At 38.6% G+C, this 144,179-nt stretch overlaps 2 protein-coding genes and 1 pseudogene across 4 annotated transcripts; 2 read left to right on the forward strand and 1 right to left on the reverse strand.

Moving 5' to 3' along the window:
- Window positions 1–4,982: 4,982 nt before the first annotated feature.
- VWDE (von Willebrand factor D and EGF domains) lies at window positions 4,983–49,540 on the forward strand. The gene is made up of 23 exons (XM_054726162.1): window positions 4,983–5,134; window positions 9,154–9,338; window positions 11,882–12,113; window positions 15,154–15,219; window positions 19,024–19,271; window positions 19,956–20,045; window positions 21,627–21,771; window positions 25,585–25,802; window positions 26,635–26,708; window positions 28,331–28,601; window positions 31,404–31,612; window positions 31,754–32,718; window positions 33,620–33,658; window positions 37,422–37,973; window positions 40,112–40,207; window positions 40,288–40,383; window positions 42,283–42,378; window positions 43,283–43,378; window positions 44,873–44,968; window positions 48,025–48,120; window positions 48,225–48,320; window positions 49,068–49,163; window positions 49,462–49,540. Exons 1-23 carry the CDS (start codon window positions 5,068–5,070, stop codon window positions 49,470–49,472), a joined length of 4,140 nt encoding a protein of 1,379 aa, XP_054582137.1. The 5' UTR covers window positions 4,983–5,067; the 3' UTR covers window positions 49,473–49,540.
- LOC103292423 (ribosome biogenesis protein NSA2 homolog) lies at window positions 49,469–50,700 on the forward strand (annotated as a pseudogene).
- A 34,705-nt stretch (window positions 50,701–85,405) lies between these two features.
- On the reverse strand, window positions 85,406–107,545 carry TMEM106B (transmembrane protein 106B). Of its 3 annotated transcripts, XR_008558076.1 has the most exons (9): window positions 106,902–107,028; window positions 103,658–103,879; window positions 100,635–100,698; window positions 98,661–98,820; window positions 96,846–96,986; window positions 96,052–96,101; window positions 93,640–93,693; window positions 92,187–92,496; window positions 85,406–89,746 (listed from the first exon to the last, which is right to left on the reverse strand). XR_008558076.1 is itself a non-coding variant. In XM_054725985.1 (8 exons), the coding sequence occupies exons 2-8, from the start codon at window positions 103,875–103,877 to the stop codon at window positions 92,358–92,360; spliced, it is 828 nt and encodes a 275-aa protein (XP_054581960.1). In that variant the 5' UTR covers window positions 103,878–103,879; window positions 107,486–107,545; the 3' UTR covers window positions 91,907–92,357. The 3 variants fall into 3 exon arrangements, 2 of the variants coding, with proteins under 2 accessions (XP_054581960.1, XP_008146874.1); XM_054725985.1 differs by lacking the exons at window positions 85,406–89,746; window positions 106,902–107,028 and adding an exon at window positions 107,486–107,545 and having other exon boundaries at window positions 91,907–92,496; XM_008148652.3 differs by lacking the exon at window positions 85,406–89,746 and having other exon boundaries at window positions 91,907–92,496.
- Window positions 107,546–144,179: the final 36,634 nt, after the last annotated feature.

A 144,179-nucleotide genomic window follows, 5' to 3' on the forward strand; every position in this document is an offset into this window, starting at 1 on the left:
TGTTTCTAACTCTCTATCCCTCTCCCTTCCTCTCTGTAAAAAAAAAATCAGTAAAATATATTTAAAAAATAATTAGAAGATTATAATTAAACTGTGCTGTCAATTTGATACTCTATTGTTTATAGAGATTATCATTAGGAATAAGTCATGCTGATTCATTAAAATAAGCTGACCACTATTTAAATAATCAGGTTTAAAGAGGACCTTAAAAAAGATGTTTCTGCCAAGAACTTCCAGGAATCTTCATGTTTTATATTATCCTGCTATACATTTGATTTTAAGAAATGAAAACTGAACATAGTGATTTGTTTTTTGAAACCTTTCTTCATTTAATTGATATGGTCCTCTTTCATCTACAAAACCCTTTTATTACAGTGTATTAGTGGCACATGCCTATTTCATTACTGCCTGAAGTTGAAACTGCCACTCATAGAAGCAATTGTGGTTCTAAAAAATAATAGACAGGAAATTCAGAAGCAAGACTGGGGATTTACTTTGGTAGTTAAAGGGGAAGAAAGAGGCCTTTTCAAAGTATATTGGAAGTCTCTCATTAAAACCATAGTTCAAAACGACATAATTTACAATAAGCCATGTTTTCTTAACATGTTCATTTTTCTATCTCCTTTTGCAGTGAATTATAATCATCTGTTTGCTTCTTTTGAGGTGTAGTTTCTTTCTCATCCAGATTAAGTGTCACAATTTTAAGGGTAAAACTGAGATACAGAATGTCTCACTGTCACCTAACAGGTAGGCTCCCTTTTATGACTTGGTTCCACATAAATTGTCAGTCACACATGTGGAGAGCTACAGTCTCACCCCATCCCTCCTTCCAAACTACCATAAGCATTCACATTGTTGTTGTTTTCATTCTTGATTGAAAACTTATGGAACTAAACAATTCTGATTTGTTACATTTGTGTAATATTTTTAAAGATATTTATTCTATAGATCCAGAGAGACAAAAATGCATAGTCATGCTTACCAAATGACGGCTCATCAGTCCTTTATTTTCTTTTTTTTTATAGATTTCAGAGAGGAAGGTAGAGGGACAGATGAGAGAGAATCACTGATCGGCTGCCTCCCGCATGCCCCCCACTGGGGGTCAAGCCCACAACCCAGGCATGTGCCCGGGCATGTGACTGGAATTGAACCAGGGACCCTTCAGTCCACAGGCTGACACTCTAGCCACTGAGCAAAACCAGCTAGGGCAGTCCTTGTATTTTCTTAATACCACATATCAGAAGTTTCATTACAGTCTAAAATTTAATAATAGCTCCATTTATCAAGTGAATACTATATGCCAGAATGGGCTAAATGCTTTCCATTCACTATGCCTTTTAATCCTCACCACAGCCCTATGTGGATGCATTTACCTTCTTGTGTTACAAAGAACGCTTAGACATAATGGTGACCAGAACTGGGATTTCTAGAACATATTTGCCCATCCACAAAGTCTGCTTTCTTAATTGCTACATGATCAGCCCAGCTCTCTTCCCAAATCAAAGACAATATGGTAGTGAAAAGTTTATTTCACTGGTGGATAGGGCTCCAGAACTTCCACTCCCACTTTAGTCAAAGCCTTTGATACATACTATTTTCTTTGAATAAATTGTCTTAAATAAGCTTAAAAACCATTGATCTAGATGACTTCTTCAGCTCTAAGTTATGTTTATTCAGATATAACTAGAGTATTTCTTTTACTATTTTTATTATTATGCAGGTAAGACAACACTGAAATTTTAAGGTAGGTTTAAAATGTTTCAATAAAACAAAAGACCATATATTTAAACATTAAGGAAGAAAGAAATTCACTATGTGCAAGGCAAATAAATAATAGTACATGCCACCTTTTAATTATCTGTGAGGGATCTACAAACTATATAGAGGCATAAAGGAATATATGTTGCTTAATATTAGAGGTTGGAATGGAAAGAGACTGTAATTGGCATGAGAGGTCTATCTTTACAGTGATGAAAATGTTCTAAAATTAGGTTATGATAATGTTTTTACAGTTCTATAAATATGCAACTATTCATTGAATTATATACTGTAAACAGGTAAATTTTGTTATATAAATCACATAAGCTATTTTTAAAAATGAGTTTGCATCTAGTAAAATTCAGACTTATTTCAAATTGGATTAGGGTAGGTGCTTGAGACAGTTGAACAAAAACTAAATTTATTGACATCTATTAGATTATTTTGTAAATCTAACTATTCATGTCCTAAATAATAACATTACTGCTCCAATAGCATCAAACATTCCTACTACAGTTATAGAATTTAACTAATTATATATTACATGGTATAATTACAAGGTAAGGTAAGGCTCAAAATGATTTATGGTTTAGAAGAGGATGGTAACATAAATAATATAAACAAAAATAGGAATGTCACAGAACTTTACCACCTGCTACAATATTTTATTGAAGGCTTCTAGAAGAATTTAAATAACAGTCAGGTATAATCATGACTCTTACTAGCTAGCCATTTCAATTATAAAGGTATTTTATAATATATATTTAAGATGCATACAGTATTGCTTACCATATGTCTATGGATGGAAGTTGAACAGGAAAATATACTTTTTCCAACTCCATTCAAAGGAATTTTAGTATTTCAATCTCATTTTAAATCACATTGTGAAAAATATTAAGTTGAAACAATTTATTAAAATACCCATTTTTAAAGTTGCTTTTATTGTATAAAAATGACAGAAACAATATCTCTGAAAAGTAACTTCTCAGTCTTCTGTAAAATATTCTCAGTTATAAGATAGGAAAATAGCTTAGCTAAGAAAGCTTATGTCACTATGTTGCAATCTGTGTAGTTTTGCATGGCTGATTGATAGTAATTAGTTTGTCAACTTCTATGATTATGAATTTATGTCCAAAAGTAAATTTAATCAGGGGTTAAGCCTTTCTACTCAACCGAACATTTCCAAGGAGTCTCTTTGGAATCAATGATGTTGAGATCTGTTTATATTAAGGGCTTGCTTTCTAGCTGATGGATGAAAGATTTTTAAAAAAATTTCCCCTATTGTGGCAAAATATACATAACATAACTTTACCAATGTCCCTCCCCCCAGCCCTTGGCAACCACCATTATATTTTCTGTCTATGAACTTGAATGCTCTAGGTACTTCATTTAAGTAGAATCACACAGTATTTGCCCTTGTGTGTCTGGCTTATTTCACTTAGCATGTCTGCAAGGTTTATTCACATCAGTAGTCTGTACCAGAATTTCCTTCCCTTTGAAAGCTGAATAATATTCCATTGTATGTATATACCATCTTTTGTTGGGTTTCTTCCACATTGTAGCTATTGTGAATAATGCAGCTATGAACGGGGGTACAGAAAGATTCATTCTCATAACCAGCATTCATGCCAGGCATGCAGTGCCCCTCTCCCATCTTATCCATATTATTTTCTAAAGACAATAAACATTATAAAATTCCCAGTTAACTCCTCTTTAACAAAAAGGAATGTTCTGTTGTTGACAATGAGATGTCTGTTTCATTTAGTGTTTCTGTCTGGGAGCAATGCCTTCCTCAATATAAATTCAGAGCCAGAGCCAAGACATTCATTTTTGCAGCAAAAGTATTGAGCCTCACATTATCCTCTTTCCCGATACTATTTCTATGAATCCCCTCAAAAAGATGTATAGGGAGAGAGCAAGACTCTCATCTAGGAAAACATACACAGGCCAAGGAATTCAGATGTTATATAAACGTGTGTTTTTCAGTAGGAGCACTCTACATTATACTGCATACTGTAATAGGATAATGCTGAAAAGGGTACATACCTTCTCTGCATGTAAAAGATCCACCCAAGTTTTGTGCATCATGAATAATTTTTTTTCCCCAAGATGGGTTAATGCTTCTATTTTTTGGAAACAGGTTTTTAAATTTTAAATGGCAATTTCTCTTTCAAATAAAATAATTATAAGTGATTTTTAAAGTAACTCATGTATGTGTTTGGGCACCTCCTGTCTTTAGCACCATGCCCACTCCAAGCCTCAATCCTCCAAATCTATAGGTGGAACTCTGTCGTGAACCCTGACACCCAAGGTGTCCAGGACTACCTCTGTTGACCCCTCAGACTCTGCGGGCAAAGTTCCAAGAGTGAATAAGGGGGCACTAGAAGGAGACTGCCAGAGAAAAACTAGGAGAGTGAGGTTTATTTAATAACACAATGCAGAATCCGTGGGGAGGGTGCTGTTTGTTTTTTTTTGTTTGCTTGTTTTATGGTAGGGGCTCCCTCTGCAGAGACCACCACACATCTGAAGACAACTTCAGATTGGAGACCTTGGGAGTCACGTGATCATGTGCTAAAGGATTCTGAGTCACTGGTCACCACTGGCCCACGAAGGGAGCTCTGGGCATCACTGCTCAGTAAATACACGATGACTGACACCATGTGTTTGGAAAATATCTAAATATCTCCCTTCCTAACCTGACACAGAGGTAAAGGAAGAGAAGGACTACTGTTGGAACACTCTCTACTGGCTCCTCCCGTCCTTCATCGCTGAGGCAACTTCTGAGAATGTTCGCCTTAGGGGAGCAAACGGCAAACAAGCAACCGGATTAACAGATGAAAAATCCATCTGCAAGTATGATGGGGCACTGCCCCTTTCAACGGAATCTTGCAAAACTTCTCTTATTGGAGGTCCATCTGAGCAGTTCCTAGGATTACCACGGTTTCCTAAAGCATTTGTTCCAACAGCGAGACACCAGGGGCGAAGCTATATCCCCGGGAGCCAGTCCCTGGGGTGTGTACTGCGCGCCACAGACACCGGAGATCTCACCGCAGGGACCCGCGGGGGCGTCCGCCCATTCCAGGGGCAGGTTGGGCGTGGCTTCTGGGCAGGTGGCCGGGGCTTGGAGGGAGGAGTCACCAGGCTCGCGCCACAGTCCCTGGAAAGGTCGGCTGCACCCCAAAAGCGAGGACAAGAAGGGACCCTGAAAGTCGAGGAGAAACAGACTAAGCAAGACCTGCGGGGGCCCCATCCTCCCCGCACCCACAGCGGGGGTTCTGCAGGGCTTTAGTCCCTACCGGGGCAGCAGCGATGCCTGGCGGAGTCTGGGCGCTGGCGCTGGCCCTGATGCTCCTTGACGCGGGGAATGGTCGGCCAGGTAGGGCGCTGGCGGACGGGAGCGCGGGGGCGCCACCTGGACCTTTGGGGAGGGGGCTTCCCCGGGGGCACGTGGGAAATCCTGTGCACATTTTTGGCCATATCGGTGTTGGTCCCTCGCCGACTTCCGCTCTGTCCATCCCCTGTCTTCGGTCATTTACAGCCTCGGTGTTCGTTAGTAATCCTTGGGAGGTTGTTATCTCCTCTTCTGCTTTAAGATCCTCGGCTCTGTTTTGGTTCCTTTGTTTCCTGCTGCTATTTTGATCCGTAAGGTCCCTTTAATTTAAAGAAACTTTTCCCAGGCATGTCAGGTATCCTAGCAGCATTGGATGTGAATGTTCAGAAGAGAGTTCAGCTCTAAACTGCGCGATTTCTACCCCACAGCCGGGAATAATTAATAGATGGACACCTTATTCCTACCAAAAATCAACAACGTAAGTTTGATGATATTTTTGTATAGCCGTTAGAATCCGTTTGGCTACGGTACCAGTAAAAGAGATCTCTATGGAGAGAATGGCGCCCCTCCCACTTCTTTATCCACGACAAAGAAAAGTTTAAAATACAGTGACGTTAAAACAAAACAGACTTTCCACCGAAGACCAAAGTCCAAAGACTGAAGCGCTTCCCGGCTGGAGCTGAAACATCGAAGACCTCTGGCAGGAGTAGGGCAGAGCAGACCCGTGCTGCAGTTGCCTAAATAAATTCTCCCTCTTCACCACACCCCAAACTGGGGATTCCTGCTGGTGACCTCTGGCAGGAGTAGGGCAGAGCAGACCCATGCTGCAGTTGCCTAAATAAATTCTCCCTCTTCACCACACCCAAAACTGGGGATTCCTGCTGGTGTCTGAATTGGCGACAACCTTCCCAACTGCGGTGCTCTGAAGCCAGGAGCAGATCTGACCCAGTCCTGAAACCAACTCCTCTGGCCATGAACAACGCCTGTGCTGGAGTTGTCTTCCTGGCGGCACCTAAGGATGTGGGGAGCTGTGGGTTGTGACTAATCAACTGAACGTTATAGCACCCTGTTTGTTGATTAAGTATTATTATTATTATTATTATTATTATTATTATTACTATTATTATTATCCCTGAAATTCAGAGAAGTTAAAAGTCACTTTCAAGGCCAGACAGCCTTTGAATGGGAAAGCCTGGGGTGAAGCCCCAGTTGACTAATGCTGGTGTCAAACTCCCTCTGGATAAGCCTGTTTTTTCAGCCTCAGATAAGCCCTCACTGTTTGTAGACGCATAGGCAGGAGGGAGTTATTGGTGAGACATTCGTTTGGAAGCCTTCAGTCTTGGGTAGAGGTGCAATAAAAGGATAAGAGTCTAGAATTAACAATCGTATTCCCTTGTGGGAATATTGTGTGTGTGATTCAGAATTATGGTAAGAAAGCAAAATAGATTTAGCAAACCAATACCTCTCTATTGGACATTGCTTTCCAAACTTTCATGTTGTTGCAGAAACCATAATCATATTTTGAAAGCCAGAAGCTTAATCATTTTTTATTTATCCTTGAATTTGGAGCTTCAAGGTAGTTTTTCTCTTTCCCACGTCTTTGGGGAAGTTGTAAGACTTAAAAGTTTACAAATATTTAAAATTAACATAGGGCAATCAATATACCAAAGATTTTATAATTACAATCTCAGATATTATAAAGTTCCTCTCTTCTGGTGTTAAGCATATTCATCTCTTAAAGAATTTATTTTCTTAACATATTTATCAAACAATTATGAATCTTTAAAAAATGCTAGTCTTGGCCATTGTATTAAACCAGAAAACAATATAATACAAGTTACCTTGTATCTACAAACAAAACTTGAAAACCAAGTGCATATTGTATTATTATATATCTATTATTTGTAACTTGACACATTCTCCCAAAGTATTTGAAATCCAAGTATTGCAGATTCTATTATATAATACTTAGCTGCTTTAAATTATCTTAGGAAGAAGGCAGAACAAATAGAAATGTAAATTTTAATTTTATATGTACTTTTGTTTTGAGGGAAATGTTATATTAGGAGTTTGCTTGAAAGTTCTACACATCATTCATGTTATGAAATTGACCGGTAGATGAGATATGCTTATAAACCTCTTCTTTTAGTACTTGAGCTAAGCCCTCAAACTGTCAAATGGGAGCCTAAACAATCCTCATAATTTAGTTAACTATATCTTACATTCTAAAGTTCAAGTTGTGATGAGGTTTTTAAGAGTGTGGCTTGTTTATTGCAAGTAAAATTTTAAAAGATTTGGTGGGGGGGGGGAGTGGATTGTGACATACTCAATCTCTCTGTCTTTATATATAAAAGCCTAATATGCTAATTGTTCTACCAGTCGCTATGACACACACTGACCACCAGGAGGCAGATGCTCCAACTAGTAGGTTAGCTTGCTGCTGGGGTCTGGCCGATCGGAACTGGGCAAGACAGGGCTGGACACACCCTGGAACCCTCCTGAGGTCCCTCCCTTGCCCCAATCATGCACTGGTGGGGTCCCTCAGCCTGGCCTGCGCCCTCTCGCAATCCGGGACCCCTCAGGGGATGTCAGACAGCTGGTTTCGGCCCAATCCCCACAGGCCAGGCCAAGGGACCCCATCAGTGCACAAATCTGCGCACCAGGCCTCTAGTTTAAATATGAGCTATTCTTAGTTATATAAATTAAGAAGTTTCCTCTAAATAAATATTAAATAAAAAGAAATAAATATAAATAAATATAAATTCCTGTTTAATTACTATGCATTTTTAGTGTTATTGGTGTCATACTATCATTCCTACCTTCATCACATTTTTAACTTTGCATTAGAAAATAATTCTTCAAAACTGCAAAATCAGAGAACATGTGGGAACTACAGAAGCAACTAGGAAGGAGAAATACTACACAAAATAAAGATGGAGGTATTGACTTTTTCACCAACACAAAATTCTATTGCAAGGAGATCAGAGAAAATATTTCAATAATTCATGCAAACCTCGCCTGTAATCTCTGTTTAAACATCTTCCTTAGTTTCTAACCAGGTGCAAAATTCTGGTATTGACAAGATCTTAGAACTATTTCAAAGTTACATATACAGCATATCCCCTGACTTCTATCCACACACTTTATAAAATATTTACGTACGTTAGCAGATTGAGATTATCAAAGCCACAAGAACCTTTTAGACCAAAATTTTCTTGGGAAATTTAAAACTGGTGGAGCAAGATACAAAAAGTAGAGGAACTTGTGGACTCATTTCTAAAATATTTTACTAAAAAATTATTTAGGGAGAAATTTTATCTTGCAAAAACAATGCCTTCCATACAGTTTAACTGTTATAACTACAAGCAATAAAAAGGAAGAAAATTATAATTTTTATAAGCTATACTTGTGAGATTTATTTACAAGTTAATATCTCTAGTTTTTTGTGCTCCTTATTAAGTTCAGAAATTGATTTTGTTTTATAAACACTTCTGTAGCATGAAATTATATAATAAATGAGAGTTTTATTCAGTTAGATAATTTTTTTTTCACAGTGAATACTTGAATAATGACTGAATTTTTCTTTCACATTTCTATTTCATAGATATTGTCTTTATTATAGTGTTTTCCCTCAACAAATATAATATTTAATGTTTGCAGATTTTTCTACCTACGGTGTCAACAAGATACTCTGGTATCCAAATAAAGAAAATTTCTGTGTTTCTTATTATTTGGGAATCAGGAGCCTCAAAGATCTGTATTTCTCAAATTATTCTGTTTCCGCTGCCTCCTTTATGCTAGGAATAGGAGCTTTCTGTTCTCTTTTAGTGGGTTTGAGAGAAAAAGTATCTTCCAGGCCACCTGCTGCTCAGAAAATAATTTCTCTAATATAACTATAGAACTCTCCCTTTCTCCCTGGTCTTTTCTTGTTCCTCCCTCAAAACTGTTCCTGTCTACCCTTTCCTGCGCTTAGTAATAAAAAATGGACTTCAATAGTCAACTATTAATCAAACTATTTTAACAAAGACCACACTTACATAAAAACACTTATCTTTCCATCCTAGCTCAGGAGTGCTCTCCAGGGGGACACCAGTTACTTCAGAGCCCTCACAGAAGTGTCCATTTTGACTCATTGTTCCTCCAGCAGTCAGCCCCTCAAGACCTGATATGTGACCATTCCCTTGCTGCTGGATGGTATCGATTTGTCATCTTTGAAAGACCTGCTGAGATGCCAACCAAATGTGTCGAGGTATTCCAACTCACTAAGAACTGTATGTGCTTGTTCTTATGTATTTTTTTTCATGGGAGGATTGAATCTTATTGCACCCATTTATTTCCAATGCTGAATTATTATTTTAATTTTGTGTCAAGGTTGAATTAATGTGAAGTGTTCCATGTTCCCTTGTGCCGTGCCAGCATAGCCAAGGGTTTGGTGAGCCTGAAGGGAGGCGGCGGACGATTTAGAAAAGACAAAGAGATCCGTGCCTGGCTAAGGCCACAGAGAAAGATCCAGATGGCAAGCCGAGCCTTTATTTTATAGTCGGAGGTAAACAAGGTAGTGGTCACCATAGTTACAATGTTCTTGTGAGTTTCACTTGTTTTGGCAGCACTTGCTGCATCTCCCACAGCCCATTAGCTACCCAGATAAGATCTAGGGGGCAGGCTGGGCTGAGGGAACCCCCCCTCTGTGCACAAATTTCGTGCATAGGGCCCCTAGTTATATAATAAAGATAGTAATAGTTTATGCTATGCTTATGCAGTCCACCAAGTGATTTTACCTGCAACACCTTATATAATTTTTACAGCAATTCTAGAATACAGTCGATCATTATTATTTGCATCATACAGTGCAGGACACATATATTCTTGGACATAACACTCCTAGAGTCACCCAGCTAGCAGGTCAGCCAGCCACGTTTTGATCACAAGTCGTCATTCTCCAATACTCATGTACTTAAATACAAGTAACACAAAACCTGCTTCTGTTCCTGTCAGTCTTAAATAGAAGGCTCATTCTCCTTATTGTTACTCACATTTTGTGAATTATGAAGAAACAGGAATTATTTTCCCTTTTAAGCATGTAACTAATGTGAGAAAAACTCAGGAAAGATATTCAAATTTTAAGTTGTGACATTGTAGCTGTCATATTTTCTCCTTTTCGTTTATCTGCTTGCCACATTTGTGACATTTCACTTGCAATAAACTAAAAAATAAATCAGAATTTGAAAGTAAAATTTGAGGAAATTCACTACGCCCTTAAATATTTGTGTTCTTTTGGTTCTATATTTTAGTTCTTTGGCTAAATTAACTATAACTGATTCCAGAACCTCACACAAAGGTGAAGGTGAACTGGCTCTTTTCCTGGATATCAGCTGTGCCCCACAGGGAAGTGTTCCCTGTTCCCATTCTTTCATACACTCTCCAACCTAGTCTCTGGACCATTCTGCTGGAAAACAGATAGAATGTGCGTACTTTCAGACTTTTGCTACAATAATTATGCAATTAGCAAATGTGCATATAAATCATTGTTTGATTTCAGTCTTTTTGAGTTTTTTAAATACACAGTTAAATTGTTTTTTAAAAATATAATGTTAATTTTTAATTCCAGTAGCAATAGATAAAAATATTTTTCTGGTATTAAATAGTCTCATGTATTCATTAGACATATGTATTTATTCTTTAAATTATGTTTGTGTATTTTTCCCATCTGTGATTTTAGGATCTTTATATGAATATTGAATGGTTAAAATACAATAAGAAATATAGTAAGGTAATAATAAATAATATAACAGACTAAATATAATGCTATTAAGTAATTTTCTCTTTAACTCATTTGTCTTATATTTATTAAAATATTATTTAATATAACTATCAAAATTTTCCTTTATGATTTTTTTTGCTTTTAAGCATGGGAAAATAATTATATTAACAATTATTGAGACATTGCTGTGTATAAGTTATGCTATATACATTTTTTTATTTACACTTCACAGCAGTATGAATTGGGTACTACAATTCACCTAAACAAAAGCAAAGGTGTTTAGTGCCCACAGTCATGCATTTAGTGAGTGCCCAGTTTTTCCCAAATCATATAGTTTCCTATTTTTCCTGGGTTAATTTTCTATTTAATTCTATTCTCCATCTGAAACTGGTTTTGATAATCGGCTTCAAGTGAGGCACTAACTTCATTTTTCCCCAAATTGCCAACCAATTGTTTTTACCAGATTTCAAACAATCCCTTCCTTCTCCCCTGATTTTTTGATGCCTCCTGAACTGTACATTAACTTCTTACATATACTATTTCCAGCAATTTTTAAAAAAATCTCTAATGTCAGTTCATCTTTGTGCTATATGTTAAGATGACTTCAGATTGACTTATATTGTCTTAGAATATACTAAGATATCTGACACCGAATTTCTCTTGTTCATAATACAAATGTAGCAAATGGAATAAAGGCATTTAAATAGAATAAAATTATATTAATTATGAGGAATCTACCTTTATTTTTATTTATTTATTTTTAATAGTTGATGTTTTATTCAAACAGTTAAAATTCTAACATTTTGCTATTTTTCCTAATAGCTCCATCAGGGCAGGAATCTACCTTTAAGTGTACTATTCCATAAAGTTACTTTTTCTTTTATATTACAGGTACAAGTTGTTTGATTTTTTAAAATATAATTGATAATTAAATAATTTAAAAGTTGTTTAGAAGAAAATGTAAAATTGCTTTATCTGCCACGTATAAAAATAAAATGAATTTTCAACTTTTGTTTTCTCTGATGCAAAAGATGAACCACTGTGGAACACAGGCTCCCATCTGGCTGTCTCTGAGAGATTCAGAAACAATGCCTGCACCCGGGGAGCTCAAGCAACTGACTGCTTGTGCCACGTGGCAGTTTTTGCTGAGCGCTACTAAAGACTGCTGTCTTTTTCACATCCCAGTGTCTGTAAGAAACTGTGGACAATTTTTTGTGTACTTACTACAACCCACTCAGGGGTGTATGGGATATTGTGCAGAAGGTAAGAATGCATGGGTAATACACATGAACTGCTAATCATGGCACTGTGTACGTTGGTGTGTTTATGCCATTCTCCAGATGGTTTGCATGGAGCTAATGCAATGCTCAAGAGATTTGATCTACCATGATTGCTCCAGTGAAGCTAAATTTCTGGTTTAAACTGACCAGATTTGTTTAGGATTCTTTGCCAAGATCTTAAAATACTCAAAAATGTTTGTCGATTGAAAGCATCAAAGATTAACATACAATAACAAGTAATAACAAAGGTTAACATACAATAATAATATTTTGCCTCAAAAGCCACAATTCCAGTCTAATCAAGAGCAAATTCATATGTAGAAAACTGGAAATGCTGGAACTACTGGTATAAGCCAGTGTTATTAAACTAGGCAAACACTTGCAAGTAATAATAATTATATGAGTAACACCTATGAACATTTTCATCCTGTGGTTGTTGGATTTTTCAAACTAGGAAACCCCAAATAACACAGATACAGCAAAACAGTGGCAAAGAATATACATACAATTACTAATTGCAATTAATGGTATGGATAAAAAGATTAAAATTTTCTGTAAATGAGAATACTTGAGGTGAGAAAAGGATGAAATTTATAATGAGGTGTCACCAGAGAAAGCCTCTTCTGAGAACAGGGCATTAATACTGAGAGTTTGAGGATAAACAACCCAATTGAAAGTCAGATTGGATTTAAAAAAAAATAAGGCCGAACTACAGACTGCCCAGATAAACCTGGAAAACCAAGGGTCATTTTCTAATGATAAAAGGGTCAATTCAACAACAGGACATAACAATTACAAATTCTTATGTACCTAAAAACAGAGAATCAAAATATATGAAACAAAACATAGATATTTAAGAATAGACAAACCTACAGTTAATGTGTTGGAGATCAACACCCATTGGATAATAATTAATTGAATATGTAGAAACAAAAACAGCAAAAAAGGAGACTAGAAAAAGTATCAGCCAACATGATCTACATGACATTTAGAAAATATTCTACAAAAAATAGCGCATCAATATTTTTATAAGTGCACATGAAACATTTACCAAGATAGATCACATCTGGGCCCAATTTTAAAAAGTTAGAATATCACAAAAGTTTGAATTTAATTTAAAGAAAACCCACCAAACATCTATATTGGAAAAATAAGAAAGGTCATAAACAGAAAAAAACTCAGCTTATACACATAAAGGAACTAGAAGAAGAAGCACAAATAAGACCCTGAGTAAGCAGACAAAAGGAAATAATGATCAGAGTGAAAGCCAATGAAGCAGAATATACAAAACAGAAAATTAAAGAACATCAAAAGTTGGTTCTTTGAGAAATTCAATAAAATTAATATTTTAGCCAATCTTATCTTTGAAAAAAAAATCAATATCAGGAACAAAAGAGAGATACAACTACAGATTCTACAGATATTACAATGAAAAAGAATATAGTGAAGAACTCTGCTAATACATTTGACAATTTAAATAAAGTGAACAAATTTCTTGAAATACACAGAAAAGCAAAACTCACTCAAAAAATAATTAGATAACCTATTAAAGAAATTGTTTTTCTAATTAAAATCTATCCCACTAAAATACTAAAACTAAAACAACAACAAAACCCTACCACCCCCCCCACCACCCCCCAAGCATACATGGCTTGGGAAATCTAAACATTTAAGAAGGAAATAATACCACTTTTATACAGTTCTTTCAGAGAAATAAAGAGAAGTGACTACTAAACTATTGTCAGGTTAGCATTATTCTGAAACTAAAACCAGATATAGGCATTACAGGAAAAGAAAAGTATGGAATAATATCCCTCAAGAATATAAATGCAAATTACTTAATCATCTATTTCGAAAGTTCAATGCTGGAAAAAAAAGTCAACCTACAGAATCATTTATAATTCTTTATACTAGCAATAAACAATCAGAAATGTCATGTAAAATATCAATAATATTACCAAACACAGGGTGTCTCCCCAAAAATGTATACACACTTTGAATAATTATGACTTCCAATGGGTTAAATCTGTAAAGAAAGAAACATCAATCTATCAGCTGTTAAAGTGTGTATACATTTTTGGGACACCCTGTATATGAAATATTTAGCAATAAATATGGAAAAATATGTACAAGAACTATAAAGTTAAAACTATAAAATTTTGCTAACAGAAATTATAGAAGTCCTAAAATAATGGAGCAATGAACCATGTTCATGAAATGAAAAGAGTCAATGTTAAGATGTCAATTCTCTTCAAAATGATTTATAGTTCCAAAACAGTCCTAATCAATATCCCAGCAAGATTTTCGTGTTGGAATTGACAAGTTCATACTAAAATTTATATGGAAATAGAAAGTAACCATAATCCCCAAACTACTTTGACAAGAAAAAAAAGCTGGTTAATTTACACTATCTGATTGAGACTTATTCTAAAGTTACAGGAATCTACAGAGTGTTATGTTTGCATCAAGATACACAAATAGACCAATGGAAAAGAAGAGAGTGTCCAGCCCTAGCCGGTTTGGCTCAGTGGATAGAGCATCAGCCTGCTGACCAAAGGGTCCTGTGTTCGATTTCAGTCAGGGGCACATACCTGTTGCAGGCTTCTCCCCGGCCCTGGCCCTGGTCAGGGCACCTTCAGGAGGCAACCAATTGATGTGATTTTCTAACATTGATATTTCTCTTTGTCTTTCCCTCTCTCTTCCACTCTTTCTAAAATCAATGGGAAAATATCCTCTGGTGAAGATTAAAATAAAATAAAATAAAATAATAAAATAAATAAAATTTATTACTTAATGCAGACTAAAATTTAGAAAACAAGATATAAAAGTTATAATTGTTTTAAAATATAATCCCAAATTATCTCCATTTGATCTCATCCTGAAAAGGGAAAAAAATGTTTATGAAAAAATAAAACATAAGTTTTAGTCTGTATTAAAAAATACTTCTCTAAAGATTTGTATTTCAAATATATTTATATCTTTATGCTCAACTGGATAAATATAAAAACCTCAACCTTTTGCAGCTATTTCTGATGCAAAATTAAACCCATGCGGCCCTGACGAAATCGAAATTGAAGGTGACTGTATTCGTAAGTATCAGATTTTATTTTTAATAATTTATTTATAAACTAATAATTTCAACGAGCTTTTAAGTTTTGTGATTTACTTTGGATGTTGATTTATGCTAATATTTGACAACACCTCAGTCTAGTGGATATCAAAAATAAAAATCACTTTACCATGCCTTTAAAAAATAGCAGTTGAGTTAGCAAACATGCAGAGCAGGGATGTTCATGCCCTACAAATGTGTATATATCGGTAGAGTCATTTTATGAGAAAAATTGGCAATTTATATCAATAATCATAAACATCCACATGCATTTGTACCTAGCAATTTGACTTCCAAAAATCTAATTTAAAGAAATATTTAAAGAATTGTGCAGGCACAATTTTTATAAAAGCATTTTTCTAATAATATGAAACAATTGTAACTATCCAATGTGATAATGAATGTGAGATTGTTGACATATAATTAATTAACGAAGATTTTTTTTTATGGTGAAATAAGCCATAGTGACATAAAACAAATTAGATTATATAATATTCATGTGCCATGCCTAAAAATTAATATGATTTATCTTTAAATAAAACTATTATAATAATCCTCAATAAATGTTCTGAGTTGCTTTTCTATAACCTCTTCCAGTTATAAATGGATTTTCCAGTCCCCCTTTCAGCATTCTTTAAATAAGCTAGTATTTTTTCTGAAAGTCTCAGTGTAATTAGACCCTGTGATTTAAGTTCTTAAAAGAATAAAACAATATTTCTAATAATAGTAACTTTAACCATAAAATATAACTGTTTGGCTATCCTGCATAATAGGTTTGGATTATCTTTATTGTAAACATATAGTGTAGTAAAAATCACTTTTCTTTCTTAAGTAAGCAATAAATTTAAGCTACTTGTTATGCTATTCAGAATGTTTATGCAATTAACTGAAAAATAGAGCTATACAAAATCATACACAATTCAGGCAAGTAACATTTGCTTTAAAATAAGTCCTAGCTGGTTTGGCTCAGTGGAAAGAGTGTTGGCCTGTGGACTGGAGAATCTGGGTTTGATTCCAATCAAGGGCACATACATCAGTTGCAGGTTCCTCTCCAGCCCAGGCCCTGGCCAGGGCTCGTGCAGGAGGCAATCAATCGATGTGTTTCTCTCACATCGATATTTCTCTATGTCTTTCCCTCTCTCTTTTGCTCTCTCTAAAAATCAGTGGAAAAATATGCTCAAGTGAGGATTAAAAATAATAAGTCAAAAGTTAAGAGATAGCCCAGCCAGTGTAGCTCAGTGGTTGAGCTTCAACCTATGAACCAGGAGGTCACAGTTAGATTCTTGGTCAGGGCATATGCCCAGGTTGGGGGCTTAATTCCCAAAAGGGGGAGTGCAGGAGGCAGCTGATCAAAGATTCTCTGTCATCATTGATGTTTCTCTTTCTCTCTTTCCCTCTCCTTTCTTCTCTGAAATCAATAAAAATACATTTTTTTAAAAAGTTAAAGCTTCATGATAAAATAGAGACTAAGTTAACATATTTAGCATATGCTAACATTAGAATTAACAAGGCATTAATAATTGTGCTTTTTTTTACATTGAATTTATTGGGGTGACATTGGTTAATAAAATTATATAGGTTTCCAGGGTACAATTCTATAATATATCATCTGTATATTGTATTGTGTGTTCACTACCCTAAGTGAAGTCTCCTTTCATCACCATTTATCCCCCCTTTACCCTCTCCTACCTGCCCCAACCCACTTTCCCTCTGGTATAATCACCACTGTTGTCTATGAATTGTGCTTTTTAAGCAGAAATAATTTACATGTCATTTTGAAATGTTTAAGTTTCTTTTAACACATTTCTTTGATCTACATTGTTGTGAGCAATGATCAGCTCACCCAGATAGTTAATGCTATTTAAAAATATTGATTCAAAACATTTAATTTTGCCAGGTCAGTGTGGCTCAGTGATTGAGCATCGATCTATGAACCACGAGGTCACAGTCAGAGCACATGCCCGTGTTGTGGGCTTGATATCCAGGAGAGGGTATGCAGGAGGCAGCCAATCAATGATTCTCTCTCATCACTGATGTTTCTATCTCTTTCTCCCTCTCCTTCCTCTTTCTAAAGTCAATAAAAACATATTTTTTAAAAAAATTAATTTTCATGAATTACTTTTCTCATTTTTCATTTCTTATTCCTAATAATAATTTCTGTAGTCTTTTTCTGTTTAAAAATAAATTCAACTTCTTCTTCCTAGCTTATTTAAGAAAATTTTACTCAGATACATTTTTAAAATATGAATATATACTAATTAGTCATCTATTATTTCCTTCAAGTTTTAATATGATGATTTGGCCTATTGTTTAAAATGTTTGAAAAAATATTTATTATTTAGATTAATTTAGTATTGGAGTTTTATAATTTGATATCTAACAAAATAACACTTTGAAATATCTGAAAGTACATATGTTTCCCCACCCCCACCTCACCTTTAGGTTAAGTTTCTCAGAATTTTTCAAAATGTATATCACAGAACTAAAAATTAACATTTTAATTATCAAAAAATTATCATGTATACCATAGAAAAATATCTCTACATTTTAGGATATTTAAAAAATCTTACTTTTAAAATTTATCACTCAGATATTTTTTTCTCTTTTCTAAAACTACAGAACAAATTAAAAAATTTATTTAGGAGCATTTTATTATTTTTTATTTTTAAAAAATCTTTATTGTTGAAAGTATTACATATGTTCCCCTCCCTCCTTTTTTAGGAACATTTTAGATTCCCAGATTTAATCTTGCAAATGTTCAGAGATAAATATCTGAGTTCCTGGAGGAATCTTCAAACATTTTTAACACCAGAAAAATGAAAAGAATAAGACTATTTTCAACACTGGTATATTTCACTAAGATAGTATAATCACTCCCATAAGGAACAGCTCTTTCAACCCAGAGTAATATAGCAAGTTGAGTTATAAATTATAAGAGTAAAATAGTAAGTCATTTGATTTTACATTATAGTGACCAGTTTTCTTTGTAACAAAAAATTATAATGTATGTACATCTACACAATGGAATACTACGCTGCAGTAAAAAAAAAAAAAAAAAGGAATTCTTACCATTTGCAACATCATGGATGGTCCTGGAGAGCATTACGCTAAGAAAAATAAGCCAGTTAGAGAAAGATAAATATCATATGATCTCACTCATTTGTGGAATATAATGAACAACATAAACTGATGAATAAACACAGATCCAGAGACAGAGAGGCATCGATCAGACCTCAGAGGGAAGGTAGGGGAGGGTGGGGTAAAGGTGGAGAGATCAACCAAAGGACTTGTATGCATGCATAGAAGCCTAACCAGTGGACACAGACACCAGGAGGGTGAGGGCATGAGTGGGGATGGGGGGTGGGAGGAGCAATGGGGGGATAAGGACACATGTAATACCTTAATCAATAAAGGAAAAAAAGCAAATAGAAAATATTCAAAAAATTATAATGTAGAAAACCTTGTTTTGTTTGTTCCATCTTTTAGAAAAGGTAATAGCTGAAAAGGCAAATTACCTTTTTTTTTTCAAGAGCTTGACTTTTCTAGGTAGACATATTCAATATACATTAATATAAGCTTGATAAGCTGAAGAATTTCTCTATCAATATTTATGTGATTATGGATCAAAATAAGAATGTGCTATTTTCCTGATTGCTAGAGAATATTTTTCTAAATGTCTTTTCCAATATAAAACCCTGAGTTACAGTCTTTGTGAGCTTTCCCCATAAGCCAGTCTCTCTTTGTCAAGATGTCCAACTACAAATTATGCATTTTCTCCCACCAGGTCAGCTGTCTGCCTCATTGCCACCACCACCTCCAGGAAGACCCCAGATTGTGGTGGAGCTGATTGAGTCCAGGGTTTTCTGTAGGTGTGCTTTTGATGTTTCCCCTACGAACAACTCCGTGGGATTTATTATAGCTTGGTCTAGGCTTTCTTCTCAAGACGTCAAAGAGGAACTGAAGCAAGAGACCACCATTCAGGCATTCTCTCTTTTAGAACTGGATGGCATAAATCTTAGACTTGGAGATAGGGTATGTTCAAAAGTAATTGGGTTTTCTTTACTTTGCATGAATGTATTAACTTGCAAAACTGGATTTTTAAGTCCTATCCTAAAAATAGTGTTTGTCCCCATAATATGAAGCACTAATGTTTTTTTCTTTTTTCCTCGGTAAAAATTTTCCTGTGCCAAATCCAGTGATAATTGGATGAGTCAGAAATCTTAGTAACTATGAGTATCTGAATCTAGCAATTGGATGATTATTATCAACCAACCCTTGTAACTTAATGTCTTTTTCTTAAATTGATATACTTTTATTCTAGAAATGTTTTCATTTTTTCAATGATTATATCACTTATTATCCACTTTTAAATATATATTAAATACAAATTCTACAATACTTTAATTTGTTGAGGTTTGAACATTTTATAGAGATAAAATTATTTCTCCATGTTAAGCAAGTTTTTAAAAAATATTTTTATTGTTGATAATATTACAGATACCTTCCATTTCTCCCCCTTTCTCCCCTCCTCCCAGCCCCTATCCACCCCCCAGGTCATCACTAACCTACTGCTCATGTCCATGGCTAAGCAAGTTTCTAAATTGTTATCTCTTACGTGCTAGCAAAAATTGAAATTAAGTACTTAGAAATAATAATTTACACATATTTTCTCCATAATGTTATTGCTAAATGGTTATTTGTTAACTATATTTATAGATATTCTGTACGGCTTCTATCTTTTTCTTGGAGAAACCACAAGTAAAAAGTTTAGCTACCGAAAGTCAAGAATTTTTTGCAGGCATTAAGGTATGTAGCCATGGGGATGGATCAGAAAGAGTATTCCTCTGGAACTGTGTTTTCCATACTGTGATTTGGGGATGCTGGTTGCAGGACCTCATCACAGTCTGATGTTAGGACCTAAGAGTCTGTATTTTTGAATAATAACCACAATAATTCTAATGAAGAGCAAAATTTGAGGGCCCCTGTTAATGAACTAAAGTTGGAATATACTTACTTTTTTTTCAGAAATAGCTCAAATTAAAACACAAGTTCTAGCCTCATAATTTATTCCATTGTGTAAGTAAAAGTTAGAATATCAATATTTAGTTAGCATGTATTTTGGAAGGCAGGTACCAGGATCAAGTGACTAGAGCCTGGCTAGAGTAGAATTGGCCCAGAAATCTAGACTTTATTAACTGCAGAAATTGCACCATCTAAACAGGCAGGGTCTATGGTCACTACTGGTAGCACTGGGGTTCAAGAACTGATGAGCTATTCCAGCAGATGACAGGGAATCCAGAGTGGTAGAAGGAGTGGGCAGTACCAAGAGGTCTAGGCAGGCAAGTGCTGTGCACCTTCTGAGGTCTCAGCCATAGTACTGGAGTTTGAGCTGGACTCATCTCTAGTTCAAGAACAAGACGGATAAGTGATAGATTGTAAGAATAGGATTCAGAACCAGTTCAAAGCCTGTTCTTGAATAAAGACCATTTATACACAACAGGGACCAGGGAAAAGAGTGAGAAGAGTGAACTAACTTGTCAGAGTAGCACAGTCACAGTGGGAGGGGAAGCGGAGCTCAGACCTTGGGAACACAGAACCTTTGTATCTACATTGGTGAGAACTCAGTAGACTATGAGGAACAGCAGTCAGCCCTCAGGCACTGTTTCTGGCTAACCGAGAGAGTATTCTGTACTAAGAACCATCTGTTATGAAAACTACCCAAGAACCAAGACAGCATAAAAACTTCCTGCCTCAAAAAAGGATTCACCTATGAACTAGGATAGATTTCAGTACTCAGCAACTCCAACCATGGAAAGCAGGAGCTGAGAAATAAGCTGAAGGTTGAGATACCGTATTTTCTGGCGTATAAGACAACTGGGCGTAGAGAAGATTTTCCTGGGTTAAAAAGTCGTCTTATACACCGGAAAATACGGTATTTCAGTGACAATGATGTTTTGATTTATGAGTTAAAAATACTTAGATTTCTAATTTATATTAGGGATAATATTAATGCCTAAGGATAAACAGACTCTTCCATTAGTGTGTCAGTAAACATTAGCGAGCAAATGGAAGGATATAGGAATCTTTGTTTCCTCCATTCTCCAGTGTCCACCACAGAACCAGAATCACTAAGGCAGGCTCCAAACTGACTACAATGTGTTGGAGAACTAAATACCCAATTCTGAGCAGTACAGCAACTCCATGGAATTTTCTGTGTGTTGCTGATGTTTTTAAGGGTTTGGTTTTAATTGATCTTGTGTAATTAAAAAACTCGAGTGCTTAAGTTATTACTACCTGTTACTTTAGAAAAAACACCTTTCAAAATTATTATATCATAGAACTAAATCCTATTTTTACATGACTGCTTTACATATTTTCTTATACCAGTTACAACCCGAATTGAGTACTATATCAGAAGATGGAAAAGAATACCAGTTGAGGATAGAGAGCACAATTCCTGTCGTTTGTCCTGAATTCAGTGAGCTTGATCAGGAATGTAAAATCTCATTAAAACTGAAAACTGTTGATCAAGGTAATATACTAAATCCATTCAATTTTATTATTAGACTAGGGGCCTGGTGCATGAAATTCATGCACTGGGGAGGGGTCCCTCAGCCCAGCCTGCCCTCTCTCACATACTGGGAGCCCTCAGGGGATGTCTTACTGATGGCTTAGGCCCGTTCCCCGCTGGGAGTGGACCTAAGCCGCAGTCTAGCCTCCCTTTGCGGGAGGCGACTGGGCTGATCAGGGGAAGGCGCCCGGGCTGATCAGGGGAAGGTGCCCGGGCTGATCAGGGGAAGGCGCCAGCCCCATCACCCCGCTGCTGTAGCCACTGCCAGTCACCGCAGCCGCCAAGATATTTTCATCAACAAGGACTCCAGTCCCTTCACCATGAAAAAATGACAACTTTCTTTAAGCATTTTTAAGATATGTCTTTCATAGGATATGACATTTCTTTATTTTTCTTTTTATCCTCACCTGAGGATATGTTTCCATTGATTTTTTTCCCCTTCCCCCTGATCCCAGGCTTGGCCCCTGCCCAAGCCTAAAGCTCCGAGGCTTTAGGCTTGGGAAGGGGTTCCCCACCCCCGCCCCAGCACCTCCGATCACAGGCTCAGCCCCTTCCCAAGACTAAAGCCTCTGCTCGATGGCCAGCTGGGAGTGCCCTGGGTGCCGAGGAGGTTCCCGGGACCCAGGTATGTATGTAAATTAACCACCATCTTTGTTGGGTTAATTTGCATACTCACTCTGATTGGCTGTGGGTGTAGCGGAGGTATGGTCAATTTACATGTTTCTCTATTATTAGGTAAGATTTCAAGTAATTAATGCTTTTTTCCTCTAGAAAAAGTCACTGAAGTGTGCTCATAATTCATTGTGTTGCATGTTTACATCAAATAATAGCTCAATCATATTAATAACACTGATCCAAGTTTATGATTGCCAGAGAAGTCCACATTGCAACCCACGTTTGTCCTCCTGGGCTCAAAGTATAAATTTTAAAATTTATAAAACAGGAATGCAATAATCTCCTCCTCCTCCTCCCCCTCTTTCTCCTCTATCTCTTCCTTTTTTCTTCTCCTTTTCCTCTCCTCATCTTCCTGTGTATTTTTTTCTTTGCTTTGTTTTCAGAGATTGAAAAAAGAAAGTGCTCTTTAATGCGTTCCAAATCATATCTAATGAATGAGGGGTGATGTTATGCTAAAAGTTCAAGCTTGTCCACCATGGATCTCATAGTGCACTTTGCCCTTCTCTCCCTAACATAAGCTTATGTTTAAGATCTTTTAAAATGTCTTCTATTTAAATTACTAATTATGTAGATTGTATGATACATGACCACATACATGTCACTATCACAGCCATAACATATGTATAATTTAAACATAACACTGTCACATAACAAATATATAATTTAAACTTTTAAGAGATACTGTAATTCTATTAGCATAGATTTTCACCATAAGACATACAATTTTATTTAGTAAATACACCAAATAAAATGCATCTACTATGTCTTTATGTCTGTATTATTGCTAATTAAACCAGAGAAACAAAGGATAAAAATGCTATGGGAGAGAGTCTCATGGGATGGTGCACCCAGGAAAGGAGATGATGTGAAGGTATAAAGGAGTCAAGAGAACCTATTCCAAGCTACGTGACAGTAAACAGGGTTAGTAGATAATACCCAGTTACTCACTCCAATTTCAGGAGCACCATGAGCAACACTCTATTTTGAAATACAGCCCACAGCTATGAAATTAAACCCTCTGTCGCAGATGACTTGAAACAATTATACTTCAAAGTACCCCTGAAAAGCATATTGTGCAAATTTTACTACAGTTTAGGAGGCAAAATAATAAGAGGATGGTGTTATTGGTGTTTTCCAAAATTACATTAAGCAAAGATTTCCTTCAGTTACAAACAGACTTTAGGCTGTATTTGCCTGTTCTCAATCCTTTCAACAAGTCAAGCATTGCTAGAAGTGATATAAAACGGCCTAAATGTATTCCTACATTTTAGAAGTTTATATGTTCTTGTTCTTTGTCAATTAAAAATATCTTTTTTTCTGGAGGAAAATTTCTGGGTTTTATTCTAGATATTCCTCATCTCACAGGAACTTCCTTAAGTGTATTTGCATTACAGCTCTACTTTCATTAAGAACAGGTTGGTGTGTCCTCGTCTGTTTCTGCAAAGTCTATGCTGCTTTTACACAGGGTTAAGGAGAACAGTATTCAGCCCTCATACCATAAACCAAGGAAAATGGTATCAGGGGCAATATTTAAGCCAGATATATTCCATATTCACTTTAGGAAGCTAGTTAAAAGTTTGGATGTTTCTGTTATTTGTTAAGTTCATAAAAAACATATATTCCTAGAAAAAGTGCATGAATACAAAAATTGTTTCAGAAATTTTGAATCTAGTGCAGCCTACCTATGTTAGACAAATATAATTCATATCTGAAAATGATATGTAGAAAACAGAGTTTTTAATGACTCCTTTTTTCCTCCTTGATTCACAGAAGGATTTGTAATAATTCCTTGGATGTGTGAGCAAACTTTCTTTGCAGATATTTTCTGGAGGAATCTATCCTTTTTGTTTAGTTATACAAATTCCTGGAGTTCCTTCTCTTCTGCTACCATTTTCTTTCCAAATTATTTTTTCTTGTTTGTTTTGTTTTGTTTTGTTTTTTGCTCCATAGATAAGGAAGCATCTTGAGGTTCTGAATATATTGGAAAATTTGGGAGGTGAAAAGAGGTAGAGAGTTTATTACTAATGTAGAATTACCTTAATTGCTTTTGGTTTTTTTTTCCTATTTTTTAAGTTTGGTGAACCTGGTATTAATAATCATTGCTATCACTCTATGGATAGAGCATGAGTTCGAGCCTTAAAAAATGTTAAGACATGCCGAAACCAGTTTGGCTCAGTGGATAGAGCGTCGGCCTGCGGACTCAAGGGTCCCAGGTTCGATTCCAGTCAAGGGCATGTACCTTGGTTGCGGGCACATCCCCAATAGGGGGTGTGCAGGAGGCAGCTGATCGATGTTTCTCTCTCATCGATGTTTCTAACTCTCTATCCCTCTCTCTTCCTCTCTGTAAAAAAATCAATAAAATATATTTTAAAAAAATGTTAAGACATACCTAGACCCAAGGCCCAATTTTTATACAGAAAAGTCAAATTGTGCTACTCAGTGCTAGAATTATAATTTTTTTTTTACAGAAGCAAAGATGAATTTTATATATTGCTTTTTGAATTTTATCCAGGTGCATATGGGTTTAAAACCTATTGGAGCCCTAGCCAGTTTGGCTCAGTGGATAGAGCATTGGCTCGCAGACTGAAGGGTCCCAAGTTCGGTTCTGGTCAAGGGCACGTACCTCAGGTGCATGCTCAATCCCCAGCCCTCGTAGTGGTGGGTAGGGGAGGCAACCAGTCGAGGTCTCTCTCACATTGATGTTTCCCTCTCTCTGTCTCTCCCCCTTCCTTCCACTCTTTCTAAACATCAATGGAAAAATATCCTCAGGTGAGGATTAACACCCCCCCTAAAAAAATATTGTAAATAGTAATATGCATGTACATATATATGTATATATTAAAGTTGGCTAAGTATTTGTAAAGATCAGGTAGGGAGCTCCAATGGCACAATCGGTTAGTGTGCGGTACTTATAAGATCAGGTAGAGTTACAACCTTGGTTTTATTTAGCCAAAAACTACAACCATATTTTTTAAGTAAGAAAAAGTAATTTAAGAATAATCTCTCATTTTAATGTTCTGTGTTAATCAACTGATTACATACTTTGGTTGGTATATTTCCTTAGAAAAATCCTTAATGTATTTTTTCTTTATAACATAGGTAAAGACCTGCCAGGTTTAAATTTGGCACTGTCTTCCTGTCACGTGGACCTTCGCCAGACGTCGTCCTGTGCTAATGGAACCTGTAGCCATGCTCTTGTTTACTACACTGCTGTAACTGATTTTTCCCACGATGGAAATAGAGTCACAGACATTATAGTGGAACCTATAGTTAACGAGGATTTCCTGTGGAACAGCTACACTCCAGACAGCATCCAGGTTGACAAATCACAAGTACACCTTCAAAAACTCAAGCTTTAAAAATGATATGTATATTTTTTCACCATACCCTGAAAACTTTTCATTTCAAAAAATTTATATGTTATTTTAGTTTTAAAATAATTTTATTTTCAACAATATGATAAAAATAACTAATATTTTTTCAGATTGCTAAGCACTTCATTATATATCAACTAGCATTCCCGTTGCAGGAAGTTTCCTGCAATAAGGCTTCCTGCTGCACTCTACCCCGCCCCACCCGCTCTCCTTCCTTCTTCCCTGACCCCACCTCCGCTCATCCCTTCTCCGCCAGCCCACCCACTCTCCTTCCTTCTCCCTCGCCCGGCTTGCTTGCTTCTCCGCAGCTTTGCTCCCTTCTGCAGCTCTTGGCTTCTTTCTACGCCAGTGATGGCGAACCTATGACACGCGTGTCAGCACTGACACACATAGCCATTTCTGATGACACGCGGCTGCTGAGGCAGCCGCATGCCGAGGATGAAACATTTGCTGCTCCTGAGGATGAAATATTTGCGAAATGTTTTTTCCTCAAAGTGACACACTACCCAAGTTATGCTCAGTTTTTTGGCGAAGTCTGACACACCAAGCTCAAAAGGTTGCCCATCACTGTTCTACGCTGTTTTGATATGCAAATTAACCGCCATATTGGTTGGGGTAATTTGCATACTCTCCCTGATTGGCTGGTGGGCATGACTTGGTTGGTGGGCGTGGCTTAGGCGTAGTGAAGGTGCGGTCAATTTGCATATTTGTCTATTATTAGGTAAGATAAATAACATTAATGATATTACTTACTGAAAATATTTTTACTTTTAAGGTCAGAGTAAAGGATGTCCCAACTGCTTACTGCTATTCATTTACTGACCCACATATAATTACATTTGATGGCAGGTAATTTCTTAATTTTTTTAATGGTTTGTGTTCCTTTGAATTTTTTAAAATCATAATATTTTATTATTTCTTAGTCCTATTCACTGAAAGATTAAAAAGGAAGGTATAGCCCTAGCCAGTTTGGCTCAGTGGATAGAGCATCGTCCTGCAGACAAAAGAGTTCCAGGTTCAAATCTGGTCAAGGGCACATAACTTTGGTCCTTGGTTGCAGGCTCCTCCCCACCCAGGCCCTATGCAGGGGGCAACCAATTGATGTGTTTCTCTCACATGGATGTTTCTCTCTGTCTTTCCCTCTCTTCCACTCTCCCTAAAAAATCAATGGAAAAATATCCTTGGGTGAGGATTAACAGACAAAGAATTTTTTAAAATTTTAAAAAAAGGAAAGCATGCATGGACATCACTGGCTTATTTCAAAATACCAATTTACTTGTTTGGGGTGGTTTTTCTTTAAAATCTAGTTCTTAGTAAATATATGAATTTGCTGTGAGACTGAATTTGTAAAAATGAAGATTCTTACAATCATTTTATCTTGACTATTTATTTTTAATAATGATTAACTTTTTTGCTCTAGACATATATACTGTATTGCATTTCTAGGTAATACTGAAATAATTTTTAAGGTTTAAGGCAAGATGATTAAACTAACATGTAATTATTTTAAAATCTCACTTCTAATTCATGGCAAGGATACTCAGAGAAAAAATCTATTGTAGTAATCATGAATATCTGAATATTGCCTCTGGATCTTAAAGTAAAATGGAAAAAATGACCAAAAAAAGTAAGCTATCCTGCTACTAATATCTGCATAGAAGGATTTAAATTCAGTTACACTGTTCTGGGGAATTCATGTTTTTAATAAGTCCCTAAAAATGATATGAACACTTCATTGTTGTCAAAATTTTCTTCATTATGCAAGGTACATTTATTCTTTTTTAAAAAGTATAATGTGATTACTGTAAGATTATTCAATATTAGTGCATAAATGCAGATTCCCTCCAATAATGAATGATACTCCAAAAGTTCGAACCAGTATACAAAGTTGTAGAAACCAATCCCACAGGCAAGAATCCTTTATGGTTATAATAAAAAACAGAAGTTTTAAATGGAAGAACCTCAGGAAAGCATAGTGGTGACTAATTTTATCCACTATAATTCAACAAGATCAATTGTGCAACAACTAAGTAACAACCCATGCTCTCCATGCTGGGGTAGGGGTATGGCAGTGATAAGACAAACAGACATACTCTACCTTATCTTTGTATAGGTGAAGAGAGATATACACAGTTAATATATAAAATATACAGTGTATCTGAGAAAGATAGGCATTAGGAAGAAAACTAAGCAGGGATGGAAAGAGAAGGCTGGAAGCAGGGGCTGACAGAGCATTGCAAGAGCAGAAGATCAGTGAGAGAGATTTAGGTGTTTATCACTACTTGTCTCCTTCAATGCTCTACAAAAAAATGCTCATGATAAATAAACCTATTAGAAATATAGATTTTTCATTTTTGCAGCAAAGTGTATTGAATGCATATAAATAAATTGAGCACACATTTTTGGTTTATAACATACTGTTGTGATATTTTATACCAATTCTTAATGCAGTTGGCTTTTGTTAATGTTAGGGTATATGATAATTTCAAGACTGGAACGTTTGTGCTTTATAAGAGTATGTCACGTGATTTTGAAGTCCATGTACGTCAATGGGACTGTGGAAGCCTTCACTATCCTGTGTCATGTAACTGCGGGTTTGTTGCCAAAGAAGAAGGTGATGTAGTTACTTTCGATATGTGCGGTGGTCAGCTACCTGAATCACAACCGTATTTATTTCTAAAGAGACAACATGAAACCAGCAATATCAAGATAAGTGAATCTTATTCAGGAAGAAAAGTCACCGTATGTATGATTATTAAAAATATTTTTTATTTTTTCTACAGAATTTGGATTTATTCTGAACCTATTTTCATCTCTATTAATTTATTTTTAATTACTTTATTGATTAATGTATCACATATTTGTCCTCAACCCCCCCCCTTCCCATCCCAAACCCCTCCACATGCATGCCCCCACCCCCCGTTGTCCGTGATCACTGGTTAGTGCAAGCACACAAGTCCTTTGGTTGATCTATCTCCCTTGTCCCCACCCTCCCCTACCTTCCCTCTGAGGTCTGACAGTCTGATCGATGCTGTTCTTGTTCAGTCTATGTTGTTCATCTTTTCCCCTAGATGAGTGAGCTCATGTGATACTAGGAATACACTTATAGGAACCGAAAATGAGACAAGCAATAATGGTTATGCTGAGAGGCAAATGAATCAGTCTATAGTGAGTTTCTTTCTGGGCCAACAGTTCTTTTGAGTCCCAATTTCTATGTCCAACAGTTGTTTATGTGTTCATAACAGCAATGATATTTCAGTTCTGGATGGTGGACAAATGGTGGTAATGCAGGTCCGACCCTCTCTGGTTTGGTCCTGGGCAATCTGCAGTGACGCACATCTGCTGACTGCTGGTATGGCAAGGCATCATCAGCGTCTTCCATCTCTGGACTGTTTCTCCTCTTGTCTTCATGGCTGGAGCACTCCTGTCAATTCCTCTCTATTAATTTAAAAACTATCATTTTCAACATTAGGGTTTTGTGTGCTTTCTTCAAGAAAATACATTTAGAATAACACTGATCTTATAAGGAGTAAAATTTTTTTCATGTACCATACACAAATCGACAAAACAATAGTTAAAACTGTCAAACTGAACTTCCTTATTTAAAATTTCATTATAACTTGGTGGATGATTCATAGAAACATTTTTGGCAATGCCTAATAGGTGATATATTTATTAGCCATACTTGAAATACATAATTAAGAATAAATATTTGGGAATAGCTAGTCAATTTTTGAAATGAATATAGATGGTCCTGCCTCAGAAATAGGCTGGTAGACATGGAAGAGATTAAAAAATCAAGGGACATCAAAGATTACATAGTCATTAATATGCATCACTAATGTATGATCAGCACACCAATTAAAATGATCAAATAATATAAACAGGCAATTCATAAAAGAAATAAAATTGATAAATATGTCCCAAAGTACAAATAACCAATATAAATATAAAAACTTTAATTTCATTAGTAATCAAAGAAATGCAGTTCTAACCGGTTTGGCTCAGTGGATAGAGCATTGGCCTGCAAACTGAAGGGTCCCAGGTTCGATTCCGGTCAAGGGCATGTACCTTGGTTGCGGGCACATCCCCAGTAGGGGGTGTGCAGGAGGCAGCTGATTGATGTTTCTCTCTCATCGATGTTTCTAACTCTCTATCCCTCTCCCTTCCTCTCTGTAAAAAATCAATAAAAAATATTTTAAAAAAAGAAATGTAGCTCCTATATTTCTCATACAATATTGGCAAGATTTCCAGAGAACATATGTATTTTATATATATATATATATAAACATACATACATATATATATAATGTATATGTAAATTGAACCTATGCATGTCATTTTTCAAGAAATTTTACTTCTGAAAATTTACCATAATAAAATAATTAAGGATGTGCAGAACCCCACATAATCTCTCTTTTTGAGAGCGAAAAGTTACAATCAATCAGTGATGAATAAAAGCATCTAAGCAAAACCCCAAATATAGCAATGTCACATAATAGACCACTTTGTAGTCATGAAAATGTTGGAATAGGTGTGTATTTATTGACAGGAAAAGAAATTAATGAAATATAGGAAAGGTTTTCAAAGAATATGCACCAAGACCCTAACATTAGCCACCTGAGATTGAGTAGCAATATGAAATAGCCTTGCTTTTAAAATAATACCATGTTTTCTAAAAAGAAAAACTGAAATTTTTAAATCTAAAAAATACACGGGACCAGAATAGACACAGTCAAGAAACAGGGTGGCATCAACAAAACAGATGGAAATTTTTAAACCAAAAAATAAAATAAAATAAAATAAAATAAGCGGGATAGTAGAGTCAGAGGAACAGACATACATGGTGTATCTTCAGTGGTTTTTAGAAGAGAAATTCTCAACATGTACATCCAAGTCCCTGATCTGGGAGGGTGAGATTTCTGTGAGGAGGATCACAGGTGACATAGGCTATTAGGATGATTCAACAAACCCCTTCTCTCATTCCAACTCCCCTAGCAACGTTCTGGTTATAATTTGGCTTCTGATTCTATTTGCCTACTGGCAGTAAGAGAATGCTGATGAGGAATATGTATCCTTCTGGAATTACATTTACATGTGTAAATCAATTACTCATCAGTTTAAGTCTAGATCAAATAATTACTATCAGAGACATTACTTGGTAAACATTATACTCAACATTAATAGCTGTTTTAATTGCACAAAATGTCTCATTCTAGTTTAAATTATTTTTAAAGAGTTTAAACAAAATATCTCAATAAAAAGATCAATGTGGAAATCAAATTTCAAATCAGCAAAAGGCCAAAACCCATTATTTTCACATATAGCATTAAAAGGAAAGGTGTAGTCTAAGAAAAAGCAATATTTTATTTTCCTTTTATATTGAATCAATGAATTTATTTTTTACATTATATTTTTTTCATAATCTGCATTGAATATTAACTTATTATTTTTTGTAAGTTTATCTTTATTGTTGAAAGTATTAGATGGCCTCCTTTTTTTAAGATTGCATATTATTTTAAATGACTTCTTTCTGTATTTCAGATCTGGTTTTCTTCTGGAGCATTTATCCGTGCCGATCTTAGTGAATGGGGCATGAGTCTAACTATCAGAGCCCCTAGTGTAGATTACAAAAACACTTTGGGACTTTGTGGCACCTTTGATGAAAACCCTGAAAATGATTTCCATGACAAAAATGGGATCAAAATTGATCAAACTTTTAATAATTGTTTTGCTTTTATTAATGAATGGAGGTAAGAAAGTAAATTAATATTTGACTTAAAATGAGTGATGACTCAATACTCTACTTTTTTTTTGCAAGACCTTCCTGGGGCGGGGGAGGGGGGGGCGGGGATGTTTTTGTTCAAATTACTTTTTTGTTTTCCATCTGGAAGGATTTTGCCAGGAAAAAGCATGTTCGACACAATGCCAATATCTCTACCATCACCTGGAAAACTACCCTATTGTAGCTGCTCCTTGGACACCACTTCACTGTACCCGTCTCCTAATCAGGCCCGTGTTTCTCAAGCAGACATTGCTTCCGACTGCAAAGTCCTCACACGTGTCAAATTCTCTTCCTTGATACCAGAACTGGATGTCACTTCTAAATATATTAATTCAGAAGCTCTTGTCAGAGAGATAAACAAGCATACCTCTCGAGAAGAAAATAATTCAAATTTCTTTCCTCAAGACAAAAAGCATGTGAACCTACCCAAACTGGATTTAAATTTACAAAAATATCCTAAGAATGAGAAACAAGTTGTACCAAAAACTTTGGACAATGGGATACACACACGGGACCAGGAGAGACACAGTCAAGAAACAGGGCTGCATCGACAAAACAGATGGAAACGGCAAAACTTTTATGAGTTTCTTCCTTTGCTTGCTTTCCAGAGTCTCAGCCAGAGTGATGTAAAAGAGCTTCCTTATTTTTTCCCTGAGGACCATACTAAGGATGTCCAGCAAGAGTTTGTCCCCACGTGGCCTACACCCTCTGGCCTCACGGAACACGGCACGTTGGAACTGTGTCAGCAGACCCTAGCCAACTCCAGCATAGGAAGGCACTGCCTCGCCTTTCTTGGCAAGAGACTAGACAGTGTTATAGATATGTGTGTTAAGGATGTTCTCCTAAAAGATGATCTCAGCTGGGCAGGAGCAGGTGTGGCCCTTTTAGAAAATGAATGTGAAAGGAGAATTTTGGAAGAGGGTAAATATAACACAGAAGAATATGGCAAATCAATTGAAGACATTCTCTTAGTATTAAAATGCCCCAACTTATGCAGTGGCAATGGGCAGTGTATGCAATGGGGATGCATGTGTCCCCCAGGCTTTGGTTCCTATGACTGCAGTGATTCACGTGGTAAGTAAATACTCTTCAACTGCAATATTGTGAATGTCATTTAATTATGAAAATATCTTTGTTCTTTTTACCATCAGTATTTTAGCAGGATTGTACAGATAACATAGGGGGAAAAACAAATTATATTAACTAATCCTATATGATAAAAGGCTAATGTGCAAATTGCCCCTTCAACCTGGAGTTCAACCGGGAGTTCAAGCAGGGAGCAGGGCCAGCTGGCCAACTGCCCACAGCCCCTCCCTCTAGCCGGCCTGATCCAATCAGCCCCAATGGGGGCAGGCTGGCCAGACACCACCCATGCACGAATTCATGCACTGGACCTCTAGTACATTAATGATTTTCCAAAAGGGTTGCATCTGATTCAGAGTAAAAGCTGAAGCACAGCCCTAGCTGGTTTGGCTCAGTGGATACTGTGTAGCCTGTGGACCAAAGGTTTTATTCTGTTTAAGGGCACATGTCTGGGTTGCAGGATCGATCCCCAGAGTGGGGTGTGCTTCCCTCTCATCACTGATGTTTCTATCTCTCTCTCCCTCTCCCTTCTTCTCTGAAATCAATAAAAATATATATATATTTATTTTTAAAAAGCTGAAGCACATATAATGGCCTGTAAGGCACAGCATGATCTCGCACACAATATTTGTCAAAACTTATCCCCTGCTATTATCACCCTCACTCATTCCATTCCACCCACTTTGTTCTCGTGCTGTTCCTTGCAAATTCAAGGTTCTCTTGACCTCGGGAACTTGGCACACAGCTGGTCCCTCCACTAGCAGAGAACAAGTTTTTCTAGAACTCAAATTTAGTTTTCTTAAGACTATGTTTATGTTTTGCTAATTACACTAATTTGCTTATTTTCTTCTCTAACTTATCTACATGGAACTATTTTCTCTCAATATATTAGAGAAAGAAGATTTTAAAGTCAATTTGATTCCATTAACAGGTAAATCAATAACTCCTGATTTTCCTCCTATCACCACCATTCTTCCCTTTTCCAACTGCAGATGTTTCTAGCTCAGTAAATGCAAATTCCGTTCCTCTCATTGCTCACATTAAAAATCTGTAGTCATCTTGCATGGCCAGTGTGGCTCTATGGTTGAGTATCAACTCTTGAACCAGGAGGTAATGATTTGATTCTCAGTCAAGGGCACATGCTCTGGTAGGGGCTCATGCAGGAGGCAACCAATTGATGTGTTTCTCTCACATCAGTATTTCTGTCTTTTCCTCTCTCTTCCACTCTAAAAACAAAACAAACAAAAAAACAGGTTTACAGTTGTTAAGTATATAAAACACAGTTTATTCTTGTATTATTATTTATTATTGTATTATTTTCCATACAAACAACTGTAAAGCTACATTTGCTCCACTCCGTATATAGCATATATACTCTGACTTAATGGGTTTAAGTATAATAGCAGGGAATATGACAGGTAATCACATAGTACAGTATGGTGTTCTGTGTCTTTTGATAGAAGTGCTTAGAATAGTAGGAATCATGTCTACCTGGAGGGATAATAAAAAGCTTTCAAAAGGCGTGTCACTACAGCTAAATTTGATCCAGAAAGAGAAAGGCATTCGAGGTAGAGGAAAGAGCAGGAGCAAAGGTACAGAGGCGTCACACACACAAACATCACAGCACACCTTGGGCACTGTTGGTATGCCTGAAGTCTAGGGGGAGGGGGGCTGCTACAGGGGTTGAAGCTACAGAGGTAGCCAGGGTCCAGACCACTAAAACACTGAGAAACAGGATAAGGTTTACATTTGAAAAAGTCTGTTTAAGAGCAGTATGGAGGATGGACCACTTGCAGGTAAAGAACTGTCTAAGTCTGAAGATGGGAAGAAGGGTTAAACCAATATCACAAATATATACAGGAAAAGACATGAAGATATTCTGACTAAGGTGGGGAGATAACAAATGAAAGAGACACTAAAGGAGCAAATTGATAATACTTGGTCAAGGATTAAAATGAGGAGTGGGTTTTAAATTTTATCATGTTTTTTCAGTTTTATTTATTAACTTGCTATGATTCCTGTTAACATTTCCTTAGACAAACTTATTCAAAATGTTTTAACATATCAAATTACATTTTTAACATTATTTTAATTAGTATCTTAATGTAGTTATGTAATATAACAACATTGATAGATATACAAGTCTATGTAATCCCAATGCAGTACTATATAACCACAGAGCTACATTTGATTTGCTATTTCATTTAAATTTTTATGCATATTTATAAATAAAATTTACTATAGGATTATGCCACTCTGATCAAATGTTTATAAACTTTTCATCTCTTTCTGTGCATTGCAACAATTTGGAAATTATTCTTTCCTTGATTATTTGGTAAAAGTTTTCCCAATAGATCATCTGTCCTGACATCATTTTGGGAAGTGATTTTAGATTATTTTCTGTTTCTTTCATGGTAATTATTGTTTCAACTATATTCTATCACTTCTTGGGTCAATTTAGTCATTTACATTTTATTTAAAAATCATTATTTCATCAAGATTTCAAATTCTTATTTAAAATCGCATATAGTCTTCTTGTATAATTTAAAATTATCCTCATCTGTATAGCTTTTTCTCTTTTCTTACGTTCACAGTTGTTTAGTTGTATCTTCCCACTGTTTTTATCTGGACAGAACTTGACAAAGGTTATCTACTTGTTTGTTGTTTTTTTCATATAATCATTTAGATTTGCTTCTCTGTTACCTGTTCTGTTCATAACTCCTGTTTGACTTTTTGATTTGTAATAGTACTTTACATGTTCTTAAAATTATCTTCTTTATTTCAGTGGCTTGCTTTTATCTATGTTGTCTTTTTATGCAGAAATATTAAAATTTCATGTAGTCAAATACAGGTATCTTTTATTACAGTTTTTATTTATAGCTTCCATTTCCAAGGATATCCTAACTTCTAAATTATGCATATAATCTCTTCAATTTTCTTATATCTATTCATTATTTATATTATTTTATATTTTACATTTAGTTTTTAGTCCATCTGGAATTTATGTGTGAGTTAGAGGCCCTATATATTTTTCCTCCAGATAAGTAAGCAGTTATGTGTTATCATTTATTAAAATAAGCCATACTTTCACACTGGACTTTAATACCATGTTTTTATATTAAATTCAAATATACATTGAGATATATTTCTGAGCTTTCTATTATGTTTTTATTACCTAATGGTCTTTTTCTATGCCAATAATGCATTATTTAGATTAGTGTGGCTTTAATATTGCTAAGATAAATAGCCCCTCACAATTCTATTTTGTAATTTTTCAATATTTCTGATGCATACTTTAACATGAACCCTAAGATTTTATTATATTAAATTTCAAAAGAAAACAATACATTTCATTAATGTGCATTTGCTAATATATACTCCTTCCTTCATTTCTTCTGCTATATTTTTCATAATCTGAAATTATTTCCAATTCTTCTCTACTTCTTCCTTCAATTCAATACCAGAAACTCTCCTAAGAAGATGATTCATATGAAGCAGTGTGGGGCGGGAAGGAGCAGACTTCAGGGCACAGACAGGACAAAAGGACACTAATTTGTCTCGTTTTTTTTATCAATTGACCTGAGGATTGATCCAGGGTCCTCTTGTTCAAAGTGATAACTACTTTGTTCTTATTTTTGTTTTGGGCTATATTTGGTACACTCTTGTTTCTGTATTAGTCTGAAACCCTATGATTTCTGTTTTATGAAGTCCTCAAAATTACCAAAATATTTTATTGCCCTTGTTTTTATTTAACAATTATATTACTATTATTTTTTATTGTTGCTTATGATTTGTTTTCTTATGTCTTTTTCTGGTTTTGATTTGCTTCCCCCTTTTTTTATATTGTAAGGGGTTTGAGAAGTGCTGTTCCTAAAGACACTGCAAAAATCAACCCTAAATCGACAGTACAAAGGATAAAGAGAAACATGTCTAGTCACTGCTTAAAATTACCCATATTCTAAAATGTTATATTTTTCATACCAAAGAAACTTTTTAAAAGAGTTACTGGATAAGGAAAATAAAGTACCTTGGAAGAGAGAAAAAATGACAACCCACCCTTACAAAAAACACACACAATTAATTCCTACTTGGGCAATCAATAAAGATGAGGGTATAAAATCCTGTTTTGTCACATTGATAAAATGACTAGAGCCACAGTTCTTCTTTGCCTCTCATACAAAACAGCATTTATATAATTATAAATTGATTTTTCTATAAGCATTCATTTTCCTTCCTTACCTTTCCAGGCAAAATAAGTTGTCCACTCTTCTATGCTCTTATAGGTTCCATAGCTGTCACTTTTATAGTAATGATCATAGATCATTAAAATAAGTTGCTCACATGCCTATATCCTTAACAACACCGAGTTTCTCAGGGATGGAGCTGGGCTTTCTTTTACTTTGAGCCTACTGTGTATTAGGTAGTAATAAATGTTTGTTGACTATTTCTAACTCTTAATAAAATTATTAGTTATTGTCCTCTAATTGTTATACTATGCATTCAAAAAGATTATAAGTCTATTGAAAGCAGGAGTTGTGGGATGACTCCTCATTACTGCACGGCTCCTCGTACAGTGTTATACATGCAATAGATATTAAGTGAAAGAATGAATTACTTAATATTTGATATTGTGGGTAGAGCAGAACCTTAATAAATATTACTGACTAACATTTATTTTTTTCCTGGTTGTTTAGATATAAGTTCTCAGTCACCATCAACAGAGCATTTACTAACTGGTGCAAGTTTTACCCATAGTCCGGTTACTACCAAAACCAGCAACATCTCGTACTTCTCATTAAAATCAGTTACAACTCGAATGAATAATTCAAAGGCAATTTCTCAACAGATATCAGGTTTTAAACATGCGGCTCATACTCTGAATACAAATCTCAGTCTGGGGGAGCTAGAAGTTCCTATGGACAATCGTAGTTCTATACGCATTAACCCCAACCGCTCCCGTGATGAAGTAAAGAACATTACCCAGGGCACCATCCAAACAGAGACAGGAGGATATAATGATCAAGTTATCACGTCTGCCCAAGGTTACACACAGCACAAGGATGGATTTCCAGCATCAGTTAGTAGAGCCACCACTATTTTGCCAGAAAAGCCCGAGTCAACCAAAATATCAACTTGTGCAGAATCGCCTTGCTTTCTGGGTGTTTCCTGTGTACCAACCACCGATGGTCACTTCCGATGTGGACGCTGCCCCCTGGGATATTATGGAGATGGTATCAATTGCAGAGGTAGTATGAAAACTCTTCAAAGAAAACTATGGAGTGCACATTCAAGTAGTTAAGAAGATATGCTTTCTATTTATTAATCTCTCTTTACTCCATTTATTTCAATAATTTCTACTTATTTTACTTATTTGTCTGTATTCTTTTTCATATTTCAAAAGATTAACATGGGCATTTCTGAGTTATTTTTTAAAAAAGTGTTAATACTAAACAGAATTATAACTATATAATATAAATGTATTTATTGAGTACCTACTGTGGTCTATGGAAATATTCTGTATCAATTTTGTCATATAATCCACAAGGACCCCACAAATTGGGTGTTATTTTCTCGTTATACAGATGAGAAAGCAGAGCCTTAGAGGGCTAACTGATTTTCCTGGAATTAAGCAGCTAAAAGATAAAATAAGGATGTGAATAGCCTTGTGGTCTGGGTTCTTTACAGCTCTCAGTACGCATTTAGCCCTTTAACTTACTACTTCTGACATATTTGCTTATTTGCATAAACGAGGTTTCTCTGTAATTCCTACAGCTCTTGAGAATAAAGCAAATTGGGCATCACATTAATTTTGAAAGAAAAATAAGCATTTACTTCTTTTCACAATTATCAGCATTGTTTTCTCTGATGCAAAGCAAATTTTTGGCTTTGACAACATAGAAGCTATTTTTTTGCTATTGTTTTGTTTTGATTTGAGACCTACTTAAACAATAGCGATGTTGGAGTATTCCTTTGATCTCAGTATTCCCTGGAGAAACTCTTATTTTTGTCTGTAGGAATAATGATAATAATAATCTTTAGCCTTGGGTGGTTTGGTTCAGTGGATAGAGCATCGGCCTGTGGACTGAAGGGTCCCAGATTCAATTCTGGTCAAGGGCACATGCCTGGGTTGCAGGCTCGATCCCCAGTGGGAGGCATTTGGTCAATGATTCTCTCTCATCATTGATGTTTCTATCTCTCTCTCTCCCTCTCCCTTCCTCTCTGAAATCAATAGAAATATATTAAAAAAATAATCTTCAATACTTAATGTTTATATATAAAACTTGTTATTATCCTATTTAATAAAAGCATAATATGCAAATTGACCACCACTCCAAGACACAAGATGGCTGCCCCCATGTGGACACAAGATGGCCGCCACAAGATGGCTGGCAGGGGAGGGCAGTTGTGGGCAGTTGCAGGTGACCAGGCTGGCAGAGGAGGGCAGTTGGGAGAGACCAGGCTGGCAGAGGAGGGCAGTTGGTGGGGACCAGGCTGGCAGAGGAGGGCAGTTGGGGGGGGCAGGCTTGCAGGGGAGAGCGGTTAGAGGGGATCAGGCCTGCAGGGGAGGGCAGTTGGGGGGGACCAGGCCAGCAGGGGAGGGCAGTTATGGGCAATCGGGCTGCCAGGGAGCAGTTAGGCGTCTATCAAGCTGGCAGTGGAGTGGTGAGGGGGTGATCAGGCTGGCTGGCAGAAGCGGTTAGGGGCAATCAGGCAGAGGCAGGCGAGCAGTTGGGAGCCAGCAGTCCTGGATTGTGAGAGGGATGTCTGACCACCCGTTTAGGCCCGATCCTGGTGGGATCGGGCCTAAACGGGTGGTCAGACATCTCTCAAGGGGTCCCAGATTGGAGAGGGTTTAGGCTGAGCTGAGGGACAGCCCCCCTCCCCCCGTGCACGAATTTCATACACCGGGCCTCTAGTTGACAAATAAAACAAAACAACCTCATGCACTGCAGTCCTCAGAAGTGTTAAATGCCTAATTAGAATATATCAGGTAGTTATAGAAGCTTAAGGAATACAAACCTATAACCTTATGATGTGTTCCTGGCATCTTGCTCTTTGAAATTCTAATTATCTTTGCCTTTCACCAACATTTACCTGATTAGTACCTGACATTTCATTACCCTCATCCCATTTATGGTTAGTCACCATCTCTAACATAGATTTTACTATGGGAGGGATTACCCATATGGTTTTTCTTTCTCACCCTCAGGCATTCCAGTAGCAAACCAAATATAAGGGGGAAAATAATTTCATGGATAAATGTAGTGGTTATTGTTTAGTAATAGTATCAAATTAGTCAAATTTCAGAAAATTTTACTTTTATGACTAAGTCTATAAGCAACATGTACATACTGTATCAACATTTTACCCTTCATTTTTGCAGCCATTTGTAGACACCCATGTGGAAAAGGGAGGGAGTGTGTTGCCCCAAACATATGTAAATGTAAACCTGGTTACACTGGTTCTAACTGCCAAACTGGTAGGTATAGCACTCATTAGTTTGCATGATTAATTTAATTGATAATTGATATTCCTAAGCATGAGCTTTATTTTATACAGCTATCTGTCATCCTGATTGCAAAAACCATGGAAAATGTATTAGACCTAACGTTTGTGAATGTACCCCAGGGTTTGGTGGAGCAACTTGTGAAGAAGGTAATCATTTAAATTAAAAATTGAATAATAAAGCAAATTTTTAAGGATAGTTTTTCTGTATACATATTAATATATGCATTAATGCTTGTGAGGGAGTCAAAGTTTTTAATGTTTATTTAAAATCATTTACTTGAAGATTTTAAAAAATAAATTTCTAAAATCAGAAAACTAAAGAGCAATAGCTTATTTGTCCTTGGTAAAATTATCTTCAGGAATAATTTTTTGAGATTTAGTTATAAGTTATCAGAGCCCTACAAATATTTTACCTTCAAACACAGGACATCTGATTATTAAAGAACTTGTCAAACATAATTTCAAAGAACTGTGAAATACCAAATAATTAGAAGATATCAGGTAGTAAGAATAAATCAAAAAAGTGATTTTTAGAAACATGTCTATATAGACCGGCCAGCATGGCTCAGTGGTTGAGCATCGACTTATGAACCAGGAGGTCAGGGTTCGATTCCCCACCAGGGCACATGCCCAGGTTGTAGGCTCTGGGCTCAATTCCGAGTGTGGGGCGTGTAGGAGGCAGCCAATCAATGATCCCCTCTCATCATTGGTGTTTCTCTCTCTCTCTCCCTTTTCCTTCCTCTCTGAAATCAATACAAATATATTTAAAAAAATAAAGAAATAAAAGCATGTCTATAGCCATACAATCTTATTGTCTTTAATGGAAATCTTAAGTATAGAGTTTAGAAAATGATATTCCTAAAGTGAATATTTTAAAAAGCAAAATTGTTATTTTAAAAATAACAGATGTTGATAGATGATAACATAATTATTAATAAAATAGAGCCATAAATGCTTTCATAACAAGGTACAAATTAACAAATTAAACTAAATCTAGAATAAACCAACAGAAACAGTCAATATCAGTAGCATATGAAAATAATTATCTAATCTAATAATAGACAAATATGCAAATTGACTGCACCTTCGCTACACCTAAGCCACGCCCACCAGCCAAGCCACGCCCACCAACCAATCAGGACGAGTATGCAAATTGCCCCAACAAAGATGGCGGCTAATTTGCATATCAAGACAGTGTCGAAAGAAGCCAAGAGCTGCAAAGGGGAGTAAAGCTTCGAAGAAGCAAGCAAGCCAGGGGAGCGGGGGGGAGGAGAAGGGAGGAGCGAAGTCAGGGCCGTAGGCGAAGGGAAACGAAGGCGGGCTGGAGGAGAAGGCGGGGCGGGCGGCAAGGGCGGAGCGGAGGCAGGGCCGGGGGCGAAGGGAAACGCGGGCAGGCTGGAGGAGAAGGCGGGGCCGGTGACAAGGGCGGGGCGGAGGCGGGGCCGGGGCCGAAGGGAAACGAAGGCGGGCTGGAGGAGAAGGCGGGGCCGGTGACAAGGGCGGAGTGGAGGCGGGGCCGGGGCCGAAGGGAAACGAAGGCGGGCTGGAGGAGAAGGCGGGGCCGGTGACAAGGGCGGGGCGGGGGCGGAGGCGGGGCCGGGGCCGAAGGGAAACGCGGGCGGGCTGGAGGAGAAGGCGAGGCGGGCGGCAAGGGAGGAACGGAGGCGGGGTAGAGTGCAGCAGGAAATCCCATTGCAGGAATTTTCCTGCAACGGGAAAGCTAGTGGAAATATAAAAGTGTTCTATTTGTAAGCTAGAATGCATATGTCCAAGTATCACTTTCCAGAAGAAAGCTAAGATCATATGTAATCTTAATTATAGCAGTTGATCATAAGTTTTATAAACCAAGACGTGCCAATGATTTGTGGGTGTTTTTAGAGAGCGAACTCATAGTGAATCCCACAGAACCAAATTTCATAGTAAAAGATAACTGATCTTACTATAATTTGCTCTTACAAAAAGCTTTTATTGTAGCTGTACTTTATAAACAAAAACTGACTTTTTTAAAATTGTGAGCTAACTTAATAACATAATCTGTGTCTGCAGAATATTGTAGCCCACCTTGTCAACATGGCGGCACCTGCTTGGCTGGAAACCTCTGTACTTGTCCTTATGGTTTTGTGGGACCAAGGTGCAAAACAAGTAAGCAAAGCTCTTGTGGACTCAAATAACAAAACTAGTAGCTCTGTGCCCAAATCCGTGCGCCAATAGCTCTTTGTGGGGCCTGGCTGCTCCGGCCACTGCCCAGAGGCTCTCCACGGCCAGAGGCCCATCTGCAGCTGGGTGCGGAATGCTTGCCTTGTCGCCACGGCGATGAAGCAAGCAATCCGCCAGGCCGCTCACACTGTCCACTCTCAGTGGCCACACCCCGCCCGGGGACTGGGGGAATCCGGCGGTGCTAAAAGGACTGGGCGCCGCCATCTTGTGACTATGGGAGCCACCATCTTTTTGATGGAGTGATGGTTATTAGATAGGACTGCTCCTTTGAATAGTTGATGGCTTTAATGCTAATTGATATAAACCCAAACCCCATGGAAAAATCACACATTTGTGATTTACTATGACAGTTACCATTCAGCATACTACTGAGAGTGTTGGCTGCCAAAACTAAATTAAAAGTTTCTTATAAGCAACTCTTTTTTTTGACCTTATTCATGACCCCTTCTCCATTTTTTTTTTTTTTTTTTTTTAGGTGATAGGAATTCAGTTTGTTGAATTACATATAAATTTACCTCATTTAATTTATGCCTGTGATTACTTTCATTAGTAAGTAATCATTTTTCCAAATGGCCATTTCTTGTTTACCATTCAACTCAATGGTTTCCTACTTTTCCCATATATATCAGCAAAATAAGTAAAATTAACATAACTTGATGTGAGAAATGGAGACCTTGTAAAGCCAAAGGAAAAATTCTTTTTATCTTTCTTTCTGATCTTATTCATTAAAGATGTAATAGGCAGTTATGAGCTAACCAGGTAATAATCAATAATATGACCAATTCCAAGCCTAATCTACCTTTTTTTTATTTGTGTCCTATGATCTTAGTGGTTTGTAACAAGCACTGTGAAAATGGAGGTGAATGCCTTACACCAGATGTTTGCCAGTGCAAGCCTGGCTGGTATGGACCCACCTGCAGTACAGGTGAAATAAAAAATATTTTCAATAAATATCAGTTAAAAGAAAATTTAAATGTGTCAATGTCCTAAAGACTTGCACCCCAAAACATAAAACTAATCTGACAAGATTGGTATGAAGTTTTTATTTCAGAGATATTTTTAAAAACCTATCATCTTCATTCTTTTTCTTCTTATATTAAACCATAGACTGTTTAACAGCTTTATTGTCATCCAACCTGACCAATACTTTTTTTTTTTTTTTTTGCTTTTACATTTTCTTCATCCACTTGCCTCATAGTTGAGAGAGACATATGTGTTGCATCTTCTAGACCTCAAATTGTTGTGGGATTTTTTTTAAATCACAGACATTCTATTTCATTAAACATTCAAGCAATTTTGAGTTAAGTGGGCACCATCAAATGAATTCATTTATCACCAAATCAGGCTTACTTCTTGGCAGCAGTGTTTGCAATTTTCTATGTTTAATCTAATACATTGTATTCTAATGACTTTTTTCAACATAGATTTAATTCAACATTTGTAGCTTGCCAACTATGTGCGAAGCATAATGCAAAGGGAAAACAAAGATCAATTTGATTTTGGCCTGCTTTTAAGGAGCATATCATTAGTGAAGGAGAACAGGATTGCATTATTAAAAAGACTCTGATACAAGTTGAATTATAATAAATTATGTAATTAATGTACAGCTTCTTGGAAGCAGAGAAGAGGAATATTAATTTTGGCAAGTCAGTTAGGAGGGAAAAGGGTTTCACTCATATGTGGGGTATAAAACAAAAGCAACAAATGAACAAACAAAATAAACAAACTTGCAGATACAGACAACAGAATGGTGGTTACCAGAGGGGAAGGAGGTTGGGGAAGAATGAAGAAGTGAAGGGTGTCAAGTATATGGTGATGGGAGGAGACTAAACTTTGGGTGGTGGGCACACAATGCAGTATTCAGATGTTGTATTATAAACTTGAAATTTATACTAGTATGTTATTAACCCAATAAATTAATTTTTAAAAAGAAAAATGTAATTGGGGGTACCTTTTAAAATGAAGCAAAGGTAAAGAAGCAAAAACGAAGATTGTTTTTTAGTGTGCTAGGACTTGAGTGCAGTGTTTCTTATAAATTGGGAAGGAGACTTAAAGAGGTCCACATGGCCACCTGTACTTGAGCAAATGACAGACCTTCCTGTTTGAGCTTTTGAAGTGCCTTCTCCTAACTTCTAGTCATTCTTTCAGCTTAACAAGGGCATTCTGAATTCTAACCACAGTCTCCTTAGTCTTCGCTTGGTATTATTTGTAAGCTTGATGAACAGACTTTCAAAACTATTACCCAGTTATTTTATTCCTCTTTTATTTGGCAAATTCTAACTAATTATAAGTTATGGGTTTAATTTGCAGTAAAAATAAAATATTTCATTATGCACTATTTTGCACTTTCATGCAGCTTTCATTTTTTTTTTTTAATAATAAAATTTTTATGGTCTCTCTCCTCCCTGCTGTTCATTAGCTTTGTGTGACCCTGTTTGCCTCAATGGTGGTTCCTGTAATAAGCCAAACACTTGCCGCTGTCCAAATGGATTCTTTGGTGCACAGTGTCAGAATGGTAATTATTCTTTCTTATAAATAAAAAGGCTAAGGGGAAGTTAGGCATAAACAGAGATCTGAGTAAATACAAAGAGACAAGTTCCAAAGGGAAGATGCTATTTCGTTGTGTTTTTTCTCTCTGTTTTTATGATGTTGCAAGTTTGGTCACCAAAGGACCACTTCATAGAAACGTATCAGAGTTATGATGGACAATGATTATATTTATTCAGCATATTTTAGGCTCACAACTATGGCAGCTGTCTGCGCAGCTTTATAGAACCAAGGTGTAAAACAAATAAGCAAAGTTTTCTTGCAGTCTATTATAATGAAATGGTGTCATATTCTTGCCTTCACAGCAAAAACGTTTGACTTTTGCTCAATTTAATGTTCACTTTTATCTCATGATCTCTCTTGACTTTAGTTTTATTAAACATTTATGAAGAGCCAGATGTGCACAGCACTATGCAAGGTGATATGTGAACATAAAGATGCATCATTTCCCCTTTATGGCCTGTTATTTTAATACTTTCCCTCATAATGTTAATGCTATGGGTTTTTCAGAATAGCGGGCATGCCTGAAGCAGTCAGTGTAGACATGAATTAATGTCAATAAATGAAATTTAAAAGGCATCTTCTGATCTTCATATTTTTTAGCTAATGCAAAGTGTAGGGTAGATTTTTTAGTAAAAGCATGTCAGAACATGTCATAACTTAATTCCTAAAATGTATACTTTTTTTGTCTTATTACACTTTGATTTTATTCCAATTTTTAATTTGGATGTTGGCTAGAAGTATTAGGTGGCAATTGAGGCAGAGAAAAAGAGCATCATTTAAATACTAGATATGTGCACATTGGAAATGAGTTCCTATAATTCAAATTTCCTATAATAAACCAAATAGCAAAAGAGAAGAAAGTAAAGACAGAGACAAGGCAAATCTTGAAAATTAGGAGACTATGTTGAAGCCCATGTTTGTGAGTTATAGGTATAATGTGGAGTGCAGAATGTAAGAAAGGAAATGAAAAGCTTACATCTCTTATACTACTTTTTAATTTTATTTTCTAAAATTGTTTAAAATATATTTTTATTGATTTCAGAGAGGAAGGGAGAGGGAGAGAAAGAAGCATCAATGATGAGAGATATCATTGATCGACTGCCTCCTGCAGGTCCCTTACTGGGGATCGAGCCCAAAACCTGACCGGGAATAGAACCATTACCTCCTGGTTCATAGGTAGAAGTTCAATCACTGAGTCACACTGGCCGGGCAATTCTCTAAAATTTATATGCATGCCCTAGCTGGTTTTGCTCAGTGGATAGAGCGTCAGCCTGCAGACTGAAAGGTCCCAGGTTCAATTCCAGTCAAGGGTACATGCCCGGGTTGTGCTCTTGATCCCCAGTAGGAGGCGTGCAGGAGGCAGCCAATTAATGATTCTCTCTCATCATTCATGTTTCTCTCTCTCTCCCCTCTCCCTTTCTCTCTGAAATCAATAAAAATATATGCCAACCCTTAACTGGGAAAGAGGAAAAATCTCTAAATTATCAAGTAGAACTAAAAATTATATATAGCCCGGCTGACGTGGCTCAGTAAATAGAAATAATCTTATACCTTATAAAGATTACGAAGCAGAAAATATGAGTATTTCTCCCTAATAAAAATAGCAACAGCCCTAGCCAGTTTGGCTAAGTGGATAGAGTGCTGGCCTGCGGACTGAAGGGTCCCGGGTTTGATTCTAGCCAAGGGCATGTACCTAGGTTGCAAGTGGAGGCTCCAGTTGGGGCACATGCAGAGGCAACCAATCGATGTGTCTCTCCCCCTCCCTCCCTTCCACTCTCTCTAAAAATCAGTGGAAAGAATAACCTCAGGTGAAGATTAAAAACAACAACAACAAAATAGCAATAAATACATCAGAGAAAGTAGACTCAAGCATTAACCAGGAAAAGCTCCGTCTAAAATAATGAAAAGTATCCATTTGTTAAAATAATTCAGTTATATTGTTTTTATTCATAAAGCGCTACATTATTTTTACTTATAAATCCATTAGAAATCAGGTGAATTTTTCTTAGTGTTTGGAAATAAAGCAGCTATTTAAGATGGATCTAATTCAAATGGGAAGTGAGTCTGTAACATCCCTATTATCAAAACCAGATAGAAATAATCTTAAATCCGATATATAAGATTAAGAAGCAGAAAATATAAGAGTATTTCTCCATAATAAAAAATAGCAACAGCCCTCGCCATTATTTGACATTAATTTTTAAAACACAAACTGAAATTTATTTATCATTTAGGAAAAATTAAATTTAAAATTGCCTGTGTATTATTATTTTTAAAACAACCACATTTAATTGTCATATATGGAAGAAACATGAAGCAATATAATAATCCTCTCATAAAAGATGATAAATATTAGATTCTGAACTTCATAGAACAGAATCACATATATATATATATATATATATATAGAGAGAGAGAGAGAGAGAGAGAGAGAGAGAGAGAGAGAGGATACTACAGTATGTTCAAGATTACCCAATAAATATTCCTAACAAAGCCAAGGATTTGTTGTTTAAAAGATTTTTACCAGTCATAGAAAAGTCACATAATAAAGCTCTGCATTCATTACTTCTGTAGGTATTTAAAAGTTATTTTCCAAATATTATGTGACAGATTATTCAGATTTTTTTGATTTCCACAGGAACAGAAACATTCTTACACAGAGCTAGGTTTTGACTTATTTTCTTGGTTTTGATCAGATCATTTCATTCTTTACTTAAAGTGTGGTAAAAAAAAAAAAAAGATAAGGTTCATAATATGTGCACTATAATACCAAAGACTCCATTTGTTATGACCAATTCCCCAATACATTGCAAACTGTGCTAACCCACTAGCAGCTTATAGCTCTAAGAATTGTATTTTGATTTAGAAGGGGTGATTTTAGTACTCGTAGTTGTGATCTTTTATTTTAATAGCACATCTCTCTGCCTCATGGCCCCACAGGTAACAAGCACACGATGCAATATGTAATATACAACAACTGAATGCGTAATATTCACAGATTGCTGCCATGTATTCTTTTAGCTATCTGTCACCCTCCCTGTAAGAATGGTGGCCACTGCGTGAGAAATAATGTGTGCACCTGTCGTGAAGGATACACTGGCAGGAGATGCCAAAAAAGTAAGACACCACTACATGTATTTGCTAACTACAGGAAAATCAAACACATTAAGTAGCTAAACTACTGCCCTGTAAGACCTGACATTTCATCTCTTTACCTTAAGGTGTCTGTGATCCCATGTGCGGGAATGGAGGAAAATGTGTGGGACCAAACATGTGCTCTTGTCCTTCTGGTTGGAGAGGGAAACACTGCAGCACACGTAAGGGGAAAACTCAGTGCTAACACCTCCGTTATCTCGTGAATATGAATTCGAATTTAAGACAAAGAACATTTCCCTTGTTTTTATTTTTGGTTTATGTGTTTCTATTTTAAGTGATATCTTTTTAAAAAAATAGGAATCTGAGTAAAATGCCAAATCCTTTCAACTTATTCTTTCGATTTAGTAGAAGAAGCAGATATATTGTGTTTTCCAGTCTGCCCAGTACGATTGCCAGGAGAAATAGCCAGTCTCTAAGTCATGGACTTCTAGTTTTAAACAGGAGTCAGGAGAAGGTTTTAAAAATTACTAATTCCATGGTTCCATCTCAGACCAACCAATTTAGAACCTCCCAAGGTGGGTGCCACTGCTTTCAAACTGGATTAGTTTTTTAAATGATAGCAGCTCTCCTCATTCAAATATTATTTTTTTCCTTTTTATAAATTATTAGTTAAAATGAGCAGCTATGATAACATATTGGTCAAAGAGAAAAATGAGAAGCAATATGATGTCTAATAATTGGAGGAAAGTTAAATCACTATGCACTTTATCAATGGAACATTATACAACCAATAAAATCAAGAATAAGTAGTGACATTGGAAATATTCTGGATAAAATGTTAAAGGAAAAGATCCTTTCATCACTGACTTTTAACTGTCATTTTATTTCTCTAATGAACATTTTTGTGTTTTATGATAGGATTTGTTTAGTAAATTATATCTTTGACTTGTTTATGTTTCTATTTGCAGCTATCTGCGTTCAGAAATGTAAAAATGGTGGTGAATGCATTGCTCCCAGTATATGCCATTGTCCTGCCACCTGGGAAGGAATGCAGTGTCAAATACGTAAGCGTACAGCATTCGTTTTCTATGATAGATTCTGAATCTCCATCTGTGTTATTGATTAGCCAGAGAGCAGGGAAGAACCGAACAGCCATCTTGGGTTTCCCATAGCCCCTACTATTTGTTTAATTTACAACCACTGTTTATCCATACAATATACCCTAGAAGTTTTCATCACTAATTTTACGATTATTCCCATGCAATTTCAAATATTTTGAGGTATTCCAGGGGCCCTTCTGAAATACCGCCAAGTTATTCCTACATTTATTGAGATTTTAAACCCTTAAAACTCAATTTCTAGCAAGACTCTGAGACCCGAGAATCGAGAGCTTCTTCGTGCCCGGGGGACTGCACCCGGGGGCCCAGCGGCCGTCACCATGACACATAACGAGCATATTGAGTTACCCTGGAAGCTCTATGGATTTCGTTTGGATTATCACGAAAAAAAGAGAAAGAAGGAAGGTCGAGAGGTTCATGAACGTTCAAAGAAGGCAAAAAAAGATGATTGGTCTGAAGGCGAAGCTCTACCACAAACAGCGCCATGCTGAGAAAACACAAATGAAAAAGACGATCAAGATGCATGCAAAACGAAACACCAAACAAAAGAATGACGAAAAGACTCCACAAGGAGCAGTACCTGCGTATCTACTGGACAGAGAGGGACAGTCCTGAGCTAACGTACTTTCCAATATGATTAAACAAAAAGGAAAAGAGAAAGTGGGAAAATGGGAAGTCCCTCTGCCCAAAGTTCGTGCCCAGGGAGAAACAGAGGCATTAAAAGTTATTCGAACAGGAAAGAGAAAGAAAAAAGCATGGAAGAGGATGGTTACTAAAGTCTGCTTTGTTGGAGATAACTTCACTCGAAAACCACCTAAATATGAAAGATTCACTAGGTCAATGGACTTAGGTTTCAAGAAGGCCCATGTAACACATCCTGATCTGAAAGCTACCTTTTGCTTGCCAATACTGAGTGTAGAGAAAAATCCCTACTCCCCACTTTATACAACTTTGGGTGTTATTACCAAAAGTGCTGTCATCGAGGTGAACGTGAATGAGTTGGGCCTTGTGACACTAGAAGGCAAGGTTATTTGGGGAAAATAAGCCCAGGTTACCAACAGTCCTGAAAATGATGGGTGCACAAATGCAGTCTCCCTGGTTTGACAGCAGTTTCATCCAAGTAACTCTGTAATTGTTGAAGACTGTGCACCAATCAGGAAAACTCCTTTACTATGATGTTTCTGAGTGCTATCAAACAGCTTACATGTCTGTAGTCATCAAGAAAATTATTTATTCTACTGTAAAGAACATTAAAATGGCCCAGTTTTACAAACTGTTCTTTATTTTGGGGTCTGTTTATCACTTAGATGTTCATGAAATTGAATGATTAAAAAAGCAATTATAGCAAAAAAAAGAACAACAGAAACTCAATTTCTAATAAAAACTAAGTAAGCAATTAGCATCCTTTGGCATGGACTTTTTATAACCTCTGGAAACATTATTTATAGACCTAAAAGTCAATTACTAACATGGAATTATTTTTTTTAAACTGGACAAAATAAATGTCTGTTTTACTTGAACCAACAAACTTAAGGTGGCTTTTATTTACTAAGGATTAATCTTAGATCGCATGAACTTGAAAAGCATTTGAGTTAGCTTCTATATTTCTGAGACTTTTAGAATACCCAAATCTCACAAGCCCTCACCTTTGAATTAATTTTTAACAATACCATCCAGAGGTAGAAAATTATCTCACATTTACAACATGGACAGACACAAACAGAAACCATCTGACCATTAGAATAACTCACTAGCTTATAAAAGGACAACTGAATCCAAATTTACAATTTATATTGTAAATTCCATGAAAAGTCAAGTTCCACATGACCATCCCCCTTTTAAAATTAGGACAGCCCTGGCCAGCATGGTTCAGTGGTTAGAGCATCGGCCTATGCACCTGAGGGTTGTGGGTTTGATTCCCGGTGAAGGGCATGTACCTGGGTTGTAGGTCCAATCCCTTTCCCTCCCTCCCCCGTGTGGGAAGCAACCAATCGATGTTTCTTTTTTTTTTTTTTTAATTGTTTAAAGTATTACATGTCTCAAACAACCGATGTTTCTATGTCACATTGAAGTTGGTGAGAATTTTAAAAAATAAAATAAAATTAGGACAGAAATTTTTAAAAATAGGTTTATATTGATTTTTACAGAGAGGAAGGGTAAAGGAGAGATAGAAACAATGATCAGCTGCCTCCTGCATGCTTCCTACTGGCTTTTGAGCCCCCAACCGGGCATGTGCCCTGATCAGTTTGTGCAAGAATGGACACTCAACCACTGACCTACACTGGCCGGGCAGGACGGACATTTTTAATCCTCAAAGAACTGGGTTAACACCTAAATGACCTCCTAGTTGATTTAGCTAAATCCTCTTTTTGAAGGTTGGAGAGACCAATACATTTCCCATTCATTCTGCCTAACATTATAGCCAGCTTTTTCTAATTGTGCACAGGAAAGTTAATTTAGAACTATCACTGGATCCTCATTTCAGCCATGTTAGTGGTTTTTTTTGTGTTGTTGTTTTTGGTTTTTTAAAATATATGTATTTATGGTGACCTCCTGGTCCATAGGTGGATGCTCAGCCACTGAGCCACACCGTCCTGGCCAGCCACGTTAGGGCTAAGGAGAGGCTGGCGGTGGCGTGCAGAATTAGCCTCGGAGGCATGATTTCCCAGGATAATTCTGAGATCTGCAGGTCTAACGAAATTCTAGGGAAAACCAGCCCTATATGCATGTCTCCAGACAAGCCACATGCAGTGGGTATCCTTTAGCCCTGCCTTTCGCCCAGGAGGTAGCTTTTCCTCAGGCCAACTCCACAAAAACTCTCCTTCACCGACACCCGGGCAAGGGCCAGCCAGAGCTTACCTGCCGGCCCGGAGCCACCCGCTTCCCGAGGCACGGCCCCTGCCCCAGCCCTTCCCCTGGGGGCACCGGCCCCTGCCCGAGCCCTTACCGTGGGGGCACCCGGCCCCTGCCCGAGCCCTTCCCCTGGGGGCACCCGGCCCCTGCCCCAGCCCTTCCCCTGGGGGCACCCGGCCCCTGCCCGAGCCCTTACCGTGGGGGCACCCGGCCCCTGCCCGAGCCCTTCCCCTGGGGGCACCCGGCCCCTGCCCGAGCCCTTCCCCTGGGGGCACCGGCCCTTCCCCTGGGGGCACCCGGCCCCTGCCCGAGCCCTTCCGCTGGGGGCACCCGTCCAGGGGCCGCCGCCCACCCGCCGCTCTGGGTTGGCTGTGAACTCACTGCACGCCCCACGGCGCCCACGGCGGCCACTCGAGGTGCCGAGGGGGTGAGGTCTGAACGTCGTCACCCTCTGGCCATTTGGGTTGGGGACAGTGTCCTCTCTCCTTGGGAAGGGAGAGGTGGGTCTCTCAGGGACCCAGCCAAACTTTTGTTTAGACTCGCAGTGAGCAAGCCAACGAAAAAGCCCGTTGAAAGCGGCACCCTTTTTAGTCTTTCCCCGGGTATCTCAACCCTTATCCCCCCGGAGGGTTTTTGAAGAACCGCTTAAAGGAAGTCATGGCCTGCTACTTAGAGCAAGGAGGCCGGGAATTCTGAGAGAAACTCACCGGGTTCGTGGGATGGGAAGCAGGAAGCCTGCGGGCTTCTTCAGAGCCTGACGCTCCACGCGCTGCGTGCAGGCCACGTGACATAAGAACCGTGCAGGCCACGTGACATAAGAACCGTGCAGGCCACGTGAGGTAAGAACCGTGCAGGCCACGTGAGGTAAGAACCGTGCAGGCCACGTGACATAAGAAACGTGCAGGCCACGTGAGGGAAGGACCCTCCAGGCCTGCAGAGAATTTTTATGAGCTTCTTTGAGCCAAACTGATGGTGTGTGTGTGTGTGTGGAGGTAGGGGGGTGGCGGCAATATGTCAAATGCTCCTCCATTATGTGTATCTTTTAAAAATCCCCTTCCTCAAAATGCCTTATTTCCAACTATCCAGAAACCATCTAAATATTGATGACACTTTTAAAAGGTATGTTTTTATTGATTTCGGAGAGGAAGGAGATGGAGTGAGAGATAGAAACATCAATCATGAGAGAGAATCATTGATCAGCTGCCTCCTGCATGGGATCAAGCGGACAACCCAGGCATGTGCCTTGACTGGGAATCAAACCGTGACCTCCTGGTTCACAGGTCAATGCTCAACCACTGAGCCATGCTAGCCAGGCTTGATGACATTATTTGAACAAGATGTCCTACTGCTCTTTTCAGGAAAATTGTTTAATAAGTATTCCAATCCATGATGTCTGTGATGTGAACAGTGCTTCCTTAGCTGTGCGGCTTGTGCATTACACAACCTGGCCAACCATTTATACCGAAGGGAGTATTATCTTGAATTATACCAGTTTTCAGTATGAGCTATTGAAGCAGATACCTCTCTCATGAAAAGTAAGTGTAGTGATGATAATTTTATGTTATGTTTATTTTCACTCAATATTATTTAAAAGCATTTCCATGTCCTTAAAAACAAACTCTAAATGATATATTAAGTTCTATAATACTAACACTATAATTCACTTGGCCTTTCCCCCTTATGTAGAATATTTATTTAGAAGTTATTACTATTATAAGAATTTTCTCAGAGGCCAAGATGGTGGTGTAGGCAAACTCCCGTACTCGTCGCCTCCCACAACCACATCAAAATTGCAACTAAAATACAGAACAACCATCATATAGAAGTAAAGAAGAAGGCACACTGAGACTGGTAGGAGGTACGGAGGTGCAGAACGACTGGTCTAGCACCCACCTGTGCCGCTTTTTTAATCAGGAGCAAGATCATCTCTGCGGAGGCCACTCACAGGAGCTAGGGGTCCCAGCCCCACACCAGATGCCCAGCCCAGGGTCCTAGAGCTGGGGAAAAAAGTCCCCATAACTGCAGGCTGTGAAAACCAGTGCGGATTGGGGCTCAGTGACTCAGAGACTGCTGGAGACCCAGCTGTTCCTCTTAAAAGGCTGGTGCACAAACTGAACTTACAACGTTTCGCTTCCTCTGAGCTCCAACACCAGGGCAAGGCTCTGGGGGACACAGACACATATGAAGAGGAATTGGATAGTCTGGCATCGGGGCAGGAACTTGGAGGCAGCTTTCTCCCGGATGGAGGTGCTCTCAGGCATCATTGTTCCTATGCTGGGACCTCCCTGGTTGGTCGCAGGGCTGACTGGCAGCCATTTCTGTTTGCTCCACCCTGGTGATTCCCTGAGAACCCACCTCATCCAATTTACCCACCTGCCACCCCCCACATTGTGAGCAGCAGCTTTTGCACCTAAATGGCCTCTCCTTGCTCAGGGTAAAATCTGTCAAACAAGCTGCAGCTGGGTCAGGGAGCCCCAAACCAATCAATAAAAGGCCCAAGACCCGGCACCAGCAGCAGCCTGCCTTGCTTCACAGCTGGGTCTCCCCTGGGCACTCCCAAACCTGATACAAATAGGAGGAATCTGCAGATCTCTCTGTAGCTCCTGCTGGATGGCCCCAGGCAGTGGATGCCTTTACTCCTCCCTGGAGAACCCAGAGCCAGTGTACCCAGTGGTCAGTGTCAGATCATACCAGATTACAACTCTACACATCCATAAGCAACACACTCAAGAGGCAGGCTCAGTGAGCACCAAAGCCCCACTGAAGCAAATCCTGCTCCATAGGGGTGTCTCCTGCACAGCAGCTCTCCCACTGTAGTTGCAGCTGGTCCTCACAGCCAATTGGCCTGGAGGTCAATTCCTCCCAGTGACACCAATAGCAATCAAGTCTCAACTACAACAAGACTGTGCACACAGCCCACAAAAGGGTGCACCTAGAGTGTCTACCTCAGATGATTGAGGAGGCTGAGCCACTGCACCCTATAGGACACCTACTACACAAGGCCACTCGACTAACTCAAGGAGATATAGCAGCTCTACCCAATACATAGAAACAAACACAGGGAAGCAGCCAAAATGTGGAGACAAAGAAACATGTCACAATGAAAGGAAAGGAAGAAAGCACACTACTGAATATAGAGTTCAAAATCATGGATATAAGTTTATTTGAGGATCTTCTAGAAACTTCCAAGGGACTTAGTGAGACTTTCAAGGATCTTAGTGAGAATGCCAAAAAAAATGGAAAAGGACCAGTGAGAAATCAAGCATACACTGACTGAAATAAAGAATAATATATAGGGATTCAACAGTACACTAGAGGATCCTGCAAATCAAATCAACAATTTGGAAATATGAGGAAGCAAGAAACACCCAACCAGAAGAGCACAAAGAAAAAATAATCCAAAAATATGAAGATAGTGTAAGGAGCCTCTAGGACAACTTCAAGCGTATCAATATTCACATTATGGGGGTGCCAGAAGAAGAGAAATAGCAAGATATTGAAAACCTATTTGAAGAAATAATGACAGAAAACTTCCCCCACCTGGTGAAAGAAATAGACTTACAAGTGCAGGAAGCACAGAGTCCCAAACAAAAGAAACCCAAAGAGGACCACACCAAGATACATCACAATTAAAATGTCAAGGGCTAAAGTCAAAGAGAGAATCTGAAAAGCATCAAGAGAAAAACAGTTAGTTACCTACAAAGGAGAAGGTAACTAAGTGTCATGACTGTCAGCTGATTTCTCAACAGAAACTATGCAGGCCAGAAGGGAGTGGCAAGAAATATTCAAAGTGATGAATAGCAAGGACCTACAACCAAGATTACTCTATCTAGCAAAGCTATCATTTAGAATTGAAGGTCAGATAAAGAGCTTCACAGACAAGAAAAAGCTGAAGGAGTTCATCACCACCAAGCCAGTATTATATGAAATGCTGATGGGTATTTTTTAAGAAGAGGAAGAAGAAGAAAAAGAAAAAGATAAAAAATATGAACAACAAACTGGCAAAAAATACATATCTATCAACAATTGAATCTAAAAATCAAAATAAATGAATAAGAAATCTCATGAACAGAATAAACTGGTGAATAAAATAGAACCAGAGGCATGAAAATGGAACCGACTAACGATTCTCAGAGAGAAGGTGGAATAGAGGGTGGGAAGAGATTAAACAAAGATCTTATGTGTATATATGGATTACCTATGGACACAGACAATAGGGTGGTGAAGGCCTGGGGCAGGGCAGGACTGGGGAAAAAAGGGACATCCGTAAAAATCTCTACAAATGAAGATTAAAAAAAACATGCTAGAGAGAAAGTGGGTAACTAATTCAGGTAAAATTTATATAAAATGTGAACTTTTCCTACTTATAAAATAAAAAACAATATTTAACTGCAAAAAAAATAATTTTCTCTCTATAGGTGGGTAGGTAGATAGATAGGTAGGTAGAAAGGTAGATTAGATAGATAGATAGATAGATAGATAGATAGATAGATAGATAGATATTGAGATATATTGGAATAGAGATATTTTTAAATTTCACTAGGAGAGATTTTAAGGAAAAAAATTCCAGTACAGACACTGAAAAAAAATTTAAATATTTTTATTGATTTCAGAGAGAGGAAGGGAGAAGAGATAGAAACATCAATGATGAGAGAGAATCATTGATTGGCTGCCTCCTGCACGCCCCCTACTGGGGATCAAGCCCGCAACCCAGGCATGTGCCCTAGAATGGAATTGAATCTGGGCCCCTTCAGTTCGCAGGCAAACGCTCTGTCCATTGAGCCAAACCAGCTAGGGCTTTAGAATGTTTCCCATAGAGTTGTTTCACTTTTAACTTCTAATGATGGTATATAAAATTATCTGTTTTTCCATTCTCTGACTTGTACTGAATTGTCTTTTTAGAGTTTTTGCTAAATTATTAAAAGCAAATCATGAATTCCATCTTATGTTATTGATTTGAATCTCCTCTCTAAAACTAACAAAAAGAAGCCCAACCAGTGTGGCTCAGTGATTGAACATCAACCTATGGACCAGGAGGTTGCGGTTTGATTTCTGGTCAGGGCACATGCCTGGGTTGCAGGCTTAATCCCCAGTAGGGGGCAGCCAATTGATGATTCTCTCTTATCGTTGATGTTTCTATCCTCTTTCCAACTCCCTTCCTTTCTGAAATCAATAAAAAAACATATATTTTTAAAAATAAAGATAACAAAAAGATATATTTTAAATACTTGAAAATGTAGTCAATAAAAATTTTGTGTGCTTTAGTAATGTCTTTATAAAATTGTAAAACTGTTGTGTTGAGTTTTGGGTGATTTATTTTTTGATGTGTGAGTGTGATTGTGTGTGTGTGTGTGTGTGTGTGTGTGTGTGTGTGTGTGTTTCCACTCTGGTTGCAGGAAGATAGGAGTGCACTTGGTCACTCAGAGGTTCTGATGACTATTTTTATAGCTGATTCATTGAATGGCTTAAGACCACCAGAATAGAATATATCACAAGCAATTGTGTCAAAGATAGTAATTATAAAAATGTGTGTATTGCAGCAATTTGCAATCAAAAGTGTCTTTATGGAAGCAGATGTGTACTTCCCAATGTGTGTTCTTGCCGCACTGGATATTCTGGAGTCAAATGTGAAAAGAAAATACAGGTGTTTAAAATTTTAAACAGAAAACAAATATTAGATATTGACATATGCTCTCTACTCAGATATTCTACTTAGTAACTGATACCTACCTGTTAATGTTTTATTTCATTTTATTTCCAAAATTAAAAAAATACAAGGATTTACTATTTGCCTTTAAATCTAAAAATCATATTATTCTATGCAATTATAATTACCTTATTATTCAAAGTTTAGATGTGTACTTAAGGAATTTCAATGTGTAGATACAACCATCAAAGGTTATGGAGTATTTTATGGCACTGGATCTGAAAGAGAGCAAGTATTTATAATACAGATTTAAGACAGCACTAATTTATATTTTGGTCAAATATTAGATATCAATACCAACCTCAGGGGTGTTGGGTTGGGGGGCTGAGTATGATGATTATTAGGGGGAAGGGTGTGGGGGTAGGTAGAAGAAGGTTAAGGAGGGATAAATTGTAGTGGAAGAGACTTGATTTTGGGTGGTGAACACATAATACAATATACAGATGATGTATTATATAACTATATACCTGAAACCCATATAATTTTATTAACCAATATCTCATCAATAGAGTAAAAATAAAATCTATCACTTTTAAATCAATGAGTCACTATTTTGAGTAAACAGAGGCATGATGTGCCACTTTTCAGTGCATCATGTGCCACTAAAGACTTGTCAATCCTCATTCTTTTCCTTGACAGTTCTTTCTCTTTATTTGCTCTCTATTAAAATAATTTTCAAAAGAAATAGGAAAGAGTAAAAAAGTAAAATAAAATCATTTTCATGGCAATCAATAAAAAGACTCTTTATATCATTAGAATTAGGATTTATTTGTATTTCAGAAATCAAAAAAGCAAAGGAAGAATAGAAGCTTCCTTAGAGTTCCTGAAATTGTCCCACACTTACTTGTAAGGCCAGTGCTACATAAACATATATTTTAGAAGTTTCTGTGATCATATCTGTGTTCAAAAGATTAAACTGAATTTTGTTCGGTCCCCAATCTTAAAATTCTAAGTATAACAGCCAATATTATAGTCCTAATTGCTACACATACCAGGTGGATCTAATGATTACAACAAAAATTGCAGAGCTCTCAAAAATTGCTTTAAGTTCTAATTATTATTTTAATTTAAAAAGCAATTATATGCTGCTTAGCACTTCAAAAATCCAAAAGATCATGAAGTATGCTGGTGTACTAGAACTTGAAAAATAATAAGGAATTTTCTTTTTGAAGCGTGATACTGAATCAGGCTGGCCTAGAGGCAAAGTAGACATATATATGTTTTTCTCCTAGCACTGTGTTCAGCCTGCAAGTGTATGACCCTCATTTTGAAAAACACAAGATCATAATACTACCATGGGTTGAAAACCAGAAACAAAAATTGAGTACTTATTTGATTAGCTATTGTTGAGAAAAGTAAATATAAAATCTTGAGTTCTCTCCTTTTGAAGGTAACCTAAATATATGTATTATTTTATTTGAGATTTTTATTCCACAGAAAGCCCTATGAGTTCAAAAGTTTTCAATTCCACGGTACCATACTACAGTAGGTTACTTCTCTACATTTCAATTTTATGTATTTCTTTACCAACTTAATCCTTTCTCTTAAGATAAATCGCAGATCATCTTCATCACCATTAATGTTGCTCCTGAGACGGCAGCTAGAACCATATTAAAAATCAAGAAACCAAGAAAAGAGAGAACAGAAGTCATGGGGAAGAAAATGGAAAACAAAAAACAAGAAGATTAGCTCAAGGACCACATGTTCAGCTTTACTATAACCTACTCTCCCAAGTTCTTTACTTCAATTTTCATTCTAGCTTTATTCTATTGCTTATTGGTGTGATCAATTTCATTTGTTTTTAATATTTCTTTGGCTCCTAAAATATGGGGGGAAAGTTAATTTCTCTTTAAAAGGAAAAAAACAAACAACTACCATTTATGGGTATTCATAGAACCATTTCGAATTTCCTCCCCAACTCCTCTCTTATCTACTATCCCAAAGGAGAGTTCAGGCTGGCTAAATCACCGTCTGGCCCTCTTCAAGCAGCACCCTGAGATCAGTGGGTGAAAAAAGATGTCATCAGATGAAGGAAAACCTTTTTTTTTTTTTTTACTTATATATATATATTTTTTAAAAAAACACCTTTATTGTTGAAAGTATTACATATGTCCCCTTCCCCCACCCCATTGACTCCTTCTAGCCCACCCCCATCCCCACCCCAGGCCTTCAGCACCCTATTGTCCATGGGTGTGCATATATGCATACAGGTTCTTTGGTTGATCACCTCCCACCCACCAGCCTCCCCCACCTTCCCTCCGAGATTCCACACTCTGTTCCATGTCTCTGGATCCACTCTGTTCATCAGTTTATTTTGTTACTTAGATTCCACATAGAGTGAGATCATGTGATACTTGTCTTTCTCTGACTGGCTTATTTCACTTAGCATCATCCTCTCCAGGTCCCTCCATGCTGTCTCAAAGAGTAAGAGATCCTTCTTTTGTACAGCTGCATAGTATTCCATGTTGTAAATGTGCCACAACTTTTTATCCACTCCTCTACTGATGGGCACTTAGAACATACCTATTTTAAAACAAAGCTCATTTCGTTTGTTTAAGTAGAAAGAGTAAGCATTCCTAAGAGCCATGTCTAAAGTATAAGATAAAGTGAGACATTATCAGAATAAAATTATTGCTAACTTTGATAAGAATCTTTTAAGTAATAAAATTTAATGTCAGAATTAATAAGATTTTGATTTATCATTTTATATTTGCTAAAAGTTTTAAAGAATTATTTAAGAGAATATAACATTTCATGATATTTTATTTTGTTATAAAACACACAAACATATAAATGCAAAATAAACCTTTAACAATTAGTGTGTACTTAAATTTTTAAGCTCTTGTGAAAATAGTATGAGTACTAGAAAGAAAAAGTACTCTAGATAAAAATGAAAAAAAAATTTAAAGTTAACAATTGGAACTGAAATTTCTACTCTGGAAATAGAGATAATTTTAATATCTGTCTCTTTGCCACCTTTGCTTGATATACAATAGAGCGAACTTGTCAGTAGATTATTTAATTGATTTTCAATATATACTTTTTATGGTTAAAAAGTTAGCATTGCCCAGGGATTGATTCTAAAATGTCTAAACCAGCACTTGATTTATTTATTTTTTTATATATTTTTATTGACTTAAGAGAGAAAGGGAGAGGGAGAGATAGAAACATCAATGATGAGAGAGATGCATCTATTGGTTGCTTCCTGCATGCACCTGGTTAAAGCCTGCAACTGAGGTACATGCCCTTGATTGGAATTGAACCCAGGACCTTTCAATCCTTTCGCCAATGCTCTATCCACTGAGCAAAACTGGCCAGGGATGTAAATCAACACTTTAAATTTTTCATAAATATTTCCTAGATCCACACCACAAATCCCAAGCTTTCATTAAAATATTAATCAGTAGGCTATCCATTTATAATAGACTAGAGGCCCGGTGCACAAAATTTGTGCACTCGAGGGGAGGGTTCTTCAGCCCAGATTGTGAGAGGGCGCAGGCCAGGCCGAGGGACCCCCACCAGTGCACATCAGGGCCGGGGAGGGACATGTGAAGTTGGCCAGCTGATGAGGAACCACAGGAGGGCTCCAGGGCATGTCCGGCCTGTCACGCTTAGTCCCAATTGGCCGGACCCCAGCAGCAAGCTAACCTACTGGTTGGAGCATCTGCCCCCTGGTGGTCAGTGCATGTCATAGTGAGCGGTTGAGCTGCCTTAGCATATCATTAGCATATTACACTTTGGTTAAATGGACGACTGGACGACCAGACACTTAGCATATTAGGCTTTTATTACATAGGGTTTAATAGACCTGTATACGTTAATAATGAAGAAATGCTATGGTTTACAGATTTTATATAAAAGCACTCCTATGAAAGCTAATGACTCATGCAAATGAAAGTAATGTTTTAGAAACATAATGTGAGTTTAGAAAAGAAAGTAATTTAATAAATTTATGGAAAATAAATTTAATTTTTTGCTTATTTTTTTATGCTATTTTCACACCTATTACCTGTGAAAAAAAATTTACCCAAAACTATTTGGAAAATACTTTGAAGAAAATGAGTCTTTGAGAATTTAAGCAAAAGTACTTTAAAATGTGTAACATTCAACATTTACCTTATAAATCATTTACCAAAAAAATACAGATTGTAGACATTGTTTAATATGTTTAATTCCTATTAAAATTTACATGAGATATTTGTGTTATCAAATATTTTTATCTTTTCTTTGACCCTCTGTTTAAAATACAGCAATTCTCTAAACTTTATAGATGAAGATGCCAGAGACCAGAAAAGTCTATTCAGTCTCCTGATGTTTACATTTGAGTGGCTGTATTTGAATGCATATCTGTCTCACATGGAGGGCTATTATTTATTTCAATGGCATAGTATCACTTATTTTTTTAGTATATTGTTATTGATTTCAGAGAGGAAAGGAGAGGGAGAGAGAGTTAGAAACATCAATGATGAGAGAGGATCATTAATCGGCTGCGTCCTGCATGCCCCACACTGGGGATCAAGTCCACAACTCAGGCATGTGCCCTGACCAGGAATCGAACCATGACCTCATGGTTCACAGGTCGAAGCTCAAACTGGGTTCACTTACTGTTCTTAAAAGCCAAGAATTTTCAATGACTTTAATGGCTCACGATCACTTGATAAGGGATCTTACTTGAGTATCTTTCCCTATTTTTTTCAATTCATGTCAGAAAAGCCATGCCTGGATTTTCACAGAGCTTCACCTCCCTCTATGCTTAATTCCTTCACTTGTAAGAAGGAATGGGTGTTTTTAATTTAAAATGAGATTATTATAAACTAGAAGCCTGGTGCACAAAATTCATGCACTGTGGGGGGGGGGGTCCCCTCAGCCCAGCCTGCACCCTCTCCAATACAGGACCCCTCAGGGGATATCTGACTGCCGGTTTAGGCCCAATCCTGGAGATCGGGCCTAAACCGGCAGTTGGACATCCCTCTCACAATCCTGGACCACTGGTTCCTATTCGCTCAACTGCCTGCCTGCCTTGTAGCCCCTAACTGCCCCCCCCCCCTTACAGGCCTGATCACCCCTCACTGCCTTTGCATGCTGGCCTGGTCTCCCCTAACTGCCCCCTGCTGCTGGCCAGGTCACCCCCAACTGACCCCTCCCTGCCAGCCTGGTCGCCCACAACTGCCCCCCCCCCCCGCTGGCCTGGTCGCCTGCAACTGCCCCCCCCACCCCCCGCCAGTCTGGTCACCCACGCAGCCTGCTGTTCAGTCGTTTGGTTGTCCCTCACTAACCCCCTTGCCAGTCTGGTCGCCCCACACAGCCTACTTGTTTAGTCGTTTAATCATCCCTCACTAACCCCCCTGCCAGTCTGGTCATAGGCAGCCATCTTGTGAGGGCATGAGGGTTAATTTATATATTACCTCTTTATTATATAGGATAATTTTTTCACAATGAGTGTCATTTAATAAGTACCCAATATAGCCTGGCCAGCATGGCTCAGTAGTTGAGTGTTGACCTGTGAAACAGGAGGTCACAATTTAATTCTTGGTAAGTGCACATGCCTGGGTTTGGGCTTGATCCCCAGTGTGGGGTGTGCAGGAGGCAGCTGATCCATGATTCTCTCTCATCGTTGATGTTTCTATCTCTTTTTCCCTCTTCCTTCCTCTCTGAAATCAATAAAAATATATATTTTTAAATAACCAGTATCCAGGTTTTATTATATGTTTTTGTTGCTAAAAATGAATCAGTGGCCTCACTGTCATGGCTCAGTGGGTGAGCATTGACCTATGAGCCAGGAGGTCACGGTTTGATTCTCAGTCAGGTCACATGCTCGGGTTGTGGGCAGAAGGCAGCCATCAGTAATTCTCATCATTGATGTTTTTATCTCTCTCCCTCTCCCTTCCTCTCTGAAATCAATAAAAAAATATATTTTTAAAAAATGAATCAGTGGAACCACTCTAGGAAATGATGACAAACTTCCTCATTTGGATTTTAGGTTTTCCAATGATTACTGTATACTAGTGTTTCTTGTTCCCTAATTAAAGAATTTATTTTTAAAAGCATTGATAAAAGAATATGTGAGAAAAAAGAAAGATACGTGAACATACATTTTAAATCAACTCTGGCATAGCATTAGTAAGAACCAGACAAAAAGGCTAAAAGCAGCTGACATATAATGACAAATTTTCTAAATTGGCAAGGATTTACAAGGATTTACAAGTTGATTATGGCTCCTGACTCTTTGTGGTCCTTCAGCATTGAGCAATCAGCCTGCCGGTAGGGCCTTTGTGGGCCCTAGGCACGTGTGTCTTCCCAGACCCCTTTCTCCACTTAAAAACATTAAAAATTATATTCTACAAGATGGACTGGTATATTCACATCATATGTGAAAACCTTTTCTTTGACCTAGAAGTTCATTTTTACTTCTGAGTTTAAAAGAGATTAAAATGTTCCCATGTGCCTTTAAAAGTATTGTGGACCCTAGACGCTGCGCCCCTGGGCCCAATCAGAAAGGTGGCCACTGTGAACGCTCCGAGAGAATGAAAGGAAGACAAACTAGATAGCATTTCCGTTTATATTTTCATTGTAAGCACGGCCCTCGCCATCATATGGAACTAATTTTAACCTCAGTGGTAAAGCTTTTGTGAAATTAGCAGATCTTTGCCTGCAGATGGTGCTAGATACTCAGTTCCCGGGTAACGGGCCTGAAATGAAAAAATCCAACTTTGGAAATGGAGCATATTAAACATTTAGTGCAAACATGACATCTTTTCAAAAATAAAATTCTTCATTGACACAACATGGGTCTTTTCTGTGAGCCTAGAAATATTTGTTACCCCTAGTGATTAATCAATAACGGTAGCCACTTGACTGAGTGCAGTTAACAATCCCTATTTGTGCTAGTAAAGGGATGCTACTTTCATTTGAAGTCTGGTGCCTTCCTCAATATAGATGAGATTAAAATTGTTGTGAGTGGTATTGAGATAAGCAGAAACATTTTTTGTTTTTCATATATACATTGAACTTGGAAAATTCTAGCAATTAAAACAGCCAATAATTTCAGGTACTTCAAAATGATATCTTTTTTTCCTTGTCACTGACAAATAATCATAAATCAATAGGCAGCATACCCTGAGAGAAAAAAAAAAACTTTTTTAAAAAATATATTTTTTATCGATTTCAGAGAGGGAGAGAGTGATACAAACATCAATGATGAAAGAGAATCATTGATTATCTGCCTCCTACATGCCCCTTACTGGGGATCATGTGCCCTTGACCAGAATCAAACCTTGGATACTTCAGTCCCAAGGCCAACACTCTATCCACTGAGCCAAACCAGCTAGGGCAAGAAAAAAGTCTTTGTAAAGGATAATGTTTTCCTGAAGATGCTCCTTCTTGGCACCATGATTTTGTCTGAAGTAAGGAGGGTCCCCTAGCTATATATCTTGTACATGGCAATGCCTGGAGAACCTTTGACCTGAAACATTATGAACTTGAAAAAAATACTAAGACTTCCTGAACACAAACATTATAGTGAAAATAATCCCAATTTACAATAGCTAGATAAATAAATATAGATGAAGATCAAACGTTTACAGAGTGAATTCTGCTATTCAGCTTCAATCTTCCTCACCAAGAAATCAATGGGAATCCGTGCTAGTGTGGCCTAGCAGTAGCCTTATGATCTAGTTTGGATTCTCATTCTAGGATCTCAGGGTCTCCATCTGCATTTCCTTCACTGCTTCTTGAGCTGAGATGTTCCTCTGTGGTTGAGGGCTCTGATTAGGAACTTCTTAGGATTTGCCTTTTTCCATGGCCCCAAGTTGAGATTTTAGCCACCAAGACCTGCCCTTTATTTCTAAGGAAGACTTTGATGATACCTCCTATATTAGCTAATGGAGATGGCAGCAGCCAATGGCTCATCCCTTACTCTGACCACTCTTTGCCACGCCAGTGTTCTCTGCTGATGCTTTCTAACTGATGATTGACAATTTCTTAGGACTGTGGAAATGGACAGGATCTTTTTATTAAATCCCTTCTTGTGATAACAAGCAATTCTTTCTTTGGAGTTGACCTGAAACCTATCTCTCCATATCAAAGAATTCAGCCATTTTTAGTGCAATGCCATAAGCATACCCTGCTAAAGCATTACAACTGAAATAAGTAAAGCATTAGACATGAAAATTACAGTATAGTCTGACCTCATTTCCTACACAGAGGCCTACAATGGAAGCGTAGAATGGTTCAATCCAGGATAAAAGTTACAAGGCAGCAGCAAAGCTTGGCCAAAAACACGAGCACCTTCCCCAGAGAAAATGCATCATGCTTCGCATGGGTCGGACAAATATTTTAAAAAGAAATGTTTTCATTATCTTTTTCTCCCTATAGCAGAAGAAATAACTGTAGGAAATGGAAATTGGCATTGCCAGAGCATAAAACCTGAATTGCTCGTTTTGAGGGTTGGCATATGGCTGTGTGCCTGGCTCTGCAGAGAGATTTTTCTAGAGCCATATGGTTGAATCAAGAAGGGCAATGGGCTAGAGCAGACTGAAGGCAGTTTACAGTTAATGATAAAGTCCTGATGCATAATATATTTGAAAAAGCTTCCAGTCTTAGATGCACATTAAAAAGGAGGCAGCCAAGAAATACCCTGATGTTATTTTTCTCCTGCAATGAGAAAACAAAGATGCCAGCCAGAGCACTACCTGTGAGCTCTTCTTAGATGATCTACCTTCCAACTACTGTGAAACCAAACTATTAAGAGAAAATTCCTATTCTCATTGTTTTAACTCCATGATAGACTTCCCGGTGGGTAAATACTGAGTTTGTGCTAAAACACAGAAATCCTTTACCCATCCATGGAAGCAGACAGATTACAGGCTCAGCCAGTGCATATCACTAAACACAACTTTCTAGAAAGAGAGTTAGGTTCCCCAGCCCTCAGGGGAAACTAAAATGACAAGCATGGTTGACACTAAAATGAATAATCAGTTTGTAACTTCTGATGGACTACTCAAGTTGAAAATATTACAGATGAGATTTTTAACTAATTAGGCCCCAAGCTCTTTGTAAAAGCCGCATTGCAATTAATTAAAGTGATTGCTGCTCATTATTTTTTCAAAAAGCAAATTCTTGTTTATATGTACAAAACGGCCAGAGAAAAATAAACACTCTTACACTACCATATTATGGTTTTTATGCTAGAATAAATAAAATATTTAAAACTATTTTTAAGCTGTTCATTTGAGTTGAAATTGGCATACTGTTATGAATTCTTTAGCTAATCTGTAATACTAATTGAATTAACAATGAAAATTAAAGTCAAGATTTGTAACCTCTTATTGAGTCCCAAATATAAAGCGTTATAACATCCACTATTAAGAGCAATGCTATGAAATTCCTACCTGTAAGTAGGAATTTTGGAAGATACAGCAATTTAAGGGAGGACATCAAATATTTAAATAATACTCTCTGATATATTACTCTTCTAATAATTAATTTTAATGATTAGAATAATAATTTCAGAGCCAAGAGTTTATTTGGGCATTTTTTTAATACTAGAAAATAAAAAAATAATACATAAAATATTTAAATAATATCAACAGAAAAATAGTTAAATTATTATAGATTCAGCTATGTAATTTTTATACAGTCATAAAACCATGATTCACGTAGAGATGTATCTTATAAATACAGCTATTTACTGTTGAAAAGGCAAATTTCCAGACCACAATTATGGTACTCTCTCGTTTTAAAATGTGTATGTGTTTGCATATATGTAAACACATATATGTTTTTAATAACAGAACATTTCTAAAAAGACAAACATCAAGTTTTTAAAATTTGTTACCTCAGGTAAGTGGAACTAGGAACTGAGGATTGATTTAAATTGATTTTACTTAATACTTCATATATATTTGTACTGCTTAAAATTGTATAGCAGTCGTAAGTTTGCCGGAAACCGAACATTGTCACTTGGTAGTTATGTGAAAAGGGAACCCTGGAAGGCTGGTCAACCTTGAAGCTAAAGGTCAGGGCAAACCACTCCCTATCTAATTGAGACAATGGTAACTGAGGCAACTTCCCCACCAAATAATCATGTAAATCCTTATTGATAAGATCATCTGTCTGTTACTGGAATTACCTGCCTAAGGGCAATGGGTGTATCTCAGAACTCTAATAAAAGGGATAGCAAAGGCCAGAGCGTGGTAGTCCTCCCACTAGAGGTGGGCTCCCGCCTGGCCCCACATTTTCCCAAATTGATTCTTTTCTAGCTTCTCTTCATTTTGATTGCGGCCTTCTCCAGAAACCGGACCTGAAAGGGATCTCTGAAACACGCGGGACGTGACAAGGGATCCCACACATAAGTTATTCTGTAATTTATGTTTTTGTAGACTCTCTCATTTGCCTACAACAATGAAGCTTTCTTAAAATACCAATTAAGAGAAATTCAGAATAATATAAATTAAAGAACTGCTACATAGTTTTTCTTAACTGAAAAGGGGCAATAAATTTAATTTAAAAAGTTGTGTCATTTTCATTAAATTTTTGTTGTGAAACTTACAATTATACTCTTTTTAGAGTAAACAATTTTGCTAATTCAGTACTGCATATACAGTATATTTAAGTTGGAAACCAGTGAATTTAAGTTAATGAGAATGGTTTACAGTCCCATGAGTGTTATCGTAAGATTAAAATTAATTGCTCAGAATTTTCATGAGGCCAAACTGGACAGGTAATCAGTCATAGGATAATGTTATTAGCTTGATTCATGTTATCAAACTGTATTTCTGATAATACCAGGCAATGGGATAGATGGGAGAGAAATATTACATATCAAAATGATAGAACCAAGTTCTTTTGTTTGCATTAATTCTAATATTTAGAGGTCACATTTACAGCAAAGAGTTAGGTGTATTGAGTAATTCAAACACAGAGCTCACATTTGCCTAAATTTATGAAAGCGAAGACACCACAAAATAATGTTTCTTCTTATAAGTTTGTAGAGTGCCTTTAATGTGAAAATTTTGGAAGCTTTAAAAGACTGAATTAAAGATACTTTAAAATGAATTCATTAACATTTTACTTTAGAGATAGAATTAAAACACACTATTCGTTTGACATATATAATCCAAGGTATGAAGGAATGAAGTGACCTTCCCCAGAATTCATAAATCAGATGAAATGCAATGGCTAATTTTCAGTAGAAACTAAAGTTATTAAGGGTCAGTTTTGAATATGTACAGATTTTTTTTTGTTTCAGAAGATGAATTCTTTCTTTCATTTTGAAAAAATATATATTTTATATATACGAAGGAAAATCATGTTGTATCTCTAAAAGTTAAAAGGCATACCAAAATGAATACCCACAATTCAATCATCCAATTCAGAAATGTGCCAATGCCAACCTCTAAGCTCTTCTTATAATCCTGCTTCTCTCCACCCCAAACTACTGTCCAGTGTTTTGTTTTTATTGCCTGTGCTAGGCAACCTGTAAGATAGTCCCCAACGACTACCACTTTCAGTTATTCACACCCTTATGTAATCCCATTGCTTTGAGGGTGGGCTGGATTTAGTGATTCACTTCTAACAAACAGAATGTGACAGAAGTAATGACTGTCACTTTGGAAATTAGGTTATAAAATTACTAGAGCTTCTCTCTCTCTCTCTCTCTCTCTCTCTTCCACACACTCTCCTCTTGCTCCATCCTGCTTGCTCTGAAGAAAGTCATTTGCCAAGAGGTCAGTTTAATCTATGAAAAGATCTATGAAAAGAATTATATATTGCCAAGAACTGAGGAAGGTCTCCAGCCAAACCAGGAAGACCTGAGGCCCTCAGTCCAACAGCCAGGAGGAACTGAATCTTAGAGATCTAAGTCCAGGAGAAGAGAGTTGTCAGAGCACTTATTCCCTCTCTCTACCTGAATAGTGTTAATGTTTTTACTTCTTTGTGAAGCTGGTCTTTTATTTATGAAAGACACAAAAGCACAGAGGGTATTTTTCCTCAAACTGCAATGGGACAACCAATGGGTCTGGGCTGCCTGTCACTACTTGAGCCAATTAAGCAGAGACAGGGTTGAATCATATATGAGCATTTATTCCAATACCGCCAGCAGAATGGGAGAAAATCTGCTCTGCAAAGGACAAAGATGACCTGGGGAAGTAGGAATTACAGGCATGGGGAGCTGGGACCTGACTCCATTGTTTTGGCAACAAGGTTGTTAATCTTTCCATGTTAATTGGCGGTTCTGGAATGAGAATGGACCACATTCCAAAGTTGACTCCTAGGTCCAAGGTTGACTCCCAGGTCCTAGGGGTGTACAACTCCCATCCAAGTTAGAATGTCCTTTTTTTAACCAGAACAAGGCAATCACGATTAACAGAGCATCATTAATATTTCTTATAACTATAGCTAGTCCCCAATATTCTATTTTTGTCCCTAACAAAACAAGACTGAATTGAATTCTTCAGAATCAATGAGCAATTCCCAAATAAATCAGGAAAAACAAATCATGTTTGCTTCACCTGAATATTGCCATGCTAATCATCATGAGTATTTTATGTGAAATTGCTTCAAGAATATTAAAGATAAATAAACAAACCCTTTTCCACTCTAAATAAAAGGGGCAGAGCAATTCTCCAAATGTAGCACCTCTGGTAACAGAATGGGCATTGTTGAATGGAAATGGAGAATCTCATAAAAAAGAAAAAAAAATGTTTAGAGATTTGGCCTAATGTGATCACGTTACAGAATTTACCAGGCAACTGAAAAATACACAGGGAGTTCTCAGAGATCCAGGAAAAACCCATTTATTTTCAGACTAGTTTATTTTCAGATGTACTAGTTCAGTGACTCAGGGTTTCAGTTCTCCAAATCCCTGAGTGAATATGGTGGAAGCTTTTCTTAATACCCTTTGGTTTCTTTGTCCCTCAAATATTGATCAGACTTCCAGACCTTTCTTGGGCTTTGCGAAAAGCCCTGTGTGTTGGGATGGGGGACGTGAGACCACACCCAAAGGCCTGGCCTGGTACCAGAGCTGATAACCCGCTCCAGGGTTTGTGTATGGTTCATGGTTTATGGTCTCTGTAAAATGGGAGTATTCTGGGAAACAGGTTCTGCAAGACAGGACAGACATCAATGGAGTTAATTATTGGCTAGCAAGAGTGTGTGTTAGAAGGCAGGTTACTGGCACAGATTCAGATTGCTAGCCCCCCCTAAAAATGTCTTATATTCCCCATCAAAACAAGCTTTCAGAAAAAGAAAAATAAAGACTACTGAAAAGTGAATTAATAATCCACAATGTTTTTTTCTTACTGATGTAAAAGATGGATGCCAATCATAAAAGTGCTTTGCTAATTTTGTATACAGTTTTATTTCTTATTTATAGGCAATTACTTTATATTAATGACATACATAAAGTAAAAAAGAATCATTGTAAGTTAAGAAAAACAAACAGAATAAAAATAAGTGGAAGAAACTAATTACACACCATAAAGGAAAGCTGTCACATTAGCACAAAACTTCTCCACCCCTGTCTATATAATAATCTATATAATAATAGAGGGATATGCAAATTAGCCAGAACACTGTAATGTCACCACCAAATAGCAGGGACCTGAGGCTGCATGGTGCCTGGCTGGGGCGAGGGACCTCAGGCCGCACCCCCATAAGCCCAGCACTAGGCCAGGAGACTTCAGGCCATGTCCTCTGCATGGTGGGGCTTGATGGGGGACCTCAGGCCACACCTCCCACCCAGCAGGGCTTGACGGGGGACCTGAGGCTGCGCTCCCTGCCCGGTGCCATGAGGCTGTGACCCCCACCTGGAGGGGCTTGACGGGGGTGGGGCCGGCTGGGTCTGGGTCTCATCCAATGGGGGTGGGGCCGGCCAGGTCTGAGTCTCCTGCATTTGGGAAGTGTGTGCGAGTGGTGGGCGGGGACTTGACTCTAGGTCCCTCGGCGCACCCCAGACTCTGACAGGAGGGAGATTTCATATACATTTTACTAATTTTCTTTCATCTCTGACACTTCTATTATAGAGAAAGGGCAAATAGCAATATTAAAATATTTCCTCTAATTAATTCCCTTTGAAGGTGCACAAGTTTTGTGCACTGGGCCACTAGTATTTTATAAACACTCCCTGACCACATACTTTTTTTTTTTTTTTTTTTTTTTTTTTTATTTTATTTTTTTTTAATTTCTTTATTGATTAAGGTGTCACATATTTGTCCTCATCCCCCCATTCCCATCCCACCCCTCTCCCCACGCATGCCCCAATCCCCTGTTGAACTTAACCGTTGGATAGGCTTATATGCATGCATACAAGTCCTTTGGTTGAACTCTCCCCCTCCCCCCCACCCTCCCCCTACCCTCCCCTATCCTCCCTCTGAGGCCCGATAGTCCAATCGATGCCTCCTTGCTTCTGGTTCTGTTTTGGTTCCTCATTCTATGTTGTTCATCATTTCCCCGAGATCATATGTCACTAGATATATACTAATAAGAACTGAATGTGAGACGAGCAATAATAGTTATGCTGACAGGCAAATGAATCAATCTGTAGCGAGCTTCCCCCTGGACCAACAGTTCTTTTGAGACCCAATTTCAATGTCCAGTAGTTCCTTATGTGTACATGTCAGCACTGACCCCTCAGCTCTGGATGGTGGACAAATGGTGGTAATGGAGGTCCGACTCCCTCTGGTTTGGTCTCGGCCGAACCCAGGGGCACGGCGTCACCCGGACTAAGGGGCACCCATACCCAAGGGGCACGTGGTCTCACCCGGGCCTGGGACCCAGCCTCACCCGGATGGATCCAGGGGCGCACGGCCTCACCCGGACCCAGAATCTGGCTTCACCCGTACCCAGGGACGCTTGGCCTCTCCCAGACCCAGGGCCACTTGGGCTCACCCGGGCCTAGGTGCACGAGGCCTCATCTGGATCCAGGGACACATGGTCGCACCCGGACCCAGGGACGCTTGGCCTCTCCCAGACCCAGGGCCACTTGGGCTCACCCGGGCCTAGGTGCACGAGGCCTCACCCGGATCCAGGGACACATGGTCTCACCCGGACCCAGGGACGCTTGGCCTCTCCCAGACCCAGGGCCACTTGGGCTCACCCGGGCCTAGGTGCACGAGGCCTCACCCGGATCCAGGGACACATGGTCTCACCCGGACCCAGGGACGCTTGGCCTCTCCCAGACCCAGGGCCACTTGGGCTCACCCGGGCCTAGGTGCACGAGGCCTCACCCGGATCCAGGGACACATGGTCTCACCCGGACCCAGGGAGGCTTGGCCTCTCCCAGACCCAGGGCCACTTGGGCTCACCCGGGCCTAGGTGCACGAGGCCTCACCCGGATCCAGGGACACATGGTCTCACCCGGACCCAGGGACGCTTGGCCTCTCCCAGACCCAGGGCCACTTGGGCTCACCCGGGCCTAGGTGCACGAGGCCTCACCCGGATCCAGGGACACATGGTCTCACCCGGACCCAGGGACACTTGGCCTCTCCCAGACCCAGGGCCACTTGGGCTCACCCGGGTGACCACATACTTTTAATACATATGAGAATGGGCACTGCAGTAGTCCAGGTTCATTTTTAGGTTCCCTGGAAAGTGCAATGAAACTGAAGCATGTATATGCCATTTCCAGAGCTTATTTCTTCACTCTCAACATGCCTACTTTTAATTATTAGTAGGAAAGCTTAATCAACTACCCTGGTCTACCCAATGATTATTTCAACAAACGTAACCTGTCATAGTCTCACCAGGTCCTAGAGATGAGAAATAACTATGTCTGTTTGTCCACTCCAAAGCATCTCTAACCAGTCTCTCTTTCTTGGGCTTTCATTCTGACCTGACTGTGCTTTTAACTATCTGACAATGACAGAAATAAAATAGTAATAAGTGCTACTATGACAACTTTTTATCTTGAAATGCATGCTTCTAGTTGTTAGCTGTTAGGTCAAAAAATATTTTAATGCTCACATAAAGGAAATTATTTATAATATTTCAGCAAGATTAAAATATAGTTCAACTATCTATACTAATCTATACTAATAATAGAGAAATATGCAAATTTTCCAGAGCGCCATCACGTAATGACCAATCAGGATGGGGGTGGGGCTGCAGCGGAGAGCTCTCAGTACACCTGTACCTGCATCTGAAGGGTGTGGAGAGTAAGGGAGAGCAGATAGGCAGTTAGGGTGATCAGGCCAGGAGGGGAGAGCAGTTAGGGGGATCAGGCCAGCAGGGGAGAGCAGTTAGGGCTATCAGGCTGGCAGGGGAGCAATTAGGGGCATCAGGCAGGCAGACAGGTGAGCAGTTAGGAGCCAATGGTTCTGGATTGTGAGAGGGATCCCAGATTGGAGAGAGTGCAGGCCGGGTTGAGGAAACCGCCCCCTCCCATGCACTAATTTCATGCACTGGGTCTCTAGTGAAATTATAAACCTGTAGCTCAGCTAGCATAGTTCAATGGTTGAGCTTTGACCTATAAACCAGGAGGTCACGGTTTAATTCCCAGTGAGACTGGGCACATATCTGGGTTTCGATCTTGATCCACAGTAGCGGGTGTGCAGGAGGCAACCAATCAATGATTCTCTGTTATCATTGATGTTTCTATTTCCTTTCCTCTCTGAAATCAATAAAAATATATTAAAAACAAAACATTAAACAAACAAAGATTTAAATCAGGGGACAAAACATCTAATAAGATCTGGTCTAGTATAATTCATAAGACTAAAAAGTACTGATATTTATGTTTTGGAGGTAATGTAAACTTATCTCAGAAATTTTAGATTTAGCTACAGAGAAATCCCCAATTCAGAGGATTACTGACTAAAGCAACAGTGTATTTCTTTTAAAAAGTTGTTTAGCCCTAGCCAGTTTGGCTCAGTGGATAGAGTATTGGCCTGCAGACTGAAGAGTCCCTGTTTGATTCTGGTCAAGGGCACATGCCTGGGTTGTGGGCTTGATCCCCAATAGGGAGCATGCAGGAGGCAGCCAGTCAATGATTCTCTTTCATCTTTGATGTTTCTATCTCTCCCTCTCTCCTTATGTCTGAAATCAATAAAAATATATTTTAAAAAGTAAATAAAAAATTAAAGTGTTTAAACTAAAGTTTATTGCAAACCAACAAAGGCATACTTTTGTGTTTTCAAAGTACTGAGAACATGGCAAGTATAAATATTTAAAAAACTAAACTCAATTTATTCTAATCTATATATATATATAATAGAGGAATATGCAAATTATCTGGGATGCCTTCATATCAAGAGCGTTCACAGGATGGGTGGGGCTGTGGGGCTTTGGTGCAGGACTCCGGGTCTAGCATGATTTTGTTCCACCCAGGCAGGCTCCTCTGTGGCCCTGCAGCCAAATCCCGACGCCAAACTGAGGTTTACTAAACTTTATTGGAGCTGCTCCCCACACCCACTTCCCTACCCCAGTACCACGCTGCCTGCAGCAGGGCGCCCCAGCAACCTCCTGACAGGTGGGCGGCCAGCGAGAGCCGAGTAGGATGGAGGCTGCAGGGAGCCACAGATGGGCGGGGTGGCTGGAGCCAAGTTCCTGGGGGTCTGAGGAGAGCTCCTGACAGGAGCCCAGCCTGAAAAGAAGGAAGAGGAATTGGCCATGGGGAGCTCTTCTAATCCCCCTGCACACACACCCTACCCCAGCCCCTGAACCCCCTAGGGCAGTGGTTCTCAATCTTTCTAATGCCACAACCCTTTAATACAGTTCTTCATGTTGTGGTGACCCCCAACCATAAAATTATTTTTGTTGCTACTTCATAACTGTAATTTTGCTACTGTTATGAATCGTAATGTAAATATCTGTGTTTTCTGATGGTTTTAGGCTCTACAGCAGCGGTTCTCAACCTGTGAAGGGAGGGAGGCCTCAGGGGGCAGTTGGCAGCCATTAGGGACCCTACCAGTGCATGAATTTTGTGCACTGAGCCTCTAGTTTTAAATAAATTGACTGGAGTATAACGTCAATGAGAAATTGTGAAAAGCACTCTCTATGTTGCTTAAAGTTAGACAGAGAAAACCATGAACAAATGTATCTGTCTTGAAAAATATATAACTGGGTTCAGCAAATAGGAACTTTTGATTAATTATTAAGGATGCATGTAAAGGGAATTTTCAGCACACTTTTCTTCCCCCCTCTACCTTATAATTTTAAAAGCTCCTTGTTCCTTCTGATTAATTGTCCTGTTTGTGCATTCTAGCCCCAGAGTCAGAGTTAAGGGGACAGCTAAAATTAAGGGACTAAGAAACAATCTGTCAATCTTTGCCCCTTGGGTAGAAGGCTGCTATAAAACAAATGAAAAATGAAGCATCATTAAGAATAAATTGTAGGTTTTCAGTAAGTTGCTTTATTCTCAAAATGGGTTTTCTTTTTAGAGAATCGTCTTTTTCCATTTGAATTGGCTTGTATTATAAGCTGATTGTGTCATTCTGTTTTCATCTGAATCTACCCAGATGTTCCTTCCATTTACAGGAAAAATTTCTATTTCACATACAAAGTTCTGTATTTTTAGGCCCCATCTGATGACCTAGGTTTCAAAGTCCTAGGAAAGTTCTCAGAAGCTTATAACTTTTTTTCTTTGAATCTGTATTTTGCTTTTTAATTTGAACAAAACTTTTGTTGACCTTTTGGTTTTGTTAAGCTTGGAATGTTTTCTCCCATATTTCCAATCAGTTAAGTTTTGCATTTCAAAGCGGCACTTCATGTTTTTTTTAAATGTAACCTCCATGTTCAGCTCTGAATGTGTCTCAATATTCCCATAGGAGGGGAAGGAAACACCTTCAGGTAACTCTAGCCACTGACAGGAGGCTAACGTCCAGACTCCTGTCATGGCAGGAAGCACTCTCCAGGGTATGTCGGCAAGAACAAGAGAAGAGTGAAAACTCCCCAATAGCTCAGCCACCCTCCCTGGTCTGTATTCCTCCACATCATGTCCCACCAGCTAGAGTGGCCTCTTTCCTCTTCAGGCTTCTCTCTCCTTTCCCAGGCAGCTGAGCACCTGCATGCCCAGACCTGTGCATATTTTAACTGTCTCTTATACTCCACTAGAGGCCTGATGCATAAAAATTCATGCAAGAATGGGCCTTCCTTCCCCTGGCTGCCAGCACCGCTTTCGCTCCTGCCCAGAGCCGCCTTTCCGCCTACCTATGCTGCCCAGAAGCCCAGAGCAGCTGGGGGCGGTGCAGAACGCCTGCGTTGTCACCATGGCAACGACACAAGCGTCCCGCCCTGCCCCTGGCTGCTTGGCGCCTGCGTATGCAAATTAACCCGACATCTTTTTTGGGTTAATTTGCATCACTCCTGATTGGCTGGTGGGTGTCATGAAGGTATGGTCTATTTGCATCTTACTCTTTTATTAGTGTAAATTATACACTCCTAGCACCATAACCACGTCTTATGTATATAGTATGTGATCAAAAAATGTCTGGGGGATTCATGAAGGGATTAACAGAGCAATTTACTTCTATTTAAACTATAGATTGACACAAGATTTTTTAAAAATTAAATTAACACAGTTAATAATAGTAAATTGATGCTTATCTTAAGGGGATTGATCATGTTTCTTTTAGAAAGCATATCTTCAAACGCATAAAAACTAGGTGTAATTATTATAAGAAAGAGTATAAGTGATTCCAATATTTTTTTAAAATTTTATTTTATTGTTTAAAGTATTACATATAGTAGTACATATATCTCCTTTTTTTCCCCCATAGACTTTCCCCCAGCCTCCCCTGCCCCCTGTCACATGCCCTCATCCCAATATTAACTTTTAGCTGATTGAAATGCTGTTATAAATTTTTTAAAAAGGCAGGATCCTCAGTTACCTAGTGCAAACTGTTGGGCCATCAGTTTTCACCACACTGAAATTTAGTAAAAGTGTAGAATTTTTGTCATAAGAGACTCTTAGGCCAAATTACATGTCACTTTACAAGAATTGTGTTCTTACTGTGACTTGGAAATATTTCTTAGAGGGGACATTGTTTAAACTCCAACATTTTTTAGATACAAAGTGTTAACTATAAATCAGAGGAAACTGAACTTTGTTTCTAGGTTCTGAGTTACCCAGGAGTCGACAATTGTGAAGAGAAAATACCAAGATTTCATGTGTACAAAGCTGAGTCTATATTTGCAGAGAAAATAATTACTTTATATCTTCAAACTAGATTATGTAGAGTTCAGGGTGTTATCCCGGCCATATTTATCTACATTATTTTTTCTTTGTGCTGACATGTGCATATCATCATCACAACTTTGGTTTTAGTGTGGTTATTCCTTGGGACTCTTTTATAGCTTTCCCAGTGCCAAGATGGAAGAGATGGCACACAATGGATTTACAGGCAGTGAAAGTCTTTTTAAACATTTTTGGGAATCAAACCTGGGACTTCCTGGTCCATGGGATAACCCTCAAACCACTGAGCTAGACTAGCTAGGCCAAAGTGATTTTTAAAAAAGTCAGTTGCATATACTTGTGTATAGGGGTTTCTGTAGCAAGAACTAACCAATCAAATGCAACCTTATTATGCCATGTGACCAATAAGAAGCAACTCTATTATATGACCCATGTATTTATGGTTCAAGATGGCATTCACACCAGACAGCTTTGGTTGTGTTGGCTGTTGTCATTTTTAAATTTGACAATCTAAAGGAAAAGAGGCCAGTGTCCCTGACTAAACAGTCAGGTATTGCAAATTAAAAAAAATTTTTTTTTCGCCCTAGCCGGTTTTGCTCAGTGGATAGAGCATCGGCCTGCAAACTGAAGGGTTCTGGGTTAGACTCTGGTCAAGGGCACATGCCCAGGTTGCAGGCTTGATCCCCAGTAGGGGGCGTGTAGGAGGCAGCTGATCAAGATCAATGATTCTCATCAGTGATGTTTCTATCTCTCCCTCGCCCTCCCTCTCTGAAATCAATAAAAATTTTTAAAAAATTGTGTGGCACCCCAATTGCAAATCGCTGCCTTAGATGCACAAAAACAAAGAACAGGGCTTGCTTAAGGTAAATATAAACTTTGATCTAATAATCAAATTGACATGTGACAGATGAGCAGGAGAAAAACAAATTGAAGTTTAATAGCATGTGTACCTCCTGTGTGCATGGGAGGGGCTGAGTAACTCACCAAAACTACTTTAAGGCCACCACCTTAAATACCATTCTCAGTAAAGACAATAGCAGATGTCGGGGAGAGGGGTAGTCAGTGGTGGGAGATTACCAGGAAAAGCCCAGTAAATAAGAGTATAGTTGCTATGCAGATTTAAGTCCTTGCCTACTCCAGTGATAAGAGTTTCTGGATATGTCATCTCCCTCTTCCTGGTACAGGGCTGAAAACACCCTGAAGTTATATGTCTGGGGCATGACCACCCACTGGCTCTGTCCAATTATGATCAGTTCACCGTATAAGCTTACTTGCCATAGAACCCTTTTTCATCCACATATATATACTTAAACCAAACGCCATTATATGGTGATATTTCCTTAAAAGCCAGAATGCATGGGTCTGGATACAAGGCATGGGAATGGGGGTAGACTCTCATCATCACTCCTCCTGACCCACCTGGGGACTGGGTGCTTAACTCTCTCACAACTTTAGGCTCTGCTGAACTAGAGGTACGGGTCTGGAGAGAGGTATGGGATGAGATGCTTCCCATCAGGGACACAGCGAGGGTTTGCAACTAAACCTACAGTGGTGGTTGCCCTGGACATTTTGGATTCCTGTTACCAAAAGACAAATGGGTCCACAAAAAAGTTACTATACTGGGAAGGGTAATGGGACCTGATTATCATGAAGAGATAAGGTTGCTGCTAGTAACAGAGTCAGGAAAGAGTGTCTGAAATTTAAATGGTTCTACGAGTTGTCTCTTGCTACTTAGTTACTCTCAGTGATAGACAATAAACTACAATCAGTTATCACATTGGTAAGGAAAAAACTCAGCATTGTGATGCTGGATTGATATATAGAATTTTTAAGACACCTAGAAAAAAAAAAGCAGTTTCTAAATTCAGTTGAAATTTAAAGAAACTTAATTGTTATTCTTATTATTTTTCGGTATCCCTTATCATATGGAATATGATTTTAATTAGAAAATAATGGATAATACACAATCAAAAAGATAAAGTTGTATATACAAAGTCCACTTTTTTTTTAAACACTAAAATTTGTTTGAAAAACTGCTGGGTAATAAAACCTCAACTGAAAACTGAGAAGATTGACCTATTTGTCAGAGAACACCTATTTCTAATTTAAAAGGTTATTAAAATCAATTTAAAAAGTCTGTTTTGCCATATCCTTCCATTCCACTTCACAGCACTCATATCAAACCCCACAGGGCTATAAAAACCACACCAAGCCGGTTATCATTTTAAAGTCTGTTGGCACATAATGTAATCATTGAGAAGATTGATTTTTTCTAGAGTCATTTTCATATTCTGATTAAACCTTTCCATGAATTTATTTATAAAGTTGTGGAACACATCAGAGATGTATGACATAGTAAATTAAGCCCAAGTCGAAACCTCATTTAAAGCAATAGTTTATATATTACTAGAGGCCTGGTGCACGAAATTCATACACGGATAGGGTCCCTAGGCCTGTCTGGCAATCAGGGCAGATCGGGGCCTTCTGGCTGCTGGCTGGGCCTTCCTTCCTCCGGCTGCTGACCGCTGGCTGGGGCCTTCCTTCATTCTGTGCTGCCCCCTGGTGGTCAGCATACATCAAAGCGAGCGGTCGAACTCCCAGTCTAACTCCCGAGGGGACAATTTGCATATTAGCCTTTTATTATATAGGATTTTAACAAGCACATTTAACTAATTTGCTCCTGTGAAGGAGGAATTTTTTTTTTAGATATTCGTTTATGTTTTGTTTCCATTGCTGGCTGACTACCTTCTCTGCATGCAAATACCTTCTCCATCTTTTCCACTCTGTCTGTACTGCAGGATGCTGAATCCAGAAGGCATCAGTGATTCCCTTGCCCACAGGCTTTGGCTCCAGCCAATGGGACAAAGCTAGGCGTTTAGAGCAAATGAGGAGATTCAATCTTTCATATTGCCCTATGCAACAGCACCTCTGGTTGTTTCTGGTCTGCTGACAGAACACCTTCTCTATAAAGCTTTCTTCTCCTAGAAAACTCCAAAAAGGTGGGAGAATGTAAGGAGGGGATTGGATTACAGGATAGTTAACAAGATTATGTGTTCTCTTGAGGTTAGCTTCTGGGGAGGGTCTGAAAAAGACTTTTCAAAAGTGTTAATCTAGATACACAGAAACAATGGACAGGACTTACTTAAGGCAGAGGTGCAACTTTTACTAAAAAAGTGATATGCCTGGGGCGTGGCTACCCACAATAGTCTGTCCAGTTAGGAATTCATGATCAGATCACCCTGTGAGGTTCCTCTTGGTAAGAGCACCCTTTTCTCATTCACAAAAGACACAGCAAACAAGCCAACAAACTACTGAATAAAATCCTATCTACTTTTAAAAAAACAAATACAGCTTTAAAACAAAAAATATTTAAATGTGGGTAAAAAAAATCAGTAAGATAACACAATTTCAAAATTAATTTAGTTATTTGCCAAAAACACTGAGGCAAGGCAGCCTATGCAGGAAAAGGGAATCTGTCTTAAAGGCTTTAATGTTTCTATTTATCCAACCTGGTCTGTACCTGGAATCCCAGACTCCTCCTGTTGGGTTCGTCTTTAAAAAGTCTTGAAAGAAGTTTGAGGCTGGAAGGCCAGGTTCTAACTGAACTTCTCAGAATTTTCTTTGTTCTGCAACTGAATGTGGGGATGGCGGGATTTGGTCCCCTGCCTCTAGCTTTTTTCATTCCAATTCCCACTCCTCTTCCCTGTCCCTCCCTACCCCACCATCACTCTGCCCTTGAGGGATCTTCAAGGCCCAAAGGACATCTTCAGCGCCAAGACCCACAAGACATCGCATGGTCTAGAAGTGTTGACCCCACTGCAAACAGGCCTGTGTGAAGAAAGGCTCTAGGGAAGAACCCTGGAGGGCTGAAAAGTGGGTGTGGCACAACAGTGCTGAGTCCCAGGTACCCATGGCATGGTCTAGAAGGTGGAACACAGTCTCTAGGTGGCCACATGGTCTTGGCCCTGTGGGGAGTGACATGATTAAGGACAACTCCAGCACCTGCTGGGGTAGTGGTCCCTGTGGTCCAAGTCCAAGAATTATAAAGATCATAATGCTACTGTAGTGACAAAATTTAGGATGTTGAACACATAAACTATGGTTAACTGTATTCAAACAATCCTATATAATAAAAGCCTAATACGCTAAGTGTCTGGTTGACTGGTCAGCTGTTCAACCAATCAAAACGTAATATGCTAATGATATGCTAAGGCTGTTCAACCTCTCGCTATGATGTGCACTGACCACGAGGGGGAAGATGCTCTGACTAGTAGGTTAGGTTGCTGCTGGGGTCCAGCCAATCAGGACTGAGTGAGGTGGGCCAGACATGCCCTGGAATTCCTCCCCAGCTGGCAACCTCCCGCGTCTCTCCCCAGCCCTGATCTTGCACCAGTGGGGTGCCTTGGCCTGGCCTGCACCCTCTCACAATCCAGGACCTCTCGGGAGATGTCAGAGAGCCAGTTTGGCCCGATCCTGCAGGCCAGGCCGAGGGACCCCACTGGTGCATGAATTTGTGCACTGGGCCTCTAGTGCTGTAAATAAAATGCTGGGCAAGAATATTCCGTGGATTGAAAATATGATCAGAAGCATAGGACTCTGATATTTATTGGCAATCACATCTAGTTCTAGGTAGAACATAAAGTGTGGATGTCCCCTCTGCCCTCTCTCAGGATGAGGAACCTGCTCTAAGTTTGGTATGGAGTTGTCCCACTCGGAATTACTCTCCTCATAAAAAAGTGACATTATTTTTCTTTTCCTTCTCACCCTGACAAACTTCCTTTGTCTTGAGGAAAGTGATGTCAGGTAGGTGAAAAGGAAAAAACAAAGGATGAGAAGAGCAGTTTCCTCAACATAATCCTCCCAGGAGATTTTTCATTTTATTGATATTATTAAATATAACTTTTATTGATTTCAGAGAGGGGAACGTCAATGATGAGAATCATGAGAAATATTCTATTATATGTTATTTTATATTTTATTTCTTCTATAACTTTAGTCTCACACAGTGCCAACCTTAGAAGAGACTATAAGAAGAAATTATCAGGAGAAATTCAATACAGAAATAACAATGGTATATTTGTTACTCATTTATGCTTACAGAACTTCAGAGGTTCCACAACCATTGAGTCATCAAATCTTAGTAACCCTGTGAGTGCACTTGGCTGTTATCATTGTAACTTACTGTAATTCAGACAGATCGAATTTCCCCTGGAGTGCTGAGTGGCTCTTGCAGAAAGTGTTGGTTTTTCAATATTCTGCATCTGAGAATCACATTTCACGTTTATAAAATTAGCTCATTTTCCCTAGGATTGTCTCTTGTGAGTTAACCAGCCATCATCCACTCCAGGTAGCATAGCAGAAATAGTGCTCACCCAGCTTTTAGAAATCCCTCAAGTTCAAAGGCCATTTTGTTTCAAGAGATATGGAGAAGATGCAAAATACTTGAGGGAATAAAAAGTGGTCAGTGGATAGTCTGCTTTCCAACACTATCAAACAATGCTACAATTCTCAAAGGACACTGCCTAGCTATGCTACAGATTTAACTCACTTCTGACATTATCTACCTAGAGATAGCATCAGATCCCACAGGTTAATGGTTCAGTCCCATGAGGCTGCCCCTGCTTCAGACACCAATTGCAAGTCCAAGTTGTCACCTGAATTTCTGACCCACTGGCTAAAATCTGCGGTTTCCATGACCCCTTCCTTGGATTCAATAATGGCTCACAGAGCTCATTTACTTAGAGTTATCAGGGTATTACAGAGGATATCATAAAGGACACAGATATATGTAAGGCCACAGGGTCCTGAGCATCTGTGCTTATGGAACTGAGTTTTACTACCTCCCAGCATCTGGATACATTCATCGACCTGGAAGCTCTCCGAGCCCCGTCTTTTTTGTGTGTGTTTGTTTGTTTACTTATTTATTTACTTACTAGAGGCCCTGTGCACGAATTTGTGCACAGGTGGGATCCCTTGGCCTGACTGCTGGGGGCTGGCCCCGATCAGGGCCCATCAGGTCAGCCTGGGAGGGCTCCAGGGCGTGTCCGGCCCTCTCACCAGTCCTGATAGGCTGGACCCCCAGCAGCAAGCTAACCTACCAATTGGAGAGTCTGCCCCCTGGTGGTCAGTGCACATCATAGCAACCGATCGATCAGACACTTAGCATATTATGCTTTTATTTTGTAGGATTTTTATGGAGGCTTCATTACTTAGGCGTGATTGGTCAAATCATCAACCACTGGTGATTAAACGAATTGTGAGTTGGAAATAGATTATTTTCAGTCTTTTTTAGTTTCTAATATATGCATTTTAGGATATAATTTTTCCTGTCACTTTGGATATATTGAAAACTTTAAAAAATGTAATGCTCTCAGTTCAGTTTTAAGTACTTTCAATTTTATTTTCTATTTGCCTTGTGTTCTACACCTTTTAATTTTCTATTTTATTTTTTTTAAATCCTCAACCTGGGATATTTTTTCCATTGATTTTCAGAGAGTGGAAGAGGGAAGGAAAGACAGAGAGAAATATCCATGTGAGAGAAACACATTGATTGGCTGCCTCCCTACACAGGCTCCGACCAGAGCCAGGGCCAGGGAGGAGCCTGCAACCATGGTACAGGCACTTGTCCGGAATCAAACCTGAGACCCTTTGGTCTGCAGGCCGATGCTCTATTCACTGAGCAAACACACACACACACACACACACACACACACACACACACAAACAAACAAACAAACAAAAAAACCCCAAAAAACAAAAAACACAAAACAACCAAAAACACACACACACACAAAAAAACAAACCACACAAAACAACCAAACACACACACACACACACACACAAAACACACACACACACACAAAAAAAAAAACACACCACCACAATAACAACCCTCATGAATTTGTTAATGATTCTTCTTTCTCCCTTGATTAATTGGCTTGGTAGAGCACACCCAGGTAATCTCATTTTCCCCATTATCCTACCAGGATATATATATATATATAATTTTCTTTTTTTGGTCACAACTTCAGAACATACAATTTTTTAAACCATAATTAAAACACTAACTCCAAGCTGGTACTGTTTAAAACTAAAAGTTTTGAGTTAAAAAAAAAGAAAATTTTTGTGATTGGGCAATTCTTTTAAAAGTCCATTGGGGGTGGGGAGCAATGTCACCAAATGTTTTAGTATGTTTGGAGGGAGAGAGGGGTGGGACACTGCAGCTGGGCATTGAAAGAAATAAGATTAAGAATAAGGCCAAATAATTTTATAGGAAAAAATATTTCAAGTATGAGACAGACTCCAAAGATATTGGAGATTGAACAGATAGAATTCAGCAATGAATCAGAATCTAAGGGGATGAAGGAAAGAGAAATCAAAGATGATATTAACGTGGAATTTGAGTAAAGGTTGTAAGGACTTAAGAGCTTTAAGCTAAAGGGCTTTCAATATCTAAACTGATTTATTTATGTAAAGATAATTTCAAAAGCATAACCAACATACTTGACTAATACAACTTTTATTTTTCATGCTAAAATTGTTACAAATTTTATTGTGTTATACACAATTACAAGAGTTAACAGTTACAAGTGAATTAAAAATAATAGCATTTGGGGGCACTTCTCATTTTACTATCATAAGCATGTTTTGTTACATGAACAGCAACAATAGTTAACTGCTCGACTTGGAAATTTAATAAGTGTTATGATGGAGGCTAATGTATAATACAAAAAGTACCCTATACACAGTCTCATATCTATATTACTCTTTATTCCATAATTAGAATCATGGGTTAGAATCCACCCAGTAATGCCATCATTTAAATATTTGACCAGGGAGGTCAAGTCAGCAAGCATTTCAAATGATTTTCCAAAATCTCATGTAATTTAGTTCTACAAAGAAATGTAAGACAAAACACACAAGATGTGGCTTGCTGATATCTCATGCCTGAACAAACCATTACATAATGAACTTATGCATGTTTTGCAAGTTGGCATATGCTCCATGTCACACAGTAATTTTAAGATGAATCACCCAACTACAGCTGATGCTGCATCTCCCAGACTTCTAGTTTCTAAAATTCTGGGGGAAGTGAAACAATTTACACTGTAACAGTCTACATGGTAGTAATATTACCTCTTGGCCATTGGCTCAATACTAATCCCTTTTGGTTTTTTTAGTATACAAAATATGCTGAAAGCATTTAAATACATTTCATTTAATGTAATTAAAAAGAAGGCAACAATTTCCTTCTAAAAGAATTAGATTTAGCTATGAAAAACTTGACCTTTATTATATTAATTTATGAAATATTTTTTGGATCAATACAGACCATAGTATATTTTTAAACGTACAGCCTGTGCTAAACACATGTAAAATAAACTACAAACATAACCAATCATATTATTAGTTTTAAAAGAATTAAAATTACCATTTTCCCCAGTAGTAACTTGATAAACATATAATTTGCTTTCTTCCAAATTAAGGATAATTTAAAAAATCCACTGTGAAATTTACATTCTGACTAAACACAAAAATACACAAATATTAGTTCTAATCAGAAATTTCAGCTGACAAATGAAAATGTTTATTTTGAAAATAAGACGATCTGGGATATAGAAGTGAAATTTTTGTTTCAAGAACATTGTAAATATATTGTTTTCATGTAAAAATACATTTTTTAAAGAAATAATGTTTAACAGTCTTTTAAACCTATATTCTCAAACATATTTTTCCCTTAAAATAAAAGTTTAAGATAAATATTTCATTTCAAATATTTTACAAGATAAATCAAATTAATTATTAATTATTCCTATATGAATGTGAGACAAGTATTTGCTGCTTTCAAGATGTTATGACCGAATGTAACAACTTTGGCTTGCAACTTAATAGTTTGAAAGTCAATTTATACTGCTAATCAAAGAAGGTTGATACATATTTATAAATTTAAAATTTTTCATCTTTCAAAAGAAATAAATCCTAACAAAAAATATATTTTAAAAATCAATGATAAACATTTTATTATACCAAATATCTACAAAATAATAAAGTCCCCTAATATTATTTTTGAAAACAGTTGATCCTTGAACAACACAGGTTTGGACTGCAGAGGCCAATTTATATCCAAACTGGAGGCCAGGTGCACGAAATTTGTGCACCTGGGGTGGTGTGGTCCCTCAGCGTGCGCCCTCTGAGGGACCACAGTGCACTCTCACTGTCCGAGGGCACTTGGGGAATGTCCGACTAATGGCTTAGGCCTGGAGGGAGCGGGCCTAAACCACCAGTTGGACATCCCTAGTGCTGACTTCTGGCTGAGCGGTGCTGCTCCTGTGGGAGCACACTGACCACCAGGAGGCAGCTCCTGCATTGAGCGTCTGCCCCCTGGTGGTCAGTGAGCACCATAGTGACTGGTCGTTCTGCCATTTGGTCAATTTGCATATTAGCCTTTTATTATATAGGATTGGACAGTGTAATTTAAACCCATATTATTCAAGGGTCAACTCTGTGGATGAAAATCTGTATATGGCCCTAGCTGGTTTGGCTCAGTGGAGAGAGCATCAGCCTGCGGACTGAAGGGCCCTGGGTTCAATTCCGGTCAAGGGCACATGCCTGGGTTGCGAGCTTGATCCCCAGTTGGGGGCTTGCAGGAGGCAGCCGATCAATGATTACCTCATCATTGATGTTTCTATCTCTCTCTCCCTCTCCCTGCCTCACTAAAATTAATAAAAAATTTATTTTAAAAAAAGAAAATCTGCATTTGCAGATAACTATATTTACTAGCATATGCCGATTATCAACTGTGTGGTAGGTCTCCATCCCTAACTTTCCCTTCATTGTTCAAGGATCAACTGTACTATCAAACACCTCAAAGTTTTATATGGTAATTGCAACAATCAATATATTTTTGCAATCACTTTCAAAGACTAGAAAGAAAATATGCTAACTGTAAGAGCAATAATGCTTGAGTTACAGACTTGTAAATCTTGAATCTGCCACTTAAAATCTTAACTATATTTCTTAACTTCCTTAAGACTCAATTTTCTCAGATATAAAATGAGAGGTTACAACAGTATCCACCTTAGAGGGCTCTGCTGAGGAGTAACAATGCACACAAAAGATTAATACAGTGTGTGACACGTAAAGTAACAATAAATATTAGCTATACCTAGCAGTGACTTAAGGGTCAAGTACCTAACAAAGTATATTCTTAAATAAGATGCAATCATTATATAAAGAATTAAGAACTCTAAAAAAAACAAAAACAAAAACTAGCGTGGGAGACAGTTGGGGACATGCCCTCCAATGAAATATCCAGAATTATATTGCAATAATAAGGCTAAGAACCACAAAGGACTCATTAGACTAACATTTGAAGTCTCCTAGGTTACTTTTATCGTGTTTTGGCAGTCATTTCCTATACATTTTAACACTGCACTGTGTCATCTCCAAACTACAATTCAGAAGATCTGAAGTGAATTTTATTTTTTTTTGAATTTTATTTTGTCATGAATCTTTAGGAAAAATAATTAACTCATTGTCTTAAACAAAAAAGTCATAGAAAAAATGTACACAAATAAAAAGTCATTTACATGTTATGTATTATATAGTAACCACTTTAGCAATTTCAAGTAATTTGTCTGGTATCTAATGTCTTCATACTGTTCATATTTCAAATCTCAAAAAATCTCTATTATTTATAAATAGTCTACTCTGATGACATGTCATATCTTTATTGGAATGATCAAGTACTAAATTTTACAAAAACATTAAGCTACAGATTATGGTCCAAAATATTTTATTGGTGTTAATTTCCCACTTAAAATATTCCAGGTACTAACTTCGTTACCCAAACCATAGTACATCAATATTATTTTGAGTGTGACTATTAAGCATGTGAACAGTTCCTCTAATTTTTGATCATACTAACCTGAGTCAATGACATTTCCAATGGATATTTTAAATGACAGAGCACAGATATAGGAGACAGAAAAACTAGGTCTGGCCCAGTCAAAGTATTTACTAAATATGTGAAGGTTAGCATGTCCCTCAACTTCTCCATGCCTCTCCTTCCTGTTCCAAAAGCGGAGGATCCTGCCCTCTTCTGTCTAACTCACAGGGCTATGGTAAATCACATAAGAAAAACATATGAAAGTGCTCTGAAAAGGATACAGTGCTATATACATGTGATATCAACACACACGGGCTTGTTATAGCATTATGCCTTGTTAGAATGGCCAGGCTATTAAAGGTGTAATTGAAGAGAAAGTTACCCTTGGAATTATCAGAAAAAAAAAAAGTAATATCTTTACCATGTCCTTTGGATAAGGTTTGAGAGCAGTTTTAAAGAAATGCACTGATACCTATCTATTACCATGTAAGAAACTACATCAGACAATGACCTAAGAAAAGATAAGCCTCATTTATTCTTTCCAGATTTTTAAAAATGGCTAAAATTCGGCCTTACCAGAATGTGTTATTAATTTATAGCCTGTTGTTTTAGGCTTATTCTGGTAGTTACTTAACCCACTCTGAAAGTAGTCATAGATGATCTTTATTTCTCTACTACCTTTTTTTAAATACTTATTTTAAATTCTAGTTGTTTTTTTTTTTTTTACTTAAACTCACAGAAAGTAGGTATAGTACGTTTTTGACTAAAAAGCAAATATTCCTTCACTTTCCTGCCTCTTCATTAGATACTATGAATCCAAAAGTATTTTAGAACCACAAATCAACAAAAAAATCCATTTAATTTACACTATATAATTTTCCAAGGTTAAAAGATACAAAGCAAGAAAATAAATTAGGATTGATTTTTGTAGAAGACGTATCTGAAGGATGATTCTGAAGAAATGAATGTGATTTTTAAGGAAACAGGACATGAGGACAAGATGAGAACAAAACAAAAAATAAGATTTTGTAAAACATTGGTTTTATACATAGTCACTGAAATATTAGTATCTCTAGGTCACTAGCTACATGGAAACTAGATGGGTAATTGGTCAGGCATGTGGAAACAGATTTGGAAGATCTGATACAGATGATTGCATTGTTGAAGTCAAAGGAGTAGAAATTATGAGGTGAAAGAGGGTCTAGATAATACACATTAAAAGATGTCAGAAGAGAATGAGGGAAAATGAAATGACAATGATTTAAAAAATACAAATAGAATCAGTACACTAGAGAAGTGTGGGATTTCAAGAATGGGAGTAGTCAAAAACTAAGGAAAAAACTTAAAGATTGGGTTTGACCAGAAGTCCATCCTATATAATAAAAGGCTAATATGCAAATCGAACGGCAGAATGACTGGTCGCTATGATGCACACTGACCACCAGGGGGCAGATGCTCAGTGCAGGAGCTGCCCCTGATGGTTGGTGCGCTCCCACAGGGAGGTGTGCCGTTCTGCCAGAAGCTGGGCTCATGGCTGGCAAGCGCAGCGGCAGTGGCGGGAACCTCTTCTGCCTCTGTGGCAGTGCTACGGATGTCCGATTGACGACTTAGGCCCGCTCCCCGCAGGTAGTAGACCTAAGCCGTCAGTGAGACATCTGGGCTGAGGGACATCCTTCTCCCCCAAGTGCACGAATTTTGTGCACTGGGCCTCTAGTAATAAATATGAAGAGCTGATTTTAGTTTAGCAGTAACACAGGATTAAGTTAGCAATAAATTAAGGGATGACCAATAGTTAGAAAGGAGGGCTTCATAATAATTAAGTAAATCATAATTCAATAATTAGTTATTAATATAAATAATTTAATACATGTTTCAGAATTGAGTCAGACTGATTAATAATAATGTTTCAGACTTAAGTCAGACACTTCGGGGCAGGTGGCCAGGGGAGCCTTATTCTTGTTACGAGGCAACAGAAAGATATTAATCAAGTCGCCCCACCCTCTTTTTTTGAATAGCATAGTCAGCCCCTACACTCAGTGGTATGTATTTAAAAGGTCATTAGACCTTAGTAAGTAAAAAGGCAAAAAGCCCAGTTGGTAAGTGGTATTGAAAGCATAAAACAACAAAGTGAATAAACCAATAATTTACACTTGAAAATAATTTTAAATAAAATTCAAACCAAAAGTAGAAAACCTTAAAAATGTAACTGCTAGAGGTATGATATCCATGTGATGTGCAAAGTGGTTAAATATTTAAAAGCATAATATAGATTTTATTTTGATATAGCCACTTTCATTCATTGACAGGATTTCTTGGATAATTTCAACCAAAGGAATTTCTACCTCAAAGCATTCATAAAATTGATAATTTGGGTACCTAGTAGTTATGAAAAGTGTCTTCACAATTTTTAGTATGAAAAGCAATATTAAAAAAGAAATGGAGCATCAAAATATTTTATTTAAAATTTACTTTATGCCTGATCTAATATGTAAATGGAAATATATTAACATTCTATAGGTTTCTGAATTTCATTTCCTATTTTATTTTTATGGATATCTTACTTTCTTTTGAATCTGTATCACTTGACATTAAAGCTGTATAAAAACCATGCAGTTTATTTACAATATTATACATTAATGTTTGAAGATTATACCAAAATTTCATAAAACTGTAACTAAAATGAAAAGACAAGTAAAACATTTAGAGACTTTAAAAATTTTAGGTATAGAATTTTGCAAAGATTATTTTGGTTAATTTATATGTGTTATTCAAGCACTGGCCTGAAATAAAATGGACAAAAATGCAAGTGAGTAGAATTTCAACAAATCAAAAACTAAAAATGTTTAGTGAAGATAGAAGACTATACCATATAGATGAAATACTTCCGTGTAGCAATGGGAATTATAAAATAGGATAAAAGGTTAGTCCTTAAAAGTCTTTCATAATGAATAAGCTATCAGTAATAAGTCTATAAAAACTTTCAGAAATAAAGTTTTTTGAATTATATTCATTACCAAACTTATGTTTTCAGTAGTGATTGGAGCTGTGAACCTTAAATATTTATTTTTCTGTAGGGAAAGTCTCAGTTTCCACCTTTGGGGAGTGGGGGTTAAGGGGTGGGGGGAGAAGAACACCAATCAGTAACCTTAGATTTAAGTGAAGATCCTGGTACCAATATCATGTACTTGGGAGTAGAGAGCTGCAGAGACTTGCAAGTCCACATACTTTTAGCTGTATAGAGTACTGTAAATGTAGAATAGTATAAAATTTAGGTTGTTCAATGTAAGATCCCCTATCAGAAAGTAAGTCCTTCATCCTTCAGAGTTTAAAAAATATCAATAGGGCGCTAGCCAGTGTGGCTCAGTAGACAGTGTGTCAGTCAAGGGCACATACCTCAGTTGCAGGCTCAATCCCCGACCCCATTGTCTCTCTAAACATCACTGTTTCTCTGTCTCTCTCTACCTCCGACTCTCTCTAAAAATCAATAGAAAAATATCCTCAGGTGAGGATTAAAAAAAAAAATCAATACTGTTTCTTCTTCTCTAGCTGCATCTTGTCCAGCTTTCACTGTTGTGGCTGAAGGACATTCAGGTACTCAGACTGCCCCAGCTGATAAGTCGTGTTCCTTCCACAGTCGACGTACTGGTACCTCTCCTGGGATATCTGTTCAGAGTGTCCAAAGTATGTTGTTGTCACAGTGACTCTAAAAATAAAATAAATGCAGGGAAACATTCAATAGTTACATATATAAAAGTTTTCTCAATTGAGCATACTTTTATACATTAAAATTCTCTTCAGAGAGAGATTATTTGATTGATGATAGCTTCATATTCTGGACATGGGTCTCTTAGGAAATATCTTCCCAACAGACAACAGGAATGCTGGCTGAGCTAGCCTTATCCAAATAATTATATACAACAAATGTAATTTTTTTCAAAACACCTATCTTTAGTTAAAAATACAGCATAAGTTCATCATACTATTAAAAATCATACAGTTACAGAAAAAGGGTTCATCAAATGTTAGGCTAATGGCCTAAATTCCAAACCTATAACCTACAATGTTTTAACAGCTTAGGGTAACATCCAATATACAAACCAGTAACGTTACTTCTCCTCACTAATGCTAATGATCATTTACCAAAGGGAGCAAGGAATTGGATGCTAAGTTCAGTCCTCCCCTCTGTCCCAACCCCTGACATTTTCCTGAGGTCTTGCAAGGTCCAGGTTCACTATTCAGCAGCATGTGATCCTGTACTAATACTTCTTGAGCTCCCAGCTCCTCATTTGTAACATGGGATAATAGTTATTTGACATCAGAGCACTCTTGTAAGACATAAAACCCAATTGAGATGGCATTGTAAAAATGCTGTGTATGCTCCAAGTCAGTGATTTTCAACCCTTTCAGCTCATGGCACACATAATCTAGTTACTAAAATTCTGCAGCACACCAAAAACTTATTTGCTGATCAAAAAAAGGGTATAATTTTGGATTTACAAAAAACAAAACAATAATGATTACCTACCCTTTTTGCTTCAAAGTATGTCAGATGCAAACTTATGCAACATGACCAATAAGATGCAACTCTATTATGTGACCTATATACTTATGGTTTGTGACAGGGCATTCACACTAGAAGGCTATATTGTGTTGGCTGTTGTCATTTTCTTTTCTTTTTTTTTGTATTTGACAATCTAAGGGAAAAGAGGTCAGTGTCCCTGACTAGTCAGGTATTGCATGCTTTAAAAATTCTCAGAGCACATCAGTTGAAAATTGCTGCTCTAGCCAATGTTATGAATCTGAAATTTAAACAAAGAAATGTCTTTTTCAAAAAATTCATACTCACTGCATCATGAGAACTATGTTATGCACTTTGATGGATGGCAGTGTACAGAAGTCACTGTTAAAGAGAAAACAATGTGAACACATGATACCTATGACATAAATGTAAAAGTTTAATTACAATTCTTCCTATGCTAAAGCTAAGTGATACTATTAAGATATAATAAGTAAGCAGTATTGATCATTTCCTCTATCTTACATAATGATTAATATTTTCATTAACAGGTGACCTTTCTGTGCATGAATGACGCTCAACCAACTGAACCACATGGGCCAGGGCAATTTACTTTAACTTTTTAAAAAATTTATTTATTTTTTTAATTGATTAAGGTATTACATATGTGTCCTTATCCCCACATTGCACCCCACCCCCCTGCTCATGCCCTTACCCCCTTGGTGTCTGTATCCATTGGTTAGGCTTATATGCATGCATACAAGTCCTTTGGTTGATCTCTCCCCCTTTACCCCCACCCTCCCCTACCTTCTCTCTGAGGTTTGACGGTCTGATTGATGCTTCTCTGTCTCTGGATCTGTTTTTGTTCATCAGTTTATGTTGTTCATTATATTCCACAAATGAGACCATGTGATATTTATCTTTCTCCAAATGACTTATTTTGCTTAGCATAATGCTCTCCAGGACCATCCATGCTGTTGCAAATGGTAGGAGTTCCTTCTTTTTTACAGCAGCATAGTATTCCATTGTGTAGATGTACCACAGTTTCTTAATCCACTCATCTGCAGATGGGCACTTAGGCTGTTTCCAGATCTTAGCTATTGTAAATTGTGCTGCTATGACCATAGGGGTGCATATATCCTTTACGATTGGTGTTACTGATTTCTTGGGATATATTCCTAGAAGTGGGATTACTGGGTCAAATGGGAGTTCCATTTTTAGTTTTTTGAGGAAACTCCATACTGTTCTCCATAGTGGCTGCACCAATCTGCCTATACTGTCGCCACTTTGTCTCTCCCCCTACTTTTACTTTTCACCTTTTGAAATTTCACTAATCAGTTTGTTGTTCAGAAATTTTATATCAGGCTGATAGATGATAAAAATTTATCACTGTTTTACTTAACAAGAGTAAATAATCATTTAGAAAGAATTTATAAGTTTTAGAACATCAAAATAACAGAGTATTACACATTAGAGTGGAACATCAGTTTAAACTTAATTTGTTCCACAAGCGATTTGTTTGAAAACCCAAATCATTTTCCCCATTAGAAATAATATAAATTGAATGATTCCATTCCAGACCCCCAAATGATTCCCTGTTTTGACCTTTCTTACATCGAGTACATGTCTAATGTACTGTTTAATCTAAAAAAAACAAAACACTTTACTTATTAAATTTATCAAACCACCCCTTACTAGCCTTAAAGGAATCACTTTTAGCACTTGTTCCAGGGGTATCTTTCAGGTCAGCATGCAGTGTCTTTGCTTGTTCATATATCACCGTCTCTGAAATGCTGTCACTGGCTAATGGCTTTTTATTTATCCAAATCAACAGTTTTTCTACCTCTTCAATTGCCTGTAATCATTTTTCTTTCACAGCCTCAGCAACACTAGCACTCTTTTTTCCCCCCATTTTTTTTTTAAAGAACTTCTTTACCTTCTTGTTCTAAAATATAAATTTCATTATATATTTTATTATTTTTTTAAATCTTTTAAAATTCTTTGTTGTTGAAAATATTACATGTCTCCTTTTCCCCCACTGACCTTTCCTGCCCACTCTGACCTTTTCCCAATGTTTTTATTGATTTTTAGAGAGATAGGAAGGGAGAGGGATGACAACATCATTGATTTTCATGCCCCCTACTGGAGATCAAGCCTGCCTCCCAGGCAGGTGCTCTTGACTGGAATGGGATCAGAGACTCTTCAGTCCACAGGCCGAAGTTCTATCCACTGAGCCAAATCAGCTAGGGCCATTAGCACTCTTGAGGACCTCTTTATGTTTTAAAATTGTGCTAATGGTTGATTTAGCCTGCAACAAAAACATTCTCTCCCAGTTTGGTTTACTTTAACAATCCAGACTTTTTTTTTCTGTGAACTGGGTTGAGAACAGAATTGTTCGAGATGAGAGACATTTGAGAAATGAGGCTTGACTGTATTAGCATTATTAATCTTCCCATACTAAAACATCAACAAATAGAATATATGAGAATATGATTTTAAAATAGTAAACATAAAGTGACACTGTATATATGATCTTAATTCTGGGAAAAAAAAAAAATCAGGTGTTGCACATAAATGTCATGTACATTGAAAAGGGAGAAGAAGAAAACAGAGATGAGCAGAAGTCAGAAGGAATATTCCAAAATGCGGTCTTGTGACTGCTAAGATTATGGGAGATAAAATACATACATATTTAATTCATACTTTATAATTTAACGAGAGAAAATAAAAATCAGAACTTACTACATATAACTCATTTCCTCTGCTATGATAGTAGGTACTGTGTAATCAATCTGGAAGGCAAAAAATAAAAATAAACAGAGAGAATTGGATCAATAATCAAACATTTCAGATACATTTCATAACTTCAAAGAGTTCAGAAATCTCTCCCTTTATGAGTCTGATGCTAAGACTTACTCTTATACTAGAGGTCTGATGCATGAAATTCATGCATGGGTATAGTCCCTAGGCCTGGCCTGCGATCAGGGCCATCTTCCCCAGCTGCCCACAGCTGGCCCCACCACTCACCCCCAGTTCCCTGTTCGCCATCGGGTGATCGGTGCCTGACGGCCGGGGAAAGAACCGAGAGGTTGGCTGTTCCCATCCACTCATGGGCCCCGGCCCTGCCGAGGGTGGCCATATGGCAATGGGAGCCTGCTGGCCAGGGAAAGGGACCAAGAGGTGGTCAGTGTGCCTTGTAGTGACTCAGAAGTTGTTCTGCCATTAGGGTCAATTTGCATATTACCCTTTTATTATATAGGATATTCACTAGAGGCCTGATGCACGAAATTTGTGCAAGGGGCTCAGTCTTCACAACCTGGTGGCTTGCCTCGGCCCCAGCAGCCCTGGCTTTATCTAGAAGGTCGTCCAGAAGGTCGTTCGGCTGTCCGGTCTAATTAGTATATTACGCTTTTATTATTATAGATGGGGCACATTGCAAAGTCAAGTTTTTGAGGAAACCCCCACCTCCCTCAAGGTAGTACGATAAAGTTGAGACTCATTTAACTTCTTCAAAGTATTTCATGACTGAAGCTTACCTGTCTCATATCCAGTGGACCAATGTTTGTTATGTTGTTTAAGCGTGACTTTCCAATAACTGTTTTTGAAAACTGAACTTGTGCAGTGATGTTTTCAACTTCAACAGCATAATAGTTATTGTTTGTTATATTTAGCGTATTCTGCAAAAGAAAGGAGGCAGAAAATGTGTAAGTTATCTGAAAATAAGCAAAAGGAAGATGTATTCAAACTAATAAAAATGACTTCAGTTGTGGCCATGCTTCATTATTAGAATAAAAGTTTTAACAAAAATGTCAAAGAATATCAAATGAACCAATTCTTTGGTTATATGTATGAGTACAATGTATTGAATATGCTACAATAGTGTAAAAAAAAAAAAAAAGGCCCAGAAATGGTACAGGCCGAGAATGTTAGAAAAGGTATTTGCGGCGTTAGCAAAAATTCAATAAAAATAATTTTTAAATTTCATCTAAATGTTTACTAAATGTTAATAAAGTTATTTCTTATTCTAATAAATACAAATATGGCCATATAGCAGCACTTTAAATAAATTTGGTTTAAAAGAAATTGGTGTTTTAGATTATACACAAATAGAAATTTCTACCAGGTCCCCATGGAGAAAAAATGGAAAAGATTTAAGTCTGTTTGGTTGGAAAAAGATAAAGGTACATCACTAGGTCCAACTTTTTTTTATTCTAATTCACAACTGTCTCAAATTCAGAAACAAATGTTGAAAAGTAAACAGATTATACATAGATTAGAAGCCAGGTGCACAAAATTCACGGGGTGGGGGGACTCAGCCTGGCCTGCACCCTCTCCAATCCGGGACCCCCGGGGGATGTCCAACTGCCTCTCGCAATATGGGACCGCAGGCTCCTAACCGCTCACCTGCCTGCCTGCCTGATCGCGCCTAACCCCTCTGCCTGCCTGCCTGATCGCCCCTAACCACTTCTGCCTGCCTGCCCGATCGCTGCTAACTGCTCCCCTACTGGCCTGATCGCCCATAACTGCTCCCTTGCTGGCCTGATCGCCCCTAACCACCTCTGCCTCGCCCTGCACCCGTTACCCAGGATTTCCTTCTCTAGCCAGTCACAGGCACCCAGGACCTGGGCTTCCCTCCTTCTGGCAGTCCACAGGCACCCAGGACCTAGGCCAGTTTTGCCTGGGCCGGCCACAGCCGCAGGGGACCTTGGGCAGGCGGCTTTGCCTGGGTCGCAGGCGCCCGGGACCGCAGGGTGGGCAGCTTGTCCCTCTCCCAGGCCGCAGCCACAGGCGCTGGCGCCCAGGATCATGGGGCGGGTGGCTTGTCCCTCTCCTGGGCTGGGCCGCAAGCGCAGGCGCAGCCACTGGTGCCCGGGACCGTGGGTCGTGCGGCTTGTCCCTCCCCCGGGCCGCAGGTGCAGGCGTGGCTGCTGGCACCCAGGACCACGGGGCAGGCGGTTTGTCCCTCTCCCAGGCCACAGCCTGGCTGGTCCCCATACCTCTCTCCCCAGTGTTGAGTGTCTGAGCCGTTACGGTGTGATGGTGTGAGGGCGTGATGACCATTTGCATATTAGCTTTCTATTATATAGGAAATTTTGGTAGTAATTGTTTAATTCATTTATCCTCCTAAAGGCATCTTCAAATGCTAAATGATTCCGCATACACAACTGACCGTATTTATTATTCACCATTTTCAGCAGAACCAGAAATGACAGAGAGAAGGTTAATACTGTAGACACATAGAACACAAGCTGACCAGCATCACATTTAATCTTCTCTCAACAAGGACAAAGGTGCTGTTTAACATCATAAAGGAATGAAGTAAACTATTTTTAATAAAAATTTTTACTTACTGTGATATTTAAATATATTGTACGCTTTTCATCATCATAACCGACGTATGCTGATTTGACACCGATGTATTTCACGTCGATAGACCGAGGGAAAAGGAAAAACACAGCCAATCCAGAAATCAGCAGACAGACAAACACAGAAGCCATCACATACAGTTTTCTGAAAAAGAAAATGGAATATTTAAATATATGTGCACCAAAAATTACACAATGAAACATATAGAGAGGATATTTTCAACTTGAATTTCCCCCATTATGCTAGCTGTGTAAGATGTATTTTATCAACTTTTTCCATTATAAAAGTATTAAGTAGGCTTGGGTCTGAGTCTACTAAGTACTGAAATGTTCTCCTTAAAAGATGTATTTACCTTATCGGAGACTAGGATTTCAGACTTGTTACAAATATAACATCACTGCAGTGACTCCCAAAGTGGGCTGCACATTAAAATCAAGACAGGGAGCTTTCAAAATATATAGATTTCAAGACTTCCTCTTGATTTCCCTAAAGCAGAATTTTCACATGTGAATTCTGCCACTGTGATTCCCTAAAGTGACTACTCATCAATAACCACCTCTGAAGCTCTTAAAACAATGAGATATCAACATGGCTTATCAATTTCACCTCAAGTCTATAGCCATTCTCTGTTGTTATAAAAGGTATTAAAAAATGGCCAGTATGAATATCCAAGTCTATAGTTTTGAGATTATTTCTCTAGTGGCTGAACCTGTTCTCCACTTTACAAACTGGATCCTACCCCAGCAGGTTCTTCTCAGGGTGTGCCTGTCCTTTCTGTAAGAGTTTTTATCCAGTTTCCCTCAGGTCTTCGAGGGCTTAGGATGGCCCAGTCCACTCCGATCTTTTCATGGTCCCTTACTGGATCTCTGTGGCCTTTTTCGCACTCTCTCCACGCTGGAGCATGAGGAGCACTCCCATTTTAACAAGTTATTCTCAGAGGTATTTGCTGAAAGTCCTCTGAGTGGGATCCTCTTCCTATAGGTAAGGTATTTGCTTTGGGTATCAGTGGCGTTGGGACTCTTAGGAACTCTCTACTTGCTTCCATTCACAATTTCCACACAGCTGCTCAACATTTTAAGTCCTTGCTGTCATCAAGGTTTGAATACCCATTTTTATCCTGTGCTAGTGGGAACACCCATTTTTTAAAAATAAACATGTTTTCTCTATGTGTGTTCCCTACTATTAATTTAAGTTTATCTGTTTTAATAAATGGATTTGATAAGATTCAGATACTATGCTGCTTTCAAGACCTTACCCCAACTAGGAATCTTTTTTTTTTTTTTTTTTTTTGATGACACAAAAGCATATGAGAGCATTACTTAACAATCTGATAGCATTTTTCCCTTTCAATAGTGTTAACTAGAGTAATTATTATATACTAGAGGCCCGGTGCATGAATTTCATGCACGGGGGGGGGGGGTTTGGGGGGGGAAGGTCCCTCAGCCCGGCCTGCACCCTCTCCAATCCAGGATCCCTCTCACAATCCAGGACCACTGGCTCCTAACCGCTTACCTGCCTGTCAGCCTGATCACCCCTAACACCTCTACCTGTGGGCCTGATCACCCCTAACTGCCCTCCCCTGCTGGCCTGATCACCCCTAACTGCCCTCCCCTGCTGGCCTGATAGCCCCTAACTGCCCTCCCCTGCCGACCTGATCGCCCCTAACTGCTCCCCCATGCCGGCCAGATCACCCCTAAATGCCCTCCCCTGCCAGCCTGATCAGCTCCCTAACTGCTCCCTACTGCTGGCCTGATTGCCCCTAACTGCCTCTGCCTCGGACCCTGCCACCATGGCTTTGTCTGGAAGGAAGGCAGGACTACAGGAAGATGTCTGGTCGACCTGGTCTAATTAGCATATTACCCTTTTATTAATACAGATAATTTGAAAAGCAAAAAAAAACAAAACAAAAACCACACAGCAAAACAATTTGCCACTTTTTTATGAGTATAATCACTTACGTTCTTCTTGGCCTTAATCTCTGATCACTATATGGAATCAATGCCACCAGCTGGTTTTCTTGCCCTAAGAGTTAAAGAAGTTTAAAAATTTATTAACATGGTTAATTAAAAATGTAGTGACTGCTCAACAAAGTCTGGTTTGGAGAGACCAAAATACCATGTGGTTCTCATCACATTCCTTTAGTAAACTGCTCTCAAAATCTTCAGAAATTATCCAACTTGGATCTTTGTATTAACCATTAAAGAACCAAAGTTAAATTCTCTTTTAAAGCTTTCCATATGCTTCAATTATTCCTTCCAGACCCCTCCATAACTCTCCCCTCATTTACACTACTCCCAACACACCCACATATGAAAATATATATATATATATGTATATAAATATATATATATATATGTATATAAATATATATATAGTATAAATATATGTCTCTTTGTGTATATATACATATTGCATCTTTGTGTGTATATATATCTACATATTGCATCTTGGTATTCATTTAGATAAACTACAATCCTGGTTAAAACCAACCCTTAGCTACTGTGCCTATATCCACAGTTAAATGTGAGAGAGAAAAACATCCAACTATACTCACTGGTCTGATTTTAGATCACTAATCTCAAGTAGCCCTTAATGATGCCAACAATCATACTAATTTCCTTAGTTCACACTCTCAACCTGACATACCAAGACCACCATTTCATAACTTCAACTTTTTCTGAAACATCCAATATCTTCTTCCCCATACTCACTCTGAGCTCAGGATGTAGCAAACAGAAGAGAACTTTCGCAAGCTCCCACTACCACATGCACCTAAACTATCTACTGCTGTGTCCACACATTCTACCTTCTTTCCTGTTACTAAGAGTAGCCCCCTGCACTAGGTCTAATAATTCTCCCGGCTCCTGCATTATCAATGCTTTCTCTGTGGATCATTCTCTCCAAATATTATTCACTCCATCTTATAAAAATCCCTCTCCTGACCTCACAGTCCCCTCCAGCTATACTACTTCACTCCTTCTTTACACAGTAAAACTCAATGCAAAAGCTATCTTCCCACTATATAACCGCTCCTCCTATGTACCTGATTCCACTCTACACAGGATATACATCACCAAATCCAATGGTCTTTACATCACCAAATCCAATGGTCAATTCTTAGTCCTCACATTAATTGATCTATCAGTAATATTTAACAGTCGATCAATTTTTCTCCTTTGTATATGTTCTACATTTACCTTCTAGGACACCAAATACAGATTTCCTCCTTCTACACTAGCTGCTCTGTCAGTGTCTGCTAATTCTTTCTCATGCAACTGACCTCAAAATGTAATGCTCAAGGGTTCAGTGCTAGGGCTTTTTTTTCCACGCTGCCGAACTTGGTGCTCTTGTTACCGATGAGACTACAAGACCTTGGTTCTTATCTTCTTAACACATTAAGCGCCAAGCCTGTTTTGTCTTCCTTTCCGTTTAGCCTGAGATATCCGGTTTCACCGATATGCTGGCGGCACCAGTGACTGACGAGGTCCGGACGCAAAGTATAGTGTCAGTCACCGGTGACCGACATGGCGCTTAACGTGTTAAAAGAAAGGTCTCAATCAAGAGATAAAGTGCAGAAGAGCAAGCAAGAATTTATTGACAGTAGCAAAACCACACTTAGGAACAAGGAAGGGCATAGAAGAAGCATCTGGAGAGCCCAGGCTGGGCTGCCTTGGCTCACTGGGAAGTCAGAGAAAAGGGGACCTTGGAGACAGGTTCAGGGGTTATCCTGGGACAAATTGCTGCCGCCCATTGCTCCCCTGGTTGCAAGTCTCATGGGGTCCCTTGGAGTTTGGGAGACTCATGCCTGTGGGGGAAGAGAATGGCATGGCCTGCTGGGACCTTTCTTTTCATGGGGTTTTCAAGGCTGGACATTTAGGAGGGTCCTTAAGGGAGGACCAGTAGAATATCCATTATCTTTATGCTGATGTACCAAAATGAGATTTATTCTCTTCATCTGTCCTTGGGTGTGGTTGGCAAATGGCACTAACTGGATTTCTGTTACCTGTCTCCCTGAGGAGGGTGATTTAAGCTATTACCCTCTGGTTGGGGAGAACTACAAACCATTTACTCTTAAGTGTCCTTGTTTAGGGAAGATAGGATTTACTAGGTGGCTGCAAACTGCTGTTTAACTATCTGTTTAGTTTCCCTATTTCACTTGTCCTAGAATTTTCATACCTTCTTACTATCCTATAACACTCTCATCCATCTCAGCTTTAAGTATCACCTGTATACTGATGACTCCAGCCTACACGTTGCACATGAATTCCAGGCCCTTGTTATAACTGCCTATTGCACATATCCATGTAGGTGTCAAATATGCATCTCCAAACATACATAACTAAAACTGAGCTCCTGAGCTCTCCCCTGACATAGACCTTCAAGCCTTTTCTCCATCCTAATAACTAGTTCATTCTTCCAGCTGCTCAGACAAAAAATAACTTTGGAGTCATCCTTGATTTCCCACTATCCACTTCCAGTTGCCAAAAAAGCCCATTGGCCATACTTCAAAAACATATCCAGGTAATCTTCCCCTCCCCTAGTCTGGTACATTAATCCCTTCAACGAAAATAATCCTTTTATTCTCAGTCACTACCACTGCAAAGATAAAAATCACCACATTCAAAGGCCAACTCCTCAAATATAAACTTTCCCAACCCAAGGCATCTATCAGAGACTCTGCTAGACCTCCTACTGCCACTCTGTCCTTTCCTTGGGCTTCTCCAGAGTCACATTATCAACGCTAACCAAGCAGATAGCGAGAAGAGCACAAACGTGCTTTCACTCTTTCTATTGTTGCCATTGCTCCTAAAATAGCCTGAAAACAGCACACGGGAATTACTTCCCTTTGATTTCTATGATATTCCACAAATTGATATTTTTTTTCCCTATTTGACTCATCGTCATATACCATCCCCCTTCATGCAGTTCCTCTTGTGCCAATGCCTGAAATCATTCTTTAAAGGGAAAACAATGCACATACCCCTAGGAATTCTTCCTGTTCCTTGACAAGTGGGGCAGGTGACACTGTCTCTTCCCGTAAATTCCACATATGGAAACTGAGAGACATCTCCACTTCTTCCATCTTCATTATGGACTTCATTACCAACCAGCCCGTTCCTCATGTTTTCAGTGGATGCGACTCCACCGTAAGCATCTTCTTTAGTTGAATGCAAAGGCAAATGAGAAAAAGACTTTCCCATGTCTAAAGAAAAAGAATAATCTTATAGCAAACTTCACACACAAAATATGTATACGTAAGAACCTTATAAAACACTTATACCAATCTAATTAATTTAGAAAATTTCAGGGGCATGTTCAAACATTCAGACAGACTACTTTGGGAATTAGAATTATATTCAATCAAAGTAATGTCTGAAACAATGAAGCCACTTACTTGAGTCCAAAAGTGTTTATCTATCAAAATATCTCTCTATATAAAACCCTAATATGCAAATAGACCGAACGGCGGAACAACTGGTCGCTATGATGTGTGCTGACCACCAGGGGACATGCGGGGAACATGGCAGACATCAGCAGTGAAGGGGATGGTGGAGCAGATGAGTGGGGGGGCCAGACCAAGGCAGGGAGCCTCTGGTGGTTACTGAAAATTCTTTGCTCCTGTGTGCTGTGGTCCCGCCTGCCGCTCAGTACCATCAGTGGGTGTGAGAGGCAGATGCTGGCCCCAATCGCCCCTCAGGGATTCTCCACCTCTCCCTGCTCCTGAGGGGCGATTGGGGCAGTAGCCACTGCTTGCACCTGCTGATGGCACCAGCCCCGCTCGCACTTGCTGCTGGCGCCGGCCCCAATCCCTCCGTGCCATCAGCAGGTGCGAGTGGGGCTGGTGCCATCAGCATGTGGGAGCAGTGGCGGGGTTGCTGGCAGACAGGGGACCAGGGGGCCTGGTGGAGGGGCTGGACGGGGGTGCAGAGGATGGGCCAAGACCTGCCTCCGTGCCCACCACAGCCTCGTGGTCCACACTTCCTTTCAAGGTGCATGAATTCATGCACTGAGCCCCCTAGCTATGAAATAATATCATATCAGACTTGTGATGAGAATGGGCTTTCAAACAACATTACAATTTAACATACTTTCTCTGGGTTCTCTGAAAAGTAATGTGGGCTTCACATTTCTTAGAATAAAACACAAACACATATTGCCTTTTAACCAATTAGCACCAAAGGCAAAAGTTTCTTTAACAGTTAAGAAGATAACAATTAGGTATCACCAAGCAAATTCAAAGTAGTATTTTTCAATCTTTTAAAATTCATGCTCCTTTGTCATAAATAAAATTTAAAATCCCTCTCATCCATACATTTTTTTTTGCTTTAAACATTTAAACACTTGCAACAAAAATAACTCAAAAACCAAATTCTACATGTTTTTCTCTCATTCAGCAGTTGGCAGAGTTAAAATTATGAAAGGAACATTCCAAAATATTGAATACTAGAGGCCCGGTGCACGAAATTCATGCATGGGGGGCGGTTCCCTCAGCCCAGCCTGCACCCTCTCCAATCTGGGACCCCTCGGGCTATGTCTGACTGCCGGTTTAGGCCTGATCCCCAGACATTCCTCTCACAATCCTGGACCGCTGGCTCCTAATCATTCACCTGCCTGCCTGCCAGCCTGCCTGGTCGCTCCTAACTGCCCCGCCTCCTGCCAGCCTGGTCACCCCTCACTGCCCCCCCTGCCAGCCTAATCGCCTCCAACTGCCCCTCCTGCCAGCCTGGTTGCCCCCAACTGCACTCCCACCCCGCCGGCCTGGTTGCCCCTTAACTGCCTCCCCTCCGCCAGCCTGGTTGCCTCTTACTACCCCCCTCTGTCATCCTGGTTGCTCCTAATTGCCCCCCTCTTGTCCGCCTGGTTGCCCCATGCAGCCTCCTGTTCAGTCGTTTGGTCATTCCTCACCAACCCCCCTGCTGGCCTGGTCACTCCACGCAGTCTGCTTGTTCAGTCGTTTGGTCATCCCTCACTAACCCCCCTGCCAACCTGGCCGTAGGCAGCCATCTTATGAGGGCATGAGGGTTAATTTGCATATTACCTATTTATTATATAAGATAACTTACCCGTACAAAACATCAATTTCAAAATTTTAGCATAACTGTCAAAAATAACGTGGGGAAAATTAAGTATAAATTTAAAGCCATTTTTATATGTACAAGTTCAAAAACATAATTTATGACTTCTACAAATGCATTATCTTCTCTTGATTTGTTTCAATGACATTAAATCCCGGCCAAACCAATACTTGCCAGGCACAGGTATGTCTTAGGAGAGAAAGACACAGAAGGCAAAGCCAGGGGCTCTGTCTGGACCTCATCTAACAGTTGCCTTGATAGAGTCTGCCTCAGAAAGGTGTGTGTGTGCCCTGCCTGCTTGGCTCAGCTCAACCTATGAACCAGGAGGTCACAGTTCGATGCTGGTTGCAGGGTCTATCCTAGTGTGGGGCGTGCAGGAGGCAGCTGATCAGTGATTCTCATCATTGATACTGATGTTTCTTTCTTTCTCTCTCTCTCTCTCTCTCTCTACCTCACCCTTTCTCTCTGAAATCAATAAAATTAAAAATAAAAAAGAAAGGTGTTTCAAGGCTAATGGCCAAACACCACACTTTGTCAGGTACTGGGCATCCCCACACTTGTTACTCCATTTTCCTCAGAACCCTTATGAACTTAAGCACTTTTATTCCTGGAGGCTGGTTGGCGTATAGAGAGGTTCTAAGCCGCCTTTCTCTTCTGTGTGCTCCAAGTGTTTTTTGTTTGTTTGTTTGATCGCAGCCTTTTAATTTACTGAAAACCAACATGGAACTCAGACTCGGTAGGAAGAGAGAGGAAAAAAAGTACAGCAGCCCATCCAATTTAAATGGATCGTAACTTCCTGCGATAACGAAGGAAGCCAGTCCCTTCCATGAGCTACAAAACAAAAACCCAGCCTACCGTCTACTCCGGAAAGGTTAAAATGAAGACCCAGCCAACCGTGCAAGAAAACTCAAAACCAGCAAAACCAGCGGCCTCACAAGGTGTGGGGGCGTGGAACCAACCAGGGCGTCGCAGCCTGAGCCCCTCCGCAGGAGTCAGCCTGGGTCTGGGTAGGAGGAGGTGGTGGCACAACACCTCCATCAACACAGCCCAGAGCTCCGCCCCTGTCGCCTGGCGGGCCCAGCTCCCCGGCGGTCTCCCCTCCCTCCGCTCTGGAAGGGGACCTGGGGCCGCGCAGCGGGGGTCGCTCACCGGCGCTGGGTGGTCCCGAGCTGCTCCGGGGCGCACAGGCCGGAGAACAGGGTCGCGGAGTCCGCGGTCAGGCGGCCGGGGCTGGAGCGACTGGCCTGCAGCAGGGCCACCGCGGAGTCAGGGGGCGGGAGCGACGCGAGGGCGGAATCAGCTGATGCCTGCCCTGTTGCAACCTGCGCCCGCGCCTGCGCAGAGCGCGCTCCTAGGCGTGTGTGTGTGGCCAGAGCCGTGCCCCGCGCCTGCGCCCTGGCTCCGCCGTCCCGGACCGGAAGCGCAGCTGCCCTGAATGTGCGCGCTTGCGTTTGTTACCTTGGTCTCCCAAGACTTCAAGGTAAAAACTGGCCGCCTGGCCCTAGAAAATGTAAAAGTAAGAGTATTACTCCCCCCGCCCCGTGGAGGCCATTTCCCTTTACAAAGGGGGAACAACGTGCACGAGCTGCCTCAGCCCTCCGCTGAGCCGGCTTCTGGTCCCCGCTCTGAGGCTGGACCCTGACCCTGCCCATCGAGGCGCTGGGAGGGGGATGAACTGGATGACAGACTCACGTCTGTTTTAATTTAATGTAATGTAATTAAGTCGCACTTACTTTTAACTTAGAGCCTCTTGTTCAGTAGAAGGAAAATATAAGCAGGAGGGAATCTAGTTTGTGTTCGCTTTGGTTTTGGTTTGGTTTGTTTTTGCACAGGGCGTCCCCCGCCCCGCCCTTTCCCTTCTCAGTGGTTGGTCAGCAGGAGTGGGAGAGTCCCGTGCTCGGTGGACCTTGGGCGACTTTCCTCGGCGCCTCAAAGGTTAGAGGTTAGGTTCTCTCATTTAGAAAATGAGAATAACAACAATACACAGTTGTTCTGAGGGTTAAATGAAATGCAGGGAATAACTGTTGAGCACAGACGGGACTCATGGCTTGCAGGAGGTTGAACATTTCATGAATTTAAGTAACATATTCTCCTAGTATTTGTATCTTAAGTAGTAGCTCCTGTATTTGTAGTTTAAGGGTATGCATTAATATAATCAGAACAGCAATCTCAGGTGAGACAGTAAGTGACCTGGGAGACAATGGGACTCTTCAAGCTGGAGTTGTAGTACTAAGGAAGGGGAAATCACAGGAATGTTTTTCTTCCGAGGCCATAACTGTAGCTGAAGTTAGAGAATGATAGGCAAGTTTTATGGGTTCAGCGGGGCAGTTTGCCAAATCCAAAAGGCCAGCCCAGCTGGGATGTAATACTTCCAGATTCCAGGGTTAGGCAAGATGGTTAGAATTAAAGAAAAAGGTTTCAGGAAGAGGCCATCCTTTTAAAAAAAATAAATTTATTGCTATCAGAGAGGAAGGGAGAGGGAGAGATAGAAACATCAATGATGAGAAGAATCATGGATCAGCTGCCTCCTGCACACCCTCTACTGGGGATCCTGAGGCAACCTGGGCATGTGCCCTGACCGGGAATCTTAACTGACCTCCTGGCTCATTGACTGACCCTCAACCACTGAGCCATGCTGGCGGGGCCATCCTTAAAACAGTATGAAAAACCCTGAACAAACAGCCACCATAATGCAAGTTAAGGATCTAGGCAAAATGTTTAAATAATACATGTATGGTAGGTGCTAATCCAAGAGTGGAGCTTAATAAACCAAGGACCTTTAAAGTAAGTTCTACTTACATGTTTCCTACGAAAGGTCAAAATTGTTTTCAAAGTACAGGGAGGCCCAAGAGAATCATTGATCGGCTGCCTCCACACTGGGGATGGAGCCCGCAACCCTAAGCATAGGTAGAGAAAAAGGAAAGCATGATGGGAGTGAGAGACTCTGGGAATAAGAAACAAGGCCCGTTAGAAAAGTCACAGTGGGTTCCAGTGGCTTTTTCCTACGCCAATGCAAAGGGGAACAGTAAGTAAAGTTAAGTGGGAAGGGGAGAAAAGGAGTGCTTTCAGTCTTTTAGTAAGTGACTGTCACTACTACCTAATAGAGGAGAATTCGGTCCAGGAACCCTGGAGAAGGTATTCTGAAACGGTTATAAAATAAAAATAAAGAGACCGATCAGGGTTTATAAAGTTATAAGAGGCTTGCTGCACTTCACAACAAGCACAAATCAGGAAAGATTTGTTAAAATCAGTTAAAAATGATCAGAACTGAGGGCACAAATAAACATTCATAAATTTAAATCCAGAAGGTAGTGAGAGCTAAGAGAGGAGAGAATGACAGTTTCTTTCATTTCCTACAGAAGAGTTTATGGTACATCAAGTAACTTTTCCTACATGAATGCACCATAAACAGGTAATAGGAGACCATCCAAATGTTGAATGGCTGTGTGCGGGCTGGAATGCTAGATTACATGCTCTTGGAGGTCCAGTCCAGAGTGAGTCTTCTGCACCCACCCTCTAACTCTGTCCCAAAGGCCATAAGTGCCCAAAATTAGCATGTGAGAGTCCGGATGGAACCATCCCTTTGAGCAGGCCTTTGTTAGCTGTCCTGAGCAACCCTCTGAAGGCTGGGGCAGGGCAACAGGATGGAGAGAGTTCTACTGAGGCACAGAAAGAGAGGGAAGACTGCAAAACACCCAACAAATACCCATCAAAGGACATATAATTCGTATGGAATACTAGTCAGCAATAAACAAGAACAAACTACTGATGAAAGCAACATGATGAATCTCAAGAACATTTTGTACAAAACAGTCTGAATGCAAAAAAAATGTATATCACAATATGTTTCCATTTACGTGAATTCCAAGAAAAGGCAAAAATAATATATGGTTAAATTGGAAAGTAATTGACTCAGATAAAGGTAGAAATGGACAGGAAAGGGGGAAAAGGAACTTTCTGGGGTTATATAAATGTTCTTTGTCTGGTTTTTGACAATAGTTAAAAGGTTTCATGCAACTGCCCAAACTCATTTAACTGAACAGTTAGGACTTTCAATTTATTATATGTAACAATGCTTCAATAAAAAATTAAAAATTCATACTTAGAAAAAGTATTAGATGAACTTTTCTTTCTCATCACATTACTTCATCTTCCAGCCTAGAGGTCCCTCTTTATCTTGGATTTTCATTAATTACTGACACTCAATACTTCATACTTTTATACTTCAACAATAGGTCATAAATTCAATTCATTCGTTTGGGGCCCTATTTGATGATGATATTCTATAATTCCCATTAATATTCAGAGTTGGGCTCTAAATTCCTATTATATAGAAGACTAGTAGCCCTGCACATGAATCCATGCGCCAGTAGCTCGCTGCCACCCTCCAGTAGCTCTCTGCCCGCTGCCCCACCCTCCTGTTGCTCCCTCTGCGCCCCCTGCTCCTCCCTCATAGCTTGCTGCCCTGCCCCCTCCTGTAGCTCTCCACTGCCCGCTTGTTCCTCGCTGCTCCACCCTCCTGCTGATCCGTGATCCTGTCTTACTCGCAGTCGTAACGACCATTTGCATATTACATCTTTATTATACAGAATTTGCCTTTATGTGGCCTGTGTTGACCAGTCTCTGCTCCATTTTCTTACTTCTGTTGCCCAAACTGTTTTTCTGGATTTAGAACCTATTGCCACTTCTGACCATCAGTACCTGCATGAACTTTAAAGCCTCCTCTTGTGCCTGTATATCCTTATCATTCATCGCACTATCTCTGTAATGCTGCTCCATGAGATAGAGGAATATGTTGGTTTTGAATACTATAAATTTGAAATAAATTACTTTTCATGAAAAGTAAATTAAAATAATGAGGGTGAATAATAAATAGAAGTTGACACTTTGACTCTATTATTTTGTAATAATTCTTCATTGTAGAAAGTATTACATATGTCCCCCTTCCCCCCCACTAGCCTGCCCCCATCCCAGGCCTTCAGCGTCCTATTGTCTGTGTCCATGGGATATACATATGTGCATATAAGGTCTTTGGTTGATTACCTCCATCCATCCACTTTCCCCCACCTTCCCTCGGAGATCGGCACTCTGTTCCATGCTTCCATGCCACTGGATCCACTCCATTCATCAGTTTGTTTTGTTACTTAGATTCCACATAGAGTGAGATCATGTGATACTTGTCCTTCTTTGACTGACTTATTTCGCTTAGCATCATCCTCTCCAGGTCCCTCCATGCTGTCTCAAAGAGTAAGAGATCCTTCTTTTTTTATTGCTGCATAGTATTCCATGGTATAAATGTACCAAAGATTTTTTATCCCCTCATCTACTGATGGGCACATGGGCTGTTTCCAGATCTTAGCTTGTAAATTGTGCTGCTATCAACATAGGGGTGCATACATTCTTTCTGATTGGTGTTTCAGGTTTCTTAGGATATATCCCTAGAAGTGGGATCACTGGGTCAAATGGCAGTTCCATATTTAATTTTTTGAGGAAATTCCATACTGTTTTTCATAATGGCTGCACCAGTCTGCATTCCCACCAGCAGTGCACTAGGGTTCCCTTTTCTCCACATCCTCGCCAGCACTTATCATTTGTTGATTTGTTGACGGTAGCCTGACTGTATTTGAATAGATGCATTTTCTCTTGTACACCTGGTCTGAGCTTATCCTAAACAATTTGGATGAAACATTTAAATTTAATACAAAATCATTGTGTATTATATATTTTAAACTCTCTTTCATATTTACCATTAGTTATTTTCTGATTTATTTGTAGGATCTTACTGGATAGAGACTAAGAAAAGAAAGGAAATAGGCATAGGTAATATCCAGAATTTTGAAACAGACTATAGCTATTGAGTCCTATAAACCAACAGTTGACAGTGGCTTTAAAGAGCTGATATGAGATGATGGCAGCACCATGCCATCTGCACTTTATTCTAGAGAAGGAGTTAGAGAATATTGTCAGGTACTAGAAAAAAAGAAATGAGAATTATGTCCTGCAGAGCTGGCTGGTTAATCCCACACAAGTGTGCACTTTTGTTCATCTGGTCACATTTGTTTCAGCCCCTCTGGGTCTGACCCTGGATGTCTGGGCTTGAGTGTTACTAGGATGACCATTTATTTACCAGGATACTGATACTTCAAATGGAATTGTGCCAACACTCTGCCAGGACACTCCAGTCCGTGCTCTTCTGCATTTCCTGTCTTGTTCTTCCTGCCACTGTGGTTTCAATGCTGTTCAGCTTTCTGCTTGGGATGTGCTCATCACCTTCCAATCTTAGTTTTACATGTTTTTACTTCTTAATCATTATTTCCTTACTAATGGTAAATACTCAGTACATCATCAGTATCTTCCTTTTATTATCCTTATTGATAGAGTTAATGATCTAGCCAAGCTGGCATGGCTCAGTGGTTGAGCATCGACCTATGAACCAGGAGGTCATAGTTCGATTCCTGGTCAGGGCTCTATCCCCATTGTGGGGCATGTAGGAGGTAGTCGATCAATGATTCTCTCTCAGCATTGATATTTCTCTCTCTCCCTTTCCCTTCCTCTCTGAAATCAATAAAAATCTATATAAAAGCCTAAGTGACCATTTGGCTGTTTGACAGTTCTACTGGTAGCTATGACACGCCCTGACCACCAGGGGGCATACACTCCGACTGGTAGGTTAAGTTGCTGGCCATGGCTTAGCTTGCTGCTGGAGCCCTGTCAGTCCTGCATCTGGTTCACCTGCACCCCCGACCCAGAGAGGAGGGAGGAGAGAGCCTGATTCCTCGCGGAATTGGCCATGGGTTAGCTTGCTGCGATATTAAAATGTTTCTTCTAATTAATTTTATTTTAATGTGCACAAATCCATGCACCAGGCCACTAGTATATTATAAAAAAAAAGGAGTCCTAGCTGGTTTGGCTCAGTAGATAGAGCTTCGGCCTACAGACTGAAGGGTCCTGGGTTCGATTCCCGTCAAGGGCACATGCCTAGGTTGAGGGCTCCAATCAATCAAAAAAAATTTTTTTTTTAAAAAAGAAGTGCCAATTAAAATTAGATAAAAAGAAAGAGTTAATGATCTACATGGAAGTGCTTCCCTTCCCCACTTGCTTGTACTTGAACATTTTTCTCAATATAATCATTTCTATGACATTTGCCAACCTATTTTCATTGAAATAATTTAGAAAGCTCATAGAATACTTGGAAGCAATACTTTGAGTCACAAATAAACAACACATGGAACATTTGAACAGACTTTGGCACCAGCCAAATGAACGAATTGAAAGACAATCTGATGCTTGAATCTAGTACCTGATGCCGAATGGAAAATTACAGAGCCTCACTTCTAACCTTGACATTCCTAAAAGGTTTTAGTTTCACAAGAGGTCAGGCATGCATAGATAATAAGTGGAGCACCCAAACAAAAATAAGCCTTGTTCACAACAGTCATCTGTGAGAAGGTTCTACATACTTTGTTTTTCCTGCTCCTGCCACTAGAACTTGGCTAGAGTAATAATGTAGAGGTCATTGTTGCACATGTGCCTGGGAGGATTGTTTTATTAGGACTCTAACAAGACTTTATGTTTAAAATCACTCACTATGGAATGATAACTATATAAATTGTACTGTGCAATCAACTGGGAACATAATTATGTGCAATAGACAATGGGTTTACATATAGCTTTTCCCTAAGAAATTGCCATAAAATTTACCCTGTGTATGTAGGGACATCACTTTTTAAAAATAAAGTCTGGGTTCATTTCTTGTGATTTCCAAATAACTTTTGTCTCTTGAGCAGCTCTTGACCAAGGAGAGACCGCCGCAGAGGATGTATGGATTGGTTATCCAAGCATTCTTCATCTTATGAAACAGAAAGACCTAAAAAAGAAAATGAAATGAGATTTCACTTACTATAAACTGTCATATACCCTTTAAAACACACACACACAACACACACACACACAAAAAACCACTATCCTGGACAATAGCACCGCTAGCTAAAGGTTTGTACCTTTTATTTGTTTTTATTTTTAGAGGAAGTGGAAGAGAGCAGGAGAGACAGAGAGAGAAACATCTGTGTAAGAGAGACATATCAATTGGTTGCCTCCCGCATGCACCCTGACCAGGGCCTAGAATGGAGCCTGCAACCGAGGTACATGCCCTTGACTGGAATCCAACCCAGGACCCTTCAGTCCTTGGGCCAGTGCTGTATCCACTGAGCCAAACTGGCTAGGGCTAAACTGTCAATATACCTTAACTAACTGGTCAAAAATATTTGACAATAAGATGTTATATATAATGAACTAGGAGTATTGTCTCAAATTTGGGCCACCTGGAAATTATCGGAAGTGAAAGCAGTACATTCATTCATTTTTTTAAAAGCAGGGAAACCAAGTTAATTTAAGTTTTATCCATTGATTTGAGAGAGAGAGAGAGAAACATCAATATGCTGTTCCACTTATTTATGCATTTATTGTATGTGCCCTGACCAGGGATTGAACTCGTAACCTTGCAGTATCAGGACAATGCTCTATTCTCCCCTGTGCAGTCCCCTCCCCGCCGTGATCTGAGAAGAATTGACTGGTGGCTTCCAGGGGAGTATTAAACGGCAGCTTCCTGGCAACTGAGCTTCCTGGCCAGGACTACATTAATTCATTTTTGTAAATAGTTTTCTTTTTTGTGTGTATTTAATTAATTTAAGTGTTCATTTTAAAATATTAAAACAAGCATGTGGTAATTAATCCTAAAGTTGAATGTTTTCAGCTTTTGTTTCTAGGTGGTGAGATTTCTGGTGTTTCTGTAAGTCTGTATTTTACTTTGTCATAGTTTTGAAAATTTGTGAAATAAAAAAATGAAGACTTATAGTAAAAAATATGAAATAATCTCTAGTTTGAAATTTTTCTGAACCAGTGAAGGCTATCAGGAAAATGGCAGTGTAGGAGTTTCTAGCACCTTCTTCTCCTAGAAGCATCCATTTGAATAACTGTCCATGCACAGAAGAATCTTCACAAGAGCTAAGGATACCAGGTGAGGGATTCCTGGCCCCGGGCTTACCCCAGCACCTGCCGGCACTAGAATGTTGAACAGATAGATACCTGCACTCCCATGTTCACTGCAGCATTATTTACAATAGTCAAGACAGAAACACTGAAGACACTGTGGGGCAGAGATCATCCATCCTGCTATGCTCTGTCTGAATTTCTAACCCACAGAAGCTATGAAGATAATAAATAGTTGTTTGGAGTAATTTATCACATAGTGTAACTAGAACTGAAGGTGTATCCTCTCTCTTCAGGTTATAGCAGTCAATAAATAGAAGTTGGGGCCCCCTTATCAATACATTTTATTTAAGTATAACATAAGAAAAACACCAAAAATAAATATCCAGATAATGAATAATCACAAATGAATACTTGAGTAACCAACACCCAGGAAAAAAAAAAAAAGCCATGTTCAGAAATGACTTACCTGTGTTTTTTTCTCCCATTCATCCTTCTGTTATCAGTGGAAATGGGGTATCCCCTTCCCTCCTGGGTGCTGGGGATGGGGTTCTTAAAATATATCGGGAAAAATAATTTCCTGAGATCTGCACAGGAGAACGAGTGATCTTTACTTGCATGGGTTTCCAAAGTCCCATTTCCCTTAATCCAGTCCTAGAAGAAATGTAACTGGGGCTTCAGCTAGGAGTAAAGACAGTGTCCAGAGTTTCCACTCCATGTTGGCGTTGGGTCCGGCATAGCATCCGTCTACTTGCAGTCCATTAGTCCATTACGTGGGGTCGACAAGGCTGTGGGCCACGTGGGTGAATGCAGGGAAGCCAAGAGCGCACACCACCTGCAACAGGAATCCCAAGGGAACCAAGAGCACCAGGAGCCAGGAGCATGCCAAGAGAGCGAACTTCTTTGTTTAGGGGATTAAATATCACAAATCTGCTTGCAGTGGCCACACCTACTCTGGCCAATGACCTGTTCTCAGGTGTGTGATGGGTAGGCAAGTACCTTCCCTACTTCACCCAGACTTCACTGGGCATGCATCTGTTCTCCCCTGTGCAGTCACCTCCCCGCCGTGATCTGTGAAGAATTGACTGGTGGCTTCCAGGGGAGTATTAAACGGCAGCTTCCTGGCAAAGCTGCACAGATGGCATGCCTAGAATACTTGGCCTTCCCTTTGCTCCTTTCCTGTTATGAATAACTAGATTAATTACAATGGTATCACTTCCACCAAATGAGATACAGGAATGCTCTCTCCACCTGCCCACTCTCCCTTCTCCCTGTTGAAACCAAACAATTCTTGGCTTTGTATCTCAGAATGAAACACCTATGTGGAGGATGTGTTCTGTCAGCAGTGTCAGGGATGTACAGCTGGGGGCATCCTTTCTCCACAGTTTCCTGCATTCCGTTTTACCTGAGCTACTTTGGGCAGTCCTTTAATCTGTTATTTTGTTGACAGTGAGTTTCACATCTCGATTCTCTTCTAGCATCATTTGAGGGCGATTGTGATTTCTGAGAGAAGAATAGGCAAACACTGGATTTATTTATTTAAGTAATAAACAAAACTTTAAAAAAACACTTTTATTTAAACTTTTGAAAACTGAATTTCTTATGTATTATATGTAATTTGGCCTTGATAACGGGATGGATTTTGAGAATGGAGAGGGTCAGTGAAAGGAGTGCCCTCAGGCCTCAAAGACCTCTCTCCATTTCTACTTTCAATCTGGGCAGATCAGCGTACCTCAGGCAATTTTAATGGGATTGTTTGACTTACAGAATTTCAAGTATTCTCTATATATTCTGCAAAAACAGTCATTTATCAGATATATATTTTTCTACGAGTGTCCTTTTTCTATTTCTAGATCCAGTCCAGACTATTGTAATGTGTTTAGGCCTTATGTCTCTTAATTTCCTCTGGCATTTTCTCAGCATTTCCTGTTTTTTAAAATATTTTTGTTGATTTCAGAGAGGAAAGGAGAGGGAGAGGGAGATAGAAACATCAATGGTGAGAATCATTGATTGGCTGCTTCATGTACACCCCCTACTGGGGATCGAGTCCACAACCCTGGACATGTGCCCTGACTGGGAATCAAACCTTGACCTCCTAGTTCATAGGTCCATGCTCAACCACTGAGCCAGGCCAACTGGTGTGCATTTCCTATTTTTCAATACCTTAAGACTTTTGAAGATTACTGGTTAGATATACCATAATTTGGGCATAACTGATGTTTTCTCATAATTACATTGAAGTTCTGGGTCTTGGGGAAGAATACCATATAGATGAAATGCCCTTCTCATAGCATCCTACCAGAGGCAAGTGATACCAACACCCGTTATCATCAGTGAGTGTAAACTTGATTATTTGTTTCAGATTATATATGCCAGGTTTCTCTGTTGTAAAGTCACTATTCTCCCTTTGCATAATTCTGTTCTTTACAAGTGAGTCATTAAATCCAGCCCACTCTAAAGAGTAAGATAATTTGGCTTAATTTTCTGAAGGGAAGAATATAAAAAAGTCTGTATACATGTTAAAATGACCGTAGTAATTAATAGGTATTTGCGAGGGGCGGGGGGCTACTTTGAAGCTATGCATCTATCCAGTTTCTCAGTGGTTGAGCATTGACCTATGAACCAGGAGGTCTCGGTTAGATTCCCAGTTAGGGCACATGCCTGGGTTGCAGGCTCTATACTCAGTAGGGGGCACGCAAGAGGCAGCCAATCCATTATTATCTCTCATCATTGATGTTTCTGTCTCTCCCCCTCTACCTTTCTCTCCCTTAAATAAATAAAAAAGAGGGGGAAAAAAAGCTTCAGTGATTCAAAGGTTGATTTCTTTATTTTACAAATGGCAAAACCAAAGCTTGGATGACTAAGTAAATTGTGTGAGGTCATATGTAGAGCTGGGACCAGAATCTAGACTCTAATACTAGTAAGTTTTTCCTTTGATTACCCTTTACTGCCACATCTAGGAAGAAATAAATATATCAGATTTAAAAAATGTAGGGTTAAACTATTCTTTAAAAGTTTTGCAACTAAAATGATTTAAAACTGGCCATTATATATAATATTGGTAAAGAAATCCTGGTTTACTTGGTCTTTATAACTGTTCACTGCTGTGAAAGGTGGCGAGCAATAAAATAAGTTTACAGAAATAAAACAAGTGCTCTGGCTACCACTTATTTGGCAATTGTCAGGAGAGATGAATTAGTCAGCACGAATCCCCCAGAGGGGGCATGATGTGTAAGACTAATAAAATGATACCTGATGATTCCCTTGGAGAGTGAACGAATAACCTCAAAGAAGAATCAGAATTAACAAGAAATGAGACCAATCTTTCACAGCCCGGTGAAGGTTAGAAAGATAAAGCTATAGTACTCCAAAAGCCATGAAATTACTTCTAAAGGCAATAATCGATTTAGTGGGAAACATTAGAAAACTACAAGTCAAAAACAGCATCAACAAGAATGGTAAGCCCTGGAGGTCACAGCCATCGAGAAAGTGCCTGGTAAATCCTGATTCTCTCCTCCTGCTCCTCAGCTAAGATTGATTCTAGGCTGAATCCTGAGCCTGAAACAACTGTTTCTTGAGGGGAAACCGTTTTACTTACTAAGAATTACCCCTCCTTTACTTTTTACAGAAAAGGAAGCGAGGAAAGAAGAAAGAAGGAAGGAAGGGAGGGACAGAGTGAAAGAAGGGGGGGGGAGGGGAAGAGGAAAATGTCTGCTATTGTCTGCTTTCTTTCTAGATTATTTATTTTCTTTCTTGATTATTTTCTTTACTTGATTGATTGATCAAACATCCTTCAATGAAATAGATTAGTTGAGCATTCTCATGTTCTTTACAATAATATAATTGTGTAATACATCACAATTAATGATTTTCTTGATTATTTCAAGTCTTTTCTGAATAGTATGCTTTGCTCTGTGCTCTGATAATCTGCATCGACTTCTCACATTCAATTGTCAATGGGGAAATTTCAATCCATATTATTTATTAAGCTGGCATTTTGTTATATTCTGTGAATACTGAGATAGAAGATAGTCTCAGTATTCCAGCCAAACACTGATGTCTAGTTGAGTAGTTTCTTATTGCATCTAAGATAATCATTTCCTGTGTGATACAGAACAGCTCTGGACATTGGCAAAGGAAATGTAATAAAGGTAGAAGGATAATTTTCTGGTTTTGTAAAATGAGTACATATTTTTTGTTAATCACAATAATATTAAATATTAAAAGAAAAATTAAAGACATAAGCCCTAGCCGGTTTTACTCAGTGAGTAGAGTATTGGCCCATGGACTGAGGGTCAGGGGTTTGAATCCGGTCAAAGGCACATAACTCAGTTGCAGGCTTGATCCCCAGCCCCGGTCAGGGCACTGTGCAGGAGGCAACCAGTCAATGTTTCTCTCCCTTCCACTATCTCTAAAAAATTAATTGAAAAAAATCCTTGGGTGAAGATTAACAACAACAATAAAATATTAAAGACATCAAAACAGAAATTAAGATGATTGAAAAGGAGAATGTGTGAATACATTTTGTTTCTTTAATTTTACTTTTACATTATTTTATGTAAATACAAATACCTCACTCCCAAATTCTATTACCCAGAGAGAGCCACTTTCAACTCAGTTAATGGTTTATTCTAGTGCTTTAGTCCATATTTCTAAATAACAGGCATACTGATATTTCCTGATTGTCAATTACAAATATCTATTTGACATTCTAACTTCTGAGAAATGAAAATAAATCTAAGGCCAAACTTAATTATTATGTGCATATTTGGTTTGTTACCACACTGCACTTAAGTTTTAATTATCTTACCTTATAATAGACAAATATGCAAATTGACTGCACCTTTGCTACGCCCAAGCCACGCCCACCAACCAAGCCACACCCATCAACCACGCCCACCAGGAAACCATTGCAGGGACGTTGGGGTGTGGTGGAGCCCAAGGCCGGGAAAGCCTCCGCCAGAGGCTTTCCCGGCCTTGGGCACCAGCGGGGAGCCTGCAGGGATCGCAGGAAACCACTGGGGGTCGGCTCCTGTGATCCTTAGCAGGGATGTTGGGTGCGGCCGAGCCCAAGGCCACCGCCTGGGGCCAAGCCCCGACCCTGAAAGAAGGCAGAAGGCGGTGGCCACAGCCAAGGCCTGGGTCCCCGGTGCTGGCAGAAAACTGGTGCAGGCAGCCAGGTGAATGAAGGTCTATTGCAGGAATCTTCGTGCAAACGGGCTACTAGTTAAAAATCTAAAATAATAATTATTTCATGTTGAGAAAATTGAAAACTCTGACTATAAATTACCTCAGAGAATAAAAATGCTAGTCAGACAACTGTATACCAACCAATATTTCATGTTTACTTTAGGGTTTTGAAGAAAAATATTAGTATAATGATAATTCAGGCCTTTACTCACAGTAGAATTTTTTCCCCCTCACTGCAAAGTAACTATCATTTCAGGTCCAGTAAGCAAATAGACACTACCCATTCATTTCATGCAGGCCTCTGACGAGCTGCCTCTGGAAACAAATATCTCTCCTTGCTCAACTAGTTTGGGTTCAAACTGGTGACTCGGAGGTGAAAGGTTGTGTATTCTGTTATCAATCATCTAAGCTACCCATTGCTCCATCAGCAAAGCACTGGCTCAGACAAGAGAGGGTAGAATTATTTGATTTCATTCATTGACACATTATACAACTCTGTTAGCACGTATCATCTTGTATAAATTATGAACATCAGATAAAGCAGCTTTCTTTTATTTAACATGTGGAACATGTGAAGAAAATGTGCAAAATACAATGTTCTGAAAATTGCTATGAACTGATCGTGAGAAAATTCATTTGCGGTTCCTAGGTATTTCTTCTTGTCTGTGACTGTCAGACAATGGCAGAGTGATGGATTGAGTCCCCCCATGCAGATCTCTGAGAACGCAGTCTCTGGCATCCGTTGGATAACATTACAGACCTGACTTGAACACTCAACTGCTCACATACTTGGGGGAATAAGTTATTTTACTTTTCTGCTACACAATTTTTTTATTGCTTTGCCATAAATACACAGTGGAGAGTATAAAATGATCATTGAGCTGTAGCTGGCAGAGAAGTCAAGAGCTGCACTTTGGGATATTCATTACTTTATGAAGATAATTCATCTAAATAATTTATCAAAACAGAATACAAACAGATGAAGACAGAATTTAGTCTCGTGATTAGTTGGCATTACTCAACAAACATCTGAAATACACTCTTGTGCTTTTCTCTGAGATAACTTCTGAAAGCACTGAGGCAGAGTATCTTTTCTGGGAGGATTCCAAATGGTTTCAACTGCAATTATATGCCTAATTGATCAACTTCTTACTTTGTGCCATTAGTGTTCTAGAATATAGAAATAAACAAAATCAACAAGTTACTTAGCATTATGTAATTTACTTTCTACTGAGAAGACAGGATATAAATGGATAAACAAACAATACTAAGGATTGTTTGAATAAGTCCTATAAAAAAAATGAAACCTAGGGCAAGTAAGTGAAATGGGAGTATTGCAGTTTTCTACTTTTGATAGGTCATTTATGAAGGGCCTGTCTGAGGAGCTAGCATGTGAGCATAAGTTTGAATGAAAAAGAAAGTAAGTTGTGAAAATATTTAAGGGAAAATATTTCAGAGAGAAAGGACAACAATTTAAAGGCCCATAGTAGGGAATTTGCTTGGAGTATTTAAGAACTGGCGAGAGGATCCATGTGGCTGGAGGAAAATGAATGAGGGGAGGAGACAAGATATGAGATAATAGAGTTATTCGTGGGCCAGATTATTTGGAATCCCAAGTCATATAAATACTTTGGATTTTGCTCCAAGTGTCATGGGGGTATTTGGAAGGCTTGAGAGCAGGGACTTAATAAATTATTTACTTTTTAAATGGTATCTCTGGCTGTTGTGAGGGCGTAGACTCAAGAGGGTCAACACTTGAAGAATTGATGGTGTGTGGAACCAGAGGACTATAAGAGGTATTCTTATTTTGGATGTAATGTGTAAGATTGATAGGATTTTTGAGTCTCAGAAGAACAGAGCCATCAGGATGTTTTACCTGATCAGCTGGATGAATGGTGGGCCATTAACTTAGGGAATATGAAAGAAACACCGATTTGATTGGTGGGAGGACCAATACTCTATTTTAGACAGGTTTAATTTGTGAGAAGATGCCTATTAGATACTTGTATTTGTTTTCTATACTGCGTAAACAAACTTAGTAACTTAAAACAACCCACATTTATTATCTCACAGTTTCTGTGAGCCTGGATTCTGGGCATAACTTAGCTGGGTTTTCTGCAAGCCTGCAGAAACAAGGTATCAGCCAGCTGGGTTCTCACCTGGTGGCTTCATTAGGGAAGGATCTGCATCCAAGCTTACTCAGGCTGTAGACTGATTTCCTTTCCTACCTTTGTAGGATTTATGAAAGATTACTTCTTTAAAATCAGCAAGGAGAGCAAGACTAGAGCAAGCCAGCTAGCAAGTTGGAGTCATATATAATGTAACATAATCACAAGAGTGACATCCATCATATTCAAGCCCTACGTCCTGGCCACATTCCCTCCCTTTTTCTCTCCCTTCCTCTCTCTCTCTAAAATAATAAAAAAAAAATCCTAAGGTAAGGATTAAAAGAAAAAAGACTGCAGAAAATAATTGTAGGGTCAGTTTTTCTATTTAATACGTCAATCTTTGTCTGCCTTAACATGACTACCACTCTTTACTAATGGTTTGCTGATATCAGATGCATAGAATGTGCCACACAAATACTGTGCTAAGAGCTTTGTAAAGGTCATCTTACTTTATTCCTATAATAAACTTATGAGAGCCAATATTATTGTTGAGAAAACTGATGCTCAAGATCACACAGCTACTAAGCGATACAATCAATGTAGTGTGACTCAAAAATCTACTCACTTAACTGCATCCTTTATAGGGCCTCCCTTTGTGGCTTGCTTAGATCTTTGATTTCAAGTTTCCAATTTTGATAATTGATTGCTATTCTTCATGCCTGTATGGTTTTTCTATTCTTCTTTTTTTTTTTGTTTTACAACTTTTTATTTTGAAATAATTTTAGACTTATAGAAATGTTGAAAAAAAAGTACAATTTTATTCTTCTTGATTTATTTTCTCTTGCTTCCATCCAGATCATAGCAACTTATTTCCTCCTTCCCTTGGGAGCTCTCAACATGTGTCCTTGCAGGCCACAATAGCTTTAACACTGTATAATAGACAATCTTTTACCAACTTCAGTCTGTTCACTAAAGACTAAAATACCTGCAAAATTAAAAAGTGAGTTAAGCTAGTGCACAGGATGGAATCAGAAAAAAAAAAAATCTATTAGTTTGAACCTAAAGAAAGAGGAAGTCCAAGAGGAAAGATGGAAAATATTTTTGAGTCTTAGCTGGTTTGGCTCAGTGGATAGAGTGTCAATCTACAGACTGAAGGATCCCCAGTTTGATTCCGGTCAAGGGCACATGCCTGGGTTGCGGGCTTGATCCCCAGTACGGGGAGTGCAGGAGGCAGCTGATCAGTGATTCTGTCATCATTGATGTTTCTATCTTTCTCTCCTTTCCTTTCTGAAATAAAATTTTTTTTTAAAAAAAAGAAAGGAAAATATTTTTGAGTAGGAGAAAAAGAAGTAAACATATTCATCATTTTTATAATTATTATATGGTAGATTCTATGAATTATACATAAGAATAACCTAGAAATTATGGCTTGAAGAATGAAACCATAACTTACATTTACTTTCTCAAATATTAAAAAAGGATGATACAAAATATGTTTCTCATTATAATGGAATGCTTTATAGTAGAAATTTTAGTTGGTTTCTTTTTGTTATTTTCTACTCAGCTTATGATGAATGGTTATAACTAATACATATTGTGCAAGGCATGTATTTACTGTGGTTCAAAATATATAGAGAATGAGGTTTATATCTCTTTCACTCTAAGGGTTGTTGTCCTTGACCCAATGTTAACAGTAAGTTGTGTGTTTATTGCATATTCAAATCAAGGTGTGCAAGAACATAGAAAATCCTATTTCTTACTGAAAAACAGTTCAAGATAAATCATTCTAATGAAAAAAAAGAAAAACCTCTACAATTTACATTAACTTTTTAATGGAAATCCTTAATCCAGTTTTTCTGCATAAATAGAATACACACTTTATAGAATATAAGAAAACACAGTAAAATCTACTGAAAAAATCTGACATGCCTGTGGCGTCACACTTTCAGATTCAGTAGTATTTCTATGGGGATGTGACATCCTTACTGTAACAAAGAGCCACAAGCCTGATGGCTTAAAACAATAAGCAATTTCTTGTCTCACAGTTCTGGAGGCCAGAAGTCTGAAGTCAAAGTCCAGGGAAGGGAATTCCCCTGCCTTTGTTCTGAGGCCCTGTTCATGTAGTCTCCGGCATTCCGTGGCTTATAGATGTATCACTCCAATCTTCATTTGACATTCTTCACGTGACAGTCTTCCTGTGTGTCTTTGGACCACCTTCCCTCTATTTCTGTCTGTCTCTCTGTCCAAATTTTCCCTTTTTGCAGGGACACTAGTCATATTGGAGTAAGGCCAGTATAATGACCTCATTTAAACCTGATTACCTTGTAAAGACCTTATTTCCAAATAAACTTACATTTGGAGGTACTGAGGGTTAGGATTTCAACATATCTTTTTTTGGAATACACAATTCAACTTATAACATATATAAAAAGCTACACATTTAAAATATTTTAAAACATTTGTGCTGAAATATTGAATTCAGATTACATAATTGAAATTGATGCCCTCAGGTTTACCACTTCATACAGACTAACCAAATTGTTATTTAACTTATTTTTAATTAAACTTGTTCAGATTCCTATACGTTATTGAACATTTATTTTTTATTCTTTTTATATGATTCAACATGACAGAACATAGACTCAAGGAGAAATTAATAGTATTATCACAACAATAATTTAGAGGAGAAACTCTAAAAGCAGTAAGCAACAAATATCACAGAATTTAACTGTAACATTAAAATTAAGATACATAATTATGAGCAATATTAGACATCAATTTATATTTAAATTTATGTTAAATAAATCACCTGTGGTTAAGATAATATACATGTGATTTTAGCTATAGGCATGAGTTTAAAAAGGTAATTGCAGTCTCTGAGTCTACTCTATGTTCTGAATATATCCGTATAGTACTGTTTAGAGACAAAGTATTAATGTTTATAACTACCAAGCCATTAGAAATTCAATGAAATACTATTATGTATATATTTCATCTGTATAGCGAAATTTTTTCTTGGTACATTTTTGCCTTGATTAGAGGTGTCCATAAATAAAGACCCTCAATAACTCAGTACCCTGGTTAAGATACACTGCTGCTGCTACTGGTACTACTGCTATTTCTACCTGACATAAAATAGCAGTTTTTATTTCTCATTTGTCATAACAACACTATGAGGTAGATACTATTGTTATTTACAGAATAGAGATGAGGAAAAGGAGGCACAGAAAGATGAAGTGACTTGCCCAAGTTCACACAACAGGTTATCAGATCTGGGATTAGAAACCAGATACATACACCTATGGATGAGGACAGCGGGGGGGGCGGGGGGGGGGGGGGAGGTAAGAGCAGAGGGGGGATGGGAACTGGGTGGAGGGGAGATATGGGGGGGGGAAAAAGGAGAAACAATTGTAATAATCTGAACAATAAAGATTTATTAAATTAAAAAAAAAGAAACCAGATAGTTTGACTTAAGAGGTAATCTAATTATTACTGTTATCAAAGAGTATTATAAGTAATCCATATGAAATTATAATGTCATGCTCTTTTGTCATTTTCCCTAATAATTATTTTAAATCTAATACAGTTTGTCTTCACAAAAGAAGTAGAATTGGAAGCCTTACTTAAAAAATTATTTAACTTTTTTTTAATCAATATTTACTTCATTTGATTTTTAGATTTTAGTCATGAAATGGAAATTAAAGCGTGCATTTGTAGTTCTGTCTTGGATTCAGGAGTGAATGAAATAGGTGAAGATTTCCTCACCAGGTAGTGGTCACATCCTAGTGAGGGAAGAGGGCACCAGCCTCTTAAACCTGTAAAACTCATTTTTTTTTCATGGTATGCATTTGTCTCAGCACATTACTCCTACATTTTTTGAATCACTTGGCTATTTTGCCATTTCCCCCCCAAAATTATGGATTGAAAATTTTAAAAGGTCACTTAGATTTGTGTCTAAGTAGAAATGGACCAAAATTTTAGACTAAGTCTATTCATTAAAAAATTACTCCTATACAGTAGCATGAGATGACAAGTTACCCTAAAATATTTTAATTTTAGTGATTTTCAGTTGTGAAGTATCTGAAGAATAATGAAGTTTAGAGACACCAAAATATTTTACACAGCAAATTCAAATTCATTGGCCTCATTTTTCAAATGTTTTGAAGAATAAAGAATACAACTTTAGATGATTCTAGATATATGCAAATCACTTTCATATCAGAGTTATACAGTATATGCCTATATAAGTTAATTGCATGACTAATGTTTAATTTCTTTACAGAATAAGTTGCATATAAAGTCAATGTTTACCTTTCTTGAATTTCTTCATCATAGTAACCAGTACTAAAGATGTAAATACAATCTGTAGGGTTGATTGTTCCTAAGAAGGCTTTTAAAAATAGCAAGCATAATACCAACAAGTGTTATTGATTGAATGAATTCCACCAAGACCAATGGTTTATTTTACTCATTCTTTATGTAGCAGAATTTGCTATAATTAAGGGAATAATTATAGTCTCTAAATACAAATGATCTCAATTTGCATAACATTTGCCTAATGTAATTAATTCTAATATTTTACTGCCTTTACGCTGGAGTTGTTTTTGTGGGTTTGTTTTTTTTTTTTGCACTTTATCTATGAAGAAAAAGGGATTGAATACCAAGTTCTGTTTTTTAAATTATAAGTAATTCTTTCCTCATTATTTCTACTTCTGATTCTGTTCCAGGATCTTAAAAAAAGAAGTTAACGCAATTGTCAGAACTATGCATTTGAGACCTAACTCCTCAAAATAAACAGGAAATAATCCTCCACAGATTTGCACTGTATTTGGGCAAGGATGTTGCAGTTTGATACTAATTTTGCTCACTTTCTAATCCACCCAAAGCAGACTGACACTAAATACTACTGGGCCACACTCTCAGGTTTTCTAACGTGTGAGTCAATGTGTATATACTTTGTAATAATGTACTAGAGACACAGAAGTGATAACAGATTTATCAATAGTGGTTGGATAGTTACCAACCATTTCACTTTTTTGTGCTTTGTAGGAAAACATCAGTACAAAGAACTCACGCTTGCTTTTGTGAACTTGTGATTTTTTTTCCTGAAAGAAAATATAATCTCTGCTTAAAGGAAAAAATATGGTAAGTGGCTTGAAGAAATTTCACACACACACACACACACACACACACACACACACACACACACATTTAGTGCTAGAAATTTTCCTCTTGCCACTGCTTTAAGCTATCTTCAAATTTTGATATGTTTGAATTTGTATTTTTGAATTATTTAGATTTATATATATTGTTTGGGAGTATATCTGCATGACTTTTTTAGTAGTTGCTCTATTATATATGTGTGTATATATGCATGCCTAGTTTGTATTAATATATAGCACAATCTACTGGTACCATCTCTTCAGTAGTTTGAGTGAAATATAGAAACATTGTCTCCCCTTTTCTTATTTTATCCCCATTTATATTTAAAAAAATATTTCATCTACATATATTTAAATCCACATCAACCAGTCTTAGAATTTTTGCTTTAACTACCTATCATAATTTAAAAACTCAAGAAAAGGGAAGTCTATTTTATCTACCCATAATTTTGCCTACTGTGTTCTTGAACAACAAATTTTCTTAGTTTTCCTTCATCTGATGACATTTGAATTCCCTTTTATGTGGAAAGATATTTTCATTGTGTTTAGGACTGTAGGTTGACAGTTTTTTACACTTGAAAAATATTATACAAGTCTCTTTTGCCCTCTATAGAGTAAGGTATTCTTTTTCTCTAGTTATTATGGTTTCCTGATGGTATTATTTCCACCACTAGAAATTCCTCTTATAATTATGAATACAGCAAGCAGTGACATACTTGCTCAGCCCTTCCTCTAATCATAGTTTTTTTTTCTTCATGAGAAATAAATTAAGTAGCACATTTAAGATTTGAAAGTAATTCTGCTAATTTTTGTTTTAGATGCCTTAGATGATCATACAAAATTAGAAATGTTTTAATAAGAAATAAGCCACTCAAATTACCTACCCATTTCTTTTTCATAAAGGCAGTTAAAAAGTTTGACAATTAAATATTTAATATTCAGCTAGCAGTCTAGTTTTAAGTTACCTTTGTGATCCTAAGAGACATTTTTTCCATCTGAGAAATTTGCCTTCCAGTTTTCCCAAGTTCAGTAAAACTCTCTACTATATTTCATATATATAATCCAGAAATAAGTATAATTCTAGACTCATTGCTCATCCTACTCCCCAATTCAATACATTCTACCATCCCCCCAAACCCATTCTTTTTCCTTTTTATTGAACTTATTGGGGTGACATTAGTTAACAAAATTATACCAAAAAAGTCACTCTTGAATCCATCCACTTCTATGTTCACTGTCAACTAGGCTGCAGTCATCACAGCCATACTCCCCTGCCTATCCTCTCTATTCTTCATGTAGCAGCCAGTACGATTTCATGGCCTATGCTAGCTAGCATCCCTTTCTATGATTTGTGACTTCTTCATTGCTGCCTCAGCTCCCCCTCCGCTTTGGGCTTACCTGTGCATAAAATGGCATCTTTTCACAGATTTCTGGATAATATCCACAGATGGGCAGAACTCAGTGAGTGTGGGAGATACAGATTTGCTTAGGTCATTTTTCTTAAATTCTTTCAACAGCTTCCAATGGTCCTTCAAATAATGCCCCCAAATCCCAACAACCCTACCTTTAGTTGCCTTTCAGTCTCATATGCACAACCCTACTATTTGCTCATTTCATGCTCACCACTCTGGATTTCTGTTTGAGTGTCCTATGTTTTCTCCTTCCTCACAGCTTCTGTGTATATTGTTCTCGCTTCCAAGAATGTTCTACCCCTTATCTTTACCTTAGCTTATTGGTGGTCCTTCAAAGCACAGAATGAGTATTGCTATGCAGGTAAATTTTTCTAATGGACTTGAATAAGATAAATTCCCAAATTATACATTTCCTTAGCAATACTCAACATAGCTAGTAAATACTGGCACAATATTTTCCCTTCTCTATCAGTTGTTGAGTGTAAACTGAAAAAGAACTATTTTATTAACCATGTCTATCATCTGAATGCATGATATCTGGTAGATAGTAGGCACATAATAAATACATTCTTTAGTCAACAAATACCATAATTTAGAATTTATTATGTACCTAAATTTTCTTCCAGGTTTATTTGTGTCCCTTACCATGCTAAGTTTTGTCAAAGTAATATGTGCGATTAAATAAAAAAGAGAAAGTTGGATGACTAGATTGACTAGAGTTGCAGTGTAGCAAAGCAAAGAGAAGGTAAAGGAGAAACAGTGATATTGGAAAATAATAGTCTTCCTCAAAACATAATAAAACAAGACCCAGAAGGCTTCTCCATTTTTTTCTTTCAACACAAGCTTTGCAATATAGTTTAATAATGATACTTAGAAGCTAATTAACTAGACCAGTGTCTCATATCTTTATTCCTATTTCGTTTTGGCATTTATATTGGCCATTAACACTTCCTCTAAGTGACCATGTGAAGGAGTGAGTATGAAATTTAAGCCAGGCAATTTACTTCCTGTTGACAGATTTTGTAATATGATTGATGGGGACAGAAGGTGAAACTATCTGGTAAAATGAGTTTTTTTTGCATTATCTATGTATTTCATATATCAATGCCAGTATTTCTCAAACTTAAGGTCAAGACTCAAGAGGGAAGGGTTACAATATAATTTAAGGGGTTTCATATATGGGAACTATTTGGAGGTGGAAATTGTGGGCTTTCTTGAGAATAGGAGTCTTCTTTTCCCCCCTCAATTCTCTACACTTCCTTCTAACTAATGTGTTAAAATTTAATAAAATTATGCCAATTAGAATTTATAAAATCTCTGTTATATTATTTATAATATAAACACATTAAAAGCAAACATTGAAGAATGTTGAAATCACCGGTTTGAACAATGTTGCCTGCAGTACCCTACAAAACGTGTTAAAATCAATAGCTTGATTTTCTTTCCATTTATTCACAGAAAGAATATGATTATATTATGAGAGAAAATAATAAAAATGTGGACTAGATACTGCCTATCATATTAATTACTGATTATCCTAGAGAAGAAAAAGTTAAAACGGTAAAAACCTGGTTTTACTTTATAAAGATATATTAAGCTCCTGATAGAGTATTAAATCCAGGATTAAACAGATTTCCCAGGGTCTCTTTTAAATTTTGTGTTTGATTTCATGCCTCATTTATGCTACTGTGTTCTATCTTTCCATTTCCTCTATTATATCCTCAAAAAAGTCCTTTAATTTATGGACCATAAAGATTTCTATTACTACCAAAAATGTTATGGCCTAATTAGACTCATATTGAGTCAAGCAACTTTGGTTGAATATTAAGCCCATGTAAATGTTTTTCTTTTTAGTACATTAAACTGGAAAGAAATAGAAGAAAATGTTAATTATTTTTCTTATCTAAACATTACTAAAAGAAATAAAGATTATGATGATAAACTTTTATATTAGAATTGTTTATTACAGGTGACATTATTATTATCTGACAATCCAATTGGACTCTCATAAATAAATAAGCTAATGTCTGCAGTCATATAGTCTATTTTCCTGTAAGCCATTATTAAAATGAAATAAAGGGGATTCTTTAATATGCACTTAAAAAATCCAAATTATGTAACACGCACGCGCACACACACAGACACACGCACAAGTAAGAAACAAGCAACAGTTTTCAAGAAACTGGACATTAGGCAATTAAGATAGAGATCCCTTGAGAGAGTTTTCAAACCACAACACAGGGAAGAGGAACTTAGGTGGAGGTAGTAGACACAGTAAGTTGAGGATATGGAACTGAGAATCTAGCGAACCAAGGCAGATAGAGTTCACAGAACAAATTACTGTAGAGAGGGGAGCTACACAGACAGAAGAATCCAGAGATCTTAAGAGGATCCTCCATTGCGTATTCAGGCGATTATGACCAGTACCTGTGTGTGAGGATGAAGGGCTGGGGAAATAACCTTCCAAAATGTAACAATGGTCAGTGCTCACACAAGGCCAGGAGCGGTGCCCAGCAAACACTGGAAAATCTTCAGTGTCATGGGACACCGGGCAGAGTACAGAGAAGAGTATTTCCTCGGTAACAGAGATCAGTTGATCCTGGAGTGAACACTACATTGTTTCCAGATGACAAATATTGCAAACAAGACCAAGAAAGATAACAACGTTTCCAAGTAATTTAACTGGATCCTAGCAATGAGTAGAATAGGAGAAAGAAAAATGAGTAAGGAAAGAAAATATTTGAATAACACTAGCAATTGACTTGACCTAATTGTCATTAGTAAAATACTCTACCAAAAGCAAACATTCTTTTCAAGTACACACAAAAATATTTACTAAGATAGATTGCATTGGACTATAAAAAATTTAAATAAATTTAAAGGTATTCAGGTTGTTCAATATAAGTATTGAACACAAGGGAATTAGGTTAGAAATCACTAACAGAATGCTATCTGAAAAAATCATTCAACATTTAGAAATTAAATAATATACTTATAAATAACATATGGGTCAAAGAAAAAAATCAAAGGAGAAATTAGACAGTATTTTGAATTGAATGATAATGAAAATGCAGCTCAGCAGAATTTGAGTGATGCTACTAAAGCAGTATTTGAGGGACATTTATAGCACTAAATGCCTATATTAGGAAAAAGAAAGGTCTAAAATGAATGACTTCAGTATCCACCATAATAAACAAGAAAAAGAATGGTAAAATAAAACTAAACTACTGTAAGTGGGAAAAGGAAATAATACCAGAGCAGAAATCAATGAGAATAAGAGCAAGGTGGCAGAATAGGAAGATCCAACCTCTGTTCCTCTGCAGAGACACTGACTTAACAATAATATATGGAACAAAATATCTTTATGAGAATTCTTGAAACCAGTCAAGAACCAGGCAGGTGAAAAGTTGAGGACAGCCGCACTGAAATGAATGAGAACTATTTTACTTTTTCTCCCATTGCGCCAAATCCAAACACCACAGCCTTTGGGAAGAATTGCAGCTCACGACTTCTCCCCGGGGGGAAGAGAAGAGTAGAACATGTGTCCAATGTGTAAGATTTTCTGAGGGACTTGTTTCTCTTTGGACTGACTTGGAGCACTATGCATGGTTGGAACCAGCATAGTCTGCAAGCAGGGGGTTGGGGCGGGGGGTGTGGCGCACTGAAAGTAACAGAGAATGGGGGTAGCTTGCTCTGGTACCAGGAGACCCGCAGTGCTACAGACCCAGGCCAGTATAGCTTGGTGCCACCAGAAGAATGCACTCAAGTCATGGATTCTGGGGATGAAGGGAGAAGAGTGGAGCATCCATCCAGCTTTATGGAGAGCTGCCTGAGACACTGGTTTCTTTCTGGCTTGACTTGGAGCCCTGACAGGGAACCAGGATACTTTGGATGCCTGGCAGCCAATGAGAATAAAATGGAGCTGGACAACTTGCTGCGGCAATACCACAGAACCTGCAGTATTGCAAACAGACACCAGGGGGAGCAAGAGATTATGAGCTCCTGAAAACGAACTGGGGAAAATCTCTCTAATTGGGAAATTACATGTGTAAACCCAGAGAAATTGCCTCCCCTTGAAAAAGGTTTTTGACGCCCCCAGAATCTCTAGTTGTGTTAACTGGGTGAAAGTCTTTCCCTGTGCAAAGTCAACCCATAAAAATTGGAAGAAATGCTGTGTTTTCAAATGCAAAAACTCAACCAAAAGAAACAAAACAACAAAAAATCACAGGGACACAAAGAAACATGGTCAAACAAAGGAACAAAATAAAACTAAAGGAACAGAGATCTACAAATTACCTGATAAAATAAATTCAGGATAATTGTCTTAAAAGAGGTCAGTGATCTACAAGAGAACATAGACAACTAAACAAAATCAGGAAAATGCATGAATGAAATGAGAATATCAACAAAGAGACAGAATATATAAAAAATAACCAAACAAATTCTGGAGCTGAAGAATACAATAAATGAAATGAAAAATTCAGTAGAGGGGTTTATCAGCAGATTTGATTAAACAGAAAAAAAATCAGTGAGCTCAATGACAGGTTATTTGAAATTATTGAGTCAGAGGAGCAAAAAATAAAGGAAGAATATATAAAAGGAAGAAAGCTTAAAGGACTTAAGTGACACCATTAAGCAGCCAATATATACATTACTAGAGGCCCAGTGCATGAAATTCATGCACGGGGGTGGGGGGTGGGGGTCCCCTCAGTCCAGCCTGCACCCTCTCCAACCTGGGACCACTGGCTCCTAACTGCTCACCTGCCTGCCTGCCTGATTGCCCCTAACTGACCCGACCATCCCCCCCCCCCCCCCACCGGCCTGGTCGCTCCATGCAGCCTGCTGCTCAGTCATTTGGTTGCCCCTAACTGACCCCCCTGATGGCCCAGTCGCCCCACACAGCCTGCTGCTCAGTCATTTGGTCGCCACCTCACTGAACCCCCTGCCAGCCCAGTCACCCCATGCAGCCTGCTGCTCGGTCATTTGGTCGCCCATCACTAACCCCCCTGCCAACCTGGTTGCCCCATGCAGCCTGTTCGGTCATTTGTTCGGTTGCTATAGTCACTTAGGCTTTTATATATATATATATATATATATATATATATATATATATATATATATATTCTAGAAGGAAGAGAGAGATAGAGATAGAGATAGAGAGAGAGAGAGAGAGAGAGAGAGAGAAATAGCATATTTGAAGAAATAATGGTTGAAAATTTCCCAAATTTGAGGAAGAAAATGGACACCAAAATTTAGGAAGCATTAAAGAAGTTCAAGTAGAATGAACTCAAAGAGGCCAACACCAAGAGGCACATTATAATTAAGCCATCAAAAGTCAAAGACAGCCGAAACCGGTTTGGCTCAGTGGATAGAGCGTCGGCCTGCGGACTGAAAGGTCCCAGGTTCGATTCCGGTCAAGGGCATGTACCTTGGTTGCGGGCACATCCCCAGTAGGGGGTGTGCAAGAGGCAGCTGATCGATATTTCTAACTCTCTATCCCTCTCTCTTCCTCTCTGTAAAAAATTAATAAAATATATTTAAAAAAAAAAAAAAGTCAAAGACAATGACTAAATCTTGAAATCAGCAAGAGAAAGAAAATTTTTTATGTACTAGAAATCTCCCCTAAGATTATGACAAGATTTCAATGCTGTTTTTATTAATAAACCTGACAATTTGTCTAATTACTATACAATAAAATTTGAAATGTTAACTATTTGAGGCCTATTTTGAATAATGAGGTACTTAACCTGTCTTGTGTATGTAAGTATCATTTTGGTGATGATACCTAAGGGTAGAATTGCTGACATGTCACAAGGACATATACATTCAGCTATGTTCAGCTTTAATAGGTGCTGCCAAATAGTTTTCCCAAGTGGTTTTACATGTTTTGAGCAGCATAAGATAATTTCAGCTCTGAGCTTGCTCACCACCACTTTTTGTGGTCAAACCATGTATTCAGTCTTCTTATGTAGCACTCTCTTATTGTAGTTTGTGCTTGCATGCCCCTAAGACTATGCGTATATCTTTATTTTATCACTGGTGACTTAGATAAGTGTACTCTCATTAGTGAAATGCTGCTCAAGTATTTCGCACATTAAAATATTTTCTTGCCATTGTTTTACTAATTTGCAGTTTTTTAAAAAACATATTATAGGTATGAGTATTTGCCAGATAAATCTATACTAATAAAAGGGTAATATGCTAATTAGGGTGGACGTCTTCCAGACATCCATCCAAACGTCCATCTGGACAAAGCCACAGTGGCTGTGAGGGCTTAGGGCTGGCACCACGCAGCAGAGGCAGGCGGGTCCGGAGCTTGTGCGGGAGGGCGGGCTTGTGAGGCACTGCCGGTGCAGCGCCGTGGCCCCTTTTGCAGAGGCTGCAAGAAGGTGGTGCCACGCCCCCTTCCGCAGAGGCAGCCACAGAGGCAGCAGTGTGGGCCCAGTCTAGGTGCCACGCCTCCGCAGAGGCTGGCTAGGATACAACCTGCTGTGTCTCAACCTCCCACCGTCCCTCCCTCAGCTGGCCTGGCCCCAGACTGTCCCCACCCACCAGTGGGTAGGGGGCAGGGCCAGCACTAAGAAGTGAGAGCCAAGGGCCGGCAGCTGCGGTGGCTGGCAGTGGCAGCAGCAGTGGGGTGATGGGGGCAGCACCTTCCCCTGATCATCCTGGTTGCCTCCCGCAGAGGAGGACATCCCCTGAGGGCTCCTGGACTGTGAGAGGGGGCAGGCCTGGCTGAGGGACCCCCCCCACCACCAGAGCAGGAATTTTCGTGCACCGGGCCTCTAGTATATTATAAATGTCTTCTTTCAGTTTTGTGTCTTCTGATGAACATAAATTCCTCATTTGAATCAAGTCTAATTGAACAATCTTTCCTTTATTGCTGGTGTTTTTGTGTTCTATTTAAGAAAGTATTGACTTTCATTTGGATATAGTATATTTTCCTAATGTTATCTTCTGAGTTGGGGCTGAATGTAAAGATTATTAAAATGGAGAAAGAATGGAGGGATTAGGGTGTTAGAGTATCTCATCAGTGGTTTTCAAACTTTTCTATACATTAGAAGACATCTGGAAAGTTAAAAAAAAAAACAAAACCCTGATGCTTCTCTTGCACTCTAAACTGACTGATTCAGAATCTCTCCGTTTGGAGCTCAGGCATTGGTATATTTTAGTTGGTGTAGAGAGAGCATTTAAGCAGAGAACATCAGCCAAAAAAAAAGGACAGCATGGAAGCAAATTTGATGAATATCAGTTTGGGCTAGACTCTAGGCTCCAGAGAGTGATGTAATTGTGAGTCACATCAGAATTAAAGCTGTGGTTCAGAGAATTTTGAGTCCTGAATAAGGATTTAGTTTAATTCAACAAATAGTGGGGGTTGAACATGGCTTTTGAGAAAATGAATATGATTCATTAATACATTAGAAGGATTAACGTGGCAGTGTGGTAGGGGTAGATTGGAAGCGGGGGGAAATAAGAGCAAGTATTCAAGCTAATCCCTGCAGTCTGGCTTCTGTAACCCTGCTAATCATCTGAAACTGTATGGTGAATTCCCTGTGTACAGGATATTTCTGGCAAGAGGATCTAAAGCTATCATTAGGTTTTCAAAGGAATCTGAAAAGTTTCAAAGGCTAGAAACAACTGAATTAGGGTCATTACACTTTGCCACTTAACAATTATTGAACACCCAAACCATGTTTATGGCAGTTGAAGTGGAAGAAAGACGGATGTTAGAGATGTTTGTGGGTGAAATAAGAGGTGTTAAAACTGATTGAATGTGTGTTAGGGGGGAATATGAAAAGATGAAAGATGGGGAAAATGAAAATATGATTAAGAGGAAAGTGTTCAACAGGAATGAGCAGTGGAAGAGATATTAAGTTAAGCTTTTAAACCTTGAATTAGATAGCTGGAACTGAATTTCCAAATAATCTGTGTTACAGTTGATCAGAAAGAAAAGTCAATAATCAATCCTGGCTCTTTATGTATTTTCCTTAAGTATTCACTGGTTATGACAGGTAAAAGACTAATTGTCATCCTAGTCATTTGTTCTATGCCAATAAAAATATGTCCTTTTATTTTCTGCATGGTGGTTTACACATAAAATAATATTTTAAATATGTATTGAAAATAGAAGATCTTTTAACCATAGATTTCAAGAAAATAATTATTTTAAATGATAAAAATATGTACTTAAAAGTTTATATTTAGACACAACTGTTGAAAGAGCTTAGGAATTCATTATAATTATGAAGGGATAACTTTGTTCATGTATTTTGTAGAACTATTTTTAAAAAAATTGATCTTTATTGTTGAAAGTATTACAGATGTCCCTTTTTTCTATCCCCATTGACGCCCTCCACTCCACCCTGCCTGTCACCCTCCCAGGCCTTCACCACACTGTTGTCTGTGTCCATGGGTTATACATATATACAATTAAGTTCTTTGGTTACTACCCCTCCCCCCTGCCTACTGAAGGGGTAAATTTGTTGTTGTTGTTGTTGTTGTTTAAAGTATTACATATGTCTCCTTTTTCCCCCCATCAACCCCTACCCAGCCACTCCCACCCCCAAGACAAGCCCCAACCGCCCCGCCCCAGTGTCCGTGTCCATTGGTTATGCTAATATGCATGCATACAAGTCCTTCGGTTGATCTCCTACATCTCCCCATCCTCTGCCTTACCTCTGAGGTTTGACAATCTGTTAGGTGTTTCCCTGTCTTTGGATCTATTTTTGTTCATCGTTTATGTTGTTCATTATATTCCACAAATGAGTGAGATCATGTGATATCTATCTTTCTCCAACTGGCTTATTTCACTCAGCCCAATGTTCTCCAATTCCATCCAGGTTGCTGCAAATGGTAAGAATTCCTTCTTTTTTATAGCAGCATAGTATTCCATTGTGTAGATGTACCACAGTTTTCTAATCCACTCATCTGCTGATGGGCACTTAGGCTGTTTCCAAATCTTAGCTATTGTAAATTGTGCTGCTATGAACATAGGGGTGCATATATCCTTTCTGGTTGGTGTTTCCAGTTTCTTGGGATATATTCCTAGAAGTGGGATTACTGGGTCAAATGGAAGTTCCATTTTTAACTTTTTGAGGAAACTCCATACTATTTTCCACAGTGGCTGCACCAGTCTGCATTCCCACCAGCAGTGCACAAGGGTTCCTTTTTCTCCGCATCCTCACCATCACTTGTCCTTTGTTGATTTGTTGATGATAGCCATTCTGACAGGTGTGAGATGGTATCTCATTGTTGTTTTGATTTGCATCTCTCAGATGATTAGTGACTTTGAGCATATTTTCACATGTCTCTTGGCCTTCTGTATGTCCTCTTTCGAAAGGTGTCTATATAGGTCCTTTGCCCATTTTTTAAATTGGATTATTTATCTTCCTTTTGTTAAGTTTTATGAGTTCCAAGGGGTAAATTTTTAAAACTCCAAATTTTTCACATAGGGGTAGTTAAAATTATTGCACAAGGAGCAGACAGATGAGCTAAAGCTTATCACTGCTTTACAGTTAAAGCTATGGTGAATGAAACAATTTGTGATTAATGAGAAGAAAATGGCAGATTCATATCTTCAACCATATTATATATGTTTAGGGCCAGAATACCAGGTAATGGTATTAGAAATCCTTGGGTTAAATAAAAAAGAAGCAAGAGGCATCATAGATTTGGTTTTTGGAGGATTGGACTCAGAAAGAAAAACCACATTCCATTTATACCAATCAAATACATTGAGTGTTGCTCAAGAACAGTCTTTGCAAATGGTTGCCACTTCAAACAGAAAGTGAGTCATCACAAAGTTTATCTGCGCTTATCATTAACTTGCCACTTGATTTGTACAGTTTCAGTAAGCACATCAGCTTTTCATGATAAAATTAATTTAATTTTCTAAGATTTGACAATCTGATAACTTCATAGGGGCTTAGTTTTCTTTCTTTTCCTATACCTCTCCATACCCCCAATTTTCTTTTTTTACTTGTGATGCATTCAGAAATTTGTTAGGCATTACTGAAATCAGGGATCAGGGAAATTGGAAAGTCTTATTCTGTTTCACTATTGTTGGTTATTTTTTAAGCATACCTTAGCAACCTAGAATCAAGTTCACAGATGGTGGGTACTGTGGATTTTAGCAGATGGGTGGGAGGAAAAGCCAAAAAAAGATGTCATGGGCAGATGCTGATGAGAGTATTTGAAACAATAGGCAATGGGATCTGAGCTAGATAGGAAGGACAGTAAAGTAAGATGATGCCACCAAGCAGGAAAGATGTAGACGTTGGGGCCATTTAAATATGTTTTAGAGCATTGAGAGTGGGAACAATTAAAGCAAGATAATGAAAATCTGGTGTTTATACTCGGAGTGTGCAGTCTAAAGTCTTTTATAGAGTACATACTCAATAAATACTCTTTCTAGTGCCTTTTTTTCAGCTCACTAAGGATAAGATAATTTTATGTGTGATATTATCTAACTCCTTTGATTTATAAAAATGTGAAATTATTATGATTTAAAATGATTACTAATGCTAAATAAAAATAGAGGTACAGTGGCTATGACATGTTAGGAAAGGAGCATAGTAAAAGAAAGTGCCTTTTAAGTGACTAAGGCATTATGTTTACTTTAACATTAGTTTTTAGAGTCTCTTTCACTGAGGTAATTATAGTGTTCATTTTTTTTTGCAATGTACTGATTAAGCACAGTTGGAATGAGACCATATGAAGCACTAAACTACTGTAAAAGAAAATATCACACTATTAACCAGTTTTTCATTTTATATGTATATTAAGTAACTTGAGGTATTAAATTATAGATATTCAAATTACCTTTATTATCGCTTTATGGAAAACTTACTTAAAGATAGTATAAAAATCTACCTACTATAAAAGTGAGTAAAGATACGTGCTGCAGTAAATTAGCTATGATGCCAAATCTTATATGGAAAACACTTTTGGGGGGATTTTATTATAAAAGTAATAACAAGAGGCTAACGAACAATTAGAACTGCTGCTAGATGACAGGATAAAAACATTAAAAAGGCAAAACATTAATTTATGATGAATTATAATGCCTGATATGATCCAATTAAACCTTGGTCAAATTCATATTTAATTTTGTTAAAAATAACTTAAACTTAGTTGTTGATACCTTTATTTCCCCTTACCAACCTAAGATGTGATTGCTCACATTTTAATGAAGTTGGGGGAGGGCCAAATATTAAACAAACAGAGATGAAGAGAGGTTTTGCTTTACCATTTATTTCTATGTTGACAACTATTCAGAATTTATACAAGAGTTTTGGTGGTTAGAAATAGGTGGAAGTTTCTGGCAAAGCAAAATGTCCTCACATTCAGATGGGGGTCTGAATAAAATTTATGCCTATGCAAATATAGGACTCATAGTGATCACCATGCTTTTTAAGCTGTTACTCATAAAATAAATAGTTTCTACTGTCAAGGAGCTTACCATCTAGAAGCATAGACAGATAAGGAGATAAGGTGTCTATGAAGCTACCAAGATGTATGAAGCTTAGGACTGTTTTCATCAGACTAGGGAATCAGAGGGAGCTGCACAAGGAAGATAATACTTCAGTGGGAGCTGGATGGGCAAATTGGATTTCATCTGTTTGGGGAGGGTTTGTGGGCCTTTGTGAACAGAGATAAGGATTGTAGGTGGGGCCAGGATATTGCAGACAGAGAGATCAGATTGTGCAAAAGTCTGGAGGTGTGAAGGAATGTTTCACATGCTAAATATTAAAAATAACGATGCATGGCAAGAAATGTAAGAGAATTATGAGGGATGAAGTTACAATGTTGGGCAGGGGCATATTGTGGAAGGACATATGCTAAGGTAAAGAAATTTATTGTTCAGCCTACAAAAGGCAATGGAAGGAGAAAAAGCAATGGAAAGATTTTATTTATTTTTTAAAAAAATACTTTTTCTTTATTTTTATTGATTTCAGAGAGGAAGGGAGAGGGAGAGAGAGAGATAGAAGCATCAATTATAAGAGAGAATCATTGATCGGCTGCCTCCTGCATGCCCCCTACTGGGGATCAAACCTGCACCCCGGGCATGTGCCCTTGACCAAATTCGAACCCTGGACCCTTCAGTCCGCAGGCTGATGTTCTATCTATTGAACCAAACCGGCTAGGGCAGCAATGGAAAGATTTTAGAAAGACTCCTCTGGTTGTGATGTGGGAAATGGATTGGAGAGTGTATCTGGAGGGAAAAAAAGATTTAGAATCTTAATAAGCATGTGAAAATGGAAATGGCAAATATAATCTATAATAAAAGCATAATATGCTAATTAGACCGGGATGGGGCCTAACCCAGCAGTCAGACATCCCCCTCCAGGGGTCCTGGATTGTGAGAAGGTGCAGGGCAGGCTAAGAGACCCACCCTGCATGACTTTGTGCACCGGGCCTCTAGTAGAGAAATATTTTCAAATACAGTACCTTATCACAGAAAACTGAAGAATTTCTTTGCTGTCATCTTGCAAACTATGTTCTTGTGATCCTTCTAAAACATTAACTTATATAAACTTATATACGTGACTTTCCAATTGAAAATCTTTCAATGCTTATCTGACTAGTTTTTAGTCCTCCAACATTAGGTCAGGCATTATCCCCATAAAACTGAATTTCTCATGCCCCTGCGTAGTCTAGGGGATTGGCATTTGAAGCATGTGGGACTTGGGACTAGATCCACTGAATATTTTTATAACTGGGTCTAATTAAAAATACTCTATACCAAACTCTGGTGGTGAAGATATGAAGATGAGCCTAGAGAGTGGCCATTTCTCCCCAACTAGGCAGAAAAAAAAACTGGCCTTCATTAAAAATTATTTAAATCAGTAGACAGAAGTTGAGAAGAGGAACAGAAAAAACTGGAGTTCTTGATTTCCCTTGCTGTGATTCCTGAAACTATGTTACTTTGTGTATTCCCAAGGCTTGGTTATTTAATTCTTCCACCATTTCTGGAAAGTCTTCCAGTGCATTGTCTCTTTTTGCTCAAGTTTATTTGAATTGGGTTTTTGTTACCTGCAACCTGCTAATATTTCCTCCTTCTAGCCAACCCTGTCTCCTATAAACATGACGCACTCATTCATTTCTCTGTCCTTTTCGTGATATAACCTACTTAATAATAATATCCCATCTATTGACCCAGTTTTAAAAATACAAATGAGCGTATTCTATGTATAGTGATGTATGTTGTACACTGTTGATGCAGAAATGAGTAATACACAGTGTCTGATCTTGAAGGGCTCACAATATATGAGAAAGCAGACATACTTGCAGAAAGGACTAACCTAAGTGACAAGTGCTGTTTTAGGACTAAGAACAGATTATTATGGGACACAAAGGAGGGAGCCAGTCCCTAGGTAATTTTACTAGAATAATCCAGTCTATATTAATCAGCCTCTTAAGTGAACTCATGTTGTCTTCATTTTGCCACGTAATACTGTACTGTCTTTTTTTTTTGTGGTTGTTATTCAGTGGTTTTGTGGATGTATATCTCTTTCCCACAATTGTATTTTAAGCCCTTGCTGGGTGAGGAATATGATGTTATTTCCCCTTTGCACTTCCCCAAGCACCTACCACTATGTGCTGCATTAGAGCAAATAATACTTAGACTTATAGATGCAGCGGTATAACAATAAAATAACAAGAACTCATCTAAAGTCATTGTTTTTTCTTAACTGAATAGGGAACAGTGTAATCATTGGAGTGACATCCCATCACCTTTGCCATATTCTGCTGGTTTGTATTGGTTGGAGGCAGGCCACAGGTTCTGCTTAAACTGAGGAGGAGGGGTTATACAAGAATATGCATCAGGAAGCCACCTTAGACTATGTCCTGTGCACATACATTCATGATGTTCTTGATCAAATGTAAGCACCTAGTAACTAGTGCTGTTGAAATTGAATAATCAATTATGTTTTAAAGAGTGATGTTTTTTTTATTAAAATACTAGAGGCCCAGTGCATGAAATTCATGCACTGGGGGTGGAGGGGTGGGGAGAGGTGTCCCTCAGCCCAGCCTGCACCCTCTCCAAGCTGGGACCCTCGGGGGATGTCCAACTGCCGGTTTAGGCCCGATCCCACATGGCCCACATGGATCGGGCCTAAATCGGCAGTCAGACATCCCTCTCACAATCCGGCTCCCAACTGCTTGAAACGACTTATCCTGCCATTTTGTTAATAGCCCTGTCTCAGCTGAATAGAATGAATCCATTAACTAGGTCTGCTCGTCTCATGAGAACCCTCTACATTTTATTCAAGACATGAACTTCAATTTTTCGCCAAGTCTAACTTGAGGTCATATTTGTTCAAGGGGATAAAAGGTGACAGCTTGGAACGATGCAACTAAACCATAAATGCGCTCATTTAAGATATTTACCGTTTCCATCGGGTCCAATAGCCCCATTCTACACACACACACACACACACACACACACACACACACACACACAATAAATTAGGGAGGAGGAGGGCTATTTTGAAAGTTCAGTTCTTGGGATTTTGCCTAACGAAGCAGACAATACTTACAAGCAGCAGCGTTGACTATGGGTTCTTGCCCAAAAGACCTGGGCACAGAGCTGAGGTCCTGCGGGGTGAGGGGACCCTCTCTGGTGTGCCATCCGGACCAGGCATTGGTGGGGCTGTGTGCCCGAGGCGCACCCTAGGGCTCCTTGCGGTGCCCTCAAGGAAAGGACACGCGGGACCGGCGGGGCCCAGGAAGGCAGAAACTTCTTAAGATGCACCTGGTTCCTGGAGCCAGGCAGGCCCTGCGCTCCCTGCGAGGCCCCTGCTGGTTGCGCCTCCAGCCTAAGGCTGTACAGTCCTGGGCACCCCGCCTAACAGAGAAACGCAGGGACTCGCCTAGGCTGCCCCAGCCGCAGGTTCCAGCCGCTATGCACCAGCCCCAGTGCCCTGAGGCCTCACCCCGGGGGAAGCAAGCGGGGTGGCGCCCCGTCTCAGCGCGTCTCACCCTTTCCTGAACAACCTCGTCAGAGCACCAAGAGTCACTCCCCCTGGCAAGGGCCCACCGAGGACCAGTGGTGAAGCTCGTACACCAGATCGGATGTGGCAGCGCCCTAGCCGGGCCCAGGACCAGGACCACCATGCCTCCTAAGGCTGAGTTGAGAAACTGGCACATCGTTTTCCACTCAAAACTGATCCTGAGTCAAACATTCCACATCGTCCCCCGAGCCCTTTCTGTGGCGACCCCCACTTCCCTCCCTCCCTCAAATACACTGAAGAGAACCACAAAGGATGCCACTATGTTCTATTCCCTCCCCCCACTTTCCTCTTTGGATTTTGTGCTTAGTCTAGTTTCCCCTCCATTTCTTTTTCTTCCTAGCCGTCCTCCGTGATACGCAAAGGCCAAAGCGGCCATGGATCCGGTCCCCCAACACCCTTAACAGGACAGCTTTCAGATCTAATTTATTAAAAGTCTACTTGGGTTGTTTCTCTAACTTCTCAAAGTGTCCGGTGAACCTGCTGGACGCTGAAACCATAGCTTTCTCTTTCTTATTTCAATCTGTTTCTATGCAAGCTCTGCTTTTCCTTC

The sequence above is a fragment of the Eptesicus fuscus genome, chromosome 14 (assembly GCF_027574615.1).
Source record: "Eptesicus fuscus isolate TK198812 chromosome 14, DD_ASM_mEF_20220401, whole genome shotgun sequence".
Lineage (NCBI taxonomy): Eukaryota > Metazoa > Chordata > Mammalia > Chiroptera > Vespertilionidae > Eptesicus > Eptesicus fuscus.

Excerpts from the sequence above, each read along its gene's own strand:
- VWDE (XM_054726162.1), top strand. The coding sequence starts at position 5,068 with ATGCCTGGCGGAGTCTGGGCGCTGGCGCTGGCCCTGATGCTCCTTGAC. Across the intron at positions 33,659-37,421 it reads CAATTTGATTCCATTAACAG|ATATAAGTTCTCAGTCACCA; the intron begins GTAAATCAATAA and ends CTGGTTGTTTAG. Across the intron at positions 40,208-40,287 it reads TGGTTCTAACTGCCAAACTG|CTATCTGTCATCCTGATTGC; the intron begins GTAGGTATAGCA and ends TATTTTATACAG.
- TMEM106B (XM_054725985.1), bottom strand. The coding sequence starts at position 103,877 with ATGGGAAAGTCTTTTTCTCATTTGCCTTTGCATTCAACTAAAGAAGAT. Across the intron at positions 96,102-96,845 it reads GTCCACTGGATATGAGACAG|ATTGATTACACAGTACCTAC; the intron begins GTAAGCTTCAGT and ends TTTGCCTTCCAG. Across the intron at positions 92,497-93,639 it reads AACATAGTTCTCATGATGCA|AGTCACTGTGACAACAACAT; the intron begins GTGAGTATGAAT and ends TTTTATTTTTAG.